The sequence below is a fragment of the Polypterus senegalus genome, chromosome 1 (genome assembly GCF_016835505.1).
Source record: "Polypterus senegalus isolate Bchr_013 chromosome 1, ASM1683550v1, whole genome shotgun sequence".
NCBI lineage: Eukaryota > Metazoa > Chordata > Cladistia > Polypteriformes > Polypteridae > Polypterus > Polypterus senegalus.
In genome coordinates this window covers 323,685,866-323,830,044 of record NC_053154.1, presented here as the reverse complement: position 1 = coordinate 323,830,044, position 144,179 = coordinate 323,685,866, and the positions used below count along the sequence as shown (strand labels likewise).

General features: G+C 41.2%; 1 protein-coding gene across 3 annotated transcripts; it reads right to left on the bottom strand.

Annotated features, from left to right (window-relative positions):
* Nucleotides 1-49,808: 49,808 nt before the first annotated feature.
* eno4 (enolase 4) lies at nucleotides 49,809-126,358 on the bottom strand. 3 transcript variants are annotated; one of them, XM_039737226.1, is made up of 13 exons: nucleotides 126,135-126,358; nucleotides 124,204-124,332; nucleotides 112,257-112,447; nucleotides 87,734-87,882; nucleotides 82,497-82,666; nucleotides 82,159-82,290; nucleotides 81,332-81,400; nucleotides 78,185-78,349; nucleotides 72,195-72,320; nucleotides 64,041-64,236; nucleotides 51,056-51,123; nucleotides 50,543-50,660; nucleotides 49,809-50,029 (listed from the first exon to the last, which is right to left on the bottom strand). In XM_039737226.1, exons 1-13 carry the CDS (start codon nucleotides 126,306-126,308, stop codon nucleotides 49,959-49,961), a joined length of 1,758 nt encoding a protein of 585 aa, XP_039593160.1. In that variant the 5' UTR covers nucleotides 126,309-126,358; the 3' UTR covers nucleotides 49,809-49,958. The 3 variants fall into 3 exon arrangements, with proteins under 3 accessions (XP_039593160.1, XP_039593168.1, XP_039593176.1); XM_039737234.1 differs by having other exon boundaries at nucleotides 82,159-82,287; XM_039737242.1 differs by lacking the exons at nucleotides 49,809-50,029; nucleotides 51,056-51,123 and having other exon boundaries at nucleotides 50,559-50,660.
* Between the last annotated feature and the right edge of the window lie 17,821 nt (nucleotides 126,359-144,179).

The window sequence follows — 144,179 nt, the reverse complement described above, 5'->3', positions numbered from 1 at the left end:
ACGGCCCCCTTTTATGAAGGACCCGGATGAGCCCCAGGTGCTCCCGGCAATCTTCTGGCCACGCCCAGCGTGGCGGAAGTGTCGGCTGTCCTCCCGGCTGCTCCCCGGGCACCGTCTCAAGTCTTCCCCCCAGCACTTCCTGGTGTGGCAGGAGTGCTGGGGAAACAATCCCAAGGCATTGGGCGCCTCCTGGCGGTGGCCACGGCCCCTACAGGGAAGAGCTTCCAAGCCCTTGACCCGTGGCTCCCAAAACAACCCGGAAGGCGACCCCACGTGATCCAGGCGGGCTCTGACCTCTTCCGTCCCTCCTGGCGCCCCGCCGGGTCATAGCCCCTGGCATCCCTGACAGTGCCCACAGCCAGAGAAGACCACTCGTGGGTAAGAGCGACCCGTCCCGCGAGGGCAGCAGAGCTCCGAAACGGGTCCCACTCGAGGATAGCCGGGTCCGGCCCCGCACTCCTAGCAGGGACAGGGGCGGAGACACAATCCCGACACCAACCCATGGTGCATCCCTGTGCCTCGCACAGGTTGTGCTCCCCCCTTTTACCGGCACCCCGGGGCCTCCTCGGTAGGCACCCCCTCAGGGACCTCCACGCCTTTGTTCTGAGCCACTCGTTCCCCCGTTGGCTCCTCCAGCTGCGAGCGCACCTGCGCACCGACAGAGAGATCCTTCTGCAGACGGCCCGACATCAGAGGGCTGTTCCGCCACGAAGGGGTTCCTTCAACTCGCCCGGGGTCCGTCCCTACAAAGAGAACACAGGGGCAGAACCGCTGCCAAAGCACCCAGCTCGTGCACGCACGGGCAGCGTTCCCTCCAACCGGCACCCGGCACTTGCCTGATCGGCACCCTCTCCGCGCTTCCGTGTCCTCTCGACGATGGAGTCGCCGGCACCGCCCCTCTCTCTCCGCCCGGCCTCAGGGATTCCCTCTGCTCTCCCAGAGGGCAGCCAGCCACACGCTGCACCCAGCAACGCGTCTCACCTTATCGGAGGAATCGGCACCCAGCCTCTTAATCCTCCCTTTACTTTCGGACGCCTTGACGATATGCGGCTCCGTATTACTCAACACGAGCCCCTTTCCCGTCTGCGTCCGTAACATATCGGAGGAATCGGCACCCAGCCTCTTATTCCTCCCTTCACTCTGGGACGCCATGACGGTTTGAGACTCCTTATGGAATAAAAGCGCTCTGTCCCGCTCTGCGTCCCTATAGTGCGAGCAAGACCGCAGCCGACTCGGGCGGAGGGCGCTAGGACCCGGGCACTTAGCAGCCCGTGTCCCTTCAGCGCCCCTCGGACTCCCCTCGCCGCCAAGCATGCAGTCCGCGGCGCCGCACTCCTGTCGGAGGGCTGCTTACTCGAACTGCTCATTATCTTCACAGCCTTTTTCAGCAGACCCTCCCATATGCTTTACGGAGTCGGCTGTACTCACCGTCTCCGCTGTACCTCTCCGGCTGGAGATTCCAGCGTCGCGCCGTCCCGTCGTCGATAGAACGTTCTCAGCGCCGGGAGCGCCTTCCTCTCCAGTACCAGCACCTCAGCCCGGAGGGCACATAGCACCTGTAACACACGCTGCCCGGCGGGCTGAAGGGACGCCCAGCTCCGCCAAAGCAGCCGGCAAAGACAGGAAGTTAACCGACGCTGAGCCTACCTGACTGTCGGCCTCCGACGCCGGCCACTTCCTGTGGGCCTTCTCCTCCGGCCCAATCGGGTCTCCCCCCTGCCCGTGATGGACATTCCCTGGTCCCGCCTCTCTACAGTCATCGGCGGGCACGCAAGACACACCGTCCAATCGCGTGCCTGTCAGGGGAGGGACTTCGTCCGCGCCATCTTGGCTCCCTTTCTGCGGCGGCGACGTGCTTGCCGGCAGCCTTGCTGTTGCCAGCGCTCTCGAGCTGCAGCGTCTCCTCCTCGCAGCCCTCGCGGCTGCCGCTGTGCTGCCGGAGCCCGCAAACCAGCATGCGCCCGCCACGGGCGGATCCTGGAGGTCCCTGCCTGGAAAACAAAATACACGCCCGCCCCAAGGGCGGGCTGCCGATAGGCAGGGAACTCACCTCCCAGGTCCCGTCAAACCGAGGAAACGTCCTCGGCGTGGCCTCTCCGGACGCCATGCCGTCCCGGGCGCCTCCAGCAACGGCGCGCGTTGGAGACCGCTGCACTCTTCCAATGCACGCCGCCCGCCCGCTTCAGGGATAACGGCCCTCCTGCGGACCCCTGGCGGTCCGTGGGTTCCTTTACCCAGCGGGGCTGTGTGCACGCAGCACCAGCGGTCGTGGGTGGGGTCCCCTGCTGCACCGGGCCGTCCACAACAATATTTTTTTGTACAGGTCTCCGCCTTGTAACAGGCGGAGCATCCTGCCGACTGCGCCAGATGTGAACGGTACCCGGACACAGACAGGCGGACATGTTGTTTTGTCACCACCACACGTTTATTTACACACTATTTACAATTATTTGGTCACCAAGACCCCAGTTCATCGGTCACGAAGACCTAATCACGTGCACAAACCCCAAACTCCCAATGTCCTGGCCACAATGCCTTTCTTCGGGCCGCCTCCACTCTCCACAGCTTCGTCCTACCTCCACCCGACTCCAGCACTGAATGACGGGAGACGGCCCCTTTTATGAAGGACCCGGATGAGCCCCAGGTGCTCCCGGCAATCTTCTGGCCACGCCCCAGCGTGGCGGAAGTGTCGGCTGTCCTCCCGGCTGCTCCCCGGGCACCGCCTCAAGTCTTCCCCCCAGCACTTCCTGGTGTGGCAGGAGGGCTGGGGAAACAAATCCCAAGGCATTGGGGCGCCTCCTGGCGGTGGCCACGGGCCCCTACAGGGAAGAGCTTCCAAGCCCTTGACCCGTGGCTCCCAAAACAACCCGGAAGGCGCACCCCACGTGATCAGGCGGGCTCTGACCCTCTTCCGGTCCCTCCTGGCGTCCCGGCCGGGTCATAGCCCCTGGCATCCCTGACAATATATATATATATATATAGTTACAAATTGTTTGTACTGGCTGCTTCAGAGTGATATGTGGTTTGTATCTATATGTGTATATTTTTTGAAAAGTAAAAAATAAATAACTGCAACTGCAATATTTGTTTTGAGAGATTGTTTAGGTGTAATAAGCAAAATGTTTCCAAAAAGAGACACCATGTTTGGGAAAAATGAATTCCAGGGTTGTTCATCATAAAATGTCTTGGTCATGTACTGTAAAATCCAGATTTTTAGAGAAAACAACTTACTGCATAAGGGGTTAATAAATGTGCTTGTAGTTTTTCTTTAATTTGTATTTATTTATTGTTTGTTTTGTTTTTCTGTAGCCAAGTTTCCATCCAGTTTTTTGCAACGTTTTGTTATTCTCAACAACAACAACATTTATTTATATAGCACATTTTCATACAAACAGTAGCTCAAAGTGCTTTACATATTAAAGAATAGAAAAATGAAAGACACAATTATAAAACAAAATAAATCAACATTAACATCGAATAAGAGTAAGGTTCAATGGCCAGGGGGGACAGAAAAAACAAAAAAACTCCAGACGGCTGGAGAAAAAATAAAATCTGTAGGGATTCCAGACCATGAGACCGCCCAATCCCCTCTGGGCATTCTACCTAACATAAATGAAACAGTCCTCTTTGGATTTAGGATTCTCACGGAAGGGCTTGATGATGATGATGGTCACGTAGACTTCTTCCTTTTAATCCATCCATCATTGTTGGAGCATCATGAAGATTTGAGTAGGTGGAGGTGGCGCAGGCCACCACCACAAAGAAACCGGAAAAAGAAACAGAAAAGAGAGTAGGGGTCAGTACCGATTTTAGAGCCACCATGAATAGTTATTATGATGAATTGAACATACAGAGTATCAGGATTAAGTTAAATTAAAATTAAAATGAAGTTATAAAAAGGCCATGTTAAAGTAATGTGTTTTCAGCAGTGTTTTAAAGTGCTCTACTGTATCAGCCTGGCGAATTCCTATTGGCAGGCTATTCCAGATTTTAGGTGCATAACAGCAGAAGGCCGCCTCACCACTTCTTTTAAGTTTTGTTCTTGGAATTCTAAGGAGACACTCATTTGAGGATCTGAGGTTACGATTTGGAATATAAGGTGTCAGACATTCCGATATATAAGATGGGGCGAGATTATTTAAGGCTTTATAAACCATAAGCAGAATTTTAAAGTCAATTCTGAATGACACAGGTAACCAGTGTAGTGACGCTAAGACTGGTGTGATGTGTTCTGATTTTCTTTTCCTAGTTAGGATTCTAGCAGCTGCATTCTGCACTAGTTGCAAACGATTTATATCTTTTTTGGGTAGTCCAGAGAGGAGTGCATTACAGTAATCTACTCGACTGAAAACAAACGCGTGAACTAATTTCTCAGCATCTTTCAGTGATATAAGAGGTCTAACTTTACTTATGTTTCTTAAGTGAAAAATGCTGTCCTAATGATCTGATTAATATGTGATTTAAAATTCAGATTACAGTCAACAATCACCCTAAGCTTTTTACCTCCGTCTTGACTTTTAATCCTAATGTATCCAGTTTATTTCTAATAGCCTCATTGTATCCATTATTGCTGATCACTAAAATTTCAGTTTTCTCTTTATTTAACTTGAGAAAATTACTATTCATCCATTCTGAGATACTAGTCAGACATTCTGTTAGTGAATCAATAGAATCAGAGTCATCAGGAGCTATTGATAAGTACAGCTGTGTGTCTTCAGCATAGCTGTGGTAGCTCACGTTGTGCCCTGAGATAATCTGACCTAACGGAAGCATGTAGATTGAGAATAACAGCGGACCCAGGATAGAGCCTTGTGGAACACCATATCGGATATCATGTGTCTTCGAGTTGTAATTCCCACAACTAACAAAATATTTTCTCCCTGTCAGGTAGGATTCAAACCAATTTAAGACACTGCCAGAGAGGCCCACCCATTGACTAAGGCGATTTCTAAGAATGTTGTGATCAATGGTGTCAAATGCAGCACTCAGATCTAAGAGGATGAGAACAGATAAATGGCCTCTGTCTGCATTTACCCGCAAGTCATTTGCTACTTTAACGAGTGCAGTTTCTGTGCTGTGATTTGTTCTAAAACCCGACTGAAATTTATCAAGAATAGCATGTTTATTTAGGTGGTCATTTAACTGCATAATGACTGCCTTCTCCAGAACTTTACTTAAGAAAGGCAGGTTAGAGATGGGTCTAAAATTTTCAAGAGCTGAGGGTCGAGATTATGTTTCTTAAGTAGGGGTTTAACTACAGCAGTCTTAAGACAGTCTGGGAAGACCCCAGTATCTAGTGACGAATTTACTATGTCCAGAACATTATCAATTAGCACGCCTGATACTTCTTTGAAAAACCTTGTTGGTATCGGGTCAAGGACGCAGGTGGAGGGTTTTAATTGAGAGATTATTTTCTTTAAATCAGGTAAATCTAGCAGAATATACGTAAAAAAATGTGTGAAATTTGCTGTCTCCAAACTGTTTCCATCCAACTGGCTTTTTATCGATAAAATGGTGTGCATGATGACGTCATCCCCTCCAAAACGAACTGTCGCATAAGGTTTGTTGTATCGCGAAAAAAAATCTGCCCTTGAGCCGTACGTGGGTGGGGTCCCCTGCTGCACCGGGCCGTCCACAACAATATTTTTTTGTACAGGTCTCCGCCTTGTAACAGGCGGAGCATCCTGCCGACTGCGCCAGATGTGAACGGTACCCGGACACAGACAGGCGGACATGTTGTTTTGTCACCACCACACGTTTATTTACACACTATTTACAATTATTTGGTCACCAAGACCCCAGTTCATCGGTCACGAAGACCTAATCACGTGCACAAACCCCAAACTCCCAATGTCCTGGCCACAATGCCTTTCTTCGGGCTATATATATATATAGTTACAAATTGTTTGTACTGGCTGCTTCAGAGTGATATGTGGTTTGTATCTATATGTGTATATTTTTTGAAAAGTAAAAATAAATAACTGCAACTGCAATATTTGTTTTGAGAGATTGTTTAGGTGTAATAAGCAAAATGTTTCCAAAAAGAGACACCATGTTTGGGAAAAATGAATTCCAGGGTTGTTCATCATAAAATGTCTTGGTCATGTACTGTAAAATCCAGATTTTTAGAGAAAACAACTTACTGCATAAGGGGTTAATAAATGTGCTTGTAGTTTTTCTTTAATTTGTATTTATTTATTGTTTGTTTTGTTTTTCTGTAGCCAAGTTTCCATCCAGTTTTTTGCAACGTTTTGTTATTCTCAACAACAACAACATTTATTTATATAGCACATTTTCATACAAACAGTAGCTCAAAGTGCTTTACATATTAAAGAATAGAAAAATGAAAGACACAATTATAAAACAAAATAAATCAACATTAACATCGAATAAGAGTAAGGTTCAATGGCCAGGGGGGACAGAAAAAACAAAAAAAACTCCAGACGGCTGGAGAAAAAATAAAATCTGTAGGGATTCCAGACCATGAGACCGCCCAATCCCCTCTGGGCATTCTACCTAACATAAATGAAACAGTCCTCTTTGGATTTAGGATTCTCACGGAAGGGCTTGATGATGATGATGGTCACGTAGACTTCTTCCTTTTAATCCATCCATCATTGTTGGAGCATCATGAAGATTTGAGTAGGTGGAGGTGGCAGGCCACCACCACAAAGAAACCGAAAAAGAAACAGAAAAGAGAGTAGGGGTCAGTACCGATTTTAGAGCCACCATGAATAGTTATTATGATGAATTGAACATACAGAGTATCAGGATTAAGTTAAATTAAAATTAAAATGAAGTTATAAAAGGCCATGTTAAAGTAATGTGTTTTCAGCAGTGTTTTAAAGTGCTCTACTGTATCAGCCTGGCGAATTCCTATTGGCAGGCTATTCCAGATTTTAGGTGCATAACAGCAGAAGGCCGCCTCACCACTTCTTTTAAGTTTTGTTCTTGGAATTCTAAGGAGACACTCATTTGAGGATCTGAGGTTACGATTTGGAATATAAGGTGTCAGACATTCCGATATATAAGATGGGGCGAGATTATTTAAGGCTTTATAAACCATAAGCAGAATTTTAAAGTCAATTCTGAATGACACAGGTAACCAGTGTAGTGACGCTAAGACTGGTGTGATGTGTTCTGATTTTCTTTTCCTAGTTAGGATTCTAGCAGCTGCATTCTGCACTAGTTGCAAACGATTTATATCTTTTGGGTAGTCCAGAGAGGAGTGCATTACAGTAATCTACTCGACTGAAAACAAACGCGTGAACTAATTTCTCAGCATCTTTCAGTGATATAAGAGGTCTAACTTTACTTATGTTTCTTAAGTGAAAAATGCTGTCCTAATGATCTGATTAATATGTGATTTAAAATTCAGATTACAGTCAACAATCACCCCTAAGCTTTTTACCTCCGTCTTGACTTTTAATCCTAATGTATCCAGTTTATTTCTAATAGCCTCATTGTATCCATTATTGCTGATCACTAAAATTTCAGTTTTCTCTTTATTTAACTTGAGAAAATTACTATTCATCCATTCTGAGATACTAGTCAGACATTCTGTTAGTGAATCAATAGAATCAGAGTCATCAGGAGCTATTGATAAGTACAGCTGTGTGTCATCAGCATAGCTGTGGTAGCTCACGTTGTGCCCTGAGATAATCTGACCTAACGGAAGCATGTAGATTGAGAATAACAGCGGACCCAGGATAGAGCCTTGTGGAACACCATATCGGATATCATGTGTCTTCGAGTTGTAATTCCCACAACTAACAAAATATTTTCTCCCTGTCAGGTAGGATTCAAACCAATTTAAGACACTGCCAGAGAGGCCCACCCATTGACTAAGGCGATTTCTAAGAATGTTGTGATCAATGGTGTCAAATGCAGCACTCAGATCTAAGAGGATGAGAACAGATAAATGGCCTCTGTCTGCATTTACCCGCAAGTCATTTGCTACTTTAACGAGTGCAGTTTCTGTGCTGTGATTTGTTCTAAAACCCGACTGAAATTTATCAAGAATAGCATGTTTATTTAGGTGGTCATTTAACTGCATAATGACTGCCTTCTCCAGAACTTTACTTAAGAAAGGCAGGTTAGAGATGGGTCTAAAATTTTCAAGAGCTGAGGGGTCGAGATTATGTTTCTTAAGTAGGGGTTTAACTACAGCAGTCTTAAGACAGTCTGGGAAGACCCCAGTATCTAGTGACGAATTTACTATGTCCAGAACATTATCAATTAGCACGCCTGATACTTCTTTGAAAAACCTTGTTGGTATCGGGTCAAGGACGCAGGTGGAGGGTTTTAATTGAGAGATTATTTTCTTTAAATCAGGTAAATCTAGCAGAATATACGTAAAAAAATGTGTGAAATTTGCTGTCTCCAAACTGTTTCCATCCAACTGGCTTTTTATCGATAAAATGGTGTGCATGATGACGTCATCCCCTCCAAAACGAACTGTCGCATAAGGTTTGTTGTATCGCGAAAAAAAATCTGCCCTTGAGCCGTTTACATACATAATTTTGTGTATGTCGCAAATTATCTACCTTTTGTTTTCCACGTTACACCCCCTCCACTAAACAAAGAAACAAAGAAATGGAGAGATTATTCAGACAGTTTTTTGAAATTTGCCAGCTTACTGTTATTTCAGTTTCACAAATAATTGGAATTTTACATAATATCCGAAGACGACAGCAGAATGAAGCAGTTGCTTGTCTGATAGCCCTAGAGCTCGAAGAAAGTACCCCAGTGCGACGAAACCCACGGGTATAGGAGAGACGACGGAATAAGACCTTCTGGGAGGAGGTGGTGGGGAGACTTCACAGAAAATCTCTGGCTGCAACATTTTAGAATGACATGGCCAATGTTTGAGATGTTGTGTGGATTCAACAGTCCTGATGTTGCGCCCATCACAGGTTGTCGCCGACCACCGGTTCCAACCCCAAAGCAGATTGCCATCGCCCTTTACAAGCTGGCAACCTGCACTGAGTATAGAGTAGTTGGAGAAACTTTCTGGGTTAGTAAAACTATCGTCCATCGATGTGTATATGCTGTGTGCACCGCTATTAAAGAAAAATTAATGCTGCGTTATATCAGACTTCCGACTGTAGCAGAGGCCAATGAAATTGCATACCGCAATTCCTTGGTGCATCTTGTGCCACAGATTTACGGTGCGCTGGATGGCACGCATGTGCCTATTCTTCCCCCGACGGAAGGATACCGCGATTACATTAATCGCAAAGGGTGGCCATCTATTGTTCTCCAGGCCCTTGTTGATGACAGGTGCATGAAACGAGACGTTTGCGTTGGCACTCCTAGAAGTGCCCATGATGCAGCTGTGTTTGCAGCATCGGATCTGTACAGGTGAGCCTACCTTTCAACATCCCTTCTCAGTGCGATAACAACTGAATTAGTACTGTAACCTGCTTCCCTTAGGGTTTTTAATTAAAACTGAAATTTGAATTAATACAAAATAACAACGTTTAATCAAAAAAAACTAAAGTTAATATTAATGAGAGAATTTCTCATATATGCTAAAACATCTGCCGTTTAATAATAAGAAAAAAATGTTTAGATAATGAAACACACGGTTTATTAAATATTTTGACTGGCACAGTAAATTACCTTTGCGGTTTTTGTATTATTTAGACATCCTGAGAGACACCCCCAGGCTACAGTTGATGTGGAGGGAGTTCAGGTACCCCTTTTAGTAGCAGGAGACCCAGCCTATCCGCTACTGCATTGGCTCATCACAAGAAATAACGAGTCTTTTCATCAGACCATGCGAACCGCTCCGCTATTCTCGTTTTGATTGCATGTGATGAAAATGTATCATGTGACACATTTATTTGCGATAAAGCCCTTTTTTTTCCGACAAAAAGTGTTTCCAATGTAGTTTTTTGCGACATATGAAGTATCGATATGGAATTTATGCGCTAAAGTTAAACGGAAAAATATTATGTCGACATGTACAACATTTTATCGATAATTAGCATTTCCATCAGCTAAAATTTGAAGCGCTAAATATTTTTTCGCAAAAACTCCTTGGATGGAAACCTGGTTTGTGAAACCATTGGTTTTTTGCAGTCGCTGCTTGGTAGGAGACTATTGTTGACAGGCCAGCATGTGCAATCAGTGTATGACCCCAGTGCCTCCATAATAGACAAGGATAAAAGCTGAAAATATATATATATATATATATATATATATATATATATATATATATATATATATATATATATAGTGACAGATAGGGGGCAGTATCGCTCCCTTGAACCCCTGTCCAAGACTCCAGACACCAAGTAAAAGTCCAAATGTTGGCTTTATTCATACAGCACTGTGCAGAAAGAACCCTTTCTTCCACAATACTCATTAAACACACAATAATCACACTAATAAACTCTCCACCACTCCTAGACTCGTTGCCCTCCTACCACCCAGCTCAGCTCGCCGTCTGGGAGCTCCCACAATCCTTTTATAGTCCCTGACCCGGAAGTGTTCCAATCCCCAGTCCATGTGATCTTCTATCACTTCCGGGTCACATCAAAAGTCCTTTTCTTCACCCCGGAAGTATGTAATTTCTGCCATCACTCTGCCTATGACGCACGTCCGGGTTATAGGGCACATATGACTCTTTGCTTCTCCCTGCAGCTCCCTCTTGTGGCCCCTGGGGTATCCAGCAGGGCTGTGGTTGAACAGTCCATTGTCCATAATTCCCTGCTGGTCTTCGGGGCACCTCCATACTGCAGGGCGGGCTCCATCTGGCGGCCTGGGGGTATTGGCCGGGATGACAAGCCGGCCATAGACCACAGTTTTCCTCCCCCAGTGAAAAACCCAGGTTTTGAGCGTCCTATCCCGCGAGGGACATCTTCCCCCAAGGTGATCCAAAGGTCGGGCCTCGGCGATGCAGCCGACACTCCCGTGCAAACCTAGGAGGAACAGTGTAAGAATAAATATTTTGATCCCCTGCCGTCCTAGGACGACCTCTCCACTCGTGGCCTGGCCTGCGGCATTCATAGTACAGCCACGGTCCCTTTGGTAGTCTCTCTCTGCGAGATTTAAAGCACCTCGGTACTTCTGGCTCCGCCCCTTTCTCCGCTGAGGAGAATTCACTGGCTGCCTTTGTGTTTTATGGCCCTTTTTCACTTTGTCAGGAGATCTCTGTTGTATTTTAGGGATCTCCTGTTTTATCTGTGGCTTGTTTACAGTTTAAGTCTCTCTATTAGTTGAAGAGAGCCCTTTTACTGTCTGCACCCCTGTTGATTTACTAATGTCCGGTGGCGGCGTCTTTAGAACTGCCTCGCTCCGGGAGCCAGCACTATCCAGCTGTCCTCGCTCGATCGATCCTTCCCCCGACCACTCTGTCAACGATCCGGCCTCTCTTGTAGGGCACGTGGCACCTGGCACCCGCTATGGATTAACATCGGACCTGTGTTACTCTGCGTGCCTCGATTATGTATGATACGGGCTTCACATACCTGTACCGCCGCATTCATCATGACGGGAGGCTCCCGACCAAATTGCTGCATGTAGGCTCTTACCTTCCTTAAATGCACTTCGGCTGCTGCTCCCAACTCCCCGACGATCTTCTTGGTGCTCGTCAGGACCTGTAAGAAACTTTGAACGGGCTCCATCAGCTTCTCGAGTTCCCGTATGTTCATAATGTTATTTATTTCAGCCGGAGGCAGACTTACTTCCTTGTTCTCCTTTCCTGCCGGCCGGGAGCTAATGAGCATGTCTGCTGTCGGCACGTGCTCCTACGGGTATCGCAAGGTTACCTGGGATTTGGAGTTCTTTGTGTCTGAGGACCGGGTTGCCTTCTTCGGCGAACTGCAGTCTGTCTTTATTAATTTATCGACCGACTAATCAGCCAATTCCTGGCCCTCCTTACCTTCTTGCGGGGTGAGCGGTGCTTCGCTTGCCTCCCCCTCCCCCTTCGGAAAGTACGAGTCCGTTTCTTTGGACCTCCTCCTTCCCAGAAAACACCGGGGTTGACCTCGTGTCCCTCGCTGGCCGCTAACATGCGCAAGTCCTCTTCCATGTTCTCTGGCTCGAACAGGAGCGTGCCATTGTCTTCGGGACAGTCTCCTTTCTGCCTCCAGGTGATCATCTCCGAGGTACATGCACGGGACAAAGTGTGTTATTTTAAGTGGATTATCAGCGATATTCCCGGCACGTACCTCAGAGTGTCTGTTGGTCCCTGGATGCTTCTCCGGATTTGTAAGGCCACTGCATGACTCCTCCCGAGCGTCGGCCATTGCGAGCATGGCTCTCCCGCTGGCGATACTGTTCTGTTTGCCCTTCTTCTTCCCCATTCTGGACTTGGAAATTGCGGGTTCTGGCGATGTTGCCGTGTGACCTGACGCTGTTGTCTTCGGTTCTCTGTCCCCAGAAAATTTTTTCCAGGTCCTCTGCCAAACTGACGGCCGGAGAATCCTGCCGACTACGCCACTGTGACAGATAGGGGTCAGTATTGCTCCCTTGAACCCCTGTCCAAGACTACAAACACCAAGTATAAGTCCAAATGTTGACTTTATTCATACAGCAAAGTGCACAAAGCACCCTCTTTTCCACAATCCTCATTAAACACACAATAATCACACTAATAAACTGTAGCGGTCAGAAGCCGCTAAGATTCACACCGTCGTGCGTGACGGTGATTTATTTATTTTAATTGAGGATTACCAGGGACAACCCCAGCCTTGGCACGACACACACACACTACAGAGACAACAAAGAAAACACGCTGGGAACTTAAACGATAAAAAAGTATAATGAAATTAAATTAACTAATTGAAACAACAATACCACCCCGATCCCTTCGGCGATAATACATTTAACAAATAAACACGACAAACACGCAGTAAAGTCCACATATGAAATAATCAGCGGTGAAGTTATGTCCAGTGATTTGAATGAAGCGAGGGAAATGGAAAAACACAGTCCTACCAGTAGTTGCTGAAGTAGGTTGACAGATGAATGGTTCAGGAGCGCTCCTTCCGTGAAAGCCAATGAATCCAGACAACGTCCTCAGTAACAGTACACAGGTAGACAAATGATTCCAGACCCCAACAACAATACAATCCAGGACACGAAGATGTATAGCAGAAAAACGGCAGGCAGTTCAACTGATATTACAAACACCAAACAAACAAGAACAAACTTTTTTCTCTTCGACCCCTGCCCTCCTTTTAAACCCCTCTGGCCACCTTTGACCCCAACAGCCCCTGCAAGGACTGCTGGGAGATGCAGTTCTAACTAATGGTAGCACTGCTACAAAACTCTCCACCACTCATAGACGTGTTGCCCTCGCCATCCCGGAGCCCCCACAATCCTTTTATAGTCCCTGACCCGAAAGTGTTCCAATCCCCAGTCCATGTGATCTTCTATCACTTCCAGGTCAGATCAAAAGTCCTTTTCTTCACCCTGGAAGTACGTCATTTCAGCCGTCGCTCTGCCTATGACGCACTTCTGGGTTATAGGGCACATGTGACTCTTTGCTCCTCCCTGCAGCTCCCTCTTGCGGCCCCTGGGGTATCCAGCAGGGTTGTGGATGAAAACTACATTGTCAATAAATCCCTTCTGGTCTTCGGGGCACCTCCATACTGCAGGGAGAGCTCCATCTGGCGGCCTGGGGGTATTGGCCGGGATGACAAGGCGGCCATAAACCACTATATATATATATATTTTTTTTTTTTGGTTACAGAATCATTCATGACTTCAGTTTGATTGTTTTTTCCTTTCAGACCTGACACTGATTTTGCCTCCTATGTTTCTGACTTTTACCTGATAGTTCACACAAATTGATTTAGCATCTTGTCTTTTCTCTGCCATTCAGTAGAAAATATATAAGCCCAAACATGTATTGTCATTTCTTCTTTGTTTTATTTTTTCTCTTTATATTCATCATCCTCCACATCAACATCATAGTTGAATATTGCCAGTTTTCCCTCTAACTTGGTCAATTGTATGTGACTATACGTGTGATGTCTTGTAATTACATTGATGTGTTTTTGTCATGATCTAGACTTTGTTTCATAATTTTTCAGCCTTTTCTTGCCTCAAAAAATAATGGACATATAGTTTTGGTGGGGTTTAAAGCCAAGTTCAAGTAATTCAATAGTTATATCATTGTTGATCTATACTAATAAAAGGCAAAGCCCTCACTCACTCACTCACTCACTCACTCACTCACTCATCACTAATTCTCCAACTTCCCGTGTAGGTAGAAGGCTGAAATTTGGCAGGCTCATTCCTTACAGCTTACTTACAAAAGTTGGACAGGTTTCATTTCGAAATTCTACACCTAATGGTCATAACTGGAAGGTATTTTTCTCCATTATCTGTAATGGAGTTGAGCTGGAATGACGTGGGGGGGGCGGAGTTTCGTGTGACATCATCACGCCTCCCACGTAATCACGTGAACTGACTGTCAACGCAGTGCGTAGAAAACCAGGAAGACCTCCAAAAAGCGCTTAAGAAAACATGCATTATATAATTGAGAAGGCAGCGAAACAATAAGAAGCGAGCGAGTGACATATACTACCATATTCATGAGTGATGCTACCTCGAAAAGAAAGCAAGGTGTAAACCTAAACTTTAAATTAAGTTCATAGACAGGCTACCGCTGGCGTTTCACATGCCCACAGGTAATGCGGGATACAAGTTTAATGAGAGGACGAGGATATAAACGAGTTTTGATCACTTTGTAACTAAGTTAAAATTGTAGGTGAAGGGGTGTGCTAATGCAAATTCCGAGAGACTGTGTTTGTGGGGGATTGACAGTTAAGGCGGGTGGGGGAGTCACGTCATCATATCCCCTCCCATTCATCTCATTTCGCTCTGAGCTGAGCTCCGCGGCTAACGCCGTCTTCCGAAGCAACTTTGTCAGACTGCCACCAAATACTCACAGAAAAATCCACAAGTTAATACACACACTGTCTCTCGAGTTTCTACACACTGAATCCTCCAGGCACTACTTACAAAAGGTCACATTGACAATCGTGTTACGTTATTTTTAAAAACTTTCCTTTTCTTAGCACAAGCACAGCTGAGAAGCTTGATGCATGTGCTCCATAACGTTAAAAATAATGCATTTAATCACACTTTGCATTACAAGCAGATTACATTGATCAGCGCATCCCAATTCATTTTACCCTTGCACCACCTTAGTTTGAGAAGAAGTATGAAAAAATATGAGGTTAACACAGAAAAACAGATCACCAATTCAAGCTTTATAAATAATCGATTCGCCATCAATAATTGTTTTGGTAAAGCCATCCTCCTTCCATTTTATAATTTTTCCGCCACTAGCCATGATTAAATGAACGGTAAAAAAGCAAGAGCAAAGCGAGGGTGACTTATTTAGGCAGGCATATATATGACAGCAACACTCATGACAATGTCAATCATGGTACGTTATTATTAAAATGTTTCCTTTTCTTTTTCATTACTTCTTTAACACACTACTTCTCCGCTGCGAGGCGCGGGTATTTTGATATATATATATATCATATAATATATGAATGACCTCCAAAGATCGCTGAGACTTTTGATATCATGAACGAGTCTGCAAAACTGTGGTCTCCTGCCCAGCAAAAGTCGAGCAGCCAGCGCGTGCATAGCTGTGCCGGCCTTTGAGACGCTGACTGCGCTTCTGCCTTAAGTCAAAGTGAGCACTTTTAATTTTTTTCATCCTCCCCCTGCGCTGTAGCCCAGACAAGTGCAAACACGGACCCCTTTTCTACACCACGCAAAATAATATTAAGGCATTCACACTTTCTTTGCACGTGCCATCACAGCCGATTAATGGCAGGGACGTCTCACCAGTCTACACAAGACCCACGCGACTGTCCCCAAAAGCCAATCATAACGTCAGCGAAAACATCTCTCTATACTATATAAAAGAAAAAGGCAACTTTCCTTTCTTTACACCTTTTTCCTTTGATCCCAAACCAAAGCCTTTCTCGCTTAACACTGCAGAGGACACAAAACTAATTTTCTTTAAATGCCGGTAAGGCACATTACCAGAGGCACAAATTTGAACGTTCACATAGAAAATGTAATTTCTATACCACAGCCGTCGTGTAGCGCCTTTCAAAAGGGATCTACTACCGAGAGATGATCCATATACATTTTAGCTGCTGTTAGTTACTTACCTGTTGTGTTACACAGTCTTTAAAATGTAGTTTACCCGCAACCACTCCAGTAGTGCTCAATGTACCTGTACTTCTTAAAACGTTAATGTTTTACTGTTTAATAACTTATAGACTATATTTTATTATTTCTCACTTGCACTCAGTGACCAAAGCTATACACACACATATATAAAAGCTATACACACAAGTATATGTATGTGTATATATATATGTATGTGTGTATATATATATATATATATATATACACACACACACACACACATACATACAGCATACATACATACATACATACATACACACATATATATAATTTGTGTGTGTGTATATATGATGTAGATAGGTATGTATATATATATATGTGTATATGTAGATATGTATATAGATATGTAGATATGAAGATATGTATGTGCATATATATGTGTGTATATATATATATATATGTATGTATGTGTGTGTGTGTGTATATATATATATATATATATATATATATATATATATATATATATATATGACAGCAGCAATCAAGATGTGAGAAAACAGTAAAAAGGAGGCGTGTCAGACGTCGTGGTACATTTTCTGATGCAGCTAGACGAAAATAACTTTGTGACGCTGCCGCCAAATACACAAAACAATTACTTTGACAATCATGTTACATTATTTTTAAAATGTTTCCTTTTCTTTTTCATAACTTCTTTAACACACTACTTCTCCGCTGCCAAGCGCGGTATATATATATATATATATATAGATATAGATAGATAGATATGAGAACAACACTCATATCAATGACAAAACAATTACATTAACAATCATGTTACGTTATTTTTAACATTTTTCCTTTTCTTTTCGTACCTTCTTTAACACACTACTTCTCCGCTGCGAAGCGCGGGTATTCTGCTAGTTAAGAATATTTTTGAAGTTTTTATTTTTTAAATATGTCTTTCCTTTTTTGTTTTTATTATTAAATTGCGTGCTGTTTGTGATGTTTGTGGCAGGACAACCAAGAGTATGCAATGCGTGACTTCAATAGTGCAATGATATAAAAATCACTTCCTGAATTTTCAAGTTTGAGGATAAAGCAAAACAAATAAAGCCCTCTTCTTATTTTTAGAGATCTCTTTGGTATGAATTAGTTTCTGTTCTTCAACTTTAAGTTATGTTTTATGTTTTAACTTAGGATGCATGAAATATTCTGGTTTATTGACTCTGTTGCTACATTTCTCAGTCTATGATTTTGTTTGTTTGATTCCTGACCTCCCCATAATGGCCTTGGCTTATTATTACAATTACAATCCATCTTCTGATTCCATTTTACTTTAAACTGCTGCCACCCTAAGCAATCAGTACAGTTTTTTAGAATAAGTCATAAGTATGTTAAAATTTTGAACTTGCAGCCTGTGGCTATTTGAATTGAATGTCAAGCCTCAATTTATGTTTTATATTGCGCATTTTGCAGAGCTCATTATTATGTAGCATTTCATAGGACACATAAGAATTCTATAGAAGCCAACTCTGTGATAAAGAACAGAACAACAAAATATCAGTACATAATAAATTGCAAAGAAATAATCACTGGCCAAGAAATTAAAGGATAAGCCTACTGTTTGATGGGGCTGATTATCAGTAAGAGCTAATAAACCACAAAGTTGAGTCTTCATCAGTACAAAATAAACAGAAATGCCAGAAAATAAAATTAGCCCAGGTGTAACTGATGTAAAATTCAAGAGAGAAACATTAGTTTTAAGGTGCAATTGGAGCCTTAACATTGACAGACACCCATAGATTGGTCTAGGAGGAGAAATCCCAACAGTTGGAAGCTACACAATTAAATGGTTTTTCATTAAAGTCCTTTGTAATTGTTGGCCTTTTGCCATTGGATTCCAGGCATCCCAAATGAATTCTAACCAGTGTAAATAGTGAAGGTTTAAAAGTTTTTTTTTTTTTTTATATTTCACCAATTTCTTTCTTTTTGAAGGTGTTTGCTGATGTAACTCCAGCCTAACATGTGTTTTCTGAGCTTTTTAAGTGCCACAAAAATGAAAACTTGAATTGCATTGATGGGTTCTTTAGATAATAAGCCTCTCTAAAACACATTTACAAGCATCTGTTCTAAACTATACCACTGTGAAGAATACAGAATTCTCTGAGTAATTCGACATCAGGCATAACAAATTTGTTTTTCCAAAGACAAAATGTGCCTTAACAAAATGCACATAAGTCTATGTCTGAAACTTTATTTCTTTCTCCTCTTTGGCAGCACATTCTCATTTGTTTTTGCCACATTATTCATAAATGAAAATCATTTTTGTCTTCAATTAGATTTCAATGACATTTCCTGTACTTAATAGCTTGCACTTGTCTGACATTAACTGGCCTCTTGCTCATTTCACTCAAGAAAAATCTAAATATTACTGTATTCACTTAGAAAATGTGTGATCAAGACATTGAAATGCTGACTGAATTCATTCACGTCAATGCCCAGGAAAGTAAGTTATATCATCCTTGCTGACTCAGCAATAGAAATGATTCACACTGTTCCAATATCTTAATGATGGATCATTCTCAAACAAGGAATCAAGTGTCTATTAGGCATGTTCCACTCATGGACACTACGAGCTGGACCTGCCCTATCCAAATATTAATGAATATATCTATAAATATGTGGTATAATCTGAGCAGGTCGGACCTTAACTTGCTGCCACCTACAAGCCTGTCATTAACAGCAGCAGCTCTCAGTTATCCAAGCCAAAATTGTTTCAGAATTTTTTATGCATATTTTATTTGTTTATTCATTTATTTAATAAATATATATAATCTGTAAAATGTAAGTTTCCCCTTGCAAACAAATAAATTATCTATCTATCTATCTATCTATCTATCTATCTATCTATCTATCTATCTATCTATCTATCTATCTATCGGCCTTTTTTGCATTCAAAGATAGTAAGGTCTCTGAAGAAGCAGACTGTGAAATATGTCATTAATCAATCAAAAAATCATTATGTACTAGTTATCTGTCTTTAATAAATTTGGTTTGATCTTGTAATATTACAGAGGGAAGCACTTTATGTATTCTCCTAGATAAAACTTTCACTTTTGTCTTGAAATCATTACGCAGGAAAGAAATTGGTCTATATGATGCACTTCATAGCAAGTCCACTGGAATACTGCCTGGGCTTCAGCTTTCCCATTTTGCAATAAGTTTGTAGCATCCTGAATTTCAGAGAGTTTCAGAACTGAAACTGAATCTGCACAGTGTAATGAACTATGGTGTTTTTATTTTGTCTAAACAATCATTGGTTCTGAAGCTCAAGTAAATTCAATTGTAATACAAAAACAAATTAAAAGTAATGCCTGTCATATCTAGCTTAAGGACAGCAACAAAATTAAGACACCCCACATATTTAGAAAATGCAAGTTGTAAGCATGTCAGTTGTAGTTAAGTACTATTCTTATGGTGGGTCACATTCTGTTTGAAAAATCTCACTGGCTACCATCATTTCAGTCTCATTGTTATGGTCACTGAAAGATGATCTGCTTCCTGTGTTGTGCAAATATGGTTCTTCGCATTTTAACATGAAATAAAATACAAAGTCAAATATGGATGCACACTTATAAAAATACTGCATAACCTACCTGTAAGCTAATTTAGCAGTTCATGCTTCTAGCAGAGAGACTATTTTCTAATTGGCTTAATTAACACTTTTTTTACAGGTATAGCTAAGAAAGGTCTGTTACATCACTATGTGAAACTGATAATCTATGCAAATTAGCAGAATCTTATGTGAATTTAAAAACTAACATTAACTTTCTAGGATTGACACTTACACACTTGTTTTAAGTGCTGGTCTCAAGTATTCAATGAATATACTGTGTCTTATTTACAAAAGGGTTGTATGGAGAATATGTATGCATTTTAATCTCGAAATCACTTTGTGTTTCTTGACCAGTTGCATTTAAGCTCTAATGACTGTTTTCTCTGACTTGGCTCAATCTATTCAAGATTTCTTTTTCTGTTTGCTTTCCATCTTCAGGCAGAACAGAAGCATTCAAATAGTGCTGTGCATGAGCTCAAAGGAATCTTGGTAAGTTTCATTTTGCCTTATTTTTCAAGGAGTAGCATCCTGTTCCGTTTTTATTTTTTATTTTTTTTTTGTTGTTTTGGTACTTTCTGATATCCTCTCTATTATCCACACTTGTGTTTCAATATGCTATCACTAAACACTTTTGGTTGAAATTAATAAACAGCATCACCTAAGAGCTGGTATTTCAGATAGAAATGCAATGCATTAAGAATTAAACCTACCACTTTCCGTATTAAATATAAGGGTGGCGCAAAGCATAGTAATACAGTGCTTGAACCCTAGTTTGATTATCAGCCAGGACTAAAATTAACCCCATTAGGAACCCATGGACTAAGACATCTCTGTGCCCCTTACCCCCAACACAAACAACACAAAAGTCAGGGAAAATAAAGTAATAATATATTTGGGGGAGAGATAAAGCAAATACCAGTGATATCACAAACGAACCAAAACACAAAACTTTCTAGCCCAAACCTTACACAAATAGAACATCTTTCATTTTGCAAACTAAATATATATGTCACACAATTTCAAGACATTCAAAGGGGTGAGAACATGACAGCTTGCTGATGAGGACAAATAAATATAATAATTAATTTAAGGAATTGGGCAGTAAGACCAGAGGTTCTCAGGCTTTTTTCTTCTACGCCCTTTGTAAGGTGGAGATCATTAATGTTGTAAACACATTGACACAAAATGGTGAAAAGGATATTAAAGGCTGCAAAACAAGTAAGTCAGACCAGCAATTCACTGAGTCTGTCTCACAAAATAGGCCTCACCCCAGGTATCCAGACTCCAAAACACTACTGACATTCTTTTAAATCTAAAATATTTCAAAATATATCAAAAGTTCCCTTCCAGGCATAGGGAATCATATAACCCCCTGACTTAATTTACAAGATAAATGAAGAATCTTTATAAGTAAAAGATCCATCCATCCATTCTCTTCCGCTTATCCGAGGTCGGGTCGCGGGGGCAGCAGCTTAAGCAGAGAGGCCCAGACTTCCCTCTCCCCGGCCACTTCTTCCAGCTCTTCCGGAGAATCCCAATGCGTTCCCAGGCCAGCCGGGAGACATAGTCCCTCCAGCGTGTCCTGGGTCTTCCCCGGGCCTCCTCCCGTTGGACGTGCCCGGAACACCTCACCAGGGAGGCGTCCAGGAGGCATCCTGATCAGATGCCCGAGCCACCTCATCTGACTCCTCTCGATGCGGAGGAGCAGCGGCTCTACTCTGAGCCCCTCCCGGATGACTGAGCTTCTCACCCTATCTTTAAGGGAAAGCCCAGACACCCTGCGGAGGAAACTCATTTCAGCCGCTTGTATTCGCGATCTCGTTCTTTCGGTCACTACCCATAGCTCATGACCATAGGTGAGGGTAGGAAGGTAGATCGACTGGTAAATTGAGAGCTTTGCCTTACGGCTCAGCTCCTTTTTCACCACGACAGACCGATGCAGAGCCCGCATCACTGCGGATGCCGCACCGATCCGCCTGTCGATCTCACGCTCCATTCTTCCCTCACTCGTGAACAAGACCCCGAGATATTTGAACTCCTCCACTTGGGGTAGGATCTCTCCCCCAACCCTGAGAGGGCACTCCACCCTTTTCCGCTGAGGACCATGCTCGGATTTGGAGGTGCTGATTCTCATCCCAGCCGCTTCACACTCAGCTGCGAACCGATCCAGAGAGAGCTGAAGATCACGGCCTGATGAAGCAAACAGGACAACATCATCTGCAAAAGCAGTGACCCAATCCTGAGTCCACCAAACCGACCCCTTCAACACCCTGGTTGCGCCTAGAAATTCTGTCCATAAAAGTTATGAACAGAATCGGTGACAAAGGGCAGCCCTGGCGGAGTCCAACTCTCACTGGAAACGGGCTCGACTTACTGCGGCAATGCGGACCAAGCTCTGACACCGGTTGTACAGAGACCGAACAGCTCTTATCAGGGGTCCGTACCCCATACTCCCGAGCACCCCCACAGGATTCCCGAGGGACACGGTCGAATGCCTTTTCCAAGTCCACAAAACACATGTAGACCGGTCGGGCAAACTCCCATGCACCCTCCAGGACTCTGCTAAGGGTGAAGAGCTGGTCCACTGTTCGCGACCAGGACTAAAACCACACTGTTCCTCCTGAATCCGAGGTTCACTATCCGGACGGACCCTCCTCTCCAGAACCCCGAATAGACTTTTCCAGGGAGGCTGAGGAGTGTGATCCCTCTATAGTTGGAACACACCCTCCGTCCCCTTTTAAAGAGGGGACCACCACCCCGGTCTGCCAATCCAGAGGCACTGTCCCGATGTCCATGCGATGTTGCAGAGACGTGTCAACCAAGACAGTCCTACAACATCCAGAGCCTTAAGGAACTCCGGCGATCTCATCCACCCCGGGCCCTGCCACCAAGGAGTTTTTGACCACCTCGGTGACTTCAGTCCCAGAGATGGGAGAGCCCACCTCAGAGTCCCCAGGCTCTGCTTCCTCATTGGAAGGCATGTTAGTGGGATTGAGGAGGTCTTCAAGTACTCCTCCCACCGACCCTAACGCCCGAAGTCGAGGTCAGCAGCGCACCATCCCCACCATATACGGTGTTGACACTGCACTGCTTCCCTCCTGAGACGCCGGACGGTGGACCAGAATCTCCTCGAAGCCGTCCAAAGTCGCTCTCCATGGCCTCTCCAAACTCCTCCCATGCCCGAAGTTTTGCCTCAGCAACAACCGAAGCCGCGTTCGCTTGGCCTGCCGGTACCTATCAGCTGCCTCCAGAGACCCACAGGACAAAAAGTCCTATAGGACTCCTTCTTCAGCTTGACGGCATCCCTCACCGGTGTCCACCAACGGGTTCGGGATTGCCGCCACGACAGGCACCGACCACCTTGCGGCCACAGCTCCGGTCAGCCGCCTCAACAATAGAGGCACGGAACATGGCCCATTCGACTCAATGTCCCCACCTCCCTCGGGACGTGGTTGAAGTTCTGCCGGAGGTGGGAGTTGAAGCTACTTCTGACAGGGGACTCTGCCAGCCGTTCCCAGCAGACCCTCACAACACGCTTGGGCCTACCAGGTCTGACCGCATCTTCCCCACCATGAAGCCAACTCACCACCAGGTGGTGATCAGTTGACAGCTCCGCCCCTCTCTTCACCCGAGTGTCCAAGACATATGGCCGCAAGTCCGGCGACACCACCACAAAGTCGATCATCGACCTGAGGCCTAGGGTGTCCTGGTGCCAAGTGCACATATGAACACCCTTATGCTTGAACATGGTGTTCGTTATGGACAATCCGTGGCGAGCACAGAAGTCCAATAACAAAACACCGCCGGGTTCAGATCGGGGCCATTCCTCCCAATCACGCCCTTCCAGGTCTCACTGTCATTGCCCACGTGAGCATTGAAGTCTCCCAGCAAAACGAGGGAATCCCAGAAGGTATGCCCTCTAGCAACCCTCCAGAGACTCCAAAAGGGTGGATACTCCAAACTGCTGTTCGCGCATATGCACAAACAACAGTCAGGACCCTTCCCCACCCGGCGGAGGGAGGCCACCCTCTCGCCCACGGGGTAAACCCCAATGCACAGGCTCCAGTGGGGGCAATAAGTATGCCCACACCTGCTCGGCGCCTCTCACCGGGGGCAACTCCAGAGTGGTAGAGAGTCCAGCCCCTCTCAAGGAGATTGGTTCCAGAGTCCAAGCTGTGCGTCGAGGTGAGTCCAACTATATCTAGCCGGAACCTCTCGACCTCGCGCACTAGCTCAGGCTCCTTCCCCTTCAGAGAGGTGACATTCCACGTCCCAAGAGCCAGTTTCTGTAGCCGAGGATCAGACCGCCAAGGTCCCGCCTCGCCACCACCCAACTCACATTGCACCCAACCTCCTTGGCCCCTCCCATAGGTGGTGAGCCCATGGGGAGGAGGACCCACGTTACCTCTTCGGGCTGTGCCCGGCCGAGCCCCATGGGTGCAGGCCCGGCCACCAGGCGCTCGCCATCGAGCCCCACCTCCAGGCCTGGCTCCAGAGGGGGGCCCCGGTGACCAGCGTCCGGCAAGGGAAAACGTTGTCCAAGTTTTATTTTCATTGGAGGTTTATTGAACCGCTCTTTGTCTCATCCATCACCCAGGACCAGTTTGCCTTGGGTGGCCCTACCAGGGGCATAAAGCCCCGGACAACATAGCTCCTAGGATCATTGGGACACGCAAACCCCTCCACCACGATAAGGTGACGGTTCAAGGAGGGGAAGTAAAAGATTTATTTATATTAAAAAAAGATGAACCAAAGTAGCAAAGCAGAGAAAAGTTAATTAAAAAACTAAAGCAAAATGGAAACCCAAGGCTAACAAATCTAGTCTGTTAACAAGTAGCACAATCTAATAACCAGTAGCAAAAAGTCACAAAAAACAGAAAATCCAATAATACAACAACACTTTACTTCACAAACTTCAGCACTGGTCTGGATGGTCTGTCTCTGCCTCGAATAAATATTCAATGGGTGGCCCCCCAGTGGATTGCCATGGTGGCCCCACCCCCAATATTCTATTTTAAGGGGACTAAGTATAACATAAACACATTAACACAAAAATAAACAAATGCAATCAATAATTAAACTAATACACAAGAAGACAAAACACAATACCATAAACAATACATACAGAATTTCAAGAATACAACACAAATATTCCGTTGAAGAAAAGTTAACTTGAGCTAGGAATGAAAACCTGGCTAAACCATAATGATAAATGGTGCTCTACTAACCCCCATCTCCATAAGTTACTTCTTTTAACAACTGTCTGAATCGAAATTTATTAAGTGCAAATAGCTTAGCAGTCCTGCTTCTATTACTTAATTCTCCAACTAGAGTGTATTTTTTTTATTCTTCAAGAATCATTCAATTAAATGACCTTTAATGTCTTGTGTCAGATCATCAAAGCATTGCATAAATGTTACACAGAAAGGGGAATTTCTTTCCAGGTTAGCAAGCAAACTTGCTGTTGTGCCTAGTTTTTACTCATTGCAACAGCAGCTTGATGAACAAGGATCTGGCTAGTTGTGTGAAGCTTTTTGCACTTGTTTTTTAAGCAAGCCATGTGTGCTTGATAAGAAATTTTCCTTTCTTTAGTTGCTGTCTCCCGCTGGCTGTGTAACTTACTGTCCTTATGATGAAAACATTTGATTTTTTGTTTTCTCCATGTGTGATGCCTTGTTTTAAGCTGCCATGGGCAAAGAATTTTAACCACAAAACACACAGCAGATAAGGTCTCACCTTCAATAAGCGAACTTTGATTACTGAGTATACATAAAAGGATTGTTGAGAGAATGAGCAAGGCCATGTATTTGAAAGAAATAAATATATATAATGAACGTAATACCACTATCTACAAGCTAGCAGAATAAAACTGTTAACCTGACAAGGTGCTACTGGAGCACTTTGTGTCATTACATCTGCCACTTCATAGACTTTAAAAGAGTCGAGCTGTTTCAGACATCTACTAGCATTTCCCTCACAACCCCTACTTTGAGAAGTTAAACTACAAGTTGCAGATGTCTTTATTGAGTTTTTAAAGGAAAGGACTATGATTGTTTTATTTTTATTTTAAAAGAAGTCATTATTCTTTTAATGTCTTAACCACATGCTGTCCCCTCGACTTTCTTGTACATATGTGCTTAACCTCCTTAGTGTTGCATTTTATTCCAAAAAACATGTAAAAAGCTTTGCTTTTTTTTTTGCGTGAAAAATTACATTTTTATTTAACCTCAAAAGTATAATAATGATAGGAATGATGATTAACAATACTAATATGAAATGAACAATAATAACAGTTTAATTATAACAGTAATAATAATACTACTAATAATGCCAAAACAATATATAATCTCAAAATGAGTCTTTTGTGCGGTAAATCTTAAAACACAGTGAAAAACACAATACAACATCATGATCAGGACAATAATTGTGTGTTTCTTTTCGAGCTTTCTTTCCAGATGTATCAGTTTTTGAACAGCACACTGCACAGCTTCAATTTAGATTCTGTTTTTTTCTGTTGGAAATATATAATCAAGTTACTAGCACATCTCGCTGTAATTTAGCTCTACCAAAGTCTTCAGGCATGCCATGACGGTTGGGACACACTGTTCCATATGAGTCAGTCTTTCTTTACAGCAAGTCAGCACCGATGACGTAGCAACGGCACACTGATTGTATTTTGGATCTAATATTGTCCCTTTCAATGTGTACAGAATTTCAATTGTATTCTGTTTTAGATTCACAAAACTCATAAAACTTTATGCCAAATTTTGCTCTTTTTGATATGATGTACTGTATCTATTACAGTCTGCCCTTATAAGCCATGAGAATGTCATCGATGTTGACATCACAGTCTGAAATTTTGCTGCAATGGCCTGGTATATCTCCTAAATTTTCTTCAGTTTGTGTGCTGGATCATCAAAGTCTTTATTGTTGGTAAAGTGCAGATATTCCATAATTAGAGAAAACATGTACTCAGACTTAATTTCTCCAAAGAATGGTAGCACTGACAGCACTTTCACAGCCTGAGTGATTCTCAGTTTTAACACTTATGCAAGACGCATCTGTACAGTTGCCTGAGTGACACACGAGACTAATGCTTTTAACATGGTTTTTGCAGCCCGAATAACACTTGGCTTTAACGCTTAAGTAGGTTAAAACCCGGCAAACCCATAAATTAATACAGCCATGTGCCCATCTGGATGGCTACTATATGGCATGTGCTTCTTTCTTGACCCACCATAATGCAAAGCTTTACTTTGATGTTTTATCTTTCATCTGTTGCTGCTGGAATTCAGTTCTCTTCTCATTAAACCTTTTCCTAAAAAGGGAAGTGCTGAAGTCCCCACAGATACTAGTATCTATTGATTATATAAGTTATGATCATCATGGACTTGTTATTTTTTTTATTCCAACAGTTTATTATGTATAGCTCCATTCCATAGTGAGAACCAGCCCAAGGCAATTTACAACCACTTTACAACTGTTCCCATATTTCTACAATTTTTAATATTTTTTTAAGTCCCATCAGTTTCAGACATCTTAACCATCAGTCCTCACAACCTGCTTTGTAGTTTAGTTTCTTATTTTGTGCCAGAATGGATTCTGACTTTGACCCCATGGAGATCTATCCTGTAAAGTGATTATACATATGTCTTGTGGTGATTACCTGAATTTAAAAACTCGCAAAAAGTACAAATCTATGCATTCTTCCCCTTTCCATAATTTCATTCTAGTTGTGCTTTGTAAGCTTTGTATACATGGATACTGTACATAATTTCTCACTTTTCCCTGTCGGCTCTGATGTTCTATAGATCTTAGTTATAACACCATTCAGTCTTGTTTCTTATTCAGTTCTCATTCTATAAAATGTGGCTGCATAAAAATGTTCTTGCAGTGATCCTTGGAGCAAAGAGCTTGAATGCCAAGACAAGAGAGTGAAGATTTAGACCCAAAGGTATAATACGGAAAAATGAAAAGCAGATGTAACTGCTGCTGCTGCGCATAATGACACTCTGATAATTTCATTGTTTCGTTCCAAAACCTGGCCTTTCTTGGCTTCTCCCACGTCTATGACAAAGAAATATAAAACAATGGCATTTAAAACATTGCCTGACACCCAGTAAATTATTTTAAAGCACATTATTAAACTGTTTTATTACTGATGCTGGCATTTACTCACATTTCATTCTCTCTGGAATTACCTCAAGAGCATTATTAGCCAGCAGAGTTGCTAAACGTAATGAATACAAAACAAGTGTCTGTCTGCTGTTAAGTGTGGGTATTTAGCTTATACAAGTCAACTTTTAATGGAAATCTATCATCTAGTGGACAATTGACATCATCTCTGGCCACTGTGCCTCTTAGTTCAGCTTTGTTTTAAATGAACAATAACATAACTCTTAGCTTTTGAACAACATCCTATTTTCCTTTTATTTTTTGTATAAGAAGTTTTCAGTAAATGCACACTCAATGCAGAGGAATAATATATTAGCACAAAAACATACATTTGCAAAAAAGTGTATTATTGTTCTTTATTTTTAGGATAAAGTCCTAAGTTGTAATTGTCTGAGAGAAAAAGAATAATAATTAGATATTTTCAGGCAGGGGACACATTGCAAAGTTAAAATGCAATGCGTTCAAAACTCATTAACTAATTTTTGATCATTCAGCATTTTTTTTTGTTTTTTTTACCACATACAACAACATGACTTTAAAAAATGATTTGTATATTGTATTTGAATGTGTAATTTTAGTAGTTTGAAAAATAGTAAAAAGATTTCTTTGCTGGTTTACCTGTTTAATTAACTTTCAGGATCTATTCTATCCAGTGTTTATTGAAACTGACAGACGCATTGTGTTTTGGAGGTGCAAGTATTGGTCTGTTAATTAAGTGTTGTATGCATTGTTACGATTTAGATATACATTATTTTTGTATCTGAATATAGATGTATAGTGCCTTTAAAAAGTTTTCAACCCATGAAAGTTTACACATTTTATTGTTATACTGTACAACACTGAACCTCAGTGGATTTAATTTGGCTTTTTTGACACTTATCTGCAAAAAGAGACTTTTTAATATCAAAGTGAAAACAGGTCTCTGCAAAGTGGTCTAAATTATTTATGAATATAACACATGAAATAATCTATTGCGTAACTCTTCACCACCTTCAAGTCATGACAGCCTTGAGTCTGTATGCTCAGGTCTCTCCCTGTCTAGTAGTTTTGTACATACGCCATTTTTCCCACTCTTCTGTCTATTTCTGCCCAAGCTTTGTCAGGCTCCATGGGGATCTTGAGTGAACAGCCTTTTTTCAAGTCCAGCCACAGATTCTCAATTAGACTTAGATGTGGACTCCGATTTGGCCATTAACATTATTGTTGCTAAGCTATTCTTGTGTAACTTTGGATTTATGCATGGGTTCGTTGTCTTGCTGGAAAACAGATCATCTTCCAAAGTACAGGTTTCTTCCCCCAGGTTTTCCATGTACAGTGGAACCTCGGTTCACGAACATCTCGGTGCATGTACAAATCAGTTTATGACCTAAAAGTTCACCAAACTTTTGCATCGGTTTACGACCACACACTCGGTATACGAACAAGCCAGTTTCCCTTTCGGTTTGTACATGTTCAGTCTCTCCCTGTGCATTTCCTGTGCAGCGACCAAGAGAGAGAGAGCGCGCGACACACACAGAGGCGCGGGATAGAGAGATACACACACACACACACACACACACACACACAGAGGCGCGAGAGAGGCACACACACAGGCGCGAGAGAGGCACACACACAGGCGCGCGGGAGAGAGACACACACACACACACAGGTGCGCATGCGAGAGAGGGACACACACACAGAGGCGCGCGCGAGAGAGAGGCACGCACACAGGCGCGTGCTAGAGAGAGACACAAACAGGTGCTCCAGGCTCATGAAAGAGAGACACACACAGGCGTGCGAAAGAGACACACGCACACACGAAAGAGGGAACGAGCGAGAGAGAGGGAGGGCTGGACGCATAAGGTAGAAAAGGCTTGTTTTTGTTGTCAGATCTGTTTACAGCGATTGGTTCATAGCGTGCATTGTGGCAATGTTACTTTTCTTGGTGGTTTATTAAATTACGGATTTTTCAAATGTTCATTTTTTTCCCTGTGCTTAAAAATCATAAAAAAAAAAGTTTTTAGCGAGCGGTTCCTAGTATTATAGCGCAAACTATTGCAGTGTTAGTTTTCTCTGTTGTTCAAGGTTTTCTCAGTGTTATTCAATGTTTTTACATTTAGTTTACTATTACGCTGTGCATTCTATGGTATAGTTAACTATATTTGTGCTTAAAAACTAAAAAAATATATATTTATGTACAGTTTGTATGGTCTGGAACGGATTAATTGTATTTACGTACAATCCTATGGGGGAAATTGCTTTGGTTCACGACCAAATCGGTTTACGACCAGAGTTTTGGAACGAATTATGGTTGTGAACCGAGGTTCCACTGTATTTTGCTGCATTCATTTTCCCTTTTCCCTCACAAGCCTTCCAGGGCCTTCTGCAGAGAAGCTCCTTTCCCTTTAATTGGCACAAGTGTCCTTTTCTCCTGTTAGAAACTGAGTAAAAGGGCATGCCTCCTTTTCATTATAAGAAACAGAGAAAAGGCAATAAGCAACATGCTTTGTTGAAACTAGATAGGTTTTCATGTACTATATCATGCACAAATAAAATGTGGTCCGTGATAATTATAGCTATTAAAAGAAAAAGGTATAATAAATATTGGTGTGCTGGTTGTATTACTTTATATTGCATCATGATGTCTTTTTGCATAAACTGCGCATATTCATTCTGATTGTAGCGCCAGTTTTCAACCACTTCAAAAGATTTATAAAACAGTTGTTTTTTACAGGGCACAATAATTTTTCACTTACCAGTTCAAATGTATTGTGAAAAGACATTTCTTTGAGTGTGGGTTTGACAGCATGGTCCTGGGTGTGGGTAAACATTCTGCATTTATTACCTTCCCAGTAATAAAATTGGAAAAAGTAACACACCTTAGCAGTGGAAGGTGTAGTGTTGTTACTCTGACAACATTTTTAAGTCTGACGTTAGGAAGTCTTAAGTCTGTTGGATTGTCAGTAAAATATTCACTGGACAGTCAATGATAGAAAGGGTGCCAAAACATAAGGCAAAATGATGTATTTTTATTTTAGTTAAAGTATAATAATAATTAAAATTATAGACTTTTAGATTGCAATTGAACATTTTTTAACCTTTACCGTATTAATATCTTTATAGCTTCCTTTATTTTTATTGTGGTGTGATAACAGCAAGCACACACCTCTACCAGGGAGCAAAAGCAGGTCCTAAAAGTTGCCTTGTCCTCCTTCTGGAACATAAAAAAATCAAGTCTTCACCTCCAATTGTACTAAACTAAAATGTTCTCATTTTAGAGCCACTGATTGCCTGACAAGACTTACATACAGTCAATCCTCCACAGGAATGAGGGGATCGATACTACTGTTGTAGTTGTTTGAATAGAAAATAATCAATGTCTATTTTTAGGGAAGAGTATATTATTACTTTTATAGCTTCGTGAATGCAAATACTTAGAAAAAATGTTCAAACATAACATATTTGTTATGTCTATTTTGTAAAAAAAATATACATATTATTCGATGTTATCTTTAATTTCCTTTCCCTATCATTAGACCCGAGTGTCACTCAGGCTGTAAAAACAGTGCTAAAAGCAGGTGTCCCTAGCGTTACCCTCACCTTAAGGTCTTCTCACGTTAAGTCACGCCTAATAATAATGGTGTCTCGTAACAGACAGTGATACGAGTATTGATGTTGAGGAGACTCTCATCATCAAGTGAGTCTGATGGATCCGAAAGTGATGCTCACTTGGTACACTTTTTACACTTCTGACTGAGTATTTTTAGTGTTTGGTACATTTTACAGTAAAAAATAAAAATGTATTTTTTTTGACCCAAAAAATGCAAAGTTTTTTATATTCTTTTTTCAACACATCATTTGCAAAAACGGAATGTTTTTAATAATTTCCGTTAATAAACAAGCAAAGAAGTATGATCTTTGGTGCTATATGTAATAGTCTACTAATGCAAACTTTTAACTTTTAACTATTAACTTTTTGATGTTCACACATACTGTACGTTTTTATAGAAGATTATTCATTTGTGCAAGATAACTGGCTGCATTAGTATTGGTATCGCTATGGGTATCAGCAATACTGGCCTCAGTATCAGCCGGTATCAGATCAAAAAGAAAATCAGCAGTATCGTCCATCACTACTTCAAGTAGCGTGATTTTATTTGTAATCTGTTTTTTCATCGCGTTGACAACCTTAAACATCCGCAGTAGAGGAAAAAAAAATTAGGCGTAATATTTTCAAGTTTGGGGAGCACTGAGTTTCCTGCTAGCCACTTCTCCAGTCTTGTTCGCACAGCCATTGTAAATTAAAGAGTTCCCTGTGCATTCATTGCATATTTTCATTGTTTTGCTTAAAATATCAAGCTTTGTGTAGCACAATTATGTACCCAAAGCGCAGTTCAAGTCCTTCGGACTCAAAGCTCATGCATGCAAAGTCAATGATGCAGCTTAGTGAAAAAATAAAAGTGTTAGATAAACTTAATGCTGGAATGTTGAATTTGGTTCTAACAAATAGACCAGCTGGATTGAAACATCAATGCTACCGTTGACATCATTGATCACAGCATCAAGGTTAAACATATTATTCATATTTGCTATGCTCCTACACGTGAAGAACCTTAATGACACAGTGCTGACATTTTATTTCAAGTCAGTGAATACTTCTCCATCCACCACCCGTGAAGGACAGAGTGTCAGAGGTGATGCTGAGACCTCGCCATTCTCAGCATCTTCAGATTAAAGCAACTAGATTTTTTTTCTTTTTTTTTGAGATGTTAGCACAAAAGGTCACACCATTCAAGTGAAAGGCAAACTTTTTTTTGCGTATTACCAATTGCATTTTATTTAATGCATTTTATGGGTTATTTAATGGTCCCTGTGTTATGAAAAATACATATTATCAAACACTGTTTTATTGTAAAGAATTCTGTGCAGAAACATGTATTTTGAGCAATCTCTAGCAAGAGTTTACAGTTTTTGGTGCTCCCAGGAACCTAACCCCATATTTCCCATAGGTTCAGTGTGTTAACATTCATGTTTTTATTCGTGTTTCGCTGAGGATTAACTGTATTTCATAACAAGTTTTATCCATTTTAGCTATTGGCGTCTTACACTATGTCGTATGCAGTGAATAGGACACCGGTGACAAGTTAGTACCAATCTGTTGAATCCAGATCACTGCACCAATGAGATGATTTCATTTTGACAGGACTGTTGTTTGAAAACCATGAGCACGGTCAAGTTACAGTATATGTGTAGTAGAGGGGGTGTAGCATCTTTTCTAATAATATGGCATAATTAACAATAATGGACTTGCATTTTGTACCAGGTTCAATAATAATATACTGGCCCTAAAGTTAAACCCACATTTCCAGTGAAATTAAAAATGCAGAAATTAAAGTGGGCACAAATTTTTGTCTAGGATTGAAATACTGTATAACAAATCCTGTCCCATAATGTGCCCGTTCTACCCTTTGAAAGCACTGCCCATCAAAATGCCTGTGCTTGTCACTACTTGTGCCTTCTGGGAAACTCTAGTCAAGCTGCCATGTAAATTTTTATTTTTGTTTGCCACTCTACTATAAAGCTGCAACTAGTGAAGCAGCCATGAAACAGTTGTTGTCTGCACAGTCTCTCCTGTCTTATCCACTGTAGCTTGTGACTCATTCAGAATTCTCAGAGGTCTTTTGGTGACGTTTTTCACTTGTCTTCATCTTGTATGAACATTCAGTTTCTGTGGACAGCCAGAAAATTAAATTACTCTGTCATTCCATTTATAACAAGTGATAAGTGAGCATGTAATTGTTAAAAACATATAATAATTGTACAGTACTAGTAAATGTTGTGTAACACTCAAAAAAGTGAACAGTCGGCAGTTTCTTAGCATCACAACTATTTGAATTGTAAAATGAGATAAATAAGTTTACTTGAAAGCTGTGGCGGGAAAACCCAACACCTTTATAAACTAAAAACGGTATTTTTATGATCAAATTTATATTTAACTTTCTAAATCAAATACGACACAAAACAATATCTATTTTACACATGAATCATCTTTGTAGGACATTGCCATTTAGAAATATTTTCAATTTAGATGGTGCTGTTGGAAAGAGCGCTCAGCAAGATATGAAAAAAATATTGTTTGCAATGTTGATAGAAGTGTTTTGTCAGCTGGAAAAGGTTGCCTGCTAAATGAACAGCACATCAGTTGCATTTGTCACAGTTACCATCCGCAATAATGATCAATACAGCAAGTGTGTGTTTACTTGTTTCTTGTGTCCAAAATACTTTTTTTTCTGTATCATGGATAAAATTGCCTTAGTATTTATGCCAATAACAGAAGACTTATAAAATATCTTCATGTACAATGTGTTATTGAGTGGCCTTAATTCTGACTATAATAAAGGGAGGTATGAACTTGTAGCTCCTAAAGTAACTCATAAGGACTTATTTCATCCACCTGACCCTGTGCCATTGGGGTGAATACAAATCCATTTAAATTAAACACCAGTACAGTGTGTACAAAACTACCAGTGTGCTGGAAAATAAATCAAATGAAGTCAAAAATAGTTTTTTTTTGTTGTAAAAACTTCTCAATAAAATAATTGAGCTAACAATCTTACCATTGGAAATAGTCTCAGTGGACATTTTTTCCCCTCTATAACACTATGTGACTACCATCACATGTGTAGGGTCACATGATCTCACCCTCATAATGGCATTGGTTAAACTACAATTTTATAATTCAGTGGAACAATTTAGAATGAACAGGCAAACAATAAAAATTGATGAATAAAGAAAAGAAACGACAGAAATCACAAAACCAGTATATAATGTAATCATTAGGCTGTGAATACAAACCGTTTATGTATGCACACATTTTCTACAGGTATTGATGACCTTATGGCTGATGCGATCCACTAGCACATACTGCCAGGTTAGAGTAGGATGAGGATAAGATCAATTCTGCTTCATGGCACTGAGCTACCTTTGTCTTTGTGGGCAGGGTGGGGGGAGCAATGCCTAAAACAACTTAATATCAAAAATCATCCAAAACAGGACAAGCACTTCACTTATCAAATATGTATTTTATTTTGATGATAATTAGTAATGGGTTTAATTCTAAAAAAGCTGCTTTTGTTTGTTTATTCATTTTTGATGATTTCTGAAGTCGGTGGCTTTATGTAACTGTATTTGTGTATTTAGGTATTTTCATCCTCCGAAATAGTTGGAAAATCCACCAATAGGATAGGTTTACTGACGGTTTAGTTTAAAGCCCAACTTACGACTTACCTTTTCAGACAAGCTTTTGGGTAGTTTTTGTTAGTATATTTTTACATTATTTTATTTATATTATAATTTCTTTGTTCTGTTATTTTATCGTGAAGTGCTTTGTGATACCTGTCTGAGAAAAGTGCTTTATAAATAAATTTTAATTACTACTTACTTAACGCATGTGAATTAACTATTTAGCGCTCAGACCTTCACCTACCATTTTCTGCTTTTTACTGCTTAAGTAATACAGTTTAGTATTTCACTTTTTTAAGTTTAGCCTCTCATCTGTTACATCAGGGAGTCACCATACAGACAGAAGGCAGTGCAAATTATGGACTAGTGTAAGATCAACAGTCTTGACTCTTAATATGGGAAAGAGTAAAGAGACAATTATGGATTTCAGCAGGTCCAAACTGTCCACTCTCTACTGCTGTTCCCTCTAAGGACCGGCCTGGTACATGCAAATTTTTTCTCATGTGAGCAACAAGTTCTAAAAACCAGCAATGTTTGAGCTCCAGTATTAGCAATCCATTTCTGTACATAGCACAATAAAATCACACATATATTATTTACTGTATTACATATTTCATGTTAAGTATTAAAAAATTAATTGAACAGATGTAACATTTTTATCTACTCAAAATCTCACTGAATATTCAAACAGTTTCTCTTTTGACATTTTCTATCTTCCATACTCTTTCAGCATTAAGTCTCTCCAGAATTTGAAAAGTTTAAAGCTCATCAAGTTTTCCAAATGCTTGGCATCTAAGCGAATTTGTAGATTTTTTTATATTGTTCATTAGACTAAATCCTCTTTCATAGTCGTCACTAGAGGCCTAGAGTGTACCACAAATGTCCCCAAGTGAAAATAACTCCTTCAAGTGATCCTGCTTTCAAGCAAATTTTAGAAATGACGCCATCCATCTCTGAGGAGTTCAAAATGTCTCCTAGAAGCACATGTCATCCAGTGCTATGCAGTTAAGTCTGTTTTAACAAAGCTTTAAGTCAACTATTCTTTCTTAAACCCCAAACAACATTTCTTCAATGAATTATCTTTAGCTTTGCGCTTAGATATGGTTAAAGTGGTAAAGAAACAGCAGCACAGACTGCTCGTTCAGCGCAGTTTTCGTTTAAAGTGGGTCAGTAATTAAATTATTTTTTTTTACTTTTATAGTTTAATCTTGTTTCAAAGGCAGGTCTTTTTGTGAGTGACCACATAAAATCTGTGAGCAATGCTATTAAAATGTATGAGCAATCGCTCACATGCTCATCTTAGTGGGAACGCTGTTCTATACCCTACATTGAAAATTCAGTGGTGGATGTTTTCAAAATTTTCTATAGGGGCACTGCTGAGAGTGTTCTGTCCATTTGTTTCACTTTCTGGTTTGAGAATTGCAAGGTCTTGGGCCACAAGACCCTGCAGAGGATGAAGCTAGCAGATGAAAAAATTGTTGGAACTGCTCCCCTGCCTATTCAGGACATATTTTCTAATGTTGCATCTGTAAGGCCTCTTCACCTGGGTTTGGATTTCCTTTGGGTAGTGTCTGAGTATGATTTTGCATTACATGTGTCTTAAGTTTAATCCATTGATCTTTAATGCTGTGTTGCACCATATGTTTCAGTCATGTAAATATAACATTGCTGGTCTGTAGGTTGCACCCTCTTCTGGTGGAACAATATCTTGAATGGATGGTATGACAAAATACTAGCAGACTAGTACTAGCAGACTTCATTTGGTTTCGTTATATTAAATTGTTTTTATATGTGTTTCTAAAATAAGGAATCTATTCCTGGGGTTTATTTTTCATTTTGACATAAAAAATACAAATACAGTAATTAGTCCATCTGTTCATTTTTATATTTTTACAATTCAAGCACAGGCAGGTTAAGTGACTTGCTAAGGTTCGTGCTGTGGGTTTTACTTGGAAATTGACTGGGGTAACCTTTCTTTTGTTTCACTTTTAGGAAAATAACTTGTAACACTGAATGGCTTTGTTGAGTATTATCACTGTCTTTCTACCTGTATGACATAAATCTGTTGTCATAAAAATGAGTCCAAGACATTATAAAGGTTTGGGGCAGCCACCCGTATATTGTTTTTCCCAGCTGCAAAAGGTTTTTCTTGATCAAACAAATGATGTGCATATCACAGAGTCCAAAACAGAACTGGCTATAGTAGCCTAAGATGGAGACTTTAAAGGGCATGAGAAGAACTGATGTCATCAAAGGAGCCGGCTTCGGAAGTGACATCATCAAAGGGGCCGGCTTCGGAAGTGACGTCATCAAAGGGGCCAGCTTCGGAAGTGACGTCTTCAGAGGCACCGGAACCTTGCAGGATTTCCCGGGAAAGGTCTGTAGGGAACTGAGAAAGACAGTCAGTGCACTCCGCCGCCCCCTGGTCGGATGTTTTATTACAATTACTTGAGCCCTTTAGCTGCCTCCTACTCTCACGTGTGTGACACTATATATATGTAAATTTCAATATTTGTAGACATGAATTGATAATCAAAAAAGCAAAGATCCGCCTGCATTCTTATCTTTCAGGATAATTTCAAATCAGTGACAAAATCCAGACAGTTTGCTGTGCCACTTACAGAAAGCCAAGAAACAGAATTACAGAAAGTTCTTAGGCGTAGAAGAGTCAATGATGATCAGGATGGTAAGTGGACTGAAAAAATGTATGTTTTATTTTGTCAAGTCTTTGCAGAGGTTTTGTGTCTTTAGAAAATGCACCTATACATTTAATTAACATGTATGTCTTCTCTAAGAGCAAACAGTTGCATATGACTAATAGTGATGAGTGAAAAAAAGCAGAGTTTCAATTTGTATACAATTTTAAGATACTGATGCTAAAATTTGTTTTGCAGTTTCAAATGCATGCTGCATGCAATCTGTCACACACCAGTAAAAACAATTCTATTTATTCCCTTTGTTCAAACTACTATGGAGGAGGAGGAGGGTGGTGGTGTGTTTTTGAAAATGTGTTGTGCCGCATATTTTCCACATAAGGAAACACCAAAATGCACTATCACACATTCTCTACAGGAAAACACCCCACATTGAATGCCTCCTGCAAATGATGTTGACGGTGTGCACACCCCAAATATTGTGAAGCTTTAAGTTTTTTTTCTAACTTTGATGCATTTTTATGATTATTATCAAACCAACATTTTATCAGCAGATCATCCACAACACATGGCTGAAGGCTCAACATATGTGTACATGTGACAGGAAATTAGTTCAGTGATTTTTATTCCCTAGAGATCTTTATCTATTTACTAAATAATGGTCAGATACATGCTAAATTAATGTATGACATGCCCTTCCATCAAAAACCAATCTTCTGGTATCAAAGGCAAGAATTTTATTGGAAGCAAAACACCATTTGTTGCCAATTACTGAAATTTGTGTGAAAATGTTTTGCTCATCATGACTAATAATAAATGAATAACTGAAGACATTTTTCCATCCAAAAAGTTTAAGGCCAGATATTAATTTGAGATATATAAGCACTATTCCTGACTACTTATTAATACCTAATGATGGATTGTTGGAAGCAGGAAGCATGTTGCAGGGGATTGTGTTGTTATATCTATTTTATTTTTGTTTAAGAACTCCCCAACTCTCTGACCACATCCACAACTGTAACCGAAAACTTGAAAACCGAAAGCAACTTAGATCTGAGAAACTCTGCTTTACCCCAGAGCCATGATGAAAAATGTTCCCCAGAGCAAAGTGTGGACAACAGACATGCTTAACATTGTGTAAGTAGTTTATTGGAAATGTTCTCAATAATGTAATTAACAGTTACTCGTTTGTGATTTAACCAATGGAATATGCCTTTTAAAGCAAACCAGTTTAATGAGTTTTGACGCCTTGTGTATTGTACAGTACAAAGTAAAGACAGTGTTGCTAAATTATAATAATGTAAAGTAAAAGTGAATTTTTGTGTAATAGTGATAATAATGTTCATTTCCACTTTAATTCATATTCAGTCAATTAACTGGAAAAACAACTATTTGTGAGGCAGACCTTGCATGTGACCAGACCTCTAAATCGGTGTATGTTGGGATTACAGCAACTGAAGTGTATCTTTTTTGACCGGCATTTTTATTACCAACATTCCTAAAAGGTTCAAAAACAAAAACAATAAAAAAAGAAAAATCAATGCCAACACATTAACATTAACCTGGGAAGCCTTTATTCAAATCTCTCTTTACACACACACACACACACACACACACATGGTTTTACACCTACATTAATACAATAACCATTCTACCTAATCGTTCACTTACTACACTATTTTAACACTGAATTGACTCATGTCACAGTCATCAAGGAAAAAATCATCTTACTGAAGAAAAATACAGCACATTCATAGAAATAAAACTTTTAACTTGTTTATTTACACAACTTTAACAATATTAACTGTTCTCCAAATTACCATGGATAACCATGCATAAATGGAAAGGTGAGCAGCATTTTTTAACTCTTAGCTCCTTTGGAAAGTAACAACTTAAGATATCATGTGATAAGATAAAAGCACACGTCTGACGCAGGGGATGACAGAATGTTTGTGGAGGCAGTCCTGCAGAGAACCAAGTAATGTCACATTGATTGTCATTTTTGTCTGATGAAAACATCTCATGTGAGATGCAAAGCTGATTTATGGAAACTTTCAGGGTATGCTCCATGAGCCATGGTGGCCCAACTACATGCCTGCAATTGATTTCATCCTTGTTTTATTCCACAAAGCACTTTTCACAGACAGTACTAACAAAAGCACCTATTCAAACCAAAGAGCAAGTAGGCTCTTGTAAAATATTTACATTTCTGGGCATTCTCATATAGTACAAGTAATTTGATTTTAGTGCAACAAATACACATTTATTGTCAGGTGCAATTAATTTTCAATTCAGTCCACTTGGACTTTTACTGAAACTAAGTTAGATGAGAAAAGGAAAGTGTGTTTGGAGGGCAGTGCTAAATAGATACCATCATGGGTCACCACCATTATGGGTTTAGGAAGAATGGTAAAGTCAGGAACGAAGTTCAATGCTTTTAGCAGAATATTTGGGACCTTCAGCGCTCACATGCTTTTACAGAATCCAATCAGGGCATTATTAAATCCATTATTAGTAATGTTTGCCAGCCCTAGTAACACAGATAAGAAGGCAGCGGACACTCAAGACCTTGTAACAGATTTTTTTTTTTTTTTTTTTGGAGATGCAGATTCTAGTTTGACCAGATACTTCAAACATTTTGTGTGCTGTCCATCTGCCTACCTACCTTTTAAAGATACCTTCCAGCAACACAGTGGTTAAGCTTAGCTTCCAGGTGTGTGTTTCATCTGAATTGGATACAGGAGCGTTCCATTGCCTAACAATACATGTTGCTTGTCAAAGTGACTTAGCAGCTTGGTGTTTAGTTTCCTCCCACAAATGTCAGGTAATTTGTCATCAGCAAGAAAAGAAAAAAGGGAAGTTCTGAAGGGGAATCACATTGGCAGTGAATTGTATTCATTGCTAATTGAAGTGTTGACTTTCTCTTTCTGACAAAGTGAAGTAAGTCCATATTGTAAAACGTGTTCCTCACTTGGGAAAGTGCAAGGTTAATACCTTGCCAATTACAGAGGAAATTTAATTCTGATCCACCTTGTGCTAAAGTTTTTTTTTTTCTGTTTTTCTTTCCGCACACTAAGGAACTGTAGCCTGTTAGGTTTAAAGCAATTAACCTCTTCAGTAAAAGGTCTTATTTCACACCATGCCTGACTGTTCTCTCTAATAAGAGATTCGGTTACAACTGTTTTAACTCTCTGTCCCCTGGTTTAAATAAAGGATGCCCCCAAAATGTGAAAAGAAAAACATTTTATAGTTGTTCTTTTTTAACAAATTGTTTTTATAGGCATTATGTCATTGAACAGCATTTTTGAATGCAGTGGACAATGAGAATTAAGTATTTGTGTGAAAAGTGAACAACTTCAGAAATGCTTGACTGTTGTCTCCTCGAAATGTTTTGCTTTTGAATAATTTTCTCATAACAGTGAAGGATAAGGTTAATTACATTTCACAGGGAAAAGTTCTGGAAACACTTGCTGTTCTATTCTAGTCTGCTAAGCTGCTTTAGTGGAAGGAAATGGAAATTGTTTGGGCACTTTTGGTAGCTGCAAAAAACAGGATAAAACAAGCTTTTACTGGAGTCTTGCTTGTCAACTGCAGCCTCTTGTAGAAATGCGTGTTTTTATTTACTTGTTTATTCTTATAACTTGCTATTAAAGTTATAATAAAACCAGTCTGTCTTGATGGTTGTTGGTAAGATTTAAAAATTACAATCCAAGCAATTAAAATTCATGATAAGTGTAAAATAAGAAAAAAAGGTAAATCAATTGAAACATAAAGCAGTTCAATTTATTTAATGTATGGAATTTTACAAGAACACTTTTTTTGGTAGAGTAAAAAAAAAAAAACATTATCTGTGAAACTAATAGACACAGGGCTTTTTTTCCTCTTTCAGGACAATCAACTAATAGGGCAAGCTATGCACAACACGTTTTTTTTTTCCACAGGAAACACTTAATTTACTGTATTTGTTAGAAATTTCATTTATTTTCCAAACAGCGTAATTGCCTTGTGGGGTGCCATTTTGCTAAGCTCTTGAGTGGGCTACTTGTTTGCACCCTCATGAATCGCTGCACGCAGCCATTGATTAGTGGTTTTCTAGATTCTGCTCCACTTTGTGGGCTGAACCCTGCAGGTCTTCATATAAGAAGAACAATATGACTGTAAGGTCAGAGGCCTTCACAACAGGTGCTGGACAGCCATCTACAAAATAAGAAACAGTCTAGTTGTAAAGAGTCTTCTTTGGCCTTAGTTTTCAAGCTGGCTACTGCCAGGAAGTAATTAGTTCAATAAGGCAGTAAGACAAATTTCATTCAGTTTATTTTGTCATGAACATTTATTTCCATAAATGCCAATATTGATATTGCATGTGGAGATTATGTGAAGATTAAATATACAGTATAGTTGACTCTTCCCCTTGTCTTTTATTTTTGTGAGTCTAGCAAGTGTGATGCATTGAGTATTAACAGCAGATTTTTAAATGCATTTCAAACTAATCCTGTATGTTTTCCTTTTGCTACTTTTGTTCTTTCTCTTGAAATCATGCTTGTTTCTTAAACAGAGATATTTATTTTCTGGAGCAGGAGAATAATATATTTGTCATTTTTTTAAAAGCCAATTCAAATGCTGTCTATCCAATGTATGAAAGAGAACACTAGAATGAGCAAAATGCTTGCAAATAATAATTATCCCCAAGCAGTTATCTCAGCTGGATCCTAATTTGGATAGATGTACGCTAAGGCTCCTGCAGGCCCTGAGTAATGCTTTGTCTGATAGGAAAACAGAGAGAGAAAAAAGAAAAATAAGTTCTCAGGGATCCTGGGGTAAAATCTATATTTTAGGTGTTGCTGGTATGTGTTGTCCTCAAATGGTTGGTAAACATTTCCTTTTGGGCCCTGGACAACCCTGTTAAACAGAAAGAACGGCATTGAAGGTGCTGCCTAATCTGATGATCTTATACAATTAAAGGATTTTCTCCCCATTCCTCTGTGGTAATCTAAGCACATCTGAATTATCCAGGGGCACTGCAGGAGCCCGTTCAGACACAGCTAGACACAATGGGAAAGGTTTTCTGTGTACGCCTTGACATGGGTAATTAACCTTCAAGGGCTATATTATGATAACAAGCAAAGAGCACCCACTAAAAAAAAGGTGGTAAAAGGATTTGTTTAACTGGGATTATTAACACTATATATATTTAATATATAGTATCCTGAATAACTGTACTAATCATATGGAAAGATGGGTGTTGTTGAGTAAGTGGACGATTCCAGTAGTTTATTAAATTTAGATGCATTTATTTACTTAATTTATTATTTTATGTGTATTTATTTGTCATTAAAGCAACTTACAAATCTACACATTTCTAAAGTATGAGCTCTGGCAACATTTTGAGATGACGCCCCAACCCCGGAAGAAAAATGTGTAAATAATTCGATTAAATTGCCCAAGGGAACTTCTGTGTCATATTAGCTGCTTTGTGCTGTTTACTTTGGTTGCAGTCTACTCTGTTAAACTCTTTTTTTTATCTTATTTGTCAAAGGATATTTATTAGACCAGACTTGATGCTATTTTGGAAGAATTAAGTAGATAGGAATGGCAAGCTTTGTTGGGCTGAATGGCCTGTTCTTCTTTAGATTGTTCTAATGTCCTAATTAATATTTACAATGTATTTACATAAAGATGTAAATGTTCATTCAGTCACTTTCTAAACCCACATATTCCACAACTGTGCGTTACACGGCAAGAGCACAACACAGCAGTATTTGGTACAAGGAAGGAACTAAACCTAGACAGAGTCCCGGTCCATGGCAGAGCACACTCAAACACACACTCGCACCAAGCAAAACAAGAACTATGTTGAGACCTGCCCAAATATTACACTCGTAAAAATAAGGGTGTCAAAGTGGTTATCCAGAGCAATGCCATAGAGGAACCGTTTGTGGTTCCCAAGAGAACCTTCCACATGAGCGATAACCATGAACAGATGATAACAGATTTGTGAAATATTGATCAGTTCTTGATTTTAAAAGCACTCTTACTGTATACAATCACACTGGCTAAGTTCAGGTTTTCTTATTATGTTAGTATCCAGCTAAGTTACCTATTAGGCATTAAAGATTTCTGTTTTTTTAAAGTCTACCTAACCTGTTTCACATGCGAAGACCCCTTCTCAGTGCCATTACAGAACCAGTATTATTTAAGAACATACTTGCCTGTCTTCAAACGTTGGAGGATCAGGAGAGAATCAGTTCGGACAAGAGCAGAGCGTTCAAACTGCACACAGACATTGTCTCAGCTGCCACATATGTAGAGCTATATATAGTGTTACACGTTTGCAGTGTTTCTGCTTGTCTTTATTAATAATTAGTCATAAAAAATAATATACAATAGTAAACAAAAAGACACACACATATGTATATCCCTCAGGAGGTTCTATGGCACTGCACCTAAAACTAGACCTTTAATTTTGATTTCTTTCATGGTGGGTTTCAAACAGTTGTGTTTAATTTTGGTTTGTAGTTTTTGGCAATGGGAGTGTTTCATTGAAGTTGAGTTGGATACCACCATTAACCGATGCTGCCTGGTGTATGCATCCCTGTATCTAGACTAAGGAATGGAGACTTAATTTGACTATTGCTGTTTGTAGTGGTTGTCAGTATTACTTGAATGTACAATGCAACCAGTATTAAGAAAAGAGAAAAGTGAAAAATCAAGTGTGTTTGTCACTATATATATATATATATATATATATATATATATATATATATATATATATATATATATATATATATATATATAAAATTCTGCTGTTTGAAAGACTGGTTGTGCCTTTTGTCACATTTTTTGAGTGGCAATTGTGTTTTCTCAGCATGTGGATGAACATGTTTAAGAGCACATTATAAAGAAGAAGAATCTCACTTGTACAAAGTTAATACAGATAATGCAGTTTTAAAGATAAATTCTGCATAATCAGACACATTAGTATTATATTTATCTAAAAACATCTATGTATCCAAGCTATCACCTGGATTTGCTGGGCCCAAAATCTTTAGAGGGCACTTTTTAAAGCCTTTCAGTCCAGAAAACGGCATCCCGGAAGTGAGGCAGGGCGGAGTTTCTCCTTGTGCCAATTCTGCTCATCTCCGGATTGATAAATTGACTCTGATACAAGTGTGAATCAGGCCTGTCACCTACAATTACACCATGTCACTCACACTGTACATTATCGCCAGCACTGCGGTGATTTACGGTGTCTAAAACATTTGTGTTCTGACGTGAACCGAGTCGGTGAAATGTTTATAGGGTCTTTGTGTGAAAACACTAGAATGCTCGCAGAGATTAAAGCAGTAAAGTAAAAAAGAACAAGTTAAGAAACTTCAAGTCAACCTGGCTGTGTTCATCAGAATATCTCACTGTGATACTGAAGACCCGCCGCCTAGCGTGACTTTAGCTGGGCAAACAGCCATTGATTGAATTGATGTTGTTTGTCCCCGAAAAGGAAAACTTGTGAGTGACTGCCAACGACTGACATTATTCGCCGTTTCAGCTAATGAAAATGTGTCATTGTGTGTGTGCTTAAAACGAAAAATTGGTGTTTTTGTATACGCTTTTGTCCGACAGTCGAAAAGGTTTTAATTTTAAAGAATCGAAATATTGTTATATATTTTGTATTCAAGTGATGATAAAAATGCTAAAACAGGTATACAAGAAAAAATACAGCTATCTTTACGTTCCTCCCAGTTTAACGTATGTGTATTCAGCTAATGTTTTTTATCCTAACCGGTTTACAAATTGCAAAAGCACAAGTTCGTAATTATACGAGCAAAAAAATGAAGAATGGTAGCTCTTAGAAAAGCTGCTTTTTCCATTTAAAATACCTGTTGCTGTTACAGAGCATTATCATTACACGTATTATTACTGTGGTGTTGTTTTGGCAAAGTTTACACGGGGGTAACTTTAAAGTGAGCTATGGCAGCGCTTTCTGTAATTTAAATGAGCAATGCAAGTTCTCGTGTAACGCAACCTTCGTTGTTTATGCTAAAATCCAAGCAAAGGGAAAAAAAACTGTTTTTGTACTCTGCCAATCCTGCGTTACATTTTTAGCTCCAACGAACAAACCTGTCAATCATATTTCCAAATATCATACTATTATTAAAATCCACAAAACTGTCAAGAAGAAATGTAGACTGATGATTAAGGACACGGAATCGCAGCCTTAGATTTAAATCCCCTGGCTGGCTCATCTTGTAAATTAACCTGCTTAAACTGAAGGCGTAAGAAGGTCTGAGTCTGCACAGTCTGACATCTTAGCGGGCTTAGGGGGTCGGTGTTAAAAGGAACTATATGAAAAAGAAGAGGCTGACACCATTTCAGATGCTGCAAGCCATATTTCAGAAGAGGCGTTTTATTAGGAGATGATTAAATTGATGCAATAGAATTAATAAAACAGTACATTACGGAGGTATGGCTTATGTAGATAGTTTTGTGCAAGGTGATTCATTAAAAAAATAACAGAACTTTTGCAAAACTACTTAATTCTAAATTAAAATCATAAATTCTGCGATGTACTGGCGTCCTGTCCAGAGCTAATTCCGGCCTTGTGTCCAGTGCTGCTATGACAGGCTCTACAGTCTGCAGGATATTAAGACTGTTTGAGTACACTACGTAAAATTGATATTTTGGATCATACGTTGGATTTGGATATTTTCGTGCTTACTATTCACGTTTTTACACTGCAGAATCGCTGATGATCAAGGCAGAAAGTTTGAATATATCAAATAAACTGTAGTAACGAACTAGCGTGGACCTATTAGCAGATATAAATGTCACCCGTTATATTAGTCGTCTTCTTATCTAAGTCTAATCTAGAGACAAATCGGTTTTCAAAGGAAAGGAAAAGAGTATCTTATGTAAAATTATGTGCAGTAGGTTTAGCATTTGATTTAAACGAAGTAGCTTAGCAGGAAAATCACGTGTGAAAATGAATAATCGGATATTCTACCGAGTACGTTTTTTCAAGTAATTTGCTGCTAAATCTAATTACAGTCTTTACGCTTGTCTTAAGTAGAAAACATTCTGTAAGCATTAAAATACGCTTTTTTTTTTAAATGGCACTAGTAGCGGGTAAAAGAAGATCAACTACAGTACTCAATTAGACAGCATTCAGGGAAAAGTTGTATGCAAGATTAGCGCGACTTGGTTTTGCTTCACGTGTACAACATACCTCATTAAAATCTGCCTCGAAAGTCCATTGAGAAAGTAACAGGTGTTATGAAGTAGTGTTGAGCAGCTTGGTGTCTCAGGCTAATCTCGACTTTGTTACTGTATTGTAATATAGTGTGCCCTGAGGTGTCGCATGGTGCAGATTGTGCAGGGCGAGGCAGAAGCTGGCAAACTGCGCGCTTCCTACCCGTCCGTTTCGTTGACTCGAATCGAAATCTGTCAGTCGATATTTCACAGTTGGATCAACAGACGCAGACAGAAAACATGAAAGCCAGAAGTGTTGTGGGAATATTTACAAATAGTTACGAGGGGAATAAATGGGCATAATTCATTCACAGCGTTTGTTTTGGAAAGCACACTACTGTGTCATTGTGCTTATGGGCCCGCACAACCCTGTATTCTCTTCGATTGTTCTGACACCTGATTTCATTTTAAAAGATGCTTAAATGGAATTGAAAATTATCTGTTGGAAGATTATGTCAATTGACTGTTTGAAATATGTTAACAAATTAAGATTAAGTCAAGTATTCATGTAACAATGCGTGGCCCAGTAGTGGTCACGTGTACCAGGCCGTTGTCTTGCCATTTGGGTTTAACTTCCGAATTGCTTCCTAATGGGCTTTGTATTGAGAACTGATGGCGATGGAAATTGTGTCTTTAGAAACAACCGCTCTGTGTTACTCGTCGCTTCAAAAGAACTCGCCGCGACTTGAAGCAATTATGTAGCTTTGTGTTTTTTAATAGATATTTTTTTAAGAAGCACATTTTAAAGAGTTTGTTTCGGTGTGAATTTAAAAAACTTCGGATAAGAAAGTATATATGTGTGAGTGTGTGTGGGGTTAGTGTAGAGCTGCGTCCGTGTGCATCTTGCATTTGCAAAGGAAAAAAGTTTAATGTTATTTCTATGCCGAAAAAGGAAAGAAAGCTAAAATGCAACGTTCATCGGTGTGCCTGATGAAGGCAATACAGCCGAAACGTCGTGCCTTTAAGCTTCTTTCCTTTTCAGCGTATGTCACTTTTTTGTGTGTATATGTGGATCTCCAGCTGCAAATATGCAAACCGTATCACAGACCTTCTCTTCCATTCATACATATTATATATATATATATATATATATATATATATATATATAACGGGTTATGTTACTTTAGAACAAACAAGCTGGAGCCCAATAATTTTAATCTTATTTTTGCAGCTTTAAGACATAAAGACTTATCAGGTAAAATAATAATAATATACTTAAGGTGCAGTCTTATGGGCTTTAAATATTTCTTTATATTCCAAATGTGAACATGAAAAATGTATAATTTATCTATCAAAAATCTCACATGGTACCAGAAAATGCATATAAACTTGATACATTACCAAGTATATTGTTATGGTGCCAGATCTTTGTCTCATTTTCATTGTTATTTCAAATTTGTACATTTTTCTCACCTCCTGTAAGCTTGTCCTTTAGTATAAATACCTATCATTCATCCCAAAATACTTTTTTTTTTTGTTCACATTATGTTTTGTTGTTCGAATAAAATGCCTTGGTTGGTTACAATTAAAGTTTAACACAAAGTAATAAATGTATAGGCAGTCTTTGAAACCAAACTATAATTGAACCTTTCTTTAAAGCAGTTGTTAAGTCCACTACTATAATAAATGTCTGCATATGTAAGAGTAATATGTATATATTTTATGTTTAATATTTTTAGAATGAATCAAGATAAATGGAGAGCAGCCTCAAAGAAGCAAAAGAAAGTGAGATACCAAACAGTATGGACATCTGTAAACGTATCTATGGCAATGCAATTCCTTTATTCCTTTTGTCATTTAAATAAAAATACAATAGTTTAAATAGAAATTATTTATGAGTTCAGGTCATTTTTATATTTTAGGGCCATTGATGACAGAGATAGCCATTTGTATTGTTTGTTCAATGAAATGAAAACACGTGGAATGACATGTAATTGCTGCACATCTATGATATGAATAGGATGTTTAAATCCACACATAACACTGAAAATCATTCCAATAATAACAATTCAACTAAGCTGTACTTGGAGGAAATGTTAAAATGGAGAATTCATGGTAGAAAAGTAGTGTGTTTCACTGAAATGTTTTCCTGCACTGGGGAGCACTCATACAATCCACATAAGCCTTTAGTTTTTGCAATTTTTTGTACAAACATTTAAAAGATATTTTTTCAGCCCTTATTTGCAGAATTACTGTAGATGCACTGAAAGCATTGACATTTCTGTTTAATGGATATTAATTTCTATTTCATGTTCAATATGTTGTTCCCTTATACCACTTTGTATAATTTCACTAAGAATTAAGGTATGTGTAAGTTCATAATTAATTATTGCTAACTAATGTTATTAGTATTCTTCAAGAATGGCACCCATTTGCCATCCTAACAATGCTGTAATTTTAAACTGCATAATGTATGCGTCCAAAATGTCACATTATTAGTAATTGTTTTATGATTTTTCTAAATAACACATAATCAATATAATAAAGGTACTTTACAGGGAGCTTGATTTCTTAAATTATTTGGAAAACATTTAGGCAGTTTTTCAACTATGAAGTTAATTTTGTTATTTTCATTGGTTTTATTTGATTGTAGTAGTTGTTTTTTTATAAGGTGAAGACTGAAAAAGAAAAAAAAGGAAAAACAAGTTTCTTTGGTTGTACTTTATTCTGTCCATGAATGAATAACTGCAGCCGTTAGCACCAAAATGCAATTCTCAGAGCAGTAAACAAACAGAACATCAAGCGCTCAGCTTGTGGCTCACCCTGCTGCTAAAGCTGTACGTCTGTCTTGTGTTGGATCACATTGGCAGCCTGGTCTATGCAGTGGTTCTCTGCTAGCTTAATTTTTTTGATTTAGTAAATGAAATAAAACAAAATTATTTGCCCGTGAGTTGATAAAGTATTTTATAACTTCACGATCCACTTGGCTGAGATTCATCCACTTCTTCAAAATGCTCTGGGAATTTATGCTCAGTACTCAGTCCTATAGAAATACATAAAATGAACAGCAAAATGAGATCAGCAAGCACACATTGTACCATATATTTTAAGAAGTAAGGCTGTATCTATCCTTTCACTAAATCCATCTATTGAAAATATTAATAATGAGCAAAAAAAAAAAAAATCCTGGAAATAAACAGCTTTCTCAGTAACATGCTTTAAAACGTCTCTGTAGTTATACGTTTTTGGTGCCGCCTCTAATTTTTCACATCAATTCTATATAAACATGTCACTTGACACAAGCTATTTGCAGGATAAGATTAACTTATTGTTTAACAATAGTGGATGTCCTTGCATTTCAGGTGCAATTAGCTTGCTAATTAAGAGAACCAAGGTACATTTTGCTAGATCCCTTCCTTATGATTCAAAACACAGAGTTTCTTTCATAAAATCTGAGAAATCCATTCTCCCCAGCTGAGCAATTTCTGTCACTCCTCCCTGGCCTTTGTCTCCTATTTTCTACTAGTTGAAAAGATATAAAAAGAAGAAGTCATACCCAGTGCTCCCTGCCGGGCCAATTCTTCTTCTATTGAGAGCAGCCGGCCGTATTTAGTCACTCGCTCTCCACGACATAGACCTCCCAGTTTGACAAACCTAGCTCCTAATCCAACAGCCTAAAGGTATGAGAGTAAGTGTATGTTGTTAGTTTTTTTCCATGATTAATGGGGAAATAGCATGGAAACAGTGTACACATTACTATGCCTATAAAGGCATATTTGCCATTTGAATTTTAAAAAAGAAAAAGATAAAATAGCATGAACTGAATATCGAAAAACATAAACCTATTTAAAAAGTATTAATCATTAAAGACCTAATCCAAAAACATATTCATTTTTGAATAATAACAAATAAACAAGTCCATTATAGTTAGGTTTGCAAAGCCGAGATTTGATTGGTTGCATCAGCAAGGCACTCTATAACAGTTCAAAAACAGCATTAACTGAAATGTACTATTTAATGTTTCTTTAATTAACTGTGCCATTATGGAAATCCATTTTATAGTACCTACAAGATCTGAAAGAGAGTCGTCACAAGGTTCTCCATCTGCTGTGCCAAGAACATGAATTTGGTTCCTGTCTAAGAAAACGATATTCAGAGAAGTTACTTTTAGTTGTATTTTATTGTAAGAGACTATAAGTGCATAAACAGCATCTGACTTAAGTCTGCCACTTTAGGCAACATATCTCAAGTTGTGTACATGTCTAGGCAAACTGTAGTCAACTTGAAAAATGTGCATCGAAATACAGGATATGCAATTCCTGCAAACGCAGTTAAAAGAAGGCAAGCGAACGTGTCACCCATCAAAGAGGAAAACAGTGCATCTGCAGGTAAGATGTGAATTTATTAAATCCCTGACGAGAATGACTCAATAAACTACCTTACTAAAAACACAACATGCACATCTGATATTATATAGTGACTTACTGTGTTACACATAATGCAATTAGAGTAAACATGTGTATGAGACAATACAGAACAAAGCTGATTCTTTTCAGTTAATATTAACACCAGTTAATGGTCCATATTGTTAATATTTAGCGTTATTAATTGTCTTAATTATGATTAATTATTTTGATAGATAGATGTGCTATATGTCCCTAAGTGACAAATACAAATGCAATACATTAGTTGCAATTCATGATATTGACTGTAAAAAGGCAAATTTTCCTCAGGGGACAAATAAAGATCAATCTATCTATAGATATCCTGTATCATTGATATTAGTGGTAACTTTAATTATTCGTTAACATAATGTATGTTTAGTATATATTTTGTTTATTTTAAAATGTTATAATATTTATTTGAGTTAATATTCTATATCCTTAATTGTAGTTAATATCAAATATTTTATTGTTAGCATCTTCTGTCATAAGTAACAATTGTTAAACGGTAGACCAAAGCTTCTGAAAGTATCTTTTATTTAATTATTATCCCTAACATTTCAAAGACCAGTACCAAAGAAATAGCACTATGTTTCAAAAATACCATATGCCTTTTATTAATGTTTTTTTATCTATTGTAGCACTACATAAATACAACAAAAATTATACAAACAAAATACATAATAAATATGTAAAAATGAAGCATCTTAAGTAGCACAATAAAAATACACTGAATAAACTTTTATTAATGTTAAAAGGGGACCTGTTTCTCCTTTGACAGCTTCTTCAATGTGGTTGAGTGCTATGAAGAATGAATATCTATACTGTACTGCTTTACCTTAATAACACTCAAGGTTGACAAGTTAGTTTTACACAGATAAGTTGTTTAAATCTGATTGGTCAAAAGTGAACGACTATCTTGAATGATAAGTCAGGTGAGCTGCCAGGAAAACAGAACTGGCAATATTAAAGTCACCATATTAATCACTACTAATAGTTATGTTTTGGAAATACAATATTACATTAGAGTTATACATTTACATAAGATTTTTAAATTATGCAATTTTATTTACAGTTACTTTCTCTAGACCAGCAGCTGCAGGCTCAAAGATCCTTTCCAGCCTGCAAACCAAAACTTTGAGTAGAACTGCTGTAAAGCATATCTTTACTAAACATTTCTTATCTTAATATCAATATTCTGTATTTATATATTATTATTATATATATTTATTTTAAATATCAATTGATGTCTGGTAGATCAAAATTTTCTTATTATTAATCTTATTATAAGTCATGGTAAGCAATTAATATTTCATATCATTACTATTTTGTCTTTTTAATTAGTTCAAACATACTGTTAGATACCTTATTAATTTCAAATCTAAACTGTAGTGTTACAGCACACAAACAAACTGTAAGCTGTCTAAACTGAAATTTAAAGGTACATTTTCCTAATCTGTTTAAAATTAACTTACTAAATGGGCAGGAAAACATAGTGTATGTAATAAAAGTTATATTCCATATTGTTAGTTTCATATCACTGTTTTCAGATAATACCTGTATTGTTAATAAAAATGATCGTGTTTTGTACATTTCAGTAAATACCCAGTAGTGTTAATATCATTTAACACTTCATATTTGAAATATCACATATTGCTAATATGCCAAAAATTTAACTTCAGCTTATCTTGTCTATCATTAAAGTATTTTTTCTGCAATATCAAATTAGCATTTATAAAATAAGCATGTATACATTTATGAGAACATTTAACATTATCCGAGCACCACCTCACACTATAGAAGACAACAGTACTGCCAAAACAATTAATACTTAAGTTTTATACAAGGATTAAATTTCATTGCATTTACTTTTCTTACCCATGTAATGCAAAGCACAGTATGCCTTTGAAAGACAAACATTTAGCATCTGCCACAATCCAGATTCATAAATGAAATTACAGATGGCTATTCAGTTAATACACACACTCTGTGTCTCGTAAACATTTGGACAAGTAATAGTTAAGATGTCTGTATGTATGCTCATGTGAGGCTGCCAACATGAATGTCAGGTGATGCTGGCAATTCTCTGAGTTATGTAACATTTCATATCTTCACTGCATTTTTTCCAGTTTCCAAATACTGTAGAAGTGCAAAGGTTGAGGAGTCAGTGTCCTGATTTTATGGGCACAATATTGTGAAATGCTGTGAAAACTGATAATAATCACAAAGAGCGAGGACCCCAAAGAAACCTGCCATATGTGCTGTGGTGTGTCAGGGGGAAGGAGTCCAAATACACTCTTGCACCTGAGCCCATGATGTATGGAGACATTTGCATCATGTAAAGTGGCAGAAAAAGACTGCTTGAGGCAGGTTTTACATTAATGTAGTTTATTGACACATGACTATTATATATAACCAGTAATAACGTACTGCTCGATAACGTGCAGTGAATACACTTGACTTGAGCATTCCTAGTTTTCATCCTCTTTCTCTGTCTCTGTTTAACATTCGTTTGCTCAGAGGTTGATGCGCTTGCTGCTTCCTGAGCAGCTCTTCTTTTCTCCACCCTACCGGCCCGCTGCTTCTCTTCTTTTGTCAGCATCTTTTCACATTAAAACAGATCAAGTTAGTTTTTGTGTTGCAATTACTTAATACGTTTTCTTTAATTTTTCACTTAAACTGGCACTTAAGTCTTCACTCTGCCTCAAGAATGATTAGTGAAGGTGGTAGAGAATGAGAATGGCACCTATACGCATGCACCGCACGGCCGCCCTGCTGCACACTGCCAAGAGTTGATTCTACAATAAAATAAAATAAAAGGAGTAATAAAAATCATCACCCCGAAAGCGGATAGTAGACGTCACGTAGTATATGTGTACCAAATTTCAGGTCAATAGTTCAAACGGTTTGTGAGCTACACATGATTTACAATCCTGGACAGACAAACGAACAGCCACAGTAGCGTATTACAGCATATAGAAAGATTTAGACCACTTTGCAAAGATCTGTTTCACTTTAGACATTAAAGAGTCTTTTTCTACTGATCAATAATCCAGTTATTTTGAAGCCAAATAATAAAAAAGACTTTATGATTAATAACTTCTGAATCCCACTTTATTAATCCACACCCCCCACAAGCTCTTTTGCCTTTGATTCCTGTATGTCTAATTATTTTCATCTGATGATGACACCTGGCAGGTTGTCAAAAACTTAGAAATAAAAAAAAATATTTTAAAATTTGTGACTCATTGTCTTCCTTTGTGAATTTCTAGCTACAAATAGTACTAGGGTGTTGTACTGTGTTAGCCATTATGAATGTAGTGAAAAGTCAAGCAAAATGACACCTTTTATTGGCTAACTAAAAAGATTACAATGCGCAAGCTTTCGAGGCCTTAATCTCAGGCCTTAATTACATCTCGCCTGAAAAAGGTGCCTGAGTTGCCTCATAAGCTTGCATATTGTACTCTTTTTAGTTAGCCAACAAAATGTGTCCTTTTGCTTGACTTTTCATTAGCTACATATATATATATATATATATATATATATATATATATATATATATATATATATATATATATATATATATATTGGTGGTGGCTTGTACTTCGAACGATTCTAATTTCCAATTTTCCACAGTTAGAACACTAAATTCGAGAGGAATGCGATGCTTCAAAGTTGCTTCTAAGAATGATGCTTCTAAGTTCAAACTGTTAACGCAGTGAAAAGAAATGCAGCAACAGATGGCACTTACGCAGCAAGCGTAAACGTTATGTGTTGTATAGAGTCTTTGTGTTAGTACACCAGCTGTTGTTGACATACAAGCATAACTTGATAGCTGTATCCGGAATGAGGTCTTTGTAATTAGCAGAATGAAATTGTCCTTAATGATCTTATTCACTGAAACCTGTAGCTTCAATTTGTCCATTCTTTTTTGTGATGGATCTTGTGTTGGATACTAGGAAATAAAAAATACTAGGAAGAAGCAGCTTGTGTGGCAGCCTCCATACCCTAATCAGCACAGCAGACATGCTTCTGCCTCTTGTCCCTACACCGTCTCTGTCTCCTACCTGTGGGGATGTTAATCCATAGGGAGCCTGGATACCCGGCTATGTCCGCTGGGATGTTGTGGAAGCGGAGAAACTCCGCTGTAACAGTTTACTAGCTGCATAGTCCTATTTTTAGGGGATTATGCCAACTGTAGACGTTATTCGCTGAGCACAATGTCATTATGACAAATAGCAACACCTACACAATAGAATAAATAAAGTGCTGAAAGGAAGAGCACTGAGCCTTTGCATCAATGCGCGCCTCCATATATTTAATTTTATTGCACAGTATTTACATATTTTATTTATTGTTTTCATATTTTAATCCATTATTTAGGGCATTTAATTCTGTTATTTTTACCTTGAATTATGTGTATTTGCTGTTTAAGTTTAGCGAAATGAGTATTGTTTAGTGTCTGGGAATGGATTAATTCACTTACATGCTCCTGAAGCTACTGCTTCAAATGCGAACGGTCCTGTACCATTTGCTAGAGGGCAGGAATATGAAAAGCAACTGTGCTGCTAACCTAAATACTTAAAAAAAAAAAATTCATATGCCAGAGCTAAAGAAGTCTCTGAACTGATAGTACACAGTTAACAGTAAATAGTGGCACTGATGGCAGTGTCCAGTGTCTGCAGTCCTCTGCCAACATCTGTTTGAGACACTCCTGTAGTTCTTGAATTCGAGGACTAACACATTTTAAGCTGTTAAACATGATTTTTGTTATCCTTGTATCACTAATCCCTGTGTTAGAATCTAAGTTACTGTGTAAAGTGATTTATTTGATATAAAAAAGACTCTACACAAAGTTATATATTGGTGTCACTTTCAAAATCAGATGCACTGCTGTATCTTCCTCTGACTTGTAATAAGAAGTCTGTAGAATCTTGCAGATAGGAGCTATATTGGCGTAGGCAGTCTAAAAAATCAAAAATAGAAGGTTTAAAAGATGACAGATTGGTTAAATAAACTGATCATGTGCATCTTGCTTTATCCTCTGTTAGGCGACTTTATTAACTAATTGTAGGTTTTATGTGACAAGTTTATTGTGATTCATACAAAACAGAAAATAACAGATAAAACAGATAATAACTAATGACTTTTTTCGATGAGATGTACAGTTTTGAATGAACACATTCATTTGTTTGCCACATTCAATCTATAGCATCATGAACATATTTTACAACTAATTATAAAGTGGACTTAAAATAAGCAAGAAGTGGTCCTGGCTGGATGCCATACAGCATTTTACAGGCCTAGGTCGCAATAAGAACTCTTGGCATCGCAGCTGCATTGCATATGCATGCTGTATGATGGAGCCATTATTTTTTATTTCTGCATACAAATCTTTTGTAACCAGCAGATAAAAATGAATGTCAGCCAAAAACAAATATGTATTGAGAAAGAACAGCCTCAAAGAGTCAGTGTGGTGTGTAACAGTAGACTTTTTCAGGGCGTTCATAGTACCCTGCTTTCTGTGGTCCAACATTGATCCAGAGGCTCATGGGCGCTTTGACGTGGATATCTCTGGTAATTTTCACATTTTACTGAAGGTTATTTCCAATTTAGACTCATTAAAAGCTTTTTTCTTCAGCATGATTTTTTCTTTTTTTGGATATTAAAACAATTACAATCTCAATGGTCAAAGAATAATTAAGGGAAGTGTAGTTTATTATATTGGGCAACTATTATCTTGAAATTACCCGTGTATGATGTAATATGTTCCGTTAGACTACTGCATAAATGTATGGGTGCTGGTGTCAAGAGACCACTGTGACCCACTAGCAAAAGCTCGGCTTAAAAAACGGAATCAGGCCAGAAATGAACTGGAGAGATTCGGTGCAAAAATATTGAAATGTGGCTGTTAGGTAGAAAAATATGGAAATTAAGGAATAAATTGAAGACAAGGATAAAAATCAGTTTAAACCATTTTTCTTATCAAGATCTGCTAGAAGTTCTAAAATTCTGAACTAAAAGCGTTTTTTCAGTCTTTCTGTCAAGTTCTGTTCAAGATTAAAAACTTTTGAAGTAAGGTGGTCTTTGTGTTACGATCTGCCTGAAAGATTTGAACCTCTGGAATAAGTAGTTTTTCAGTCAAGATTGACTCAAAGATTCAAAGTGTTTTATTGCTCAAATATTATGCTTTGAAATTGCTAATAGATTATTTAATCCAAATGATTAAAGTGTGAAGCCTATAAGGTATGAAAGCAGAGATAAAAAAACTAGCGCTAAGCAAATATATATATAGTATTTGTGTAAAGAAATATATATTTTAACTATGTGTTATGGATTGTTAGACATAATAGGAATCTGTTCTAAAGTTCAAGGGGGGACAGAAGTTAGGAAGTAGGAGGATCAGCGCAACTTGGAACAGATATTATTGATATAAACCGAATAGAAACTAAACAAAACACAGATCACCCTGAAGACAGAGAGGGAGGCCTGAATCCGTGTTGTCATTTCTGAACTGGCGTAACAACATTTTTTTAATATTATTTATATTTTGTGTTTAATTCTTAATCCTTAATCTTTGATCTTTGTATTTTATGTCTGCACTTTCATAAATAAGGTAAATTCTTTTAGTATTCATTTAGTGTAGATTCCTAGCTGTTTCTGGTCTCATTAGTTCGGGGTGGGAGTCAGATTAGGGGTTTCATTGAAAGGCTAAGCAGGGTTAGGGATGTTAAATACAGGTCTGTGAGGTAACAGCCTGTAACAGGTAACCAAACCTATTAAAGTCTCAACATCATGTGTTAGGAGATCTGGAACTGCAGGGTAGACCTTAAGGGGCCCTAAGGTCACCATTGCCTCCATACTTCTCACCCCTTAGCCTGGGAAACGGACAGGTGGATAACTTGGGTATCCCTCCAGGCTTTGATGTAGGCACAGGTTAACTGAGTACAGTAATCCCTCCTCGATCGCGGGGGTTGCGTTCCAGACCCCCCCGCGATAGGTGAAAATCCCCGAAGTAGAAGCCATATGTTTGTATGGTTATTTTTATATATTTTAAGCCCTTATAAACTCTCCCACACTGTTTATAAATATTCCCTGCACAATTATACAGCATAATCGCTTTGTATTCTCTTAGATATTAGGTAAGATTCATTAAAATTATGCATATAAACACACTGTTTATATACAGTAAAACCTAAATACTATTTTAAAGATATTGAGTGTCTCCGATATCACATATGTTACAGCCATCACGATAGACATGCCACCAGCAATAAATACGTACAATGAAAGAAAAATAGTATACAGTAAATGTGTGTACAGTGACACTAAAGGACGTACATGTACTAAGTACTGTAAGTAGAAAATTAATTATGGTTACTCACCAACAATGACACGATGACTTGTCTGATAACAATGAGTTTAATTTTACTGCACAACAAAGGAGAGCGTCACAGCTCTTCTAAAGGAGCCACTTCAGGCGATTGTGTAGCACCGCCGTTGTTCTTCTTCAATCCAAATCCCTAAAGCAGATTCCATCCAGACTACTGCCTTATTACATCCACTTACAACTCGTTTTGCACCCTGGTTAAAAGGACACTGCGGCTGTAGATCTTATATTCCTTTCCTACTTTTTAAATAAAAAGAATCGCAGCCTCATTGATGCTGTAATGGCGTCCTACAGTGGTGTAGCTTTTCCCTTCCTTCAACAAATGCAAAACGTTTACCTTTTTGGCAATTGTTAACATCTTCCGTTGGCGCTTGGGCACGGCCCCTGAAGCAGATCGAGCAGATCGTTTTGGAGCCATAATGAACGGCTTGACTACGCACAAAGATAAACACAAAAGAGCACAAAAGTGAGCGAGACGAGACTTCCTGGTTAACACTGCATTCATCACACTGGAACTTAACTGCGTGCTCTGATTGGTTAGCTTCTCAGTCATCCGCCAATAGCGTTCCTTGTATGAAATCAACACATTGTCTGCAGAACCCGCGAAGCAGCGAAAAATCCGCGTTATATATTTAGTTATGCTTACATATAAAATCCGTGATAGAGTGAAGCCGCGAAAGTCGAAGCGCGATATAGCGAGGAATTACTGTAGTCTATATCATGAGGTAATCCAATAAAGAAGATGGACTGTTACCAGAAATAGGCTGCATTGTTGGATGTAGACACTGCAATAGTATTGCAGCCTTGTTTTGTTAATCTTAGATAGAAAAGATTCTGACTGGGAACTATTTCTAAATGAGTATTTTTTTTGTAAGTGGAGGCATAAAAAAAACAAAAATAGGAGGAAGAGAAGGGCTTGGCAGGAGTGATGGGTAGTCAATCGTTGGTTGATGTTACTGTTGCCATTATTCTGTTAAGTAAGTTTAGAAAAGTAAAGAATAAAGTAACTAGGGGTGTACAATAATTGTCTACAATATTATTTTAATTGTTGCTTTAACTATGTGTTAGCTGACATTACCCACTGCATCATGTAGCCTAGTTTTGTGGGGTCGGACATGATTCTCAAACGAGACTACACATCAAGAGACAACCCATTCAAAAGTTTGTAATAAATAGCTGTGAAATCCTGCTCTTCAAGTCTACACACACAGGGTTTCCTACATACCCGCCTCTAATTCTTCCAGGGACTAGAAGAAAAGATGTGAGGCAAAAGGAAAATCAAAGATGCATAACCTGGAAGGCAAATATAGAATTTTGTCAAGTCAAAAATCGAAACCCTAAATCATTGTCAGAAATACGGAGAGTAAAAATCATTTTACCAGAAACACTAACTAAAAAGACACCACATTTTTTGTTATTTCTGCATAAACACAGATAATAGTAAGTGTTTATCATGACTTTTATATCCACATCCCTTTGATGCCACCAGGGTCTTCACTTGCTTGTCCAAAAACCAGCTTTACTCCAAATCAGCTGGTTTAAGCTACTACCTGCTCATTTCGGTCTAAAAAGACCCAAAAACATGGGAAGTTCAGAAAGAGCAAGAGTCCAAGATATCTCAAAGATGTTCCTCAAAGGAGATAAACTAAAAAAACTCTGACTTGTAAAGACAATCCAAAGTTTTGGGTTGATTACCAACTAATGTGGCAACAGCCACTCCACAAAATGCCAGTGCCTGCAATATACAAATGGTAAATGAATTCAACCTTTAAACAACACTATCTGGACACAAACCAAGGTCAATGTTAGAACTTGTGGGTTTAAATAAATCCTGAAAATAGGCATATATGTTCAGAAAATATCTCAAAAAAGGCAAAAAAACAAACTGGTCACAGAGATAGAGTGATAGAGGTGTCTACTAGCTTTCATCCTGTGCCACTGCCGTAGATTAAGTGAGTTTGCAAAATGTAAACATGCATATTGATTAATTTTGTCATATAGTAAGTAACTTTTTCAGTTATCTATTTTCTGAATATTTACAGTATACTTATAGTTCAGTCAGGGCTATTGCCCTGGCTTAAGTTTATGTCATTAATATTTGATTTTTTTGTTGTTTATTAAGATTCCATGTTTTGTTCTTTCTGTTTTTCATTTGCCTTTGTAAGATTGTGTTTTTCTTTGATTGTTTTCTTTAATTATTTGATTATTTATTTGAGTATTGTGTTTTGTGTATTTTGTCTTGTCCTCCTATGCACTTTGTATTCTTCGGGTGGAACCTAAAAAGGTAGGACCATCCTGATGTCACTGCTGAAGGACCGCCCTCAGCCTTTGTAGTAAGAAGCTGAGAATGTGTCCCCCACTGGTGCGTTGACCTCTAAGTATTGGATTTTCTACTTTAATTTGTTTGCTTCTGATATTGTTTTCATTATTATTTTGTGCATTAAGACTTGTTTCCTTAGAATTGCTTTAAGACAATCCCTTTTTTGCTCTTTTGAACATTTTTGATATATTTTTTTCTATTTTTGTTTTTTTTTTTATCTTTAAGGATTCTTTGTTTGGATTGTCTTTACATGCAAGAGTTTTATGGTTTTATTATTCATTTTTGTGACATCTTGGACTCTCTTACTATTTTTGAATATTGTAACTGAAGACAGCACTCCATTTTTTGGGCCTGTCTAGGCTGAAGCCTGCATTTAGTAACTTGAGACTTGCTTCATCTGGAGTAAAGCTATTTTGTTTTCTTTAATTATTTGATTTGTGAGTATTGTGTTTTTGTGTATTTTGTCTTGTCCTCCTATGCACTTTGTATTCTTCGGGTGGAACCTAAAAAGGTAGGACCAGGAGGCTTGCTTTCAGAGGTCTCACACCCTTTTCACCCCGTCCATGACTCCAAATCATAATAATACAGTGCTTGTGTGAGCACCGGAAGTTCTAGTGACTCGCTCAAAGTACTGGGGAGTAAATTTGAAACTGACCACAATGTACAATTGTAATATCCTATACAAGTTCAATGCAGTTGTTTCCATGTGTGCTCTGTAAGGTTAGCTTGCGTTTTTCTCATTTATTTTGAGCTGAATACATTTTTTGTTAGCCTAACTTTTTATTGGTGCCAGGCTGGATGGATGTTGGATGATTCGCTGTCTAAGCTGATGCTCCGGTGTTCAGGCACTCCTTATGGTAGCCTCCTGTAGGGGACAGGGCTGGACGATGGTAACATCCAATCTCAGTCCCAGTTATTTCCACAGCTGATGCCACTGTGCTTGCAGCAACCTGACGAAGTAGGCTGGGCTCATCCGTAGACTGCTGCGAGGTGTCCTTGGGCATTCACATGCTGTGGTTCACTCATCTTACTGTATGTGTGTTGCTCACATTATTTCACATTATCCCGGACATTACGACTCCACAACATATTCAGCTAGTTGGAAAAGCCCAAGAAAAACTAAATTGCCATTTCTTTGAATGTGAAAAAGGAAGTGAGAAGTGATAAGGTCCAGGTAAAATGCTTAATTAAACATTATTATGGTTTACTTTAATGACTTATGTTATTATTAGTCTAATTCTGCCAACTTTCATGTATTTTGATGTTTCAACAAAATGGGGCTCATTTTTGTGGCCAGGGAATGCTTAAAATTGTTTTCCATTTAAATGAATTCTAATTACTGTACACTCACCTAAAGGATTATTAGGAACACCTGTCCAATTTCTCATTAATGCAATTACCTAATCAACCAATCACATGGCAGTTGCTTCAATGCATTTAGGGGTGTGGTCCTGGTCAAGACAATCTCCTGAACTCCAAACTGAATGTCAGAATGGGAAAGAAAGGTGATTTAAGCAATTTTGAGCGTGGCATGGTTGTTGGTGCCAGATGGGCCGGTCTGAGTATTTCACAATCTGCTCAGTTACTGGGATTTTCACGCACAACCATTTCTAGGGTTTACAAAGAATGGTGTGAAAAGGGAAAAACATCCAGTATGCGGCAGTCCTGTGGGCGAAAATGCCTTGTTGATGCTAGAGGTCAGAGGAGAATGGGCCGACTGATTCAAGCTGATAGAAGAGCAACTTTGACTGAGATAACCACTCGTTACAACCGAGGTATGCAGCAAAGCATTTGTGAAGCCACAACACGCACAACCTTGAGGCGGATGGACTACAACAGCAGAAGACCCCACCGGGTACCACTCATCTCCACTACAAATAGGACAAAGAGGCTACAATTTGCACGAGCTCACCAAAATTGGACAGTTGAAGACTGGAAAAATGTTGCCTGGTCTGATGAGTCTCGATTTCTGTTGAGACATTCAAATGGTAGAGTCAGAATTTGGCGTAAACAGAAAGAGAACATGGATCCATCATGCCTTGTTACCACTGTGCAGGCTGGTGGTGGTGGTGTAATGGTGTGGGGGATGTTTTCTTGGTACACTTTAGGCCAATTAGTGCCAATTGGGCATCGTTTAAATGTCACGGGCTACCTGAGCATTGTTTCTGACCATGTCCATCCCTTCATGACCACCATGTACTCATCCTCTGATGGCTACTTCCAGCAGGATAATGCACCATGTCACAAAGCTCAAATCATTTCAAATTGGTTTCTTGAACATGACAATGAGTTCACTGTACTAAAATGGCCCCACAGTCACCAGATCTCAACCCAATAGAGCATCTTTGGGATGTGGTGGAACGGGAGCTTCGTGCCCTGGATGTGCAACCCACAAATCTCCATTAACTGCAAGATGCTATCCTATCAATATGGGCCAACATTTCTAAAGAATGCTTTCAGCACCTTGTTGAATCAATGGCACGTAGAATTAAGGAAGTTCTGAAGGCGAAAGGGGGTCAAACACGTATTAGTATGGTGTTTCTAATAATCCTTTAGGTGAGTGTATGTGTTTGAATTACAAACATTTGCTTCATGATGGGGGTTTTCAGGAATTGAGTTATTTGGCTAGCACTTGAATCATTATAATGTGACTTTTAAGTTTGTAAGGACTTTTTTTGACCATATTTAAAGCAGAGATCCTACATTTACTTGTACTTTTGATACTTAGGTTTGCTTACTATCAGATAATTTACTTTGTTCAGGTGCAAATGTTAAAGTTTCTTGTGTCGCTTTACAGAAAGGTATCTCTACTTTTGCTCAATGACGGTTGTTAGATACAGGTCCTCAGTGCCCTGCACCATTAGCCAAGCACAAAATTCACCAGACGTAAGGAATCTCTTACCTTTCAGCTTTGTGGTCATATGAATCAGGTCTGAAATAGTGGTCTCATTAGTGTGTCTGAGGACCAAACCACTGGCCTGCGACATGATCTGGTCAGGCTCAGCTAGAAGGGAGCCAATAGATTTTGATGTGCCTTCAGCAAGCAGGTAGCATTTAGACTGGACAGCTCTGTACAGGGATGTCCACTGCTCCTTGTCCTGTTAATAATCAGAGAATGCTTTTGTTATAAGAGGACATACAGATCTTTGTTTGTCTAAATTATTTTATTAATAGACATTTATATTCAAAGTAACCATGAAGGGCCCATTCAAGTACTAAGCCATGAGTGTCAAACTCAGTTCTTGGATGGAACAGTCACTGCAGGTTGTCACTCCATCCACTTTCTTAGTTATTGCTGCTAACAGAATATGCTTTGCTGCCTTTGCTTAAATGTACTCATCTTTTAGTATTCTGAAAACTAAATTGCTTGTTTTTCTAGCTACTGTTGTGGAACTATTTGATATTTAAGATGTTCTGTTTTGGCACATATGTAATTTATTTTTCATGTCATTCATTTTTATGTTATGATGGTGGTATTATTTTGTCTTGATTTTAAATTAATTGTTTCTTCTGTTGTCACCATTTTGCTGCCTTGATGATCATTACAAGAACTAAAAAGTACAACCACATAATTCCTGTCCTGCAGTCCTCACACTGGCTTCCAGTTAAGCATAGGGCTGATTTCTTACATATAAAGCCTTAAATGACTAGGGCCCTGTTCACTTATCTGAACTTATCATTCCTTACAAGCCAGAATTAGATGAGATCTCAAGATGCCTGCCTACTTAACATTCCAAGGATTAATACAGTAACAGTGGGAGATTGAGTTTTTAGGTTTAGGACCCTGAAGCTGTGGAGTGATCTACCTGCTTATATAAGAGATGCTACTTTTGCCCCCAGACTGAAGACTCACGACTTTAGTCTATCATACCCTGTTTAGCTGTGCATACTGCATCTGTTTTGTTAGTCATTGCAAAAATAATATATCTGATATAATAATTATGAATCATTAATAAACCTCCTCTATTCTGTTTCCCTTTTTGGTGCCACTGCTGTACTACAAAGATATTTTCCTTGGGAAGGCATCTGGGATACTTGGATCCTTAGAATCAACAGGTAGAAAGATTCTGTTGTCAATATGTCAAAATGAGAAGCGAAAAATCAGTGTATAGGTGGTACTAAAGTTAGAAAACCAGAGATAAAAAAAAAATGTTCTTTACAAAACCACAAAGCAAGGTTTGTTATACGTAGAAGAAAGCATGGTGAATTGGGCAACATTTTAACCTCATTGCTGCAATTACCTGTGGGACATGACCCCTGAGGACACACCCACTAGTGACAAGAAGGCTACCAAGACAACACAATATAGTGTGGTGGCCAGAAATGAAACAAAACCCAAAACATATTACGTAAGTACCCTTCAATGATGTGGGCATCAGGCTTAGCGGACAACCAGGCATGAAAGCAGAATAAAAGGCAGTAGGCTTGAAGGGTATTAAACCGGACCCTGGAGCAACACTTGGGACCGTAGCCCTTCGACTAAACAAAATATTTAACTGCCCAACCTCACCATCTTGAATCCATGATGGAATTAACTTCAGATTCTTCAGAACCATCTGCTATCACTGCAGGAGGGACAGAACTTGGAGAATGACATGGACTAAAATGAGAGACATGGAATGTGGAATAGGTCTTGAAATGCACAGGCAGTGACAAACTACAAGACATCAGTTCCACATAGCGTGTGATAACATAAGGGCTGATAAATCTTGGTGGTAGTTTACAGAATGGAATCTAAAGATGAATAGTAGTCATCCAAACCCTCTGCCCAACTGATAAAACAGGGGCGGCCTCACATTCAGTGCTGAAGGAGCACTTGGCCAGAAGACCTGTACTTTTTACATATGCATGAGCCAGAAGCTACTTAGTACAAATAAAACTACTATTCACTGCAGCAGTAATTTTTAGACATCCCAAAATTGAATTTCCCTTTACAGTCGAGGTAGATGCTTCTGGTGTTGGTGTAGGGGCTGTATAATAGCAGCCTGTTATCAACATGATCCTGAATCTGGTTTAGTGCATTTATATGCATTTTTTCAAAAATATTCAGTCAGAAATCCAAATCCAATTCATTTCTGGTATTTGTCTTATTGGTGTTTTGTTTCTAATTTCTTTCACCTACATTGGAGTTAGGAAGTATTCAGATCCCTTCGCTTTCTGCACATATTATTGTGCTGTAGATTTCATTTTAAATCGATGAACTTGCCATATTTGCCCATCAAGTTACACTCTATAACCCACAATAAAAAAGTGGAAACATGGTTTCAGAAAGGTTTGCAAATTTAATACAAATTTTAAAACTGAAATCTCTCCTTCATAGAAGTAACCATAACCACTGATGTTTTTTGCTTAGTGATTTTTGTGTTTTATTTTTACTGCTTTATTGCCATTATGGTTTCTTATGGGTACATCAGTTTCTTCATGCACTGTTTGGATTATGGTCGGGTTTGTATGGCCCATGATGTTTTAACAGCAATGGGATAACAGGTCACCAATTAGGGCACATCTCTATCTATACTCTTAGAAGTTCAAAATTTCTGCTTGTACTTTATTGATGACTTCTTTGCTCTCCTTTTCTGAACTCTATTCTTTGATTCTCATCTAGGTTCTTGTTGCTTGATGTATTGAGTTCTCAGCTGAGACCTTTGCTTGCTCTCTAATAACGTCTTTTCTCCTGATCTGTTTACATCTTCTGATATCATGTTTTCCTCCACACAGCAGAATTCAGCCTGTCCTTCCTCTTTTGACAATGTTTTTGCAGCTTTCTATCATCTCCCAGTCTTTTTGTGCTCACAACAGTCCATGGGTGCACTACATGTCACCTTAAAACTATTCCGTCTCCTGGTCATACTTGTACTGACATTAAAGTTCTGGCACACAATTCCTCTCTATGTAGCTATAACAGCTGCTTGTTAACATTTAGGACTGAGGTGCTACAGGTCACAAACATTTGGATGAGGGGGTCCCAGTTTCTAAAGGGTTGCATTTGGCTTTAGATTTTTGCTATACTGTATGTCATTTTATAAATCAAAGCCAACTCTTGCTGTTAGTGATACGTGTTTATTTAATTTGGAGCCGCCACTCTGACACATCTAACATTTCTAACATTGTTTATGCCTCTTTCATCCAAACGTTTTTTGACCTTGAGTAGTGCAGCACATAATTTTCATTGCCAGCTGGCAAAGGAATAAATAAGAAATACATGTTTTGGAATCTTAAAATGTGTGTCAATTAAAAGTCAGGCAACTGTTTCATTAGCAGCAGTTATTGGCTACCCAGCCTTCCATGAACCTGTGAACTAAACTATGGGCTCTGTGTTCCACTTACCCCATAATTTTGAGTGAACCCTACCCCAATGGACACAACATGGCGTGCTGCTCTTTGGACTCTAAAAATGTGAGATCGCTTTAACACAAAGTCTCAGAGCAGCACTTACCAAATCAAAGCAAACAATGTGTATATCTGATGCTTAGGTTTTCTTGAGGATGGTTTATATTCTTCCTACCTCCAAAATGCTCATTTTTAAAGTGACTTAAAAATCAAATTAACTCATCATACGATTAACTGTTACAGAGAGTATCGGCATTGCATACTCAAAAAAGCTTACCATCCTCACAGAATGTAATACAGAGCCATGCTTGTATTGTTGGCCTTTGAAACTGGAAATGAGCAGCAGGTTGGTCACTTTTACTAAACCTAAAGTTGTACCCTTATACAGTACAGTGCACTCCATAATGTTTGGGGAAAAGATTTGATTTACTCCTGTGCTCCAGTTTAAAATGACAAAATAATCAATTCTGGTGCGATTACAGCGGACACTGCAGACTTTCATTTCAGGGTATTTGCATACATTTCAGTCGCAGCACTTTTTCTCCATGGTCCCCCCGTTACAGTGCACCACAATGTTTGGGACAACAGTTCTACTAAAGCAGTTGTCATATTTAGTTCTTTGTCACATATCCCTGCCATACAATGCCTGCTTGTAGTCTGTGTTTCATAAACATTAGCAGGTGCTGAGGATCTTCTCTGGTGCTGCTCTGGCAAGCCTCTAATGCAGCCATCTTCAGCTCCTGCTTGTTCTGGGGGCTTGTCCCCTTAAGTTTTCTCTTCTGCATATGGAAGGCCTGCTCATTGGATTTAAATTGGGTGACTGGCTTGGCCAGACAAGAATCTTACAGCTCAGGCGAGATTGTGTTGGTTTGGACATGTGCAGGGGAGAGATGCTGAGTATATTGGGAGAAGGATGTTAAAGATAGAGCTGACAGGGAAGAGGAAAAGAGGAAGGCCTAAGAGAAGGTTTATGGATGTGGTGAGAGAGGACATGAAGGTGATGGGTGTAACAGAGCAAGATGGAGAGGACAGAAAGATATGGAAGAAGATGATCCACTGTGGCAACACCTAATGGGAGCAGCCGAAAGAAGAAGAAGAAAGAGGAACAAGCATGTTTTGAACCTCGCAAAAAGAAGAGAAGCTTGTCTGCCTGTTCTCTCGTGTTTTGTGTAGGGACAGAGACTGCTGCTCAACTCGTCATGCCTGTTAAACTGTTAACCCTTCGTACAGCATTGGGTTAACACCCCAATGTCTAAAGCCAAAGTCAAACCTCTTTGATTTTATTGTAGCGAGTCATAAGGTAGTTGGAGTGTGTCACTGGCTATGTCACTTTAAGGGACCGGCTGTACGGGAGCACGTTACTACAACTGAAAATTAGGGGAAATGTCATGTAAAGTGACATAAGGCGCTTTTCCACTGCATAGTACGGCACAGCACGGTTCAGTACAGCTCACCTTGGTTCGGCTCAGTTCGGCTCGGTTTGCGTTTCGACTGCAGTTTAGTACCGCTTTAGAGTGGGTGGGATTATTCACGTGTCGTTATAGTTGCGCCGCCTCTACTGCCGTGACACTTTTACAACGACACGCAGACAACGACAACACTTTAGCTCGACGACGCGCAAGGTTAAGCATCTAAAAAAAGCACATCACTAGCTAACTTTTATCACTGTTGCAAAGCATAAAATGAACTTAACTGCCAGTGTAACATTAAAATGCTGATTCTGTATATTACAGATCTTCCACATTTTGCAAAAAAGTCGCCGCAACAGACCATCTGTTTGGACATTTAACCGTGCTTCAGAGTGGTGGGATGTGATTGTTCCTGGTTTTACAAACACTCAGTGGCTGGAGAACTTTCGAATGTCTGAAGAAACATTCATCCACTTATCCAAAAAACTGCGTCCAGCGATGGAGAGACGGGACACAAACTTCCGCGTGTGTGTACCTAAAAGAAAAGAATATCCAGTGACACAGTAATGACGATTTTCTCCGGCCAATCAGTGACCAGCAGAGTTTACACGTCACGTTTTGGTAACGGTTCGGCGCTTGGAACCTCGGCTGAGGTGGTACTAAAAAAAGGACCAGGTACCAGGTACTGTTCCCAGTGGAAAACCCCCCAAAAGTGAGCTGAACTGAACCGTGTCGTGCCGTACTATGCAGTGGAAAAGCGCCAATAGTTCTTTACAATTCTGCTGTTCCTCTCCATGCACAGGATGACCCCTCAGATTCACTTTTCTCAGTGGCTAACCACCTTTTTAATTTAAAAGCAAATATCCCTGCCTTCACTCTTTCCTAATGCCTGCTTGGCCATTTTCTACTTGAAGAAGGTTCAGCAGCAAAATGAGTTGCAAGATTCCTCAAGTACTGCGGTGGGCTGGCGCCCTGCCCGGGGTCTGTTTCCTGCCTTGCGCCCTGTGTTGGCTGGGATTGGCTCCAGCAGAGCCCCGTGACCCTGTAGTTAGGATATAGCGGGTTGGATAATGGGATGGATGGATTCCTCAAGTACTGTAATATAACAGCACTCCAGATGAGGCCTCCAAGGAGGTTCTGCTCAAGCTTTATAACACACTGGTGAGGCCTCTTCTGGAGTACTGGATGCAGTTTTGGTCTCCAGGCTACAAAAAGGACATAACAGCACAAGAAAAGGTCCAGAGAAGAGCGACTAGGCTGAGTCCAGGGCTACAGGGGATGAGTGATGAGGAAAGATTAAAAGAGCTGAGCCTTTAGAGTTTAAGAAAAAGAAGATTAAGAGGAGACATGACTGAAGTGTTTAAAATTATGAAGGGAATTAGTAATCGAGACTTGTATTTTAAAATTAGTTCTTCAAGAACACGGGGACACAGTTGGAAATTTGTTAAGGGGAAATTTCGCACAAACATTAGTTTTTCTTTACACAAAGAATGATAGACACTTGGAATAAACGACCAAGTAGTGTGGCAGACAGTAAGACTTTAGGAACTTTCAAAACTCAACGATGTTTTTTGAAAGAATTAAGTGGATGGGACTGGAGAGCTTTGTTGTGCTGAATGGCCTGTTCTTGTCTCGATTGTTCTAATGTTCTAATCTCATGTAAAGGAGCATTACAGGTAAAAAAGCTTAGAAAACAGATTCTGAAAAAATTGTAATATACTGATCACCGATCAAGCCACTTCGGGTAAAAATTGAAAGCACTAACTGCTGTGCCGCTCAGGACTAAACTTCATAAAATCAGGCCAAGACTCATTGACAAGGACTGTAGTGGTCATGGGAAGGAACGGAGATGTTTATCAACGATGACTTCTAATGTCAAATGAGCGTCGGTGAAGATGGCTTTAGTGAATTCAAGTCTATATCACTGTATAAGCAACATGTATAAAGAATGATAAAGACACCAACTCATGGTAAATGTTATAATGAAGACTGACCGGCTCCTTAAACTGACCCAGCTGGAGACAAGGATGGATATTAAATTGAAAATCTTGGTTTTTTTTTTGTTTTTTTAATATAGTGCCTGTCATGTGGAGTACCATGTCATGGTGTTTGGCAAAATGAGCACTGGTGAGTTAAAGGAATAATGGGAGTCAATGGTAGGGACTGAAGCAGTGGACCTCTTTGTCTATACAGAACTATAAAATGCGAGCAGGTTCTCTACTTGAGTTTAAACATCTCAGGTTCCTGTTCACAAGTGAGGGAAGAAGAGAGGGGAAGATCAAAACGTGGATCAGAGTGGTGGCAGCAGTTACATGGATGTTGTACCAGTCAGTCATGGTGAAGAGAGCTCTCAGTTTACCAGTCAGTCTACATTCTAGCCTTTGGGCACTGACTGAAAGAGTTGGATCTTGAACACAAGGGGAGTACAAGATTTTCCTTCACAGAGTGTCTGGTCTCAGCCTTATAGAAAACTTGAGGAGTGCAGACATTCTGGAGGAGTTTAAAGTACAGCTGCTGCTCTTCTCAGTTAAGTTGAAGTGGTTGGGTTTCTGTCTAGATTTCATCCTTGTTGGAGGTGTTTCAGTCATGTCCATCCAGGAGGAGATCTCAGAGCACACTCAAGGGATTCTGGAGTGATTATATTTCTCGGCTGGCCTGGGAACACCTTGGAACCCCCCTGGAGGAATTAGGAGGAGCTGGTGGACAAAGGGACAGCTAGGCATCTTTGCTCAGACTGCTGCCCCACGACTTGGACCCCAATAAGCAGCAGAAAATTGATCAATGTCAGCAGGATCTCTCATCTTGGATGGCATCTCCTTCACAGGGTGACCCCACTGAGCTCCTGGCATGTGATCTCAGGCCCACCCTTTATTAGCCATTTTATCCACTAGAGCCAAAGGAGACCTCAGCTCACGTGGTTAATCAGCCTGAAACTCTAAGGTGTCTTACCTACCTGAGCCTGCAGCAGTTTATAGAAGATATGGGGTAACCACCTTGACATTTTTTTAATTTCTTATGCCCGAGAACGATCTTAAAATACTTAAAAATCTGGCAAAGTTTACAAGAAAACCATACAAGAAAGGCAAGTGTTAACTGTACCGGGCTTCATTACAGTTCAAATTAAATGGTTAGTATCAATGTTAGGGTATAAGCAGATTATCAGAAATATTAAATCATTTAAAAGGTTGCTATTGGCAACAAAAAGATTAGATGAGCTTATGTAGATTTTACAGCAGCTAAGCCAGAACAGTATGGAGAGAAAGATTAAACCGTTAGACAGCGAGGTCGATAGCCAAAAGCGGACGCTCACACGCTACCTCTCTCCGCAGAGGATCAATCAGGGCAATAACTGCGGGATACCGGTTAAGCAAATCCACCAGGACATCGACCATCTCATCAGGGCTCTTGGCTGTTCCATTGGCAATTTCATATTTGCCTTTTTGCTAAAAAAAAAAAAAATACAATTTTTATAAGTAAAGCATGCATATGTCATCTGGAGCCTTCAGAACAAAAAGTCAAACCCTAGCTGTCAGGAGACAGGGGTTCACAAATCCAACACACGATCAGAAACAGTGCAAAATGTACATGGGAGCAGCATGATGGCTCAGCGGTTCACGCGTTGTCCTTACAGCTCCAGCACACCTTTGTTACACAATCTCTCCATGTCCATGTTGACTTGTTTTGATTTTCCTCCCTCATCCCAGAGTGGCAATTCTAAAGTGGCCTTGATTGAGTGAATTTGCCTTTATGCCAGGCTGGGTGCCAGTCTCAGTATAGGCTTTGTGAAGTCATAGGCAGGGTTAGAACAAGAATGTCATGTCATTTTCTAACCTGCTTAATGCAGACCGGGGTTGTGGTGGGGTGGATGAAGTCCATCTCAGCTAGCAATGGGGACAAGGCCATCGCAGGGTGAACACACACTCTGGCCAGTTTAGTGTCACCAATCCACCTAACCTGCATGTCTTTGGACTGCGGGCGGAAACTGGACAAAACCCAGGCCATGACCCCTGGTCTGCTAACTGCAAGGCACCAGCACTACCGCAGTGCTGCCATATTCTTTATCTTCATCTAGTCATGCCTTTCCATTTGATATTTAGGTTCTGTAAGAGCCTTTTAAAGAGCTGTACAGACATACTGTAAATACAATCACACGAAAAGGAAATGGCCCCTCGTTTAATTCTACGCTTTACATATTGTTATGATTTTTACTCGAGGTGGGAAAGCCAAAGCCATAAAACTCTTCCAAACTCAAAAAGGCCACTTTATTGGATCAAACAAGTTTATTTAATTATTAAATTTAACAAGAAATGAGTTGAAAATTTAAAGAGAAGTATCATTAGCTAAATTTAAATAATGAAATAAGAGGTCTATTCAAAACAAACCCTAGAAAGAAATGAACAAAAAAAAAATGAACAAATAACTCAAAGAAGTACATTTGAGAAACTTAAGAAGAAAATACAAAGAAAAACAAACAAGGGAAAACCTGAGCCAAAATACAAATTCAAGTGTCCCCATAATACCATGAAACCCTTACTTACTTACAGGTCTCCTTAAAATAGTGACAGGAATAACAATAGCAATAATAAGGCACACACACACCCCCACACGCTTATGGGCATTCAGAAACTATTCAGACCCCTTCACTTTTTACACATATTTTTATGTTAAAATCTTTTAAATTCATTTTTGCCCACATCAAGCAACACTCAATACGCCAGAATCTCAAAGCCAAAACATCCATCCATTATCCAACCCGCTATATCCTAACTACAGGGTCACGGGGGTCTGCTGGAGCCAATCCCAGCCAACACAGGGTGCATGGCAGGAAACAAACCCTGGGCAGGGCGCCAGCCCACCACAGGGCACACACACACACACACACACACACTTTAGGATCGGCAATACACCAAACCTGCATGTCTTTGGACTTTGGGAGGAAACCCACCCAGACACGGGGAGTACATGCAAACTCCACACAGGGAGCCCCCGGAAAGCGAACCCGGGTCTCCTAACTGTGAGGCGGCAGCGCTACCCACTGCGCCACTGTGCCGCCTCAAAGCAAAAACAGAATTTTAGAAAACATTTTTGCACTTTTATTAAAAATAAAAATCTGAAAGTTCAGAAACACTGTGACATCTGAAATTGGGCTCAGCTGAGGTTCTTCTCGTTCTATTGATCATCGTTGAGATGTTTGGAGTCCACCTGTGGATGATTCACAACCCAAGCTATGCGACCAACAAGGCCGTGAGACAGAATTGTGTCACGGCGCTGATCTGGGCAAGGCTATAAAAATATAAAGTGGCCTCCATAGTTCTTAAATAGAAGAAGTTTGAAACAACCTTGACTCTTCCTATAGCTTGTCCACCTGGCCAAACTGAGCAATCAGGTGAGAAGGACATTTTTAAGAGAGTTGACCAAGAACCCGATGGTCTGTCTGACTGAGCTCCAGAGAACCTGTGTGGAGAAAGGAACAACGTCCATCATCCCTGCAGCACTCCACTGATCAGGTCTTGATGACAGAGTGCCCAGATGGAAGCCTCTACATCATTCCATGGCTGGAGTACATGAGGTTCATAATTGGTCTTTCCATCGTCATCCCTCTCTGCCACTATTCCATCCCACCTTTGCCTCCAAATGTATTGTCCCATGCTTTCCACGGACATGAAACCACACCCAGCTGTGTAATCTAACAGTCTGTGAACTGGGGATGGACTAGCACAAGTGACGGCAACAACAGTTTCTTGGTGTACAAAGAGTGTGTTTTTATTTCAAATGACAAATTGTTGTCATAATTAGTTTATAACTAAATACTGTCATTAAAAAAAAATCAACAGTATTATGGAGTCTTAATAAATAATTAAAACACCGTTAAAGTCAAAAATGTCCACAATCCTGAGTCCTCCCACCACAGCAACGCAAATCACAGAACTCATTCCATAAATGCAGACACCTCACCTCTGCAGCATTTATCGATAATCGCACTGGGTCGCTATTATAATCTCGGAGACCACTGCTGATTTTTTTATTATGGAAAGTCACTGAGAGGGTCTTTCAGTTGTTCTGATATATTTTGGCAAAGTTTCATTTAAATTTTTGTTTCATCCCATTCTTAGTTTACGTGACACATCTCTGCAGTTGTGGCATCAGTGACACAGTGGGAGCCGACAGCTGAAAGATGGCGTCAGTTCTGTTAGGTATCATTTCTCACTTCTTTAGCTTCAGCTAGTTTCTTGAAAAAGTAGGCCTGGTGTTAGGTTTCATATTCAGTTGTGAACCCCTTTTTATCTTTAATTCTCGATGTACCTCTGTGTTTGGGTAGCTTTATTATCTCATCTGTATATTTTGACTCTGACACAGCATCCTCTTTTGAACACAATCCATGCTTTATGTTGCCATCTTCTGGTTTTTTTAAGCACTCATACTGTTACTGAAGGTCTAAAACTATTAGTTAAAGATCTCAAAAAGGGGAAAAACAAAGAGCAGAATATCCAGATGAGTTTATAAGAAAACAAACACTAGACAGGGGCCTTCGGCACAAAGATCTGTACATTCTAATGCCAAGGAAAGAAGCTAATGGCAGGCAAGTGTCTTTTATAGGCTCCTCAGGTAACTACGGCATTAATGACCACAGCACCTGACTGACCTAACTGGGAGGCCCCTTTAAACTTTAGACGCAACAGTGGGTGAGGGACAGGGGGAAAATAAAAATGGGAGCAAGGCATTAGAGGACAAAGTGGGCATTTCCCATTCGACTAGGCTTTAGGGGCACACCAAGGGCCTCATGTGCATAGAATTCACAGTAAAACATGGCCTACGGACAAAACAAATGTGCGTACGCCAACTTCCACGCACTTCCCCTTTATAATTCTCAATGAACATGAAATTTAACGCACATGCACACGCGCCTACAGCCTCACAGAATTTGCATATTTTATTAATATGCAAATCAATAGAAATATCACCTTCCGTTTGGTGTTTTGTTAAAAGACAATGGCAAAATCACATGGAAAAAAAGAAGAATTTCAGCAAATGTGAAGTGGAGGCAAGGAAAAATGTGCTGTTTGTTGGCTTAAGCAGTGGTATAACCAAGAAAAGGAAGCTATGGAGTGATACGGCGTGGCAAAGATACTCGAAAGTTCAAGTTCAGAAAGTCGCACACTTCCCAAAATAAAAAAGAAGAGGTCAGATATCAAAGTTGATGTGACGTGAAGGCGAGTGGCAACCCACCGTCTGCTTATTCTGTTTCTGACAATATTACAAACGCTGATGACACTACTCCATGCGATGATGGTGCGATTGTGCCCAGCAAATCTTCAGACGCTGGCTGCACACACACCTCTGCCTCGGAAATCACTGGGTGACACTCTGGCTGTGTGCTGACGGATGCTGTCCTGGAGTCACAAAATGCAGTAGTGGATGCTGTCAGAGATGTGGCCAATGTAATACTGACCACAAATTCAATTAATTGATTAAAAAATAAATGCTGCATCTGAATCCTTGTTTCTACATTACATTCAAACAAAGTTGTAATGATGTCCGATTTGACTGACCATTTGGTGGTTCACGGTCATGTTCATCATAGCGCATCTCTTTAGGTACAGGCAAGCCACAATTGTCACTCTGTTTTGTCTTCCATGATTCTCAACAGTATGTGAATTCAAATACTTACTACATGCTTGTTGGGTCTCATCACTCATAAGCTGAAAGGCGACTTCTGGAAAAACACAACTTGAAGTAGTCGTGGGGCTGCTAATCCGTAGTGTCATCTAGAACACCGTGTCATTTGATGAAGTCCAGTTTCCAGCTTGCCTCCCATGGATCCATGTCTGTGTAGTCCTCTCAGGGTGACTTGTTGCCATCAGCTACACGAACGTGTTAAGCACTACGATCAGCTGGGGACCAATCAGCTGATGCAGGAACCTGACTCTCGTTTTTAATATCCAGATCATTTGCATCAGAGTTCGGTAAGCGTCCATGTAGTCCTCCCAGGCGAATGCTGTCGTAGGAGAATCAGGTGCACGATTAGCTGGGGACCGATCATCTGACGCAGGTACCCGACTTTTGTTTTTTCATCTCCAGTTTATTTCCATCAAAATCATCAAAAGTTTGACAAGTGCCAGTTTAGTCCTTCCGGGTGAACATTGTAATACAGGGTGGTCCAGATGTAATTACCGTATTTACGCATGTACCACGCACACATTTTAGAAAATTAGCATTAGAAAATCAGGTGCGCGTCATACACAAGGAAATGTGATTCTGTAATGTTTACTTGTTCTGCTTGGGCTCGCACGCTCGCTCACTTGCTCGCTCTCTCCCTCTCTCTCTTGCTTGTTTGCACTCTCGCTCGCTCACGCACTCTCTCTCTCTCTAAACACTTCCTATACAATCACAATGCACGTCGAACACGGGGCAAATCGATTTTTGCGATTTTCTTTGTAAAAATTAGAGTGCGCGTCTTACACGAGGGTGCGTGGTACATGAGTAAATACGGTATGCAGATCCAGATCGTCTGGATGACTGATTTATGTGGGAACGATTCCAGTTTGGCGCAAAAACGATTCTTCGTGTTATTAGTTTCGCACACTTCTCGATGGTCCAGGATTTTTCGGGTGATTTTCTATGTAATAAACTTAAGTTATAGAGTAATGAAAATTGCATAATTAGATCTGGACCACCCTATAGGTGTGTCAGCTGCACAATCATCTGGGGACCGATCAGCTGATGCAGGTACCTGAGTTTAATTTTCAGTTTCCAGATCACTTGCATCAAAATCGTAGTTCGAGTCGGATTCAGCAATATTATGCAAAAAATAAATAAATGATACCGACGGAGCATTTTGCTTTGTACATTTGCTCCGCTCTCTCATTCAAGACGTTGTTTACTCTCCGCTACTCACGCACACGCAGGGATTCGACCTCATGTCAACGAGTCTAACGGTCCTCCAAGTAAAGAGGGGCTACCGATAACATTAATGGTGAGTTTTAGCGACGTTTACAGCTTTTATCGCCCTCTGCCCCTGAGTCGACAAAATTCAACATCCACCCTAAAAGTGCTAAGGAAGGTTATTCAGGGTCCGTATGTCAAAAAAACTTTGGGTTGCAAGATCCCATTTGAACAAACAACAGACCACACATCTTCCAGAACAAAGTGAAGTGAGTTGGTCCTAATGTATGAGACCACATTTGATGAAAGCAAACAATGGAGCAACACCACGAGACTATTAAGGAAGGTGGCATTGGGCTTGATGATTTGGGATTGATCACTTCAGCCTGGACAAACGGTCAGGGTAGCAACGGCCTGTACTTACATAATCCACGAGCTCATGGGCCGCACAGTTCACTGCAAGGTGGATGTCCATCCCCACTGTCAGTTCCAGAGCCTTTGCGGCTTCCATGACGAGGTCCAGGGGCTGCTCCATGCGGTCATAACTCAGTAGTAAAGAGCCAAGGTGTGACTGAGCTTTTGATGCAGGCTTTAGAAAAACAGCAACAGAGCAAGAAGTGAGGGCCTGTCGCTTATTATAAGACACAAAAAACTACAAGAATCCTCCACCCAAAACGGGTTTGTATATATTATTTACCCTGTGTATTTTGTCATGATAGCCAACAAAAAGTCTTAACCTCATGTATTCATACAGAATGACATAACGGGGGTCTATGAAGACCAACAGCAAATAATATCAAAAATGTCCACAAAAAATCTCCTGTTACTCATTTCACATAAACCACACGTCAGGTCATCATCCAGTTGTATGCTCACAACATCCCAAACACATATTTACTGAAATATCCACCTTAATAAAAGGCTAATGTTTGAGCGTCTGTCTGGTTGTTATGTCTCTGTCATTCCAACAGATGGCACATCACAAACATAAACTCTGCTTTTATGAATGTCAAACAGCAGAAACATAGGCATTGCATTTGCCGTTTTAACAGAGGGTGCATCACAAACATTTGTAGTAATGCAATTTATTCCTACAAACGTTTGTGATGTGCCATCTGTTGGAGTGACCAATGCAATGCATTTTTTTTACTACATGCATTACAAAATACATTCCAATAGATGGCGCACTGCAAATCTTAAAATGGAGGCCAATGTTGATTACTTAGCTAGCGGTTAAATAAACACTCTGAGAATGGGCTCAAATGCAAACGAGGATTTGAATTAAAGACACCCCCAAATCATTGGCCAAGAGTCCATCTTATTTATTGGCTAGCGTTGTACTTCATGTAAACATTGCAAAGAGACCAGCCAAGGATTAAATGTTAAAGGAGTGTGAGGGAAAACGTTAATCAGGAAGAGAGTTCACTTCAGACGTGTGCGTTTGTGTGTGTGTGAGAGATGCTTCAACATACACAAGACCACCGCTAAGTAATCCTGAGCTACTCCAGTTGGGGATTTGAATATAAATATGACTAGCTGTCCCCTGCGGCTCTGCCCGCGTAGTAGTGAAACAGGACAAACTTTAAAAATCCATCCATCCATCCGTCATCCAACCCGCTATGTCCTAACTACAGGGTCATGGGGGTCTGCTGGAGCCAATCCCAGCCAACACAGGGCGCAAGGCAGCAAACAAACCCTGGGCAGGGCGCCAGCCCACCACAGGGCACACACACACACACCAGGGACAATTTAGAATCGCCAATCCTAACCTAACCTGCATGTCTTTGGACTGTGGGAGGAAGCTGGAGCACCCGGAGGGGAGAACATGCAAACTCCACGCAGGGAGGAACCGGGGAACGAACTACCCACTGCGCCACCGTGCCGCCCCTTAAAAATCAATATATAAATACAAAAACAATGTAATAACTTATATTGAGAAGAATTTATATTGATAGCTTTCGTATCAGAGGGCCTCTTGATATTCAGTATTTTTGGTTTTGCTATCAGGGTGAGAATGTAGCGGTGATCTTTTTGCAAAAATAGAAAAAGTTGGCAAGGTATCAGTGGCCAAGTGGAAGGTATGTACCCTAAAGTCAAACGTTGGCAGTGTGTCTGATCATATTCAGCTCTGATGGGAGAGCGTGGGGAGAACAGCACGTGGCAGTAGGAGAATGTACCCTCTAAAACAAACGTAGCTCTGATCTCTCTCTCTCAGAAACATCAAACGTTACTCGAGATGATAATGTCGGCTGAACAAACAGGAATTGCTAGCTAACCAGAGGTGAGGTGCGCTCCAACATGTGGCGAGAGGAAGAGCAACTTGAAGGAGGCTGGTGTGTGAGTGAGGAGGGCCCCGCCCAGCTCCATGCTCCCGAGGCCCCACCCAGCTCCATACTCCCGAGGCCCCGCCCAGCTCCATGCTCCCGAGGCCCCACCCGGCTCCATACTCCCAAGGCCCCGCCTGGCTCCATACTCCTGAGGCCCCGCCTCCCCTTGGCCCGAAGCTTTGCTCTCAGATTTGCGTTAATACATCGGCACCGCAAGCCAAATATGATACTTAGCGCAATGACAGAAGTCACAAAATGAACTGGAATGTTCAAGCAAATTATAGAAAAAAACCTGATCTAAATCCGTTAAGTAGTTCTCTCGTGTAAAGTGGACAGACAGATTTTTTATATATGGAGATGATGGGATGCCAGTCTACAATTTGCATGCTCGGTGGTGTCTGAGCGTGTTCAATTTTCATTCATGAAAGTGTTTTCTGGAAGCAGCTTATCTAACAACTAGAAAACACTCAGTCCTTGGTCCTCGAGGAGAGGTGGTTCAAGCACTTATTACAAAACCCCAGGCCACTCAGGCAAGGGCGCTGTCACCTCATTTGATTTTTTTCTTGCACTCCGAGTGAGTGACTTGTTTTTGCAATGAATGTGATCAATTGGCCTGCGCAGTGTGCTTCACTGTCAGCAGATGTCGCCGCTGTTCTTTTCCTGTCAGCCTTGAAGGGCGGTCAATCCACTGCTTGCTGTGAGAAAGACCTGAAGCCTAATTATGTGACCAAGGTAGCCCATACCTTCAATTTGTGGGTCGTAGTCTGCATATCATGTCATAAGTTCAAGGTTCAAAGCCTAGGAGTTTGTGAGATTTTGTGTTACAGACAGACAACCCTTAGCATTTTCTATATAGACACAAATGACACCAATCATCCCAAACATTATGGTGCCTTGAAATGGTGGGACCATGGAGAAAAAGTGTCGTCATTTCAACATGGTGTGACCGCAACGTATGCAAATCCCCTTACATGAAAGTCTGCAATGTGCATTTAATCACATGTGATTTGTTGGATTTGCTCCAGAGACCCTGGTTTTGCAGTTTTTAACTCTGGCCCAGCCACTTTTCCCCATTTGTGAATGCCAGGGTCAACACCAACTCTACATTACTCCAAAGTGACCGTGTTAGTGAGTGTGCCCTACGGTGACTGGCACCTCTTCCACAGGTAACCTTGGCTCTCTATGACACCATAAGCAATGTGTAGATGAAACAGAGGATTTCTGTGGAAGGTTAGTCATTTTACCCCGGCTTTGGATGCTGCGTCCAACTGTTTTGTCATCTGTGCCTGAAGTTGGCGGATCATTTGAAAACCCTGTCAAAAAAGGTAAACAAGTTGTATTATAATGATGTTCATTATGGACGTTCTTTGCTGGAAATGGAAAAGTCTTTTTACATTTTAACTTTTAGCAGAAATCTTTGTCTCAATGACTTACAAACAAAGTCTTTTAGACTTTCAGAACATGATATGATTAAACAGAAAAGCAGCACTGGCACTTTTAGCATTCGCTTACTGGTCATGGGTAGTAGTGCCCACCCTGCCAGTCTCCACTCCATCTACCTGCCCAGTCTCCATCCCAGCTGCCCACCTGTCTCATCTCCATTCTGCCCACCTGCTTGGTCCCCACCCTGCCCAGTCACCACCCCAATTGCCCGCCTGCCCAGTCTACAGTGCCTTGTCTCGCCCACCTGCCCAGTCCCCAATGCATTGAAACCGCCCACTTGCCCAGTCTCTAATGCCTTGCTCCGCCCACCTGCCCAGTCTCCAATGTTATGCCCCGCCCACCTGCCATGTATCCAATACCTTGAGTCTCCAATGATTTGCTCTGCCCACCTGCCCAGTCTCCAATGTCATGCTCCACCCAGCCACCCCATCTCCAATGCATTTCCCCACCCACCCACCTGCCTAGTCTCCAATATCATGCCCCGCCCCTACCCAGTCTCCAATGTCATGCCCCATCTACCTGCCCAGTCTCCAATGCCATGCCCCGCCCACCTGCCCAGTCTCCAATGCCACGCCACGCCCCGCCCACATGCCCTTATACCATTCAAAGTGCCTGTGGCTTTCTTTACTTGTTTAAATGTCAGCCCAGGCGCTGGGATTGCAATCACTTCCTTCATCAGATTGAGTTTCCCAGGGGATAATTTTCCACAAGATATGACGGTTATCATTGGTAATGGAATATTCAATTCACTCACAGGCTGCTGAAAAATAAATAAACAAGATATATGTATAAAATGCCTGTTGTCCAAATTGCTATATTTATTGTACAGGAAGAATAAAAGCCACATGTTATAGACACCTGTATAAGATTATGGTGGGGGAAAAAAGGGTCATTTTAAGTAAACTGCCCAACATACACTAAAAGGGAGGAGATCTTGAAGCCATAATTTAAAGAAATTGCACAAACCTGAGGCTGTTTCAGTGAGGCTATGTGCTTGTAAAGCGGGACGCTCCTTAAGGTGGCTGCTGCTTTGGCCACGGCGAGTGAAACGGACCCAACTGCCTCGCTGCCCCGCAGCACGGGCTCCTGAGGCTCGGCCGGAGGAATGGGCTTCTCAGAAATGTTGCCCTTTTTAGCTGTAAAGATGAAAAAAAATCTGAACTTACCAAAAATTTGTGTTATTTGTGTATTAATCAAATACATAGAAGACTCTGTTTTGATTGCTTTAATGATTATTGATCATTGATTATCAGTACATTGGAGCAGACAATTAAATGTAACTCCACGGTGAAAATGGGCAGTCATCCATCTTTCCTTTACAGCACCCTAGGGAGACTGGGCCTATCCTCGCAGCAGTGAGCACAGGGCAGGAGCAATCCCTGCCCCACTCAGCGTGGGCCAATGTGTAAACCCACCTGAGCACAAGGGGCACATGCCAGGCCCACATACAGTAAGCCATCACTTTGTGGAGGTTTGTCATTAAATCTGGTCGGTCCGTGCAGCGTTTGTTTGTATTCCTGTGCACTAAAATTCCTATCCAAAGAGTGCTATGTGTTGGAATGTGTCCGAGGGTCACTGTGAAAAAAATAACCCCCTCTCGTGTCCAAGTCATTCCGAGTTGTTTTAGCTGCTGTAATAAGAAGAGACACGAGGCATGGCAAGGTTTGGGGCAGCCACCCGTTTAATGCGGTTTCCTGGCTGCAAAAGCAAATGATTCACACGACAGAGTCCAAAACAGAACTGCCTCCCAGAGCAAAGGCGGGACGCTTTATAGGACGTTGGGCGGACGTGATGTCGTCCTCGGGGCCGGACGTGATGTCGTCCTCGGGGCCGGACGTGATGTCATCCTCGGGGCCGGAAGTGATGTCATCCTCGGGGCCGGGACCGGAAATAGTGTGTCCCGCTTCTTGGTGGTGGCTCCTGGTGGGATTTCCCGGGAAAGACCTGTAGGGAACTTAGAAAGAGCGTCAGCGTACCCCGCAACCCCGGGCAGATGTATAATCAGTCCTCTCTAAGCCCTTCAGCTGCCTCCTATGCACACGTGTGTGACACTTTGTCTTCAGTGTCTACCATCCCTCCAATGTTAGTGTTATCTGCAAATTTGGCAAGTTTACTATGGACACTGGAAGCAGCTTAATAAAAGGACACATCTGGGAGTCCGTCTGGGTGCTACGTCTCTGTTATCCAACAGATGGCGCATCACAGACGTTACGAATCCCATACCAAATGGCAGATAACAGAGAGATCTTCAGTGTGGGACTCTATGAAAGGCTTTTTGGAAGTGCCAATACACAAGTCAAAGGTAAAAAAAAAGACAAAAACAAGAACAGAAGCAAATAAATCTAAGAGCCATATCAACCGGACAGACTTGCTGCACTGCAAACGTTAACGTTAAAGGAGTGGTGGAAGAAGAAGAAGAAAGAGGTGTGGTGTGTTTTGGTGGGTGTACTTGGGACTGCATTGTGCCTGTGGGGATCACGGGGAAGAGATGCCCCACAGGTGAAGGAAAATCAAAACTTCTTGGTTTTTATACGTGCCTCCGGTGTAAGTCCGTGTCAGGTCAGGCGCCTATATAGCGCCTTTTACAACACTCAATGAACCAGTGAAGGGTCTGCTGTCGGCTTCAGAATATAAAGGCAGGGGGCGGTCCTTCAGCAGTGACATCAGAGTGCCTCAGCTTCTTTCGGCTCCACCCACGACGAGCATAAGAGAACAGCACATAATCCATCCATCCATTATCCAGCCCGCTATATCCTAACTACAGGGTCACGGGGGTCTGCTGGAACCAATCCCAGCCAACATGGGGCGCAAGGCAGGAAACAAACCCCGGGCAGGGCGCCAGCCCACTGCAGAACACATAATCCACAGAATAAATTCACAAGGCAACATAAACAAAAAAATGCATAATTACAATAACTATAAGACAAATAGTACTTTAAAATAAACAAAGGAGACATGAAAAAAGAAAAAATGAGCAGGAGCCAGCGAACACACACAACTAGAGTGACCTGTTATTTTGAGACCACGTGGTGCGCTCAGTCCACCGAGACCAAGAGGTCTAATGGTCACATTTCTTTTTTTGTGGTTAACAATGAATCACTTTCTCCCATGGTGCAGTTTTGTGAGGGCACCTCCATTCTGGCCTTCATACACACATCTTCAGATGCATCATCAGTGACGTAGCCCCGGGTCACTGGGCACTTGGGGTCTTTCAGCCTCATACACCCTCGCCCGTGTGACCCAGCAGAAGCTGATCAGGCCTTCAGAGAGCGACAGGTTGAAGAGGTGACCTGACTGGAGTGTTTAAAATGATGAAGTGAATCAGCCCAGTGGATCGAGACGGTGACTTTAAAATGAGCTCATCAAGAACACGGGGACACGGTTGGAAACTTGAGAAGGGGAAATTTCACACCAACATTGGAAGGTTTTTCTTCACACAGAGAACCACAGACACTTAAGTGACCAAGTAGTGTGGCAGACAGCAGGACTTTAGGAACCTCCAAAACTCGACTTGATGGTATTTTGGAGGAATTAAGTGGACAGGACTGGTGAGCTGTGTCGGGCTGAAGGTCCTGTTCTCATCCAGATTGTTCCTCACCTTTTGTCCGAGTTAACATCAGCCCAGGGCCTCACTTCTCCTTCTCCTCCACCACTGCCATCTTGAGACCCCCGTTTGCTGCCTCTGTGCTTTTCTCGATGGTCCAAATTCTTCAATCCAATGCGATTCAAAGTTGTGTAACAATAAAACGTCATCTCTGAGAGGTGAAAATATTTCTATAGGTGCCGTGTGTTCCCCGACCGCTTTTTGACGTTTCTTCTCGCCGCCACCTCCATTACTCGACATCTGCCTCGTTTTATGGCAAACAAACAAACAGGTGTCAGGGTGACTTTAAACTGGCGCGCCCCACAGGGTACTGGCATACCATACTCAGGTGGGCTCCTGAGCTGCTGTAACTCTTCCAAACGAAAAGCAGCAGGTGAGTCTACTTTTACACATTCCTCTTAATTTAAAACACACTGCTGTCGATTTAAAGAAAGAGTCTTGTGAGGGAATGCTGCCCTCTCCAGGGTTTTGTTCTTGCCATGCAGCCAGCGCTGCTCCTAAAATGCCCACCCGCAGTGAACCCCCAAACTACAGGGCGAGTCAAAATTATGTTAACATTCGAATGGTGGGAACAATTTATTCACAAAGCAGACTTCATACGTGCAAGATGATTTACAGGAAAGTCTCAACGTGTCAGCCATCAAGTTCAACGCACAAAAACCAAGAAGCAACGGTGCCATTTACAGCTCGGAGTCACATTTCTTGGAGAACAGATGTCACCACCAGTGTTGTGTACGAACGAGTTCAAAAGACGCCTTCATTGAACAAACTCGTTTTTCTAAGAACTTAACGTATCGTATTTGCAAGTGAAGAACTTGAACGAGAGCGAGTTCAGTGTTAGGTGACATTCTGGATCGGGTTTAGGTCCACGTTAAACTGTAATGTAGGGGTGGAGACGACTCTGAATACGATATTCGGGTAAGCACAAATAGTGGATTTTTACAAATATTTATTTCGTACGAATTTTTTGCCATCTATTTGTATTCGGAAAAAATAACATAAAACCAAATCGGCCCTGTCTGTGTCTGCCTGCTTGTGCTTAAGCTGCACCGCCGCTGACACCAGCACGAGGTGAGGCTCCGCTTTCGCTTTTAGGAAAACGTTGTACTTCATGAGGCCACTTTATATTTTTCCCGGTTGGACGTGCAATCTGTGGCGCGAATTTTGACCGGCAGAGTAAAAGGTTAGTTCACCTGCACGCTGCTCCCACAGTCACCATTTGTGTCACACGGTTGGAAGTGGAGCGGTAATTTCTAAGTGCATCTATTTAATTTCTTTTTTGACCGGAAGGATATTTGCATATATGATTATACATGTTTGTGCCAGGGTATAACTCAATAAAGTGTATTTAAATATAAAAAGTCGTCATAATTGTTGTTGGGGTGGGCTGGCGCCCTGCCCGGGGTTTGTTCCTGTGTTGGCTCCAGTAGACCCCCGTGACCCTGTAGTTAGGATATAGCAGGTTGGATAATGGATGGCTGGATGGATAATTATTGTACTTTATTGAAGAACACCTTAATGTCCTATAATATAAGGCATGCAAACTGAAAAAGTAAACTCATGGGTCATTGATTCTCACTCGTTAAAAAATACAAAATGAACTGAACGTGAATTACCGTATATACTCACATTTAAGTTCTCCCGCAGATAAGTCGGGATTTCATCGTATAATTTCCGGTATTTTATAATGTTGGACGTAGAAGTCGAATGTGGAAAACTCCCGCTATTGGTCCAAGAGATTACGATTTGTTAACGCCCACCCGAGAGAGTAACCACGGGGCACACGGCCTCTTTTTTATGTATTGTGTCGACCACACGGTAATACCTGAGCTCTTCTGAAGCGACGTTAGCACTGAATTGTGTTTTGTGTATCTCACACCCTCATACACCTTCATCATAAGAGCATCCCTGATCTACGATGGAGCGTTCGATCAGAAGAAAATATGAAGCTGGTGTGAAATTAAAAGTCATTGAAGTGGTGAAAGAAACTGGTAACTGAGCTGCTGCAACAAAATTTGATGTGTCTGAGAAACTGGTGCGAGATTGGAGGAGACAAGAAGATGATAAAAAAAAAATGTAAGTGTCGTAACTTTGAACGGGCGTACAAGTCGGGGTCTGATTTTATGATGGATTTTTTGGGTTTCAAGACCCGACTTATACGTGAGTAAATACGGTAGTTCAGAATTGAAATGGTGAACTATGAACGTGAGTCCATTCATTTTAATCAGTGTGAACTGATCCCTGAGTGAGTTCTTGTGAGCTGTGAATACCGCAGTCCGTATTCTGTCCTTCAGGTCGTTGACATCACGACCTGTCCTGCCATACATGCGCTCCTTCAGCACACCCCATAACCAGAAATCACAGGGTGTCAAATCAGGGGAGTGTGGAGGCCGTGGCAATGGTCCACCACGACCTCTCCATCGACCTGTGGTCGACATAAACATCCTCCATTAGTGTTAACGTCATTGTGACTCAGCCTGTCTATTAGGTGGGCTTGTCAGGTTAAAAGAATTGACAGTTCCAGAGATGACGACGCGTCCCACCTGGTGAGTGCTGGGGGGGCAGCAGTCTGCCCTACACAAAATCAAACCATCCTCACCTTTACCACTGGCAGCTTTCTCCTTTTTTCCAGAGGAAGGCACTGGTGGCTTAGCAGGAGACTCGGCGGGCATCACTTCTTCGCTTCTTTGCTCTTTTTCCTTCTGGAGTCGTTCCTGCTCTTCCACAAACTGAACTTTGAAGAAGTTGCTAGAATTCCAAAAAAAAAAAAAAATGATGAAGAGGAAGATGAAGAAAGGGAAACTGGGACAAACAGGAGCCACCCTGTCAAGCGTGAGTAAGCCGCTTCAATCCGGGGATAAATTAACCTGTAAAGTGCCTCTGTGAACAGAGAAAAAAAAGAATTCTTAAGTAATTAAAAACAAAACTGATCATTTTATTATTCACATTTATTGTAATTGAAAACTGTCAATCAATTTCCTCATTTTGTGTGATTAAATGGTAATGAATTTCAGCATTTTAATTGATTAAAGAATGCAATTTCTGCGTTTTCGGTGATTAAATGTGAGGAATTTGGTGCATTTTCATTAATTAAAGAGTACCTTAAGGTTGAGCGTTTTGAATGATTGAAATGCATTTGTTTAATTAAAGCACCCCGTGTTCCACATTCTAAACGCCGTCGGCCTCGTCGGTTCAGCTCGGCCTCGGCACCACGGGTGACCCCAGAGTAACACACTTGACGGGAAAAGAAAAGTGGCTTTGAAATGTAGGACGCTGGAGCGATGCGTGTAAAGGGGGACGTCTTCTTCACTGACCGTCCATGAATTTACCTGAGGGACGGATGCTTGTTGTAGACGCTGCATCAGTAGAAACCAAAACGTGAGATACCAGGTTACCATCTGATGTGGCAGCCTCAGAGGAACCATCATGTTAAAGACAATCACGTCGTCCTCCCCTGAAAGACGCATAAGAAAGTCGACGCTTCCTCAGACGATCGGCCAAAGTTCAGTTTAGCCTGTGGCTCTTTGTCTGAGACCAGAACTGTTTGGTTACACAACATGGTTCCTGACGTCAGGGCCGAGCCTGGTACGTTAGCTTCACGTTCCTGCCACCTTACACTCCAAATCGTAACCTTAGATCTTCAAATGAGGGTCTGCATAGAATTCCAAGAGCTAAACTTAAAAGAAGTGGTGAGGCGGCCGTCTGCTGTGATGCACCTAAAATCTGGAATAGCTGACTGATAGAAATTCGGCAGGCTGAGAAGGTGGATGACTTTTAAAAACAGCTGAAAACACATTACTTTAACATGGCTTCTTCATAGCTTCATTTTAGTGTAACCCTGATATTCTGTATATTCATTGATTTATCGTTTTTTTCATGGCTCCACAGTCCGTACTAACCCCTACTTTCTCTGCTGTTCTTTTTCTGTGGTGGCAATCTATGCCAACCACCACCTGATCAGGGCACCATGCAGTCCCTACACTGATGGCTTGAAGGCCACATGTCCACATGACCAGCATCTTCTAATTCTATCACACGAAGCCTGAAAACCATGAGGACTGATTGAGATCATTGCTGTGAGGTAGAATGGCAAGCGGTGGCTGGGTGGTCTCGTGGCCTTGGAACCCCTGCAGATTTAGTTTTTTTTTTCTCCAGCCCTCTGGAGGGTTTTTTTTTTTTCATTTTTTCTGTCCTCCCTCCCAGAATTTTTTCACTTAAGAAATATCGCAAAAGTTAGATCCCTTATAACTTTGCAATATGCTAAAAAATGAATTAATTGCCTTTGTTTTTAGTCGATTAAATTATTGTAAAGCAATCCTCTCAGGACCACCCAAAAAAGACTTCAATCAATTACAACTAGTGCAGAGTGCAGCTGCTAGAATTTAAACTAGGAAAAGAAAATCCGAGCCCATCACACCAGTCTTAGCGTCACTGCACTGGTTACCTGTGCCAGTTAGAATTCAATTGAAAATACCGCTAATGGTTTACAAAGCCTTCAATAATCTGCTCCATCTTATATTTCAGAATGTCCCTCACCTTACACTCCAAATCGTAACCTCAGATCTTCAGATTAGGGTCTAATTAGAATTCCAAGAGCTAAACTTAAAAGAAGTGGTGAGGCCACGGGTGGCCTTCTGCTGTGATGCACTTAAAATCAGGAAGAGCTGACTGAGAGAAATTCATACAGTGGGGCACCTTGAAAAACGGCTAAAAACTCGTTATCGTAACTTGGCTTTCTCACGGCTTCATTTTAGTGTAACTCTGATATTCTGTATATGCATTGAATTATCGTGATCATTCAGGGTGGCTCCACAATCCATACTAACTCCTACTTTCTCTGCTGTTCTTTATCCGGTTTTCTGTGGTGACGATCTGAGCCACCACCACCTGATCAGGGCACCATGATGTCCCTCCATTGATGGACTGAAGGCCACATGGCCAGCATCGTCTAATTCTTTCACGTGAAGCCTGAAGACCAAACCATGAGGACTGATTGAGATCATTGATGTTAGGTAGACTGCTCAGTGGGGTGCTGGGGGGTCTCATTGCCTCAGAACCCCTGCAGATTTTGGGTTTTTCTATCAGGACTTACTATAGATAGATAGACTTTATTCTTTTTATTTAGTATTGCCTAATCTTATTTTTATATTTTTCTTGTCTCTTCCTTCATCTTGTAAAGCACTTCGAGGTACACCAACTGTATGAAAACGTGCTACAGAAATAAATGTCGTTGTTGTTCCTGGGAGTTGAGGAGTCTCGGCTCATTCCATTTGATAACCATTGATCTGCCGGGGTTTAGTGGCCAAGTGGTGCTCCATATTGGGTAAGTAGTTTGTACAAAAGGACAGAAGCAGACAGGAACACCATGAGGATTGGGGAGATTCTGAGGAAATCTCGGGTGGCACAGTGGGTAGCGCTGCTGCTGCCTCGCAGTAAGGAGAGCTGGGTTCACTTCCCGGGTCATCCCTGTGTGGAGTTTGCATGTTCTCCCCGTGTCTGCGTGGGTTTCCTCCCACAGTCCAAAGACATGCAGGTTAAGGCGCATTGGTGTTTGGGTATGTGTGCCCTGTGGTGGGCTGGCGCCCTGCCCCGGGTTTGTTCCTGCCTTGCGTCCTGTGCTGGCTGGAATTGGCTCCAGCAGACCCCTGTGTTAGGATATGGCGGGTTGGACAATGACTGACTGAGGAAATCTCTCGTAACACGTCTGTGCTCTTAGCCATTACCCACTATGTGCTGTGATTCTGTGGTGACAGAATGTGTGTTCCTGTATAATACTAAGCACCACAAACCACATCTGATCTTTCACAGACTGAATGTTCACATTTCCTAAGTACCTCCCATTGTCCCAGTGTGCTGCCGAGGTGTCACCTCTGCACTCGGGTCCCAATCCAGGTGGTTCACCGTGTGGCAGGTGTGGTGAGGTGCGATGAGCGTGTGCTACCAACTGTTGTTGTTGCGAGTATTCGATTATAGTTAGGCTTTGAATTAAGTGTAACACATTAAGTTAAGCTGCTTAGCCCCGGAGGTTTTATTATAAAGCACACGCTAGTCAAATGGCGCTTAACCTCGGAGGTCACATACTAAAGCGACTATTAGCCACAGTCGCCTCTCTTTCTAACCAACAACAATAAGTCAATGCTAATGCAAACATACAATAACTTATAATCAATTTATAACTTGCAGTAAACTAATCTTTAAATATTAATAATAAATTAGAGTCAGATTAAAAGATCCACACACTTATTCTCAGGTTAGGTCAAGTTAGGGAGTTTGCACTACATGACAAAGCAGCCCGGGATCCTGGATTTGGCAACCACCCAGGCAGGCACGCAGTCTAGAAATGACCCTCCATCTGCTGCAGCCAGGTGTTATGTGGGCGTCTCCTTGGCCTGGTCCAGCCACTTGGGTCCTCAACAATGAGGGTCTTGTGAGCCAGACCACCTCTCTGGGAATTGCCCCACATGGCCGTAGTGCCGTAACTGACGCTCCCTCACAATGCAGGTCATGTGCCTCATTCTGGACTCCATGAGCAACACAAAGTCACACCAGTGGTACCCAAGGACTCTCTGAAGAGACACAGTACTGAAGGAGTCCAGTCTTCATCTCAGGTCACTGGATAGCACCCATGTCTCACAATAATATAGCAAGACAAGAAGCACCAGGACTCTAAAGACTTGGACCTTCGTCCTTTCTAGTGACCTCATGACCCCTCATGCTCTCCCAATCCGTCTACTGACTTCATAGGAAGAGTCACCAGAGGCGTGAATGTCACTGCCGAGGTAAGTAAACCTCTCGACGAGGTCTCTCTGCAGACAGACTGACACACTGCTGATGGACACGCCCAAGAGGTCATTAAAGGCCTGGATGTTGGTTTTTATCCCGGACACTCAGACTCCTCGCTCAGTCTCTCGAGAGCCCCGATCAGAGCCTCCATTGACTCTGCGGAGATCACAGCATCGTCAGCAAAGTCAAGATCAGTGAATCTCTCTTAACCTTTTTAATTTTCTTATAAATCGCACCTGTCCAGGTTCGGCAGGAAGCAGATAACTCATTTTTTGAGTTTAACCAGGAGATACGTGCAAAAGGCAAAACAAAATGAACAAAATCCAAACAAAGCGATGGAAACCCTGACAAGACGCAAGAAGCCCAGTCAAAATCCAGGCAAGAATCTAAAAAGCAGACAAGACATGAAAGTCGATCACCAACAGAGAATTACTACGTACGAGGGTTTTGAAAGATTTATCTGCAAATCGGCTGACCCATCTGCTGAGGCCATGACCCCAGAGACCACGCCCCTAGAAACACAGAATGCAACCGTAACAACGGTTACAGAAAATGGCTTCCACTATAGAAAAAGGCTGTAAGACCCCATGACTCAGCCCTGATCATGACAGCACCCAGCCAGCGAGGTTTAACAGCAGCGACTCCTCTGCACAATCCATTAAGGTCAGAATGGCAGCCCTACGTCTCGTCTCCCATACACGTTCTACACAAACAAGTGTCGGCTTCGTCACCTTTTATAAATATGCAGACAACACGGCACTGGTGGGACTCTTAAAGGCTGGCGCTCCAGTCACTTGCAATGTTGACAGAGAAGTAGACGACTTTACCAAACAGCGCTCTAAAAATTTCTTCGCAATAAAAGCAAAGAGAACCAGAGAGACGGTTATTGATTTTAGGAAAATAAAAAGACAGAAGTCCTATGTACGGAAACAAATGGCCAACTAGTAGAACGAGTCACAGCCTCCAAACAGTTAGGTTAGGGGATGGAAAGCCAGTTGTGTTTCAATGAAAGTGCTTTACGTACTGCTAAAAAACGAGAAGAGGCCGAACGACTTTAGCATGAACTGCCATATTCTCCATAGGTTTTACTAATCTGTGACCCATTTCTTAAAAAGCCCTCGATGATCCCAGACAGCCAATACACCAGGGGTCTCCAACACGTCGCTAGCGAGCTACCGAGAGCTCGTCACCCCCTTTCCAAGTAGCTCGCCAAAGGGTTAATGAATCCTACATAAATTTGATTAGTCAAATTAGGGGTGGGCGATCTTTCCAAAGAATCATATCACGATCCTTTTAGCACAAAATCACAATCCACAATCTGAATTACAATCTGTCTTTTCAATCTGGCATACACTTAAGAGAATATCCAGACTCAAACTCATCAAGACCTAAGTAACAGTTTATTTTATTTAGTTTATTTATTTATTTAGTTTGGTTTTATTTACTATTTTAAATATCAAATTCAAAAGTTGAATTCAATTGTTCTCTCGTTCGCTAGCTAAGTGGAGTTAATGAACACACCCCGAAACTGACGAGAGAGTGAGTGAATGAGGAAGGTCCATCCCCTCGGCCCGCTGCGTGTTTCTCGGATTTGAGCAAATAAATCATTACCGCCAGCGAACTCTGATACAAAGCGAAATGAGAGAAGTTGCAACATCAACCGGAATGTTCAAGCAAATTATAGAAAAAAAACCCAATCTAAATCCGTTAAGTAGTTCTCGTGAAAAGCGAACAGACAGACATTGAATGTTATATATTATATATTAGTAAACCTTCAAAATAATGTACAGTTAAAGTCTCAACAGCATTCTCAGCATTTCTAGAGCTTAGTAGAGCCAGATAACTAGAAGAATCTTCAGCAAGCAGCTCTGAAAATGTCTGCTTTGTTTGGGTCTCCATATCTCTGTGAGTCTGACGTGAACGTCATGAAATGAATGTCATGTCAGCGGATCGTAAAGACTGCCCAGCAGATCATCGGCTGCTCTTTACCCTCACTAGATGAACTGTACAACTCTCGCTGCCTCAGAAAAGCAGAAAACATCTTAAAAGACTCCTCGTACCCCGCTCATGACATGATCCAACTGTTACTGTCAAGCAAAAGATAGAGGAGCATCAATACAAAGACAAATAGACTGAAGAACAGTTTCCACCCTGTTGCTATTAGGGCACTGAATGCCACCTAATCACCTCCAATGCAGCAGTGCAATAGATGACATCTTGTGCAATAGTGTTTCATGTTCAATCAAGGTCTTATGTTGAATATCTACGTTCTACCTTATTTCTTCTTATCTTTATCTTATCAAGGAACTGGTGGTGGATTTTAGGAGGACCAGGCCTCTCATGGACCCCATGATCATCAGAGGTGACTCTGTGCAGAGGGTGCAGACCTATAAATACCTGGGAGTGAAGCTGGATGATAAATTAGGCTGGACTGTCAATACTGATGCTCTGTGCAAGAGAGGACAGAGCCAACTATACTTCATTAGAAGGCTGGCGTCCTTCAACATCTGCAATAAGATGCTGCAGATGTTCTATCAGACGGTTGTGGCGAGTGTCCTCTTCTACGTGGTGGTGTGCTGGGGAGGCAGCATAAAGAAGAAGGACGACTCACACCTGGACAAACTGGTGAGGAAGGCAGGCTCTATTGTAGGCACTGTGCTGAACAGTTTGACATCCGTGGCAGAGTGACGGGCACTGAGCAGACTCCTGTCAATCATGGAGAATCCACTGCATCCACTGAACAGGATCATCTCCAGACAGAGGAGCAGCTTCAGCGACAGACTGCTGTCACCGTCCTGCTCCACTGACAGGCTGAGGAGACCCCACACTATGCGACTCTTCAATTCCACCCGGGGGAGTAAACGTTAATATTATACAAAGTTATTGTCGGTTATACCTGCATTTCTATCACTCTTTAATTTAATATTGTTTATTTTTATCAGTATGCTGCTGCTGGATTATGTGAATTTCCCCTTGGGATTAATAAAGTATCTATCATATAGTGCCTTTCACATCTATCTATCTATCTATCTATCTATCTATCTATCTATCTATCTATCTATCATATAGTGCCTTTCATATCTATCTATCTATCTATTATATAGTGCCTTTCATTTCAATCTATCTATGTATCTATCTCTCTAACATATAGTGCCTTTAATATCTATCTATCTAACCCAACGGCAGAGCTGGACTAGTTGCAGCCACTCTTCTTACACCGCGACTGTTTTTGTTTTTGCCGATTCTTTATGCCATTTTGCGTTGTTTTTATGAAAGGACCAAAAGTAAACAGGGTTGGCCGAGTTGGCACCCTGAAATTCTTCCGTTGTCAGCCTTTCACGTCCTCAGATGACCACAGTATTCAGTTGACATGTTGCTCCAAGTGCAATCTGACTACAGAATGTCAATTTCTAATTGACCTTTTCATTTTTATACAATTGAAACAGATATGAGGTCAACATTAGTCACCACGTGGACATTTCTTTGTGTTACACGGATTGTTTCACTGGGAGCTACCATTTCAAAGGGCGTTCATGAGAAATTCCCTACAGGGAGACTTCTATTTTACGTCTGTCCATACCACGTCAGAGCAGTCGGATTCCATACATTTCCAGCTCTGTAAGACTTTCTATGACATTTAAGCACAAGCAATAAGAACCTCGACTATGAAACTTCAATATTAGGCTCAGGGGTATCCCATTTTATGAATCATCACCGAGGTGTTTGGAGTCCACCTATGGACAATTCCAATGCTTGGAAAGGATTAGGAAAGGCGAACGCCCGTCTACCGAAAGTCCACACTTGAGCAAAAAACAAGCCATGATGTTGAAGGAACTGCTTGCAGAGCTGAGGGTCAGGACTGAGCCGAGGCCCAAATCCTCCGAAAGGCGACAAACAAACGTCTGCAAGATTGAAGGTTCCTAAGGGCACAGCAGCCTCTGTAATTTTTAAATGAAGGGAGTTTGGAACTACGATGGGTCATCTTAGAGGTGGCCACTGAGTAATCAGCAGAGTAGGGCCTTGACCAAGAACCTGATGGTAACTATGGCCGACCTATACGGAGATGAATGAAACACTCAGAGGGAGAGCCATCACTGCAACACTCCACAGATCTCAGCTTTATGACAGAGTGGCCATATAAGTTACTCCTCAGTAAAAGACACATGGAAGCCCAAGTGGAGTCTGCAAAAAGCCACTTAAAGGACTCTCAGATTATGAGAAATGAGATTATCTGGTGTGGTGAAACCAAGATTAATGTCAGGAGGAAATCAGACGCAACTCGTCGCCTGTACAATATCATTCTAATGATGGGGCTGTTATTCAACAGGAGGGACTGCAAGACTAGACAGAGCTGTGGGAAATAGCAATGGACCAAAGGACAGAGATAACCTTAAAGAAAACCTGCTTCAAACCACAGAGGACCTCAGACTGGGCCAAAGATTCTCCTACCAACAAGACAATGACAAGGAAAGACAACTCAAGAGGAGCATCTCTGGGAATGTTCTTGACTTGCCCATCCACTTGAATACAATCAAAGATCTCTGGAGAGACCTGAAAAGAGCTGAACACTGATGGTCTCCAGCCAACCTGACAGAGCTTGAGAGGATCTGCAGAGAAGAGTGGCAGAAAATCCTCAAATCCGTTTGTGTGGAGCTTTTCAAATCAAGGCCAGGCAGAGCTGGTCACTCCATTAGGTGACACCGTCATCTGCGAGGCGCCATTAATAAAAGTAAAAGAGCGGCCACTACACTAAGGGGTACACTAAGGGGTGCATGCTCCTTAAAGTCTGCGATGTTTGTGGTACTGAAGTGGATACTGAGGGGGGCAACCCCGCTAGGTCGTCAAGGTCTAATAATACAGTTATGGGGCAATTAGGGCTCCAAATGGGCCTCCACTGGTACTGAACCCAAGAAGACCACAGGCTGGAATCACTCTGGGGGTGGCTTTGACCGATCTGAAATAAAGGGTCTCGATATCTGTGTCAATGGGGCAGATAGATAGATAGATAGATAGAAAAATCTGGATGAGAGCAGGTCATTCAGCCCACCAAAGCTCACCAGTCCTGTCCACTTAATTCTTCCAAAAAACATCAAGTCGAGTTTTGAAAGTCTCAAAAGTCTTACTGTCTACCACACTACTTCATTGTTTATTCCAAGTGTCTATCATTCTTTGTGTAAAGAAAAACTTCCTACTGTTTGTGTGAAATTTACCCTGAACGAGTTACCAATTGTGTCGTCGTGTTCTTAATGATCTCATTTTAAAGTCACCGTCTCGATCCACTGGACTAATTCCCTTCATAATTTTAAACACTTCAGTCAGGTCTCCTCTTAATCTCTAAAGGCTCAGCTCTTTTATTTTTCCCCCCTCATAATTCATCCCCTGTAGCCCTGGACTCAGCCTAGTCTTCTGTGAGGATTTAATGGATTCCAGATTATCTGACACTCCACCCATCTTGGTGTCATCTGCAAACGTAACTAGCTTATTACTAATATTCCCATCTAAATCTAATATATAAAGCAGAGTCGAGGTGTGTATGTATGTGTGTTTGTTTGTCCTCCATACAAAGCTGCACCGGGCGTCCGATCGCCACCACACTGGGCATGGGACTCCTTTGTGACCAGGAGGAGGTCATGGGGTATGTTTGGTTGGGAAAAATGTTTGTGGTGAACCACAGGGCACCTTTTCACCGACACGTTCGGCACATGTCCCCATACTTAAGATGGCCTCATGTTGCAAAAGAACTTCACCGCGGTGCCATCTAGCAGCAGCTTTGGTCGCTGTGCATTGCTCTTTACCCATGTTTCTTTAAATTGCCAAGAGATGGCAGAAGTGTCCAAGTATGAGAAGGCCGACTGCTTTCATTGGGTGAAGAGGAACTGCTGTACGGATATACAACGTCAACGACCCAGTGCGCGTGACCGGCTCACACACCCGCGTTTACGCATGTCACACTCCCACACGCGTGACTGACAGTGCTGTATTTCATTCGCCAACATCCGTTATATGGCAGCACATTTGAACACAGACTCGCCTTAAAAAGACAGCATCCTTCCCCCACCATTTTCCCCAACCACAGCACCGGTTGTATGTCACTTCTCTCTGTAGTTACCATCGCCAACGTCCATTAGATGGCATCACGGTTCAACACAGACGCTCCTTACAAACACAGAACCCCTCCCCTCCATTCTTTCTCAGCGGCTTACGATTTCAGTGTTGCTCTTTCTGACTGACTGCTACTATTTGTTCGCTTTCCACCGTATTGTAAATAACGTAAATTCATCTCACCCTGGTGCTAATACTGTACGTAATACCATGTAACACATTATAATTGTCCTACTTTTTACTAATATATCGATGTCACCGAAAAAAAGACATAGAATTGGAAGGTCCACTTCAGATGCCACAACAACGTCTATTATAAGGGCGTCTGAAATGCCATAGCACACAGAATCCAGAGTGGAGGAACTTACAATAAAATGTCAATCAGAAAAATCTTTGTTCTATTTCTAGGTTCTGTTTCTTTCATTTGGGAAGTTCACCGATTATAGATTCCTGGGCAACGCCGGGTACTCCTGCTAGTCATTTATATACATTAAAAATAGTAGCTGCCCCACCACTGCCCCCTGCTGGTCACCACTCTTAACATCGGCTATTTCTGATGAGGTTCCTCACACCATCACCCTCTGCTCCCTGTGTCTACGCCAATTCTGCACCCATCTAAAAACATCACCCTGAACTCCCGAGTCTTTTAGTTTGATGCCCAGCCTCTCATGTGGCAACTTATCAAATGATTTCTGAAAGTCCACATAAATAATATCATCTGCTCCACTTTGATCGTATTCTTTTGTTGCTTCCTCATATAATTACAGCATGTTAGTAAAACATGACCTTCCTCTTCTGAACCCATACTGACTGTTCAGAAAAACTCCTGTACTTGCCATGAGCTACTAATTTTATCCTTAATAATTCCTTCCATTAACTTACTTGGGATGCACATTATGCTTACTGGCCTATAGTTGCTTGGATCTGCCTGGCCATCTCTTTTATCTAACGGGATAATATTTGCTATTTTTCAGTCTTTCTGAATTTCACCGGTGTACAGTGACTTCCTAAAAATGTGTGTCAAAGGTTTTTCTCTGTACTCACTAACCTCCTTAAGAACTCAAGGGTAAACATTATCTGGTCCTGGTGATTTGTTTGATTTCAGCCTATTTAATCTCAGCAGTACTTCTACAATTTCCAAAACCTTCAGAACTTCATTAGTAGTCCCATTTACCGCTGGGAGGTTATCCACTTCTTCACTTGTGAAGACCTCAGAAAAATTCAAGTTTAGAGCATCCACTATTTCACTGTCTGTATCTTTTAATTTCCCTTTACTGTTCCTGATGCACTTCATCTAATCCTTGACTGTTCCTTTACTACCAAAATATTGAAAGAATCACTTAGGATCATCTTTAGCCTTATCTACTATATTCTTCTCCAACTGTCTTTTAGCCTACCTAATATCCTTCTTAATGGTTGCCCCTCCTGTTCTCATACACCCTTTGATCCAATTTGGAGTTATCAGTCTTATTCACTTCATACAGCTGTTTCTTCCTTTGCAGCTTCTTTTTTAATACTTTATTAACCCACTGCGGATCTTTTTTAAATTTCCTATTAATTTCAAATTGAGGTATGTCCCTGTCCTGCAATACATGTAAAACTTCCTTAAACCTGTTCCACTACGACTTTGCTGCATCTGCTCAAAATTTTCCCTACCAAAGTTAAGCTTAACAATTTTAATCTTTACATCCACACTCTTACAAAAAACTGGTAACTGTACTATATTATGGTCACGTGGCCCTAGTGGTTCAATCACCTCTACACCTTCAGTTCTATCCTGATTATTACAAAATACTAAATCCAGACAGGCTTCAACCTGTGTTGGTGCTTTAACATACTGAGTTAAAAAACAGTCACTGATTACTTCTAAAAACACCTTGTGCTCCTGCATTTACAAGGTTATCCCAGTTAATGTTCAGATAGTTAAAGTCGCCCATGACTATAATATCCCCCTGTAAACTTGCCTTTTTAATATTGCTAAAAAGATGTGTGTTAAAATTACTGTCTGCATTAGGCGGTCTATAACACACTCCTAAAATAAGGCCTGTTTCCTTAATGCTTTCCAGGTGAAGCCACACGTTCTCACTAAGATGAGGCTCATCGTCCAACTGAAGAGGACTTGCAAATAAATTCTGTTTGACACAAACGGCAACCCCACCTCCTTTTTTGATTCTCTCTACCCTTCCTCAAAAATGTGTATCGCTCTATTTTACACTCATTCCTATCTTTGTTTTTTTAGATAAGTTTCCGTTTTTGCTCTAATTTCACAATTATGGTCTGCTACATACAACTCCAGTTCACTTGCCTTATTTATGATACTTCTAGTATTAAGCCAAGCTATTTTTAAAGTGTTACTTCTTCTACATTTAAATGTTGGGTTAGAATGTACATTACTACGCATTTTTATTTTATTAGATCCTTCATGTATAGATCTTAACCTGGCCTGTCCTAAACTACTGTAGATAGATAGATAGATAGATATAGTGGATCGGAAAGTATTCACAGCGCATCACTTTTTCCACATTTTGTTATGCTACAGCCTTATTCCAAAATGGATTCAATTCATTTTTTTCCTCAGAATTCTACACACAACACCCCATAATGACAACGTGAAAAATGTTTACCTGAGGTTTTTGCAAATTTATTAAAAATAAAACAACTGAGAAATCCCATGTACATAAGTATTCACAGCCTTTGCTCAATACTTTGTCGATGCACCTTTGGCAGCAATTACAGCCTCAAGTCTTTTTGAATATGATGCCACAAGCTTGGCACACCTATCCTTGGCCAGTTTCGCCCATTCCTCTTTGCAGCACCTCTCAAGCTCCATCAGGTTGGATAGGAAGCGTCGGTGCACAGCCATTTTAAGATCTCTCCAGAGATGTTCAATCGGATTCAAGTCTGGGCTCTGGCTGGGCCACTCAAGGACATTCACAGAGTTGTCCTGAAGCCACTCCTTTGATATCTTGGCTGTGTGCTTAGGGTCGTTGTCCTGCTGAAAGATGAACCATCAACCCAGTCTGAGGTCAAGAGCTCTGGAGCAGGTTTTCATCCAGGATGTCTCTGTATATTGCTGCAGTCGTCTTTCCCTTTATCCTGATTAGTCTCCCAGTTCCTGCTGCTGAAAAACATCCCTACAGCATGATGCTGCCACCACCATGCTTCACTGTAGGGATGGTATTGGCATGGTGATGAGCGGTGCCTGGTTTCCTCCAAACGTGACGCCTGGCATTCACACCAAAGAGTTCAATCTTTGCCTCATCAGACCAGAGAATTTTGTTTCTCATGGTCTGAGAGTCCTTCAGGTGCCTTTTGCCAAACTCCAGGCGGGCTGCCATGTGCCTTTTACTAAGGAGTGGCTTCTGTCTGGCCACTCTACCATACAGGCCTGATTGGTTGATTGCTGCAGAGATGGTTGTCCTTCTGGAAGGTTCTCCTCTCTCCACAGAGGACCTCTGGAGCTCTGACAGAGCGACAATCGGGTTCTTGGTCACCTCCATGACTAAGGCCCTTCTTCCCCAATCACTCAGTTTTGATGGCCGGCCAGCTCTAGGAAGAGTCCTGGTGGTTTTGAACTTCTTCCACTTATGAATGATGAAGGCCACTGTGCTCATTGGGACCTTCAAAGCAGCAGAAATTTTTCTGTAACCTTCCCCAGATTTGTGCCTCGAGACAATCCTGTCTCGGAGGTCTACAGACAATTCCTTTGACTTCATGCTTGGTTTGTGCTCTGACATGAACTGTCAAGTGTGAGACCTTCTATAGACAGGTGTGTGCCGTTCTAAATCATGTCCATTCAACTGAATTTACCACAGGTGGACTCCAATTAAGCTGCAGAAACATCTCAAGGATGATCAGGGGAAACAGGATGCACCTGAGCTCAATCTGGAGCTTCATGGCAAAGGCTGTGAATACTTATGTACATGTGTTTTCTCAATTTTTTATTTTTAATAAATTTGCAAAAACCTCCAAAATGTGGAAAAAGTGATGCGCTGTGAATACTTTCTGGATGCACTGTATATAAATAGATAGATAGATAGATAGAGGGTGGTCGAGATCTAATTATGCAATTATGAAAAGGCGAACACATCGCACCTGCTGTTTGACTGACAACCATCTCCCCGCCATTTTGGAATGCATGGCAGGTTCTGTCATCTATCACCAACAAAAATATTTTTTTGGGAATTCTCTATGTAATAAACTTAGTACGTTATAGCGTAATGAAAATTGCACAATTAGATCTGGATCACCCTATAGATAGTGAAAGGCACGATTTAACAGACAGACAGACACACACATAGTAAAAGGCACTATATGACTGAAGCTTTCTAAATAAATAAGTTAATTTCTTAATGAGGGAAAAAGTAACCACAATGATTTCAGCACAGGGAGGCAACACAATGTGTAAAAAGTGAAAGAATAATTTCCAAATCCACTGTATATGCATATACAATTCAGGGTCCCGGTGGGCCCAAACCAATCCTGGCAACATCAGCTGTAAGGCAGGCCAAATGACTACAATCAGGGTGCAGGCCACTGCAGGGCTCACACCCACAATCCCTTTCACCAAGTTCAATTCAGAGTCACTGACAATGACATGTTCTCCATTCACCACAGCCTGTCATTCTTTAAGATGTTCAGGTGATTTTGTGCCATGTGAACCATCGCTCAGTTAACTGCACAGCCACAGCATTCAGGAGCCACATGCACAGGACAAAGCCTCCAGGCACGTGCTGCGAGATGACATCTCTTTATTGCGCAGCCTCCAATGCTGCTCAGGCTTTCTTTTCACTGCGATGACCACAAGTGTTGTCACAGAGTCGCCACATCGAGTCTGGCCAGAACATCCCTTCACTCAAATTCAGCTGTGTTTGGGAAGCCTTCATGTTCTCCTGATATCTGCTTTGGTTTGGCTGCTTCGGCTGTATACGGCATCCCAAAGACATGCAGGTCACATGATCGGTTAACTACAGACTGGCCTGCTGGGACCCCCACTCTCGGGGGTTGCTGCCTTGCACACAGACTAACCAGCGATTAACTGGCGGTGGGCAGAGCATGAATTGATGGCGTTTGTGCTGAAGTGTCTACTTTTTTGTTGAATAAGAATCTTGCGTCATCTTTCTCAGAATTCATTTCTTGTTGGTCAGCAGTTGGTCTTCATTTCTGTTCAATTTTATTAATCTGCTGTACATCACATGCAGCTTGGAAAAGCCAGAAAGGAGTCAATAAAAATGTAAAAGTCAAACATAAGAAATGCACTTACAAATAAAACACATGAAAAAGGAAACAGTAAATGCAGTCAACTTGAACCTTTCCAAGTAGCGGTTAAAATATTTTACGAACATTTTGATTAATTTGGAGATAAAATGAGAGAGTCTTGTGACAAGCAGAACCCTAAATAGTGATAAGGGTAGGAAACCTCTAAAGATTCACAAGTCAGGCCAGGACCTTCATTAGTCTGCTTAAAAATAGGCCTCACTTCAGGAAGCCTGACCCCAAACTCCATAGATAGTATTCGGCCTGCACAGTCCCAAAATGGAGAGCTGGCTTTAGAATTCAAAAATATTTTAAGGGCCCCAAAATATATTAAAAAAAGTCCCTCAGGGGAGAGGAACTGTCAAACCTCTGGCATGAGAGACAATCCCAATACAGAATATTTGATTTGAGTTTAACAAAAGAAGAAAAAAACTAGCAAAAAGACCAAAAATTAGGCAACAGACTTGCCAAAAAGGGCTAGTTAATGCCAATATCTAATTAGCCAATCACATGGCAGCAACACTGTGAAGACGACCTGCTAAAGTTCAAACTGAGCATCAGAATGGGGAAGAAAGGTGTCATGGTTGTTGGTGCCAGATAGGCTGATCAGAAACTGCTGATCTACTGGGAGTTTCACACAAAACCATCTCAGGGTTTACAGAGAATGGTCAGAAAAAGGGAAAATATCAGTGAGCAGCAGTTCTCTGGATGAAAATGCCTTATTGATGTCAGAGGAGAATGGCCAGACTGGTCTGAGCTGATAGAAAGGCAACAGGAACTCAAATAAGCGCTTGTCACAACCAAGGTGTGCAGAAGAGCAGCTCCGAACTCGCAACACATCGGACCTTGAAGCAGGTGGGCTACGGCAGCAGGACACCACAGCGGGTGCCACTCAACTAAGAACAGGCAACTGAGTCGACAATTCACAAAATTCACCAAAATTGGACAATAGAAGACTGCAAAAATGTTGCCTGGTCTGATGAGTCTCGATTTCTGCTGTGATATTCAGATGTTGGGGTCAGAATTTGGCATCAACAACATGAAAGCAAGGTTCCATCCTGCCTTGTATCAACAGTTCAAACTGGTGGTGTGATGGTTTCTGTGATATTTTCTTGGCACACTTTTGGCCCCTGTGGTACCAACTGAGTATTGTTTAAATGCCACAGCCTGCCTGAGTATTGTTGCTGACCATGTCCATCCCTTTATGTCCGCAGTGTCCCCATCTTCTGATAACGACCAGCAAGATAATGCGCCATGTCACAAAGCTCAGATCATTTCAAACTGGACTCTTGAGCACAACGATGAGTTCGCTGGACTCAAATGCCGTCCACAGTCACCAGATCTCAAACCAGTTCAGCACCTTTGGGATTTGGTGGAGAGAGAGATTTGCATCATGGATGTGCAACCAACAAATCTGCAACAAGTGCATGGTGCTATCCTGTTAATATTTACCAGAATCCCTGAGGAATGTTTCCAGCACCTTGTTGAATCTATGCTATGAAGAATTACGGCAGTTCTGAAGGTAAAAAGGGGGTCCAACCCGGCACTAGCAAGGTGTACCTAATAAAGTGGCCCCTTAGTGTAGGCTGTTAATACTCATTATTAATATTTAACAGTATAAATGTTTAAGTCAGTACAATTATCAGACAAGGCCTTTGCATGAAGGTAGCACCTCGCTGAAAATCCAAAGCAGGAACTTACTGTCCAGCTAGCCTGGGGGAATACAAGCAGAAAGTGAACATGGCTAAACCGGGGTGGGATTGAGGGACTGGAGTTGTGCCTGTGCAGGATTGGTATGAAGTAGAGAGATGGCTTATCCGATTGGTCTGGGAGGCAAATCAAGGAAGGTAAAGACAGGGGTAACCAATTCAGTTTCTTTTCCCAGCTGTTTTTTTCCATCCATGGAGGAGAAGACCAAGTCTCACTCCAGGCAGCCATATGTCTGCCTGCCCTAAGAAGAAAATCAAGAGTAGTGTCAGGGATGCCAGGGGCAACGACCCGGCCGGGACGCCTTGAGGGACCGGAAGAGGGTCTACGCCCGCCCTGGATCACATGGGGACTGCCATCCTGGTTACTTTGGGGCCCAACCCTGTAGGGACCCGTGGTCACCGCCAGGGGGCGCCCCAATGCCTTGGGGATCCTGGACCTTAGCACTTCCGCCACACCAGGAGAACAGAAGGGACACCCGAAGAGCTTCCGGGAGAACAGCCGGGAGTCCAGGGAGGAATGCCGGGAAACATCTGGAGCTCATCCGGGATGATATAAAAGGGGCCGTCTCCCTTCCTTCGAGGCTGGAGTCGGGTGGAAGCAGGAAGAAGCAAGAGAGGAGAGTGGAGGTGGCCCGAAGAGAAGGCATTGTGTGGCCAGGACTGTGTTGGGGTTTGTGTGTGTGCACTTTTGGACTTGTAAATATTATATATAGTGTAAATAAACGTGTGGTGGTGGAATTGCAACATGTCTGCCTGTCTGTGTCTGGGCCGCGTTCACAGTAGCTACAAGTTCACGCACCACCTAAAACGTCACGTCTAGCACTATCAGGTTGTGTAGTTTACAAGCCCACATTCGATTTGCTTTTGTTTATGGCACTTATTATGATATTTGAAGAAGATTAAAACATTGTTTATAATGTATGAATAAATGTACACCTTTCTCTCCAGCCCGTCTTTTACTCTGCCTGGGGTTACAGGCATAAAGGAAGGAGGACGTCCTGAAGTACAGTACCTGGCAGTGTGGGAAGAGTGTGGGACTTAGCGCATTCTCTAAAGGGTATGTAATGAAGGGTATGAAAGGTTCACCCTAAAACAACAAAGCACTGTCACATGAACATTACCATCCAGCGACCATTCTGGAGCACTCGGGCGTCTTTTGTCATGCTGTTCCTTTCTCGCTGGTCAGTTATTAAGGGTCCCAAGCACGGCTCTCAAAGAGACAAGGTCAATTTTTGAATGGGCGGCAGGGAACAGCTGGAGGGAATGGGAAGTGCAGCGTCAAACGGCATCGCTGCAAACATCCCTGACTTTGCCATTAACTCTTTCGGGGCGGATGTCGACTTTTGTCATAATTCAATAGTAGAGAATGATAATTGGCAACAAAACTTGCCATTATGTTTGAGTTCTGAATCTCTTTGCTAGAAGGAATGTTAACTTTATTGACCTGACCTCGAGTCCCTGGGCGTGCATGAGCAGCATAGAGCAAACAACCTCTAAAATGGCATCGACATCTGGTGAGAGACCAAAGCGAATACGCAAAGCAAAACACTCGGTGGATGATGCTTTGCGTATTATCGCTGAATCGCACTCTGACTTGACCGATTTTGATGCAATTAATCTAGAGATGGAGATTGAGAACAAAAGTGAGGAATCAGCATCAGCTGATCGCGGTCCTGAACACGTTCATATAGCTGATGTGGCTACAGCAATGTTCACCAGAGAGGACCGCCACTTATGATGACATGAGGTACAAGTCAGATTCCATTGCACTGCAATAGCCAACACCTCCGACCAAGTGCCGCGCAAAAACAGCCAGTCCACCGTGCATTCCTCGCGGCCATCACGCCACCCCCACGCAAATGAACAGGCATCGACAGCAGCCACAGCACGCAGCAACAGATATTGTATGTTGATTTATGGGTGAAATCTTTGCTTTTTGTGCTTTTCAGAAAACGTTCAGCCCTCAAAGGGTTAAGACCTTCTCTAGCTCATCACACCTCACATGCCACTCATTTCCTGTTTTAAATTTAATTTTCTTCTGAATTCATTATTTTTTTATTTGAGTTGTCATGCATGTTGAACATTTTTCTTTTGGTTTTAGGCTTGTTATTTTTATTTTACCATGATATTCTAAAATCAACATGACACCATTTTTCTTTTTTTTTTTTTTTAGAGCGGCCACGTCATTTTTGGGGTCTTGTTGCTATGCATGTCAGGTCACTGCTAGGCACTGTGGCCCTGTAAGGCACATCATATGTCAAATTGAAAATGTTGCGTGAAGAAGAGACAACTCAAAAGTAACAAAGTTCGAAGTCCAGAAATCAATAACAAACCCTGAAACTGTAGCAGTGACTTAAACAGACAATCAAAAACAATTATTTGCAATGACTGAAATCATTGAATTCAAGGGAGAACAGAAAAGAAAAGGCAATGAGGCCTCACAAGACCTTCTAGAGACTGAGGGTTTAGTCACAATGATCAGAATCAATCTCATGGGTGCCACCATCTTATATAGTGGCTGTATGTAGATGCCATACATCACGCACCATCCAAGACATGAGGCTAATTATGGGCACCGTTTGCTATGAACAACATGGCAGAACCTTTCACCCAAGAGCAACGATTAAAAACATCGGTATATTCTGCCACCGGGTGAGAATGGGCAGTCAGAAGGCCAGAGTGGGCCAGAAGATGAAGCTTAATCATTAAACTAAGTGGGTGCCAAAACCAAAAAGACAGTCATATGTGAATCTCCTGCAGTTTTCTGCTTTAACTGGTTGTAAAACAAGATCTGCTCTTTGTCTAAGTCACAAGTAAATTTAAGCTAATAATAAACACAATATTGAAATCTTCACATCGGGCAGATACGTCTTGTGAACAGCAAACTTAAGATTTTTGTGGCTATTTTTTAACTAGTCAGAGTAGCTCTAAACTACACCTCCAATCAGATCTCATTGGTTGGACTCCAGGTTCATCAATTCCTGCCTCCAATTAGTTTCTATTGAAGTCTTCAGATTAGGGGTCCACAAACTTTTTCCAGCCTACACCAGTGAGTGTTTTGAAGCTCGCTTAGCTTGCCCACCCCGGGTTTGGTTAACGGGATATACAATTTAAAGAGATTGTTATTTTCATGGGAATTGTTACATATGCATTATTTACACTTTTACTTTAAAACTTTAGTAAAAACTATATAATATTTGGAATGAACTTTTCTTGAAGAATTTTGATTCTGTGTTTGGTCTTACATCGTGACAACGCAGCATATAACAGCCTGTGAGTGAAAATCGCTTCTTTCTCTCTAATAAATAAAACAACTTTTTCAAAAGTTTGTCCATGCTCTTTCTTGCTCGCTTAGTCGTTGATGTATCATCTAGAACGTATAAAATTATTGTCCTGATAAAATTTATAAAAGCTGAGAGCACAGTAAATGTGTCTGCCAAAAGCATTTCTACGACTGAAGTTAGATGGCGGTGGTCTTGTTTGAAAATAGTTGTAAGTAGGGCGTGACTTGAAAGAATCTCATGTTAAAAGTCTCCGTTTCATGGGACTTCATACCGCGCCAGCGTTTTTGGAATCATTTAATTCTCGCTAACAACACAAATTAGATGATCTACAAGTCTCCGACTTAAAGTTTAAATCCGAACAATATATTCGATCTCTTTTCGCTGTTCCGTTAATTCACAGAGTAATAATTTCCATTTGTTTGTGCTAATGCAATCTTTACAATCCTTTTTTTGAGACTTTTGAATTTTCGTATTTCCATTATATCTAACCTGCTGTACATGTGTACCTCACCAACATTCTTGTGGGACGTATAAGTGTGTCTCCGAGAAAATCACGTCTCATCTCCTTCCAAGATTTTTTTTATAATAGAGAAATGTATTCAATATGGACAACAACAATACAATAATTTGTATGTTATTAGTTAAAACTGACTGTGTTATTCATTAATGTAACTTATATGAAGATCAGATAATATTTTAATAATAATAATAATTTACATTTATGTAGTGCTTTTCTCACTACTCACAGTGTTTTCAGCGAGTGGGGACCCACTTCAACCACCACTAATGTGCAGCATCCACCTGGATGACACAAGGGTGGCCATTTTTGCACCAATACACTCACCACACACGAGCTGTTAGGTGGTGAAGTGGTGGGAGAGATAGCAAATTAGAGACAGGGGATGATTAGAGGGCGTGAATGGGCGAGGCTGTGATGAGCAAGTTAGCCAGGACATCGGGATACACCCTGCTCTTTACGAAGGATGCCAAGGGACCTTTTATGACCACAGAGAGTCAGGACCTTATAGTTTTTTGTCTCATGTAAAGGGCTGCGCCGTGTTTACAGGACAGTGTCCCCTTAACTACATGGGGGCATTGAAATCCCTATTCAGACTACAGGGTAAGCACCCCCTGCTGGCCTCACCACCACCTCTTCCGGCAGCAACCCAAGGTTTTCATAGATCAGGGGTCTCCAACTCTAGTCCTGGGGCTTCGTGCATAATGCCGTGCATAGAATTCACACTCTAACATGGCGTACGGACAAAAGCAGAAATGTGAATATGCACAAATAAATCCTGATGAATAAATCTATGCATTCGTCAACTTCCACGTTCTTCCGCTCCATAAATCCCGGTCAATGTGAAAAGTAACACACGTGCACGCACCTGCTACCTCACCCCCAACTCCTCCCAGAATTATGCCTCTTTGAATATGTAAATCAATATAAATAGCCCTTAAGCTCAGCATTATGTGAAAAGACAATGGCAAAAGCAAGAGGGAAAGAGAAGAATTTAAGCGAATACCAAGTGGAGACAAAGAAAAACGTACTATTTGTTGGTTTAAACAGTGGTATAAACAACAAAAGGAAGTTTATCGAGTGACATAGAGCGTCGGAGAAACTCGAAAGCTCAAGTTCACAAAGTCGCACAGTGGCCGAAATAAAAAAGAAGATGTCAGATATCAATGTCGCCATGAAAAGGTGAGTCGTAGCCAACCGTCTGAGTGTCATATGAAAGCTTATTAGGGTACAGAGGAAAAAAAAATGGGCACACAGTGGGAAAAAGCATGAAATATCAACTTTAATCTTGAAATTTCCACTTTAATCATGTAGTTTATTTTGTCATTAAAGTAGAACATTATAAACTTTATCTTAAAATTGTTTAATTAACCAGTTTCTCAAATCCCATCGTAACTAAAGTAGCACGTTAAATGTTTTGTTTTGTATTTGATCTTCTATGTGCTCTATGTGTGTGAATCACTACATGCTTCCGGGATTTCTCTTTCTCCAACAGGACACAGAATCCATTACATTCGTGATATTACAGCTCTCTGAATAATTAAAATACTGAGATGTATACGTGATATAATTTTCATGATGATAGGAGGTAAAGCATGTTATTAAACATGGGAACACAGTGATGCAGTGATTGCTCATTTCTCATGCAAGATGCTTGCTGCGCCGTGCGCAACCTTTAATAAAATACTTTATTGTAGCAGTACTGTCTCTTTCAAACTTACTAACCTCCAATTCCTGTCCTTATTTTTCTTTCTCCAAATACCCAAACACAACACAATCTGCTCTGTAATAGGCGTTAAGCCATCTGTAAGCTTAGAATGCCGATCCTTCAAAACTTTTAAGGAACACTGAAATATCTTCATAGTACGTGTTTAATTATTCTATCCATCTATCCTTCCAGGGTCACGCCAGTCCCAGCAAGAATACAGCGCGAGGCAGGAACAATACGTGAACGGAGTGCCAGCATCTCGCTAGTGCAGCGGCACCGTGTCCTCATATGTCTATTTATTAACAATATAGATTATTTAAATTAAGTTAAAGTTTTATTTTGCTGCATTTCATCTTAAAAATGATATCTTCATCATATGTAAATACGCCCTTTATAAAGTGGCTCAGGTTGTGCAATACTTTAACTGTATCGCAAGTTCACAGTGAGGTGATTGTACTAATACGTACCAACAGATCTACAAGGAGCACTTGATGGACTGATTGAGTGCGTTTAGAGTTCTTGTGATGAAACTGTTTGTGAACCGCAAGGTCCGTACAGGAAAGGCTCTGAAGCGTTTGTCGTATGAGAGCAGTTCAAATAGACAGCATGGCTGAGGCAGCGTGTGCTTGATGCTGTATACCGATAATTCTCTTTCTGATCAGCTGCTGTAGAGCTGTGATTCCCCACTCAGATACAGTGATATAAATACTCCGAGTGGTGCAGTGAGAGTAATATGGAAAAAGATGATCCGATGTGGCAACTCCTAACGGGAGCAGCTGAAAGAAGAAGAAGAAGGTGCAGTGAGAGTAACAACACTAAAGCAGATATGGTATTTAGAATAGTTTGACCATTCTGTGCACCATTATATTATTACAAGTTAATTACAATCAGATGCATTAAACTAATAAACAACATGCAGTTTTTTTCAGTGTATTTATAAAGCCGCGTCAGGAATGTGGCTCTAAAAGAGAAAGGGAATCCACACAGGAACAGTAGCACTGCTTTGACGCTGGGTGCCGCCAGTCTGCAAAACCGAGCGCAGAACTTGCGTACGACAGGGTATGAGCTACCGTGGAAATATCCGTGGCTTTACGCCAAGTTTAGGTTTTATACATCGCGATTTGAACGTGGAAACGTTCTTACGCAATATTTCTGTGCATACGCACCGTTTATACATGAGGCCCCAGGACTGGTGTTGGAGACCCCTGATCTACATGCTCTCTCATCCAAGGACTGGCCGGGCCCAAACATGCTTAGCTTCTCTTCTGGAGTGCATGTGGTATTTATACATAAATACGGTTATTTCCAAAGGTTTCACAAACCACAGCCAAAACAAGATTCTAAAGTCCAAGTAAAAAAAAAAATCGGATCTAAGAGTCTGTAACCGAGAAATTAAAGAAATAGGAGTGAATGTATCCACAAACTTGGACAAAAAGAACACACAACGCCCATCCAAAACAGGTGGACAGATGACGTCATGTGGTACAGCTATGGCCCCCGGCAATGGTGGGTTGCATCATAGCAACCATTACTGAAAATGGTGGCAACCATTAAAACCAAGATGGCAGTGCGGGCATTTCAAATTATAATGAAATTTAAAAAGAATAAGACTTAAGAGCAAAAAATGTGAATATTATATTTCCAAACTCTAATACAAATGGTCAAGTGTAAGGGAAAACATTCAGAAAACAAAATCAATGAATGTAAGTTAACATAATACAGTGGACAATGTTATCGGAGACCCAAATGGGCATGTGAAGTACCTTAACAACTCATCCAGTCTGTCCTGCTCATCCGGCTGATGGTCCTTCAGCAGTTCCGTCAACGGCTCACCGATCCACTGCAGTGCGGTCCTAACAGCTTCACTCCTTCTGACATCATCGCACGCGGACGCCTCGGGAAAGGCCACGTCTGGTGGTTCACAATGACTGGAAATTGCTGCTGTGCAGACTCTCTGTTAGACCAAGTTAGAGAAAGAAAAAAAAAAAAGTTGACAGAGACCCCCACTTCACTGACACAATCCTGGCCAGTGATGTTCAGCTTGGTCACAATGGAGGTTGATGGAAAACCTTGGAATTTAGTCTTGGAAAGAGGAGGACTATGACGTCAAAGCCCCACAAGATGTTTCCGGGGGTTCCATTCGGGAGGGAAAAGGTAATGTGAACAAAGTATAAAAGGCTTCTGTTGTGTAATTCTATGTGTGTTTCTGAATCTTATTGACATTATTTTTAATAGTTTTTAGCATCTGGAAGTATATTTAGTATTTTGTCTTCATTTTTCGGTAATCTTTGTTGAGTTTTCATGGCCCAATTTTGATCTCAATTTTGGGATACAGCAGCACCACTTCACAATTTGCTTATATTGGTGACGACTCTTCTCGCCACTTTCTGACAGCCAGACATCAGATGATGTTAATGTGCCAGAGCTATTAAAGTCAGCATGGCACTATGTTGTGTGCCCAAGTTTCTAAATCCCAAGAGATTCATGATTGGGCATCTCAAGAGACTGAGCGAGGAGTCCGAGTGTCTGGGCTTGTGAGTGTCCTGATAAAAACCAAGAGCCAGGCCTTTAATGACCTGTTGTGCACGGCCATCAGCAGTGTGTCTGTCTGCGGAGAGAGTGTCGACCTCATCGAGAAGTTTACTTACCTCAGCAGTGACATTAATTCATTCTTCCTATGAAGTCAGTAGAGGGACTGGGAGAGCATGGGGGGTCATGAGGTCGCTGGAAAGGGGTAAATGGCACTTCTGATATCTCTGCAAAAAGGACGAAGGTCCAAGTCTTTAGAGTCTTGATGCTTCCTGTTTGCGAGACATGGACGCTATTCACTGACCTGAGATGAAGACTGGACCCCTTCAGTGCTGTGTCTAATCAGAGAATCCTTGGGTACCGTTGGTTTGACTTTGTGTTGTTCATGGAGTCCCGAATGAGGCACATGACCTGTATTGTGAGGGAGCGTCAGTTACGGCACTACAGCCATGTGGTGTGATTCCCTGAGGGTGATCCTCTCACTGTTGAGGACCAGGCCAAGGGGTTGCCCACGTAACACCCGGCTGCGGCAGATAGAGAGTCATTTCTGGAGGGTGGGACTTGCCCGTGTGTCTGCCTGGGGGGTTGCCAACCAGGACCCTGAGCTGTTTCACCATATGGTGGGTGCAACGACATGCTGTACCAGTGCATGCTCCCAAACCTGACCTGACCAGTTTTAGGCTCTGGCAACCAGTTTCGTGTCTTGTGGCTACAGACCCTGACTTGTTTTTGGACTTTGAGTAAAGTTTCTTCTTATGTTGTTATTCTGTTATCCTGATTCTGCTTTATTTGAAATCGGTCAGAACACTTATAGGCCCACATGTCAAGTAGATAGTCCTACCATGCCTCAGGATGCAGTGCAATGAAACATCACATTGAATGACATTTTGTAAAACCTAACTTAGGTTGGGCTGTGTGGGCCCATTCTTGCTCAAATTGTCCTTAAGTTCAGCACTGGCCTGCTAAGTGGCCTGCTCGGGGTCACACAGACTGTCAGAGCTGGGGACTGAATTTAGTAGATTAAAGGTTGTTCTCTGTGCCACTACACCACATATGACAGCTTAGTGAAAAATTGACCCAGACCCCAAATTACAGTGGCACCCCCTTGCTCGCTCTGTTACCCCAAACAAACACCTCAGGTTACTATGCTGAGAAAGGCAGACCCACCTCTCCATCTTTCTCTTTCTGCCCTTATCATCCCTTCTTTTTGCGGCATAGGCAGCTAACCAGAGTTCTGCAGACATCTTGGTCCTGAGCCAGTCATTACAGCTGCCCCCAGGTGTACCCCATCCTCTTAGCATCTGCCTCCATGTCAGGTTACCAAGAGTTTCTTCCTCCACATCTTTTCCACTTTCTCTGGGGGTTCCATGTAAAGTCTAGTCTATTGATGCTAGAAGGGGGTTTATCCAGCCACCCTTCCTTCCTTCACTGGCTCTTGTCTTGTTCACTGCCAAAGTTCTTGATTGCCACTGATATCAGGCCATCATAACTGGAAGACGCTTCTCAGACAAGTGTTGACAAAGCTCTAGGTTTTATTAGTGATGGTAACAGAAGTGCTCCGTATCTCCACTCTGTAGAGTAGGACTGACTTCGTATTGGTACTAAAGAGCCTGATCTTAATCGCCATAGACGGGACCCTGGAGCCCCAAACCTTCCTTAGCTGAATCAGATTCTGATTTCGGGATCTGTCAACAACATTGGTAAGGTAGGTACAGCTCTCCACCTTCCAGCATGATGGAGGTTGTAATGGCAGCATTTACTTTGAGGACCTCACCCTTCTCTCTGTGGATACTGAGGCCCAGTCAGGCTGAATTATCTGTAACTAGCTGTCCTCCGCCGCTCCGCCAGCGTAGTAATGAAACAGGACAAACTTTAAAAATCAACAAACAAACAAACAGGTACTGTTAGCTAAGAGAAGGCAAGGTCCACTCCAAAACATGGCCAGAGGCAGACCAATTCAACCATAGACCGGCACGTGAGTGAGGAGGCCCCCTCGGCCCACAGTCGCTCTCTCGGATTCGTGCAAATAAATTGGTACCGCAAGCGATCTATGATACTTAGTGCGATGAGAGAAGACACAAAAATCAACCGGAATGTTCAAGCAAATTATAGAAAAAAAAATCTGATCTAAATCCGTTAAGTAGTTCTCTCGTTCACTAGCTAAGCAGAGGCAAGGTACGCTCCAATGGCTGGCGTGTGAGTGAGGATGGCCCCGAGCGGCTCCCCACTCCTGACGTCACGCCTCCCCCTCCCCTCGGCCTGCAGCCTCTATCTCGGATTAGCAAGAATAAATCGGTACCACAAGCAAACTATGATACTTAGCGCTGTGACAGAAGTTGCAAAATCAACCGGAATGTTCAAGCAAATTATAGAAAAAAAAACAGATCTAAATATCGTTAATTAGTTCTCTAGTGAAAAGCGGAGACAGACAGACAGACGTTAGATTTTATATATATTGTGATGGAAACCCGGGCATCAGCCAGGCCAAACCCTGACAAGAACACACAAGCACAGTTCCGGGTGCAAATAATGGAAGGTTTTTATTATAAATACCTCCAAAAATGTTAAACAAGCACAAAAACACTGGTTTCTCTCTCTCCCATCCATTATCCAACCCGCTATATCCTAACTACAGGGTCACGGGGGTCTGCTGGAGCCAATCCCAGCCAACACAGGGCGCAAGGCAGGAAAAAACCCCGGGCAGGGTGTCAGCCTTCTCTCTCTCCCTCTACAATAATTCTCTCACCACCACACTGCCCTCCTCCAGTCGAGTGTTGCCTCTCCATCATCCAGCTCCGACTCGCCTGGATAAGGGTCAGGGTTAGGTTTAGGGTTAGGGTTATACGAATTTCCCCTTGGGATTAATAAAGTATCTATCTATCTATCTCTATAAGGGAGTGCAGCCCCTTTTATTACAGACTGGGGGGTAATTCCGGTGCCTGGGCAACTGCCTAATCAAAGTACTTCTGTGTCACACGGAAGTCTATTATCACAGTAGGGAGCTTGTTTCCCTGCAGCGCCCTGTTGTGGCACCCCATGACTACATTTCCCGGCATGCCCACATGGATTTCCCAAGTGGCACCGATAACCTGGGCTGCTGCCATCTAGTGTGCTGGGGGAATAAAAGACCCTCAGTGATATTTTATCTTTTTACTGGGCTGTCCGTCCACCCTTTCCAGTCCTTCCTTCCGGGTTTTCTTCTGGTCGGGATGCCCGTCCAGCCCATGTGGCATCTACAATATATATAATATTATATATAGATGATGTTAGTCTCGTTCTGCAGCTGTTGGTGGATGTGAGGAAGAAGGGCCAGATCATCTTCAAAGTCTAGGTCATCAAGTTGTGTCCCAAGTACCCACTGCTATTTTGCTTCTGCACCGTGGATGTTTTTGTGACCCCACTCCATCACCACCAAACAGATCTGCCTCAGTCCTGTCCAAACTTGGAAAGCATCCGTGGGCTGACCACCATGGAGGTCAACCCCTTGTAAGAGTTTTTGCTAAGACTGCTGATCTTCTCTGGCACCGCATGGTGTCTCAGCACCTTCCAAAGGGTCTCTCTGTCCACATTATCGAATGCCTTCCCATAATCAATGAAATTAATTTACAGGGTTAAGTTCCACTCCAGCCACTGCTGTAAAATAATGAGACAATGTGGCTACCTGATTGATGCACGAACTATCCTTGTAAAAACCAGCTGGCTGATCCCAGACAAAGGTAGCACTGGCCATGAAAGGTGCTATAAATAACAAAATCTGCTTCAGCACGACTGTCTTTGATTCTTAATTTAATCTTCATGCTATCAGACATTTGTTCAGGGAGCCTTCATCAATGACTTGAATTCTAAAAATACCTGCACTCTGCTCCAGTGCCTGAAGTCATCCCACCCTACAGCTCTGCACTGAGGGCTGCTTTTCTGTTGTGATTACAAATTATGTTACACTGATAATTACAAAGATTAACAGGGGCACAGGCCTGTCGGAGGTCTTTAACCAAACTCTTCCATTGATTGCTCCCTAACTTGTATTATTAACCCTCTCTATCCTGCAGGAAGCCGCATAAGTCTCACACCCCGACTCAATAATTAGCCCACTGAGACACACACAAGGGCCACCTCTCTCCCTGCCATCACAAACATCTTCCTCCGGTGACTCATCTGTGTGTAAGTATGCCCTCCATTTCAATTCAGATTTTATGTTCTTTAAATTCAAGAGTAGGCCACCATGATTATTCACATAATAGCACACTTTACTTGTGTGATCTCGGGCCAGCCACCACTAACTTACTGCCTGGCATGACCTGCAGTACGCCCGGTTTGAACACGACACCTGCCTCTTCCTAGCCTATAGATTAGTCGTTACTTTATATAGCACCATTAATGGCATGCACCGTCACACAAGCTCCTTTATAACCCCAACGCGATGTCAAACTACAACTCATAAACACAACAATTAGTGTCCATGCTCCTATCTTCAGCATTGCCAGATTATGTCCTGGGCACATTGGGCAAATGCCTCAGGTGTTATGTTTAAGCTGGGAAATGTTTTGATTTCTTTATTGTTCGTTTTTTAATTCTTTAAATTATTATATCATTGATATTTATTGTGTTATATCTGTTATATAATTAAGTATTTGCGTCAATTTTGCTTATTATTTAGTTTCTATGTGTGAGAATTCCTTTTATCTTGCGGGGTGTTTCCCCATGAAGCAGGGCCACGTGTCCATCACTCCTATAGGGACCACCCTAAACTGTATAAATGGTGAGGAGGCAGGCACTTAAAGGCGTTACATTTGTATGCGCTGGGTGTTGGGGAGTTCACTCATGTTCTGCTTATTGTTATCATTGGATTTATAGATTTTTGACCACTTTATTCGGATTGTGTTTTGGGTACTCTGCTTCAATTAGGCAACTCCTTCCTCACCTTTTGGCTCTTTGATCGTTGCTCGTTATACTGAGAGTTTTTACAAATAAATATTCATACAGATTCATTGTATTCCCCGATTCATCTCCAGGCCAAGGGTTTACAGTCATCCCTTCTCTATTTGTTCATTTTTGATATAATTGAGACATTTCTGTCTATTATAATCCTGCGAGACATGATCTTCTCAGAAAGACACTTTGACGTCCCGCGAGACTAGACTTTACAACCTTTGAAAGCAAGACACGTGAGACGGTGACTTTTGCACATCACGCCCTACTTACAATCAATTTACAACAAGATCACGGACATCTAACCTCTCAGTTGTAGCGGGGCTACATAGTAGTAATAGTGTTGTCCGTGTTTGTACCACATGCGTCTTGTTTCCATCGTCCCATTTGCTGTTTGTGTGTGTCAGTGAATGATGATAGAAGAAGACCACAGCCCCAAACCTGGAAAACACCGGTTTACAATTAATCAATTACATCCGTCACAGGACTATAAAAACAATCAAGAGGGAACAAAGAGGAGAGAAGAGGAAGGAGAGGGAGAGAGAAGCCGACTTTCATTTTGAACTACCACTAACCAACTGTACCTGCTGTATTCCACATTGCGCATTTCCATCCAGTTTGTTTTTCATTCTGCCCGACTTACTCCAATACCCTCATCACGAGAGACCCCGGGATCGGATTTCATCATCCACCACGCGCCGAGGATACATGGTGAAGGCTGTTCCATTTTGTTCCGGGAAATACAAAAACTCCACATATCGGTTAACTAGTCATCTGCATTCAGGACAATTGTTACTCGGACTCAAGTTCACGACCGTTCATTTCCGTATCTCATTCATTTTTTGTTATTCGTGTTGTTTGTTATATGTTACAAGGGCAAGGGAGGGTTTGTTATATTCATATAGGTTGTTGTCACGTTGTGGCTTTGGTGGAGGGATATATATATATATTTATTTATTTTGCTATTTTTTTTCCTGTTTCATTTAATACAGTTTATCAGTTTAAGTTTAAGTTTACATATCTGCTTTTCTTTTGTGCTTATTTACACCGTCGATTGTGGGGAAAAGTTTAATTTGTTAAAGGTACGGCTTTATTAGATTCAACCTCGGTAATTAATCCAGGCCACAGGTCTTGGGGGTGTAGCTGCCGGCCGGGTAAGGGGTCGACCGTTACACAGTTGTTAGAATACTTTTGGCAGACACACTTCATGTGCTCCCAGCTCTTAAAAATGTTATACGTTCTACTGTAGATCGCACATCAACGACAAAGCGAAGAAGAAAGAGCAGCTATGTGCAAATTGCAAAAATAAGGACAGTAATAATCAGCCTGGACCAAGTGGAATTGAAAACCTCGTAGATCCAATCAGGTTCAGAAAGTCAAAAAGACTTAAAAAAGACGTTCAAAAACGTTGGCGTGATACACATGCACAGCAAGTTCAAAAATATGAAAGTACCAAAAGTTGAAAGTATCAAAAAAAAAGAAAGTAAAGATCGCATTAGCACAAACAAACGGAAATGATTACTCTGTGAAACAACAGAACAGCAAGAAGTGATTGAATATATGGACATAGGAGATATGTCAGAAGTATGTAGATATTGTTTGGCTTTAAAGTTTAAGTCGGAGACTTGTAGATCATCTAATTCGTGTTGACATCAGGGAAAAGTAGTGTTACCTCCAAATGAAGAGGCGTATCCGTGAGAATTAAAAGATTTGTTGTTTGGTGAAAGTGAAATCCACAAACACTACAGGCAAAATATCTGAATCTACAATAAACTTTTCAAGATTGCATCATTCAATGCTCAAAACGTAGATTTACACAATAATGGACCATACGCTAGGAGAATCTGTGGTCCCACAACAATTAAAGCCACGACAAGTTTAATTTCGAAGAAACCACAATTAAGTCAGGTGTATATTTCTGATCACGGAGAAGTGCAACATAGCTCTTGTGAGAGCTAGCCCGAACACCATCAGACAGACACCGGCAGTTCTAGAAAAACACACGCTTTTATTAAATAAATGTCCCCAGCACAACACACACAGTGCTCCCGCACCAGTCACCCATACACGGGCCTTTTAACGTCCGTGGGTCGCCTTTCTTCCTCTCGCTGGAGCTTCGTCCTCCTCCAGCACCCGACTCTCGCTCCCTGACTGTAGGAAGGCGGCCCCCTTTATAGTCACCTGGACGTGCTCCAGGTGTTTAAAGACGCTCTTCCGGTGGCACTTCCTGGTGTGGCGGAAGTGCCGCATGAGCACCCAGAATCATTATGGGCATCGCTGGATGGTCCTTCCTCCACTTTCCCAGGTGTGGCGGAAATGCAGATCTCCCGGGCTTTATGAGGCTTGGGGTGCCTCCTGGCATTAGCCACGGGCCCCCATGGATTTGAGCCTCCCTGCTACTTCCCTGTGGTCCCCTTGCTATCCTGGGTGTTTGCCCCCTCGTGGCCCGGGGAACATATAGATTGCCTCCCGATCCTTCCAGGCATTCTGGCTGGGTCCGGCCCCCAGCCTCCTGCCACACTCTTTAAATTGTATATCCGGATAACCACACCCGGTTGCCCCCTAGTAAGATTACATTTTTGAACTTTGATTTACAAGTGTATTTTGGCCCCGGTGTTGACTGAAGCCAGACTGTATTGGTGGGTCTCTATCTGTCCTCTGGACAAACCAGTGCAAATTCCGGCCTGCTTTCCTGGCCCATTTAGGAGGCCTCACATCAGTTTGGCTGTTTTGAGTGAGTGGAGCACTACACTGGTGGGGAAAGGGGCCCAGACGTTTTCAGCACTACTTATCCATGTTCTTTGAATTTTTAACATATCACTAATGTAATTAAAATGTGCACAGACAGGACCCATGGGGGTCTTAACTAAGCCCTGCGCTGATTAATTAATTAATTGGATGAAATCTTTGTCATCTTAGCAGTGAAACAGAAAGAGATGATCTTTGGCCAATGAACCCAGAAATAACCATCAATAGTCTGAGTGTAGGGGTAGCCTTTGCAGTTTGTGGTGTGGGGCCCCTCCATGTAACGTAATCTAAAGAGATGCAGCATCTGTCTGTCTGTCTGTCTGTCTGTCTCAGAGGATCTATTGGTCATGGAGGTGATGACTATTTGGGTCTAATTTTGTTTTGAGTAAACACAAATAATGTAAAGCCACTGGGAAAATTGGAAGATTTTGACAACTGTCTGCGATAATTAGACAATTGTGCTCGGGGGACCCCGGCCAGATGGGGAGGCAAGATGGGACCGTGGGCTTCTGTCCTCCGGGAACCTTACATCAATTTTTGGATGTGCCAGAATCAAAAGTACTTGTAAATATTTGAGTCTTCCTTTGCAAAATATTGCTTAATTGATGCATGAAGCATAATTAGCACAATAAATGAAAAAATATCTTCAAAAGCATCCACATTAGCATAAACTGCCCTAATTCAGGGTGTCATTAAGAAATTAATGATTTACTCTACAAGGTTGGAAGCAAATCATAAACAAGAATAGTTGTGCCAAATATTTGAAATATTAAAATGAATGCTTTAGTTGAAATTAAAGTTAAAAAGTCCAAATATTCTTGACTGCAATTGAAATTTGTCTTTTTTCACCCCCTGATGGGGTCCATAGAGGCCTACATCCCAAGTAAAGGATCGAAAATCAAAAAATAACATCAGATTTGTAATCTTTGACCTTGAAATAGTCTAAAATGATATCCTCCTAGCTGTGGCTCTTTAAGGGCTAGGACCACCGGTGAAGAATCAAATATCAAAAATATTATCAAAGAGCGCAGGACCTCATGAGTGCCTCCACAGACAACGATTTGAACATCTAGTGTGCTACAGCAGGGACGAGGTAGAGTGACCTGAAAAGAGGAGTGACACTTGTCTGTCTTGGCCTGTTGAATACAAGACGTGCCACTGCATTTTGAAGAATCTGCTGTGTTTTGGAAGCACACGTAGATACGCCCGCCAGCACAGAGTTGCAGCAGTCCAGACGTGACAAAACCAAAGCCTGGACCAGAAGTTGTGCCGCATACTTGATCTGAGATGGTCTGATCTTCTGCAGGGTGAATCTGCATGAACAACAGACAGTTGCAATGTGGTCAATGAAGGACAGACAGCTGGTCATCAATCCCGACCACAAGATTGTCTACCGTCATCACATGAGCTTTAGAGCAAATGAGCGGAGCTGATCAGAGATGGGGTGACTGAGACAACAAGGAGGTTTGGCTTTGCTATGCTGAGATGGAGCTTCTTCATCCAAGTTAAGATATCAGTGAAACAGGCCAAGATTCCAGCAGAGACCTTGTGGTCCAACTGAGTATCATCAGCATACAACTGATACGAGAATCCATGGAAAGGCACGATGAGGCCTAGTAAGGAGGTGTACAAGGAGATGTGCAGCTGAAAAGTGAGCAGGAGATGAAGAGCAAAGGCTAAAAAGTACTTGAGAGGCAAAGCTTGGTCACAACAAAAAGGATAAGAAAAAAATACTAGAGTAAAAAAACAATGTGAAAAAATGGGGAGTGGTCTCCCCTAAACGTTCTTGTATACTCCGATATGGGGATGGAAATTTGAGGAGAACAACCAAGACAATGTTTATATTTTTACTAAGGGGGCAAGCCCCCCTGACGCCTTTGGCACCCAACACCCAGTCAAGTTGCGGCGAGTCTGCCGCTCGCGTTGTGAACAGACACACAGACATAATTCCAAAAATGGTATTTTCAGACTCAGGGAGGTCTAAAACGACAAGATTCATCAAAATCTCGAGGTCAAATTTTTGGATGATTCTAATACTTCCCCTGTACTTCGCATACGAGAAAGTAAAAACAAAGCAAAGGCTTGGAGACAAAATGGCAAGAAAAAAAAAGAATTACACGCCAAAGGAACAGAGTGTTATTCCAACACTTTTATACAGGGAATGCCAATGTCATAGACCGAGAGTCCCAAAGCACCTACTGTATGTCATACGTTCCAAAAGCACTTCCAAAACTGCCCAGTAGAGGGGGATATCATACTCAATCCCCAGCAAGTTTTCTTTATAAAATAAAAGATTTATTCTAAACACAGTGCTCAGTAACAAAAAACAAGCTCTGGAGAGCACAAACGGCAAAATGAATTCTTTGAAGGAAAAGCGAACAAAGTCCCAATGAAGAATCCCAATAAAGTGGTCAAAAAAACAGAAAGAGGGTCCAAATTCCAAAATACACAAAAGGCACAAAGACAGCAAAACACAAAATCGCTCACAGACTCCACAGCGCATTACAGCGAGCCGCCAGGGATTGTGGAAGACCCTCCAGATTTATAGGGCGGAGGGCAATTCCTGGCGCTATTGGGCAGGTGGGCCTGGCTTTTGGGGGATCACCCACAAAACCCATGGAACATAACAGAGGCAGCTTATATAAAAGACAAAACCAAAACTAAAGAACAATATACGCAATCAAAAATGAACAAGAGGGACACAAAACATGAATTTGAACCTTAGCTGAGACATGACAGGCAAACCACAACTATAATAACAAACTTTTTTATATGCATGCTTTTGTGCATTTTGGGATTTTGATTTATGACGATTCATATTCGGATGTTGATTTTACGTTTCAAATTTAGGCTATGAAAGTCAGTAGACATTTTCGTTTTCCCTATTTACGTGACTCTGTTTTGAAGGTCACATGACTTCGATCGCCATGTCAATGGTGTAGCTGAAGATACACATAAATATGGCAGCCATCACCGTATACTTAAACCCTCTTAAACTTAAAAATCTCTTACTCTTAGCGTCTTTTCAATTAGGCCCTAGCCAGAGGACTGCACTCTTGGTTTCGTTTTCGCTTCGCCCCGTCTTGTCCCTTTGTTCTCCTGGTTTAATCCACTCTTCCTGTTTCGAGCCCTGCTAACCCTGACTACACTTCGCTTCTCATTTTCATCTGCTGGTCATTTCCCTTAACGACCATCTTTTAGAGCCGTGTGGTGATGATGTCACACATCAGACAATGCTGGTTATGTGACCAGGAGTTGCCACAGCAGCAGTACACAAAAGAAACAAATAAAAGAGCCACCTGTTGGAATTCAGTAAAATAAATAAAAATATAAACGTAAGTTTCAGTCACAAAACATTTCACATTATAACACATTCCAGCTTATTTCATCCCCGCTACGCAAACGTCAACCCGCCGCACTCACCCATAACAGATCATAAACGGGATTTAACGTTGTCAGGGTTTCCTACACATTTGATGTCCGGCACCAACACGCTTGGATTACCTTTTCCTCGTTCTTAACGGTGCAGTAGACATCCACCTGGATGCTTAGTTGGCCCATCCCGTCGTAAACTTCTCTTCCTAACAGCCTGGTTATAACTGGAGGTTGTGACAGTTTGGCAAAGTAATTTGACTGAAAATAAAGAAAGAAAAAAAAAAAATCACCAAACGCACATAGGTAGGTAAAGTCTAACCTTATGCTGGTCATTAAAAACTACAAATACTTAAAATACAAAAGTCGTCTAAGAGGCAGGAATGCACATCTCAACACTTCGGTCAGAATGCGTGACTGGGATTTCAGAGCAGCACTCGGCCCGAGAACTCCTCCGCACTTTTAAGCAGGGCTGTGGAGTCGAAGTCGGAGTTGAGGAGTCCGAATTGGAGACAATTTTGGGGGCCTGGAGTCAGCAAAAATGTACCGACTCTTAATAAAGTTACGATTGTAATGAAAAAAAAAATACAGCAAGTTCAAATGTCCTATTTCAGAAACAATAGTCATAATTAAGTACTTATCTGATGTAAGAATAAAGCCCAGTGCATAGTTGTGTTGCTCTTAGTGTGAAGTTGAGCTGAGCGATTATACAACCAGACATTCACTTATTGTAATCTGGATTATGGTACATTACAAAAAGTGTTTTCATTTTATTTAAGATTTAATTTGAGTGTAAACAAGTGTAACCATGTAGGTGTAGGTGTGTGCTGTGGCCTGCTGTGTGTTCAGGTGTTCTTGTCTTTTGTTTAAACTGGCTGATACGGTAGAGCATCAGCTTCCTATCCAGTAGTTCTGTGGTTAAATGACTTCCTTCAATCAACATGGAAAATACATTAGCATATTAAATACAGAGGAGTCGGAGTCGGGCAGGCGGAGTCAGAAGTACCAGAAACTAAGGAGTCAAAGTCAAACGGTTTATCTACCGACTCCACAGCCCTGCTTTTAAGGCTAAGTGTCCACTAGTAGAGTGCTGTATAGCGCCTTTCAAAGCGCCTTCCACACCAAACTGCAACAGTGTCCAGTTCACATTTACCTGCGTGTCTATACCACATACAGTACAGAACATTCAGAAAGACCCCTTCACTCTCAGTACACTTTATTTGTTGCAGGTTTCATTTGAAATGCATATATTGAACATTGTCTGCCCATCAAGCTGCACTCAATACCTCATAATAGCAAAGTGACAGCATGTTCTCAGTAAGGTTTGCAAATGTATTAAAAATCAAAAATGGAAATCTTACATTCCCTTTGCTGTGTCACTCAAACTCCCAGTTCTCCTTGAGATGGGTCGAAAACCTGACTGGGGGTCCACCTGGGACATCACTTAGAATGTCAGGGCAAAAGCCAATCCACAAAGTCCAAGGATCTCTAGGGTGCCAGCCTATCGTGGGGTGAACACACTCACACACTTATTATGGGCCAGTGTACATTAGCATCACCAATCCACCTAACCTGTCTTTGGACTGCAGGAGGAAACCCATGCAGACATGGGAAGCACATGCAGGGACCACCTGGGACATGACCCCATACTTTTACTCTACTGGGCAAGTGCACCTCACCTGCACATTTTGGAATTTTGAGCTGATTTTTTTTTTTTTTTTTTGTCCAAGTGAAATCCCCATATTATTTTTTTGCCCGACAGCTCATGTACGTGCTCGATCTTAATTCGGGAATTTGCTCTTAAGGTCGCCCTCTGTAGCGAGCCACTTACGAATGCTCGGTGACCTTTCACGTTTAACTAACGAGTGGATGGAATAAAGCAGCCGCTGGAAACGGTCCATGGGACAGACGAACACCCAGCATCACGTGATTCACGACGCCTCCGGCTGAAACTGACCTGTGATTTAATTCTAACACCATGTCCACCCCAGGCTCTCGCACCCTCGTGCACACGTAAGCTATATTAGAGCACACATGAATTAAATCTGTTCGAGACTACATACCAGGTAACCGCACATGTCTTCCGGTTTGTCATAAAACATTTGGTTGAGCGCATCTTCAAGATTCTGCACGATTCCGCTGGCTCGGTAATACTCGGCGGCTTTCTGCTTCAACTCGTAGAATTCGCGCACCTCCTTAGAAACGCGAGTGTTGCCTAAAAAACCGGTGTATGACATGCCGGTAGCGAGACAAAAAAAACTAGAAGAAGGCAACCGCAGACTATCAGACAGCGCGACTCAGTTCGGTGGTTGCTAGGCACCCAAGACGCCAGGCCGCATCGCGAGATTTACAACGTCGCGTTCCACTGTAGCGGCGTCTTCTCAGGGTTTAGTGGTGAGTGCGTTCATTTACACAACGGCAGCTTAAACTTTAGATTTTGTCTGGTGGGAGCGGGGTGAAGGATTGTGAGAGTGAGCTTATCTGGTAACCCTGGGCTGGTAGTCAACACAAGACTGAGTGCCAGTCTGTGAAAGGGCACCTTCACTCATTCTTACAGGGTCGGTTCAGAGTCGCCAACTAACCGACTCAAAATCAAAGCTCTTGACAAGCAATCCGGATGATGTGGCGCAACGCTTAACGTCAGAATGCCAGAACGTCGAATCCAGATCTCCGTGTGGAAGATTCAGTTTCTCTCAATGCATTCCGTTTCGGTTTTTTTGCCTTTGAAATTGATTCATGGAGTACTGAAAACATTCCTAGTGGACAAAACAGAAACATTTAATGTTTAGTAAGCTAGCACAGATGAAGAAAACTTGAACTGTGCTTATGCTACTGTCCTCTTAAAATGAGGAACCCACTGGTATTACACAAATCTGTTATCATCTATTCATACTTATTTATAGAATGTTTTGCAGATATAAATAAAGATGGTTTTCTGGAACCTTCTTGTGAATGGTTCATTTGGGAACCAAAAACGGTTCCCCTATGGCATCGCTCTGAAGAACCGTTGTGACACTTTAAACTTTAAGAGTGCGGATCTCCTCTCCTACTACTCTGGTTTTCTCCCACGCCCTAAACATTTACATTTGTTTGCTTAGCAGATGCTTTTATCCAAAGCGACTTACTGAAGTGGTTAACATAATTGAGTTAACCTCTGTCTGGGGGACTGTTTGGGAACAAATGTTACAGGATGAGCTGACAAAATCTACCATCCCAAGTGAAGACCTCAGGACAAAATGCCACGAGTTATAATTCCCAGGCTGAAAAAATCTAATAACAGCTGACCAGATAAATTCGCCAGACAAATAAAGAAGGTCTTCAAACACATTGAGGGAGTCAGAAGTTCATAATGGAGGTGGGCAGCTTGTTCCACAAGCTGGGAGTTACACATGAGAAGAGTCTGGGCTGAGACTTGAAACCACTTCACAAAGTAGACCTGAGTGGGTGAGAAGGGGCACTAGAGTTGGGGGTCTTCTCTCTTAGTACTCCAATCTGTTGAATGCGTACTGAATGTGTTTAGGGTGATGGCTCTTCTTGGCCCAGTGCAGATGAACGCAGGTGTGTGTTCTCTGATGGTGTAGCGTTGGTTCCTTCCAGAAATAATTTGGAGCCCCAGAAGTCTCCTTTCTAGCTAAGTGGGCTGAGAAATTTGTCAAAGTCGTTAGTGTTTCAGACTTACTGTCTTTGCACGGCTTCCCTGGCTGAGCGTATCTGCGTTCAGGAACAACTGTTCCAACTGTAGGCGGTGCCTCGCAATTAAAGGAGACTGGGGTTCAAGTGTCTTGTTCTCCATGTGTGGAGTTTGCATGCTGTCTTCATTGTAATGTGGGTTTCCATCCACAGAACAAACGCCAGGTTAGGTGAATTAGTATTGGTAAACTGGCCCCTGATATGTGTGTGTGTTCACCCTGTGCCCTGTCCTGCTATTGTTCCTGCCTTGCACCTGATATATCTGAGAAAGGCTCCAGCTTCCCCACGCCCCTGCTCTGGACAATGGTTACCGAAGAGGGATGGATTTTTTTTAAAAAAACCTATGAGAGTTAAACTGGATGGGTTGGCATCCCAACTGGGGTTTGTTGTGGATATCTACCTGCCTGGGAGGCTGTCATGGAAGAATCAAAGGAATGGAGGCACAATCCAGTTTGTATCCCAGCTGGGATGACCAAATGATGGATGGAGTGCAAGGGACAAATTCATTTTCTGAACAATTCAGCATGAGAGATGGCAGCGCTCCTCTGACTGGAGCCCAGTTTGGACACCTGCAGGGATGCCTGGGACTAATGCTGCATAGGGGTGAACCTGACGGGGTTGTTGGGCGCTGTGAAGAGTGCCAGAGTGGTTAATCAAGGCGATGCCATAGGGAAACCAAATTGTGGATTTTACAAGACCCATCCATATGAAGGTTCCATAAAGAACTTTAACATGTTGTGGCGGAGGGCCGGGACCTATGCCCGCCAGGACGCCCCTTTGGCACTGGATCCTGGGGAGCGGCCATGAGATGCACATTACCTCCCCCGGAACACTTGGTGGCACCTGGGTTACATCGGGCCACAATTATGTTACACTGGACCTCATCCCTGTTGGGCTCCCTGGCCACAGCCAGGGGGAGCTTAATGAGCCAGTATGGGCGGCAATGCAGCCACACCCGGAAGTGCAACCTAATTAGGCCAATTACCACCTGGAGCGCTTCCAGGTGGGCTATAAAAGAAGCCTGCAGCCACTAATCAAGGTGCCAGAGTCAGGATGAGGATGAGGATGAGGATGAGGATGATGAGGATGATGATGATGATGATGCTGCTGCTGCTGCTGCCTGGGAGGAGTGGAGGATATTTCTTTGATTTTAGGTTGGTGTACTTGGGACTGTGTTGTGCCTGTGGGGGCTCACGGGGAAGAAAAATAAAAGTTTATTTGTATTTGTGCCTCAGGTGTGAGTCTGTGTCGGTCAGGCGCCTATGTTACAATATTTAAATTTGTAACAGGCTCTATATACAGTAGTAAATAACCATGAACAGATGGTAACAGATAATGGAATGGAGTCGGAGTCGGTGTGAATGGGACGGTTGGGCGCTTAAGCCGCGCCGGCTCGCCACTTTTGGTGGGAATTAGAGGTGAAATTCCAACGACTCTCGTAGCATACACTAACAAATTAGGCGGAATCCAAGTTTTCTTAATATGTTAGTGCCCTGCTATAGGTAACCTACCATGCATTAAATATGTCAGTGTTTTTCTGCATATTAGTAAGGTGACCATCCGTCCCCGTTTTCCGGGGACAGACCCCGTTTTCAAACAACTGTCCGCACTCAGAAACATGTCCCAGTTTTGTCCCCGGTTTCAGATTTCGTCCCCGGTTTCAGCTGATTCACTTTTTTGAATGGATCTCATCACCAGGATAATTTTGAACTCGGCGCGCATGCGCGGTGTTTTGACGGAGGTTATGCTTTACCGCATCCTGCAACTTTGGCGAGAAATCAGGTGATAAGCTTTCGCTTTGCATGTAGTCTACGCTCCTCTTAGCCCCCAAACCCACGTCCCCGGATTGGACCAAAAAATTCTGGTCACCTTACATTTTAGAAACTTTTTCAAAATACAAAGAACCCATTTCATATGCAAAGGACTCGTCTCGGAATATAATGGCGCTTGGTCAAGCAATAGTTCTACAAGGAACCGTGCAGCCCAGGAAAAAAAACAAAGTGTCATTAAAGAACAGGATTTTTAGGGGCTTCCTTATGACCACCAGAGAGTTTTCGGCGGGAAATATTGTCGCGCCGAAAGTGTACTCGCGGGTTCAATATGAAAAACCAGAGAGAGCCGCACGGGAGAGTCAAAGTCGGGACCAGGTGAACGACGCTCCAGGGAAGGAGTGGTTGAAGGAGGTGGAAGTACTTAATTGCTTATTGTACAGAAGAGCTGGACTGATTTGAACCTGTGGCAAGGTACTGTTGTAAAATAAAAATCATTTTATTTAACCTGAAATTATATCCGGCTGAGTTGTGCCTATGGTGTTTGGGGCTCAGGGGCGCCCCCTATACTGGCCCACCATGCATTTTCTGACCTGTCCTGTAAAAGAGCCAATAAACCAAACAAATGTTCCAATTAAGCACACATATTTTCTCCATTTGGCCGTATAAGAAAAATGTTTTATCAACGCGTGCATCATTAAGTCCAGTATATAATTAAAGATCGACGAACGGCGGATATTAAAGACGGTCGGTTACTTTAAGCAGAGGTATACATTACATCGATCGACAGAGCAGAGCGTGCCATCAGTGTAAGGAGTCTCACTTCCCGAGCGTAACCCGCATTTGCAATTGTGTTAAAGTCAATTTCATTAGCTTCCTTATATATGTTGATTCCAAAAATACCAAGTATTATATTGACAACACGAACACAGAAGAATTCAAATGCCTGGCGCTGCCTCCTTACGGCTCCATACTCTTAGTGGACCTTCAGTGCGATGTCCTGTTTTTTGTTTCCCAACAGAGCCATCCACGTAAACGTCTCAGAAAGAATCTTTATATGCTTATTTGGATCTATAACAAGCTCTCTAAATAGACATCGACAGATCACAGGTCTGTAAAAGGCCAATGGATTCCTGACTTTATAAGGCTTCTTGTTGCTTCTAACATCACGGACTCAGTTCAGTTTTTCTCCATCTATTCGCATCCTGCTTGTAGTCTGATTACATTAAAGATTCCTGTTTTGTTCATGTATTAGGAACCTTTTCAAAGTCTAGAGGAACAACTTCGTATCAATAGAACTCTTCTCAGTATGAAATGGCTATTTGCTAAACAATTTAGCTACGAGGAACCACACGCCCCAGTAAATGTCACTGCAGTTCCGTTACTTTTATAAGTGTACCGTGCAGGGTTCAAATCCTGCGGCCGCTTGTTGACCGTGGGGCGTTTGCATTTCTTTGTCTTTTACAGCACAGATACGTCGGGGAATAACGAATAGAATTACTAATTTTCTGTCATTTATGTCCTAAACTTCGAAGACGAATACAATTTAATCAGATAATTCTTATTGATTAGTAAAAGGAACACATATGGCAGCTAATAATCCTTTCACTCATCCATTGTTTGTGCCTACATTCAACATTGCAGAAGTGCAGGGAGGGATCAATGAAGAACCCTCAACTGGGATGGGCGAATATACCAGAGAATCTGAAGAAAAACGCACAAGAACGACAGAACTTCTATAAATGCTGTAATCTAGCTAAATGTTGTGACTGCCTAACACAAAACAGAAGAGGGAACACGCTGGGCTGCCCACCCATCCATTTCCTTGACCACATTTCCTTCACTGGATTTGGAACAGGAATCATTCTTCTATGACTTTCCATTGCATATTAATCCACCTTAATAAAAGGATAAGTGTATGTGTGTCTGTCCAGTTGCTATGTCTTAGCCATTCAAACAGATAGTACATCACAGACATTTATAGAAGTAAAAGGCATTGCATTTGTCATTCCAACAAATGGTGCATCACATACATTAACACTGCCTTGTGAATCACACCAAATGGCAAATAACAGAAAAATACACATTGCGTTTCTCATTACAACAGATGGTACATCAGAAACATCAACACTGATTTTAAAAATCACATACTAAATGGCATAAAACAGACATAGGCTTTACATTTGTCATTCTGATAGATGGTGCATCACAAACATTAACACTGCTTTTATGACTCCCATAATAAATGGCATATAACAGAGGTATACATTGCATTTATCTTTCCAGCAGATGGCATATCACAAACATTTGTAGTAATAGAATACATTGAATTTGTCATTCCAACAGATGGTGCATCACAAACATTAACACAGCTTTTATGAATCAGTTCAAAAGGCATATAGCAGAAACATATGAACTGCATTTGTCATTCCAACAGATGGCACATTACAAACATTTGTAGCTATAAAATACACTTTATTTGCCATTCCAACTGATGGTGTAACATAAGCATTAACACGGCTTTTATGAATCCATTCTCAAATGTATCAAATATAACAGAGGCATATCATTGCATTTTTCCTTCCAACAGTTGGCACATCACAAACCTTTGTAGTAATAAAATGCATTGCATCTGTCATTCCAACAGATGGAACATCACAAACATTAACACTGCTTTTACAAATCCAGAAGGCATATAACAGAGGCATATGCATTGCATTTTTCTATCCTAGAGATGGCACATCAGAAGATTTGTAGAACTATATTGTTTTACAATTTTCATTCCAACAGATGGCGCCTCACAAACATTAACACTGTTTTTAAGAATCCCATACTCAAAAGACATATTGTAAAGCATATGCATTGCATGCATCTTTCCAACAGATGTCACATCACAAACATGCAATTAAATGCTTTGCATCTGTCGCTTTAACAGATGGTGCCTCACAAACATTAACACTGCTTTTACGAATCTCAAACCAAATGGCCAACAGAGACATATGCCTGGCATTTGTCATTCTCATTTTACTGTTTCTGTTGGAATGACAAATGCAATGCATTTTTTACTACATGCATTACACCATATACATTCCAAGAAATTGTGCGCCGCAGATGTTCATGCTGAGGTCTGCGTTGATCATTTAGATTTCAACTATTGATTTAATGAATGGTCAGACTTGCGTTTAATGTGTGTAATAAGCAGGGCACATATCTTAATGGAGACTGACACTAGAGGAATTTATAAGCCCCCGCTACTGTCCACCGCACTAAACATAAGTTCATGAATTTGGAATCCCTATTTCGCTGAACAAATTCAGAGCACATTTCAAAATTACCAGAAGCGCCTTAAGTAAAAGTGGCCCCATGTGAAAATGCACTGCATTACTCAACTAAAACACTGCGCAAAAAGGCTTTTAAGGTCAATCAAAGGGAATAAGTTAAAGTTTAAAATGCCACATGTACCAAAAGTCATTCTTAAGCACATTCATATTTAAATATCTATTTTTAACACGATTGCTTCCCCAAAGCTGGACTCATTTGCATTTACGTCTTTCTTCTTTCATATAACGCATAATATGCCTTCCCTAATAAAATGAAGAACATTCACAAGTGCTCTCAATCCAAGTCAGGCTCACGGGGGACGAAGCTGATTTCGATAGAAGTTTTAAGTCCGGCCCTGGTGGGGGGCGCCAGTCCATTTATAGGACTCACATCTGCCACGTAGTTGATGGGGGCTAAAGGTGGAGTGATCCCCTCAATTGATCTGCCAAAGGTGTTGAAAAGCTTCTCATTTTGTTGTATTGCATCAACTACACTCCCCAGCCAACCATCCATCTTTCAAACCCGCTTATCCAAAGCGGGGGGTCGTAGGAAAGCAGGGGGTCAATACAGCAAGAATCTGGTGCAAGGCAGGAACAATCGCCGGAATCGCTAATTCCCAGCAAAAGCGACACGTCGGTGCGGCTTAAGCGCTCGACCGTCCAATTCACAACGACTCCGACCCCATTCCGTACTTAAACGCTGCAAGTGCGGATAAAAACATCCCCTTTTGTAGTTTTTGAGCAATCCTTTCGTTATTTTTCCAACGTCCTTGTAAGAGTCACCAAATGCAAGAAATGCGTTTTATATTTAATAAGTGGTGTGTTGTTTTTTTTTTTTTAAATAATTGAACTTTCTTGTTACTAGTGAATACACATATAGAGCGCTTATCTTGCATCAGAATGTATAAATGCGTTGCGTTGGACTGCTATAAATATGTTAGGGAAGGCGGACATAGCCAAAGGCACAACTACAGTACGTAACATTTTGTTTGATCAGAGGTACTTCGGTAATGATATGGCAATAATAAATGGGACTGCTTGTATAATTCCAAACTGTATAGCCGTGAGCATTCCACAGTGGGCCGAAAGTCAAAGCTTCAGCTTCAGCTCGGTAGTCGCAATTGAGCAGTTTCAATCAAAGTATCACCGACCACCTCAGAATTCCAGACGCGCCGCTACAGTTTTCCCTGACGCTCACTGTCAGCCAATCTGGAATCGCTAATTCTCCACTTCTGCATGCGGATCTTTAAGGAGGTGGGAGAAGAATCCAGACACTGAAACACGGAGAGAACACACAAACTTCACAACATCCACAACAGGATGGAAAAAGTAACAGGTTAAGGTTCTGTTTGCTCATGCGATTTGCGCTGCTAATTCGTCACGTGACCCCGATCAATTCATTTCGTCAGGCGACACTCACAACAGAGAAATTAAGAAACCACGTCCGGTTCTTCAAAGATGGTGGTCATTAAGGAATAATATATTTAATCACTGGACTTTGTGTTTAACCCCCAGCACGGATTCACTGCGGTGACATGCGGGGCCAAGATGTTAGTGCCCACCTGTTAGAAATGGGCAAGTAACTGTACAGAAGCATAGTGGCGCCCCGTCCAAAGTCGATTGCTGCATTCGTAAAACTGTCGTTTAACTGTCTTTAAATTTGTATTGTGCCAGAGCCATTGCTTGTCAATGAAACATTTCACTCGTGGAAGGGTTCTTCACAAATGAAGTTGCTTCTTCGGACTTTGGAAAGGTTCATAATATGTGAACAAAACAGAAATCTTTATAAGCGGCTGACAGGTTACTAATCTCAAAAAGACCTGAACTTAGTCTGTGTGATGCTAAAGTCCTTCTGTAAAATAGGATCACAAATGTGTCACCATCACGCAATTTACTGAATCTGTTAAGGATTGAAATATATAAAGAACATTCATACAGGTGCACAAAATTGTTCCCTTGTGGCATTGCCACTTTGGCACCTGGGTGGTACGCGACTTTGAACTGCAGTAGTCTGATCAGAAAATGAGTGAATGCATATAGGAATGACAGGCATTGAGATGTTAATTGTGAACGGCGCTTTATAAAATCACAAGAACCTACGTAAAGATTCCGTCTTTCCTGTGTGGAAATGAGCGAGCTGCTAGTTCTCGCCATGTGGAAAGTTGGACACAACAGTATGTTGTCTGCAGTACTGTACTCGCTTGTAAAACCGCATAGATTCCGGCAGGGATTTCCCAGTACCACTACTGTAAGTTCACGGCCAATTCTCACTTTGTTTAAATGTGAAAATAATATGGAGACCACAGCAACATTTTTATGAAAGGCACAATGCAAAACGGCGGTACGGTGGCGCAGTGGGTAGCGCTGCTGCCTCGCAGTTAGGGGACCCGGGTTCGCTGTGCGTGGAGTTTGCATGTTCTCCCCGTGTCTGCGTGGGTTTCCTCCCACAGTCCAAAGACATGCAGGTTGGGTGCATTGGTGATCTTAAATTGTCCCTAGTGTGTGCTTGGTGTGTGTGTGTGTGTGCCCTGCGGTGGGCTGGCGCCATGCCCGGGGTTTCTTTCCTGCCTTGCGCCCTGTGTTGGCTGGGATTGGCTCCATCAGACCCCCGTGGCCCTGTAGTTGGGATATAGAGGGTTGGATAATGGATGGATGGACAATGCAAAACTCACGGGTCTTCATTCCATCTCTCTACATGGCTACGGCGAGAAACGTTACCTGCCCATCATGTCCACTTTAAAATAGGCGTGTGGGTGAGTTTTAAGTGGAAGTGGCAAAGCAAGCATCCAGAAGATGTATTTCGGCATATTATCCATCAATGTTTTCAGACGCAGTACGCTGTTTAAAAGGTTTTATTGGGGAGGCTTAGTGTCTGATGCGGGAACACGTCTAAAATTGAGTTACCGAAAGCAGTTAATTGTCAGTCAGTCAGTCATCGTCCAACCCGCTATATCCTAACACAGGATCACGGGGGTCTGCTGGAGCCAATCCCAGTCTAATCCGTTCACATTCACATCCTAAATACGACAAGCAATAACTCCTATAAGCATTTGCTGATTACACTTTCTGATTCTTGTTATCGCTGTACTTTATACACATACACCACATTCTGAATAAGACTGTTTCCACAATGATGGTTCTTTAATGCTACTTTTCTGGGTTTTGTCTTTCGTAGAACCATTGCACTTGAAAAAGAAAATGTTTCAATTTGAGAAGTATTAATTGCACATTAAATCGGTTCGGCTTTGGAAGGGTTCTTACAAAACTCAAAATGTTAACGTCTAATAGGCAGGATAGAAGATCGAGAAAACATTGACTGAGCCTGTGTGCTTTTATGCAGCCAGAGTCCTATGAAAATCAAGAACCCATTGGGATTTCACAACTCTGCTCTCATCTGTTCATGGTTATTTATGGAACAAATAAAGGCTGATGCTGGAACTTTCATGCGGATGGCTCCAAAAATTGTGACCCATGTGGCATCGCTCTGAAGGATAACGTCGACACCTTCATTTTTAAGCGTGTCGACTGGAACTGAAGTTAGTTAGTGAGATCGGTAAATGATTGGGTGCATAGGAATAACTGCATGGCACATATATTGGTGTTAATTGTGAAAGGCGCTATATAAAAAAATCACAAGCACCTTCATATAAATTTCGTCTTTTCTTTGTGGAAATCGTAAAATACGGTAAAATTTAGAACGTTGGAAACAACAGCTCTCTACTGAATCCAACATGACAGACAAATGCATTGCATCTAATCTGTATTTGGATCTTCATCTCATCTCACCTTCCGAAACCGCTTTTTCTGGTGAGGTCAGCGGTACATTCATATCCTAAATACACCAAACAATAACTTATATAACTATTTGTAAATTAAGCAAACCGATTTTTCGTATTACTGCATTTTTTACACATTCGAAACTTTCTATATTTGACCATTTATGCAGTTATTAGATCCATTCCTGTTGCAGAACAACATCATGCGCTGCTGACACGACTTTGTGATGACCAGAAGTAAACGCGAATTCAACGCCATCCAAGTGCAGAATACAGTTGTGTGACAGCAGCATATTGCGAATTGAGAACACCTCTACCTCTGGGGTACTTGGAAGGAAACTTCATCGGTCTGTTTTCACCCAGCAACTTTGGGTGTAAGCCAAGAAACGATGGTGGATGTAATTAATGTCATCATCATCATTTATCTATCCATCCATTACCAGGCCCAGTCTTTCCCATTTCAGAGTCGTGGGACTATTTAAGAATCTGATTTAGACAGTGGAACCCGGACTAGAGTCTTTGCGTGTATGTCTTGTAAAGCCCTTTTCACAGCGAATATTGCTGCAAGTCACATAATGTTATTTTCAACTTATTTATCAGAATCGAGAGGGGTGGAGCCAATTTCAGTAGCACCAGGAGTATAATGGAACAAGCCGAGTCGAAGCGCATTCTTCATTACGGGATTAAAAGGCAAAAAAAGCTGTGCCTTACAATAAAACAAGAAAGACGTGAATTTCTGTTCACTGGCTTAGGTGGACGGGGAAGGGGTGGCCCAGAAATAAGGACCTCTGAGCAGAACCCTGAGCTCCCGGTATCTGTAAGGCAGACAGACCTCCGTGAGAAGCGGCAGCGTTTCACTGTTGTAAAGGGACACAGAGCAGCGTCAGAGGAGAGGGAGGAAGAAGGAAAGCATTCAGGACCACTGCCACATAATAATAAGTGACACACAGAAAGATCCGGGTGTCACCAGCGGTTCAAGTTTAATCGCCCCAGAAAGTGATCAAATAGGAGTGAGTAAATCAAGGGTTGAAAGAATATAAATATGTTGTGCCCTGCGACAATTTATAAATAAAAACTGGTTTAAAAATTAGTACTGTATTGCAATTAATGAAAGGATGTTAACCAGCTACTAAAACACTGAAATCTTAAATCAGTGACAAGGATTGCTTTATTATATTGGAAACAATTATTATTATTATTAGCAGTAATAATAATAATAATAATAATAATAATAATAATAATAATAAATCCGTAACGCACACTGAGAGCTTAAGGTGTCTATTTTCCATTTTGCATTACTCCTCTTTAAAGTGACAGAATTAATTTGAATTTTAATTTGCGATTTCACGTACAGTGACGGTAAGACGCTTCGCTGTATTGTCATTTGTCACAGCGCGCGCTAACGCCCTGCTCGAATTGATTAGCTTTAAAGTCGCGGGTTTAAAGCAAATAATCTTTAATTGCGTTCGACGTGTTATGGAAATATTGCTCGAAGGTATCTTTTCAATTGCAGATTTCATTGTGGATTGCCGTTCATATTATGGAGGAATTTCTATACCTCGTGGAAAATCAGCGAGCGCGCCTCTTCATTGTCATTTCCACAATAGAAGCCTGCAGATGACAAACATTTCTAAAACAGCCGCTCAGTTCCTGAAAGTGACTCTACTCAGTTTCTCCTTTAACTGAATGGCGCTGCACAGACTTTTTTTCGTGCTCTTCTTTTAATATGCTGCGTGGGTTGTATAATTTTGTATTGTAGTAAGACAAGCTGAGAGGTTGATTGAAAACAGTTAATCATATTTATAATGTCCCAGTAAAAAAAAAAAAAAAATCTTAAAATGAATATGCTCCACACTAAAACACAACAGCAGAAATCACTTTGAAACGCAACGCAAATGACACGGGGTTTTAAACAGAGATGACTGATACTCAAACATGTTACATTATAAAGCAGATATGGCTGAGCAAGAGCTAAAAATCAGAAGGCGATTGTTAATTAAATAGTGAAAAAATAATCCAGTTTTACATACAAACTTTAGCTATTTTAGCAAAGCTGTGCAAGAGAGAACTGAAAAGAAAAACCCCAACAGACGACTGTTATCGGGGTGGTCCCAGACACAAACTTTCGGCTGTTTTATTACACCTGGTGTACTTTATGATCCACCCAGCGAGTAGAGCATTCAGACTTGTCAGTTCAGAGAATCTAGAAAAGGAGACCACCTCACGATTTACAAACAGCATCAGTAAGGACGTTTGACCAGCGAAAAGCCTTGAGCAGGTGCAGGGGGTGAATGGAGAGCTGGTGACCTGATGGAAACGCTTCGTAAAACTTACTAAACTCAAAATATCTTTTTATTCTGAAGAAATAGTAAAGCTTAAAATAAAACAAACTTACAAAACACAAACTATCCATTATTCTTCAAAAGCAGAAACTTAAAACATAAAACAAAATACAAAGCATATCTTATTGTTCAAACGAAGAAAATCTTAACTGTAAATGAAGACACAGCTTTTATTCTTCAAAAAAAGTCTCATCTTTCAAGAGCGACATTTTACATTCTGTAATGGCTAGAAAGTGAGTTAGTTGATTCATACAGTCGCGAGACTGGGATCGGCATGGCTATACATATGTAAGCACTTTGGGGAAAGGCGCTATACAAATAAAATATGTTCTTATTAATAATAATAATAATAATCTCTCCAACGTGATTTATGTGACAGTAATTATAATATATGGAATTGATAAAGAGATTCAGCCGTTTGCCTTAGAAAAAGATACAGTATATAAAAGGATATATATAAACTTATTCCTACACTGAGGAAAAAATAAACAAAATAACTTAAGGACACATTATTTCAGTCCCATAGTCTTCTTCATTGGGGATATGGCGGGGGTGGGGGCTTCAAAGTGAAATGTCTGATATTGATATACAATATCAGACATTTCACTATAGCCCCCCATATATGCATGTGTGTAGTTATTGATATATATCATATATATGACTTTATTACTTTCCTTTAATGTGCTAAAAAATAAATGTAGTTGTTGGTGTTGTTTGTTAGGCACCCTTTATTATCAAAGAGGAAAATATGGAGCACAAAAGTATAAAGTAGAAAACATAAGGTATTGATAGATAGATAGATAGATAGATAGATAGATAGATAGATAGATAGATAGATAGATAGATAGATATGAAAGGCACTATAGATAGATAGATAGATAGATAGATAGATAGATAGATAGATAGATAGATAGATATTTGCCCCACCCCAGGGGAAATATGTTTTTCACGGAAAATTTTTAAATAAATAGATACATAAATAGATAAGTAAGTAAAATAAACATAGACACACACTTTTGTCTGAACAAAGAAGACAATTAAATAGAAAGAAAAAAGTTTTGACTTGGCTCTCATTAAACTGTTATTAACCAGTGATATCATATATACACACATAGATTAATACACACACACACACTATATATATATATATATATATATATATATATAAAACTACTCAGTATCTATAAAAAGATTAGCGAAACCGTGCACCGTTTTCACATGACGTTTCATACAAGCTCATTTTTTTCCGAAACCAACCGTCATATAGAATACAACAGTGATACTCTCATGTCAGTTTAATCAATCACTTTAATGCGCAAACGTCAAACAGGAACAGTACTAGTCCAGCTGTGTGTCAGCAATCGACAAAGCCTGTGTGATGACACAGGCTTACAAACTGCAAAAGTGTATAAACATTCAACTGGCGACAACATCATGACTGGTGACCATTTAGAAGTGATATTCTTTCCGTGTATTGTTAGATACTCGCGATACTTCAGCACTTCAGGAAGTAGGATTACCATTCATTACGTATAGACGACATATTTCAATAGTTTAGCATTTGCTGAAACTCTAAGTAAATCTCAGGGCCAGAGCTTTGACAATGTGGCATATACCCGTGGGCTGAGGTGGTGTTGGGTCGCCATGTTTACATACATACATACATACATACAGAGAGAGAGAGACAGATACTTTTCATATAAGCCTAGTACAGTATACACTCCACCTCCATTAACTCTGAGTTGTCGAAGAATATTAATTTAAAAGTCACATTAATGCACCCAAATGATATTCGTTTTCTTATATAAGCGAGGTGTGGTCAGTAATCAGAAGAAGCGAGCTTGTTTATCTCTATGAGACCTGCGTGTTTTATGGTGCTTAAAACGGGGGGTTTCCACGTTAGGTGGGATGTCTTTCTTCCATTGCGCCTTCACAATGGTCTTCAGCATGGTGCTCACTACAGCAGTTGTTGTCTCCCAACTTTCTGCTCACTTTCCGTCTCAAATCCCACACGGTTGCTTTGTACAGTGAGCTGACGTGATAAAAACGCCCACCATATTTTCAGCCGTTGTTGTCCAAAAGAACTGCGGATCAGCTCGAGACGCTGTAACATTTTACGCGACTTGTTACGCAATTTGAAATTCTGCAAAATTACATGAAATGTAAACGAAAAGGTCAATGGGTTTGGTTGACAAAAGGCAGCGCCAATCCTAAGCTTTTCTTTTCCTTCGAGAAGGTTTTGAATGCTAAGTTGTGTTTACTCTGAGAAATGAATGGCCGCAATTCTCCTGCAGGTACAATGCAAAGTGAATTGAATAGCCCGAGTGTTTACACTTAAATATTTATAACACTAATTAATTTTATCTATATAGCGCTTTTCTCTCAGCTCAGAGTGTTTTATATACACAGTGGGGGTCCAGCTCAGCCCCCGCCAATGGCTCATAAGCACATCGTAACAAATGCTGACTAATCAATACAAGTAAGCAGACAAACTCAGACTCGGGAAGTGCACGTGGTGTTTTTTTTCTGTTGGTCTGATCGCCGCCATCATCTCCGTAACTGTCAGGGTCCTGTGAAGGAGATCCCATTTTTGCCTGAAGAAGGGGCCGGAGTTGCCTCGAAAGCTTGCATATTGTAATCTTTTTAAGTTAGTCAATAAAAGGGGTCACTACGTTCGTAATGGCTAACACGGTACAACACCCTAGTATTGTGAAGGAGATGAAATTAAAGCGAATAAAATACTAAGCAATGGGCTTTTTGTTTTTTTTTTTGTTTTTTTTTTAAAACAGAACGTCTTCCTGCTTATAATAAAAGGAAAATATTTTGCTTCATAACGTAATTAGTTTATAGATGGAATGGCGGGATGCTCGGTCAATATAAGCCCCTGAACCGTCCTTATAATTAGCTGTAATCCAGGCAGGTGGTGGTGCGCGCACAAAGTGTATTTCAGTGGCACCTGACTGACAGGATAAAAGCTTCTCCTCTCAAACGCCAAGCAGTTTTTTTTTTTTTTTTTTAACAAGTATAATCCTGGGTCTGTGACCTTAATCACTTGGGGTATGCCTTGAACTTCTGCCCTTCTATTTTAAGCCATGTTCGAGGATAATGGAATATCCTCTCTGGCATATAGGCCTAATGTCGATGTCACAAACACTATGACACCATCTGGAGCTAAAACGGGGACCGTAACATTCACTGGTGGGCAAAAGCAGGCCGCAGTAATGCAACATGGCAAGTTTCCATCACGACACTTTGTGAAAACGAAGGGGCCAAATATCATCGACCTGCTCTAATGTGGAATTAAAGGCACAAAGTCAGGGGAAAAAAAGGATTCCAGGGAGCCATCGGCTTCACTGCTGCCATACTAGGAGGCTCGAGAAAAACAAAGATGGGGTCTGCTTTCGGGGGGCTGCCGTGCGCACCAAATCGTTACGTTCGGGGGCTGTTTCGTGAACATACTCGAGTATACCGAATATATACTTTTTCAGTTTTTGGTAAATATTCGCATAATATAAACTTTATAGACTATTAAAAGATCAAATTAGACTCGCATAGCGGGACTGTTTTCGTTAGTGAAAAAAAAAAAAAATGAAAAAGCAGCCGCCATTTATTCTTATTGTGACTTAGTGTCTTATGCGCCGTGCCACAGTTAAAAGATTATTGCTGGGGGAAAAGTATGTAATATATCCAAGGTCAACTTGATGAAAACACAACGGGCCGATATACAATACCAGTCGTGAGGATTTTCACTGAGTGCCTGCGAGTTAAAAACGTAACGTCTTCATTTCAATTATTATTTCACGCCTTTATCAGAGACGACTTACAACATTCGGGATTCAATTATATTTGTTCTCTTTTCCCTTCCCCATTGAATTACTGGCAGGGGAAGTGACTTGCTCATGGTCACACAGCGGCAGGAGTGGAAGCCACACCGCCTATATTGCGCCTTTCACATTTCATATCATACAGCACTTCGAATATCGAACTTGGATTTGCAGATTACAATTCTGTACCAATATTTTCTGATTTGTACACAAGGGCCACTTGGACCAAGGTGTTGGCGGTGGGGTTTGGACCACCTTTACAGTCCTTACACTCGCAAAAATAGTTCTACAAAGTGATGCCATGCATTTGGGAACCATGTTTGTTTGCCAAATCAACATTCCACATGAAGGTTCTTTCCCTTGAGCAAGGGAAAGGCGCTATATAAATAAAATGTTTCATCATTATTAAAGAATTCTTATAGACATATAACAAGCTGCATACTTGATAGCAGATTTATGAAAAAAAATAGTGTTTTCGGGATTTTAAACGGACTACTGCTGCACAGAATAACTTTCAGATGTTAGTATCCATTACATGTCTGTTTTGTACACACTTTTAAAGCCCAAAGAACTAATTCTTCATATGCTAAGGACTCTTCCCTGAAAGAAGAGGTTATTTGTGAAGCTCGTTCCCTGAAGAACCTCACAACCCAGTAATCGCCAGGGTCCACAAACAGCCACGAAGATATTTTTGAAATACCACCGGGTTTCTGATTTTTTTTTAATCTGCTGCTGCTTACAATACAATACAGTTTATTTTTGTATAGCCCAAAATCACACAGGAAGTGCCGCAATGGGCTTTAACAGACCCTGCCTTTTGACAGCCCCCCAGCCTTGACTCTCTGAGAAGACAAGGAAAAACTCCCAAAAAAAAACTTGTAGGGAAAAATGGAAGAAACCTCGGGAAAGGCAGTTCAAAGAGAGACCCCTTTCCAGATAGGTTGGGCGTGCAGTGGGTGTCAAAAGTAGGGGGTCAATACAATACACAGAACAGAACAAATCCTTAATACAGCATAATAATACAAATTTTAGAAGTACGGTTTAACAGTAGATGATATGACATAATTAGGTTTGGATATTTTTAGAGTCCTGGAGACCTCATCCATCTAGCTGCCTCACAGAAGGAACCGCACAGAACCGCACAGAAGAAATTCAGATTGTCTTGATTTGTTCGTATCCATATCTAGACATTACATATTTCTGTTTTATCCACATATCTGTGACCTTCTCCGAGTACAGACACTTATATAAGCAAAGAAGCCTCCCTAGAAATAAATAAACCCAATGGGCTCGAAACATTTGGGATACAGTTGCTACATTTCTTTTTTGTCCAATTGGAGCGCACTCAGGTGAAGTGACTTGCTCAGGGTCACACAGAGATAGTGGT

Bases quoted from the DNA above. Each gene is read 5' to 3' on its own strand.
- eno4 (XM_039737226.1), bottom strand. From the start codon at position 126,308: ATGTCATACACCGGTTTTTTAGGCAACACTCGCGTTTCTAAGGAGGTG. The intron at 87,883-112,256 runs GTACTTCACATG...TTGGAATTCTAG, and splicing joins AGACTGGATGAGTTGTTAAG to CAACTTCTTCAAAGTTCAGT. The intron at 78,350-81,331 runs GTAAAATGACTA...GTTTTTCTAAAG, and splicing joins ACGCAGCATCCAAAGCCGGG to CCTGCATCAAAAGCTCAGTC.